General features: G+C 33.8%; 8 protein-coding genes across 9 annotated transcripts in view; 5 read left to right on the forward strand and 3 right to left on the reverse strand.

The window, feature by feature from the left end:
* Window positions 1-1,662: 1,662 nt before the first annotated feature.
* On the forward strand, window positions 1,663-6,645 carry LOC129798105 (charged multivesicular body protein 2b-B; the record flags this gene model as incomplete). The annotated part of the gene is made up of 2 exons (XM_055841081.1): window positions 1,663-2,065; window positions 6,075-6,645. Coding segments are annotated over 2 exons (615 nt in total), but the record flags the coding sequence as incomplete, so codon positions are not given.
* Window positions 6,646-11,453: 4,808 nt separating this feature from the next.
* Window positions 11,454-14,741, forward strand: LOC129799518 (uncharacterized protein K02A2.6-like). The gene is made up of 4 exons (XM_055843469.1): window positions 11,454-11,858; window positions 11,918-12,043; window positions 12,164-12,355; window positions 12,423-14,741. The coding sequence occupies exons 1-4, from the start codon at window positions 11,454-11,456 to the stop codon at window positions 14,739-14,741; spliced, it is 3,042 nt and encodes a 1,013-aa protein (XP_055699444.1).
* A 1,524-nt stretch (window positions 14,742-16,265) lies between these two features.
* LOC129798109 (guanine nucleotide exchange factor subunit Rich) lies at window positions 16,266-61,426 on the reverse strand. Its single transcript, XM_055841088.1, has 18 exons — window positions 61,112-61,426; window positions 60,943-61,050; window positions 60,536-60,869; window positions 54,846-54,979; window positions 54,663-54,754; window positions 53,810-54,590; window positions 50,261-50,744; window positions 44,197-44,288; window positions 32,611-32,815; window positions 30,145-30,254; window positions 29,891-30,022; window positions 29,703-29,798; window positions 25,662-25,805; window positions 21,680-21,794; window positions 20,990-21,608; window positions 20,052-20,630; window positions 16,870-17,044; window positions 16,266-16,800 (listed from the first exon to the last, which is right to left on the reverse strand). The coding sequence occupies exons 1-18, from the start codon at window positions 61,253-61,255 to the stop codon at window positions 16,594-16,596; spliced, it is 4,551 nt and encodes a 1,516-aa protein (XP_055697063.1). The 5' UTR covers window positions 61,256-61,426; the 3' UTR covers window positions 16,266-16,593.
* On the forward strand, window positions 42,061-44,195 carry LOC129798130 (adult-specific cuticular protein ACP-20-like). Its single transcript, XM_055841119.1, has 3 exons — window positions 42,061-42,361; window positions 42,487-42,618; window positions 43,731-44,195. Exons 1-3 carry the CDS (start codon window positions 42,347-42,349, stop codon window positions 43,977-43,979), a joined length of 396 nt encoding a protein of 131 aa, XP_055697094.1. The 5' UTR covers window positions 42,061-42,346; the 3' UTR covers window positions 43,980-44,195.
* Window positions 61,427-65,869: 4,443 nt separating the features above from the next.
* Window positions 65,870-66,908, forward strand: LOC129798125 (uncharacterized). Its single transcript, XM_055841113.1, has 2 exons — window positions 65,870-66,139; window positions 66,196-66,908. The coding sequence occupies exons 1-2, from the start codon at window positions 65,986-65,988 to the stop codon at window positions 66,804-66,806; spliced, it is 765 nt and encodes a 254-aa protein (XP_055697088.1). The 5' UTR covers window positions 65,870-65,985; the 3' UTR covers window positions 66,807-66,908.
* On the reverse strand, window positions 66,837-67,648 carry LOC129798127 (actin-related protein 2/3 complex subunit 4). The gene is made up of 2 exons (XM_055841116.1): window positions 67,501-67,648; window positions 66,837-67,443 (listed from the first exon to the last, which is right to left on the reverse strand). The coding sequence occupies exons 1-2, from the start codon at window positions 67,532-67,534 to the stop codon at window positions 66,971-66,973; spliced, it is 507 nt and encodes a 168-aa protein (XP_055697091.1). The 5' UTR covers window positions 67,535-67,648; the 3' UTR covers window positions 66,837-66,970.
* Window positions 67,649-92,864: 25,216 nt separating this feature from the next.
* Window positions 92,865-103,880, forward strand: LOC129798113 (pyrethroid hydrolase Ces2a). 2 transcript variants are annotated; one of them, XM_055841093.1, is made up of 4 exons: window positions 92,865-93,048; window positions 93,468-93,928; window positions 101,782-102,946; window positions 103,000-103,880. In XM_055841093.1, exons 2-4 carry the CDS (start codon window positions 93,484-93,486, stop codon window positions 103,553-103,555), a joined length of 2,166 nt encoding a protein of 721 aa, XP_055697068.1. In that variant the 5' UTR covers window positions 92,865-93,048; window positions 93,468-93,483; the 3' UTR covers window positions 103,556-103,880. The 2 variants fall into 2 exon arrangements, with proteins under 2 accessions (XP_055697068.1, XP_055697067.1); XM_055841092.1 differs by lacking the exon at window positions 92,865-93,048 and having other exon boundaries at window positions 93,352-93,928.
* Window positions 103,881-108,812: 4,932 nt separating this feature from the next.
* The window catches only part of LOC129798111 (uncharacterized), a 47,007-nt gene continuing 36,577 nt past the window's right edge, over window positions 108,813-119,242 (reverse strand). The window contains exons 5-7 of the mRNA XM_055841090.1: window positions 113,969-114,358; window positions 109,674-109,822; window positions 108,813-109,600 (exon numbers count right to left, since the gene is read on the reverse strand). Coding sequence (XP_055697065.1) covers window positions 109,377-109,600; window positions 109,674-109,822; window positions 113,969-114,358 — 763 coding nt within the window. The 3' untranslated portion in view covers window positions 108,813-109,376. The remainder of the gene's footprint in view (window positions 109,601-109,673; window positions 109,823-113,968; window positions 114,359-119,242) is intronic.

Below are 119,242 nucleotides of genomic sequence, written 5' to 3' on the forward strand. Positions count from 1 at the left end.
TTGCACAGTGTTATTGAAGTATTTATTTTTAATGAAATATTACTTTTTAATGGAAAAAGAAAATGGAAAAACTCGTTAATACCAATTAAAGAGAGTATCGCCATATTTTCTGCAAAATTCGAGAATAAAAGCCATTGATTGCCTCATCGCCTCATTTACCAATTAATAAACAAATAAATAAGTAACAAATAAAACGCTGAACCTGAGTATGACCTACTTCAAAGGAAACTCAACATATTGCATCTACAATTTAGTAAAAGAAATAAAAATATTTAAAGAAAAATATCGAATTTTCCCAACGTTCTAACATACATTTTGGGAATGGATTGCATTTTATTCTGTCTCAATTGCAGGTTTTAGTCAATTTTTGAGAATTGTTTATGCCTAGTGAAAGATTTAATTCATGGCCAATAAATAAATCTAATTAGATAGAATAATAAATAGCTAATATAAAATATTTTATAAAAATTGTATTTGTTAGACAATTCTTTTGGTAAGCAAATGTATTCATTCCCAAAGAAACTTCACTCTGTAATCTCTTCATCTTATAATCAAGATTATTATTATTTTATTTTTGAAAATAATAAGAGCTTCATGACTGTAATATATTGGTCATTCTTTTGATTAAAATTCATATTCAATGACTAAAATTTCTCACGCAGAAAAGTCATTAAAAAAAAATAATAATCATTGTTGAGGAAAATCATAAATTGTGCCCATTACCTTCAACAACAACAAAAAAAAGTATAAAGAAAAATAGCATAACTTTTAATAATGTCGTAAAAAAATCAAAAGAAAACCCATTTAAATGCATTTAGTGATCGGATATTCATTATTCTGAAAATAAACGATGGAATATTCAATATTTCCTAAATTTAAGATATATAAAAAGATATATATAAAATATATTTTAGAATCCATATTAAAAAGTGCATAGCAAATGATAAGGAAGCGTTAAACCTAATAAAAAAAAACAAAACCTAATCACTTATTTTTGAGGCTGAAAATTGTTGAATTTATAAATAGTTAGCAATTGTTTTTTAGTTTACAAAATATAAATTATAAAACCAGAAGGAATCAAATGTTTAGGCTTGTTTTTGGAATACATCAATTTATTGAAAATCAATTTTTAGAATCTGGATAGGACGGAAAATGAAGAAAATGCGTATTAGATATTCGATATACATCATAATTATATATACATTAAAATTAATATTGTTTTTTTTCCTCTCTTGAATGTATTTATTTAATAATAAAATGAAAAAGACATTACAAAAAAGGTTTTTTTCCTTTCGTATTTTAAAAATGACGATTAACGGATATAATTTGAACGTTTTGAATTTATCCAAATTATCCAAGCCTCTCGAAGAATGAATTTTGATATTAAAATGTTGCCAGCCTTGAATTGTTTTCACCTTCAGAAAAATAGTCTCAGCTGGCAAAGGTGGTTTGTTTACCAAGATTTTCTACAGAAATTCTTAAAAATTTTCTTAAAATTCCCATAATTTTCACAAAAACCAAAGTGCCTTTTAGCTAAACCATCATGTTGAACAGTTTATTCGGCAAAAAGCCGACTGTTAAAGGTAAGCAAAGACAATTTAAGAGAAAATTTATGAGCCTGGGCGATGACTCATGTTTTGACTCACTCTCTAAACTCTTTGAAAAATAATCACAGAGCAACAGCGGGAAAATGACAGAGCCTTGAGGAAAGCCGGAAGAGATATTGAGAGGGAAAGGAAGAAGCTGGAAATGGAAGAGAAGAAATTGGAGACGGAAATCAAGAAGAATGCTCAGGCTGGAAATAAGGAAGCCTGCACTCTCCTGGCCAAGCAATTGGTCCAACTGCGAAAGCAGAAAAATCGCACGTACGCTGCTAACAGCAAGATCACGAGTGTAGGCTTCCAGAACAAGACCATTGGGGCCAATATTGCCTTGTCCGGAGCTATGGCAACAACAGCCAAGACAATGGGAGAGATGAACAAGGTGATGCGACCGGAAAAATTAGCCGGGGATATGAGGGCTTTCCAGCAGGCTAACATGAAGATGGACATGACGGATGAAATGAGTGAGTACAATATTTTAAAAATTTTCAAATAAGGATTTTTAGCATTTTTTACAAAATACAATTTTCGAGAGAAAATGAAAAAGCAAATCGTTGCTTCGATCAACAATAATAAATTGTCGTAAATTCCTTATTATGGCATAGGGTAAGTGTGCTAAATTTCGGCCACCTTTTTTGTTCCTCGAATCTCTATGAACATTTAGATTTTACGTACTCTAGAGAGTATACAATACAAAAGAATAACAAAAAATGTAGATTCGACAAACGAGATGACGTGAAAAAGGCATTTAAAGAATTCCCGATGGGAAAAGAACTATGAGAATGAAGGTAGCCGAAATAGGGCACCAAAGCTTATGTCTATATTTTTATTCATTTTAAAATGTATTAAGAATGATTTTTAAGTAAATAAATACGGTAAACTCTTAACAAGGTTCCAAGCAACACTCTTACAAAAGAAAGAATAAAAAAAAAACAATTTGTATTTAAAATATAACATTTCAAACTTGAGACTTTGACACTTGCATGCAACTATGCCGAAATTTGGCACACTTACCCTATATCAGGAATTCTTGTAATAACATTGAAATAGACTATTTATAAAATACAGGAATTGTTGGTTTAGGTAACGAGTTAGTTACAACAATTGCTGTCCCAAACGAGGAAATTGCAAAATATATTTCAGTTGTGCAAAGTGTAACTTCAAAGCTTCATAAATTACAGTTAAAACAAATGCAAAAAATCAATATAGTAAGGTGGGGTAACTGGATCATTTTCCAAAGAGTGCTACTTAAACGCTTGTTTCTGGACTAATAAAATTATTTTTTACTTCTTCTAAATCCGTAAAATTATTCACTGTTTCATTCAGAAACATAATATAAAAAAATATCAAAAATATTAAAGAAAATTTATAAAATAATGATAATACTGAAATAAGTCAGCATGCACTAACTGGGTCGCCTTTTCGCTAATTCACTTTTAATTAAACCTTTGGATTTAAAATACTTTTTTTCACAAGGAAAAAACAATAAATGTTTTCAATCAACCTGTCATTAGCGAAAATATCACTGCTAGAAAATTTTTAGTGAAGAACCCAGCTAGCACAAGATTGAAATGAGTCGATTACACTCACTTATTTAATGGATAAAAATATTATTTTTGCTTTTTCTCAAACTTGAATAGTTATATTATGTTACTGTAGTGACTATATTACGGAAATAAAAATAAAAATATTATTTTAAGTGGATTAATCATAAACGATCCAGATAGCGAAGCGCCCGGTTTAGCACACTTGACTATATCAGGAATTCTAGTAATAACATGTAAATAGACTATTTATAAAATACAGGAATTGTTGGTTTAGGTAACGAGTTAATTACAACAATTGCTGTCCCAAAGGAGAAAATTGCAAAATATATTTCAATTGTGCAAAGTGTAACTTTAAAGCTTCATAATTACAGTTAAAACAAATGCAAAAGATCAGTATCTTATCCCCAATTCTAACTAAGCTCAATATCAAGGTAAAGAAATTCAAAAAGGATAGGGGAAGGTAGTGCTACTTTGAAAACGCTATTTTTTCGCATATTTGTAAATAAAATTGGATTTAATTGAGATACTTAATTATTTTGTCTAGGGTAAATGTCCTTCAAATTGGTAATTCAAAACCATTTCCAGACGCTTTAACTTTGACAGAAGATTCAACACATTAAGTTCATATTTTTTTCTGAAGTGCATAACATAAATTTGCTCCTTGACTCTTCTAGAATGTTACTGTTTAGTGAAAATTCTTTAGATATAATTTGAAAACATCTTAAATACAAGACAAATACGCGAGCGTAAAATTCTTCAATGGGAATCATATTAATCCAAATGGAAACAAGGGAAAGTTTCTAATTGGAGACAAACAGTGGAAGTGAAACAGCTACGAAAGGCTTCCAAAACCTTCTTAAGTTGCTCTTGAGTGTAGGATTTGTTCTTATTACTGGTCTTTTCTCCTTTCCCATCTAAAACAATAAAAAAAAATCATATTTCCGGGGTTTCCTATTGAAGCATTTGCAGACACTTCAGAAAAATCCTTTTTTTGTTCACGAAATAGTTAATTATTTCATTTGAAAACTTCACATACCGTTAACTTTAAATATTAGCACTTAATTTAACTATAATTAGCCAGAAATATGACATAAATGTTAAACGAAATGAATAAACAACAGTCACTTCATTGTGTTTTTCATTGGAAAACATGGTCGATCGATAAAAAATTCGACGGTGAAAAAGTACACTTTTAATTTTTCTGAGAAATTAACAAATTAAACTTTGTGATTATGTATGGATTTTCGCTTTATTTGGAGCAAAATTAACTGAATAATGAAACTGTGGTATAGAAAATATATAAATATAATAATTTAGTACTGTATTTATCATGAAAACAATGACGTTTCCATTTGGAGTAGCGAAAAATTTCCATTTGGAGCAGGTTTTGAATTAGCTTAATTTACCCTAAGTCAAGAAAGATGACTGGCACCGCTTACTTTGTAAATTGTACTTTCCAGTAGGGGGAAGTGGTAAAAGAGGAAAAAGAAACGCTGAATGTATTCTTCGCATAATATTGCTCAAAATAATCGAGTTTGAACTTTTCTAAGTGGGTGGCGAGAAGTGGCTACAGAACTGGCGAAAAGTGGTAAAAAGTGGCGACGAAGTGGTTATTTTTGCATTGTTAATAAAAATCAGGTTTTTAGATACTCCCGCGTTAAATTGTAGGACAATTGTTTTGACGAATCTAGAGCCAATATATCTAAGTAGCTTTGTGTCAAATTTGAGTTATCTGATAATAAGGGGTCAAAAGTTATAATACAATTAATTTCGCTTTTTCCTAAAAGTGGCGTTAAGTGGTTACTCCACCCTAAGTACTTTTTAAACATTTCCGAATATCTTTCTAAATTCATTTTGTTGTATAAAATCATTGAGGAGGCTCACGTAGTCAATTTTATCCAGGTCTTTTTTATAAGTATGGAGCAGACAAAGATGATTGAGACGATATGAGGTCATAGTCGTCCGTAGAAATGTTTCAATCGTTTTAAGTAATGAGAAACTCCTTTCAGACTCTGCTGAGGAAGAGGGAGCAACACAGAAGAGTTCTCGAACATTTTTTGAATTTCTGCACAGTATCCTGAATTCCAAAGTATTGAGCTGGGGAACAAAACATTTCACACTCAATTTGTAGTATCCTCATGCCAATGTTTCTAGCTTTTCCATGCTCTTCCATTTCGGTTTTCCATTCGCTCGGTAAGACCAAAATTAAATCTTCCAGTGTCTCCATTAATTTAAAGTCGGGCTTCGTGAATCGTTCCTAAATGTTGCTCGTTATTTTTTCTCTGGTGTCTGTGTAGTATTTTAAGCCCATATTAAATGGTGAAGTCCAACTGAAATAAAATACATTTTTAACTCTTTAAGGACAACAGGGTCAAAAATTAGAAGTCATAAAAAATTAATTTTATGACTCTTTAGGTCAAAAAAATTATGTTAAATAATTTATTGAGTTTTTGCTTATGTTTGAAACTCCTACACTGAGAAAAAAGAGGGTGCGATTAACTTTTTTTCCTCATAACTTTAACAGTTTTTAGGTGTAAAAATATATCAACATTTTTTAATGTTAATTTTACCCCTTCTTAAGTGTAAAATTAACATGAAAAAAGGTAACTTTAACCCCCAATACACCTAAAAAGGGTAATATTTACACCGATTTCGGATCAATAATGCAGGGTAAAATTAACATTTCCGGAATGTTATTTTAAATTTTTCGGATTTCTCTCAGTGTATAAGAAAATAAGAAAATTGGCAAAGAAATGATCATTCTAGTCTAGAAAGTTATGGGCATGAGTTACAGGCATAAGGACAAACAATGAATGTAAAATAGAAGGAAAAAGCCGAATTACAAAGATGGCTCACTTCCTTCTAATAATTTGAGGAATAGAAACTTCACCTTACCCGCTGAATGGAATCCTTTTCGTTTTTTCAGTCAACGACACAATGGACGATATTCTGGCTGAGTCAGGAGATGAGGAAGAATCTGATCAGATTGTCAACAAAGTTTTGGATGAGATTGGCATTGAAATGTCTGGTAAAATGGCTGAGGCTCCTTCAGCAGTCTCAGGAACAATTGGAGAATCCTCAAGGGCAACGACTGAAAAGGACATTGAAGCACAATTGGCCAAACTGCGATCATCTTAAGCGTCCGTACCAATTTGCATTCCACGCGGGCCTTCAGAAGTCCTCCGTGTAAATAATTTTTTTTTCATTGCTGTGCAAAGGATTTTATGCCTTTTGGAATCAAAGAAAAATATTCACTGTGAGTCAATTTCTTTTTTTGTATTTAGATTGGATAAAGGTAGAATTTCGTTTGAGATTTGTTATGTACATTAGACAACAAAGATTAAGGTTCTTTTTAGTCATTAAAATTTAATTATTAATTTACGAATTGTTTTTCTTCTATTTAGAAATTTTTCCTATAAATTATTCAATTACCCAAAAAAAAATGATGTACTTTGTAATTAATTTTTTAAATAATATAAGTATCTAAACTCTACAAATTCTCTGTCTTATTAACTAATTTTTTTTCTACTATTGTTATCCTACTTCTAGTCAACACTAACCAATAGATAATTGTAACAAATGTTTTTTTTTCATTTTCAACTCGTTCATCAACTTTCTGTTTTTTTTTTTCGTAAATATCTACCAGTGAAACTTGTCACTAATTTGAAGGAGAATGTCTTGAGAAATTGCTCAACTGAATCTCAACATAAATTCGGGAGAGGCAATTAACATTAAACTCAACCACATTGCAATGTTTTTTTATGGTACAACATTGGTTTGCATTCTGCTCATTTTCTTTCTCTTGCAAAAGGACGGAAACTGTTTCACTGAAAATCATTCAATAACAAAATAAACAAATATTTGCATCAAAAATCAGAATGTTTTTAGCACATTTTTTATCATAGAAAAACTTTACATAGTCTGGAGATTGGCAGATTCTAAAAGGTAAGAAAATTCTGATTTAATTCAAACGAGAAATGCCAAAATCTTGAGGAAATACCCCGCTAAAAATTTAAATCAAGGTCCATAATGGTAGCATAAAAAATCAATCTGTGACTTCAAAATCTGAACTTGAATGCGGTTCCTTTCTTAATCAAATGTTAAACAATTGAATTTAGACAATTTTCGTAACAGTATGATATTTGTTATTACGAAGATGAGAGCAAACTTTAATAAATAACTTATGTCAACGATTCAGACGATTCATATTGGAAAACAATGGCTTGAGAAAAGTCAAATCAAAAGCTGGAAGAAGATAAAAGAAAAATTACATAACTTAGAAGAATAATTTTGTGACTGAATGTCTTTAAATTCACATCAAAGAAAGATTAGAAACAAATGAAGATTTAATATTACGTTCAACGTAAAGTCAGAATAATTATTAGGTTGTTATTGCAAAATACTTTAAATAACTTAAAAAGGTTTTAAAGACTGTAATTCGCTTTATTGCAAAAAGATAGGATTTCAAAACTTAGTATGTTGCGCCCATGCATAAATTTAAGTCACGCCCCTTTCAGGAGGTAAGGACAACAAGACTCGTCACAAACTGTCAATGTAATTAAAATCAAAATATCAGGTTTCCTATACAGTAGAGTCTCGCTATAGTCCATATTTGGTTTCAAATTTGACACTTGGGTCGCACTATAGTCCATGTAATTTTTTAAAATTATCAACGACTTTCAGTATTGAAATTGCTCGACGGCTTCCACTTTCTTGCGATTGTGGTACTTGTCCTTGCTCTCTTCATTGTGGATCACAATTTCACAATTATCACAACTACTTAATAAAGTTTGCCAAAAATATTAAAATAATTATGACAACATTGCATGTCGCGTACTCTAAAACATAACCTAACTTAAAATCAGTGTTTTGAAATCAACGATCGATAAATTGTGGACTATAGAGCGATGGCTTATAGCGAGACTCTACTGTATTTCCACAGATTCTAACTAAGCCGTTTCTTGGCTTCAGCCGAGAAACGACTTAGAGGAAAGGCTCATAATTTTGTTCAGTTTCTTATTTTGGACACTTTGAGGATAACATTGGACACTAAAAATAAATTGATTAAAATTATGGATTTTTATTCCAATATTTGATGAATAATGAATTCTATCTAAATATTTGTTCTTTTTGGAAGATTTTAACACTAAATACGTTAAATTTTGAATATGATTTGAGTTAAAATTGCTTTGTTGAAAATTCAGTGTGAGCAATTGCTTACGAGAAATATGACAGAACTTTGTGTTTACTTCAATCTTATTTAGCTGTGGTGAAGTAACTAACAATTTTTCCTCGCTGCTTTTCAGTGGTATTATTAAATATTCATTGAATATTGTGTTGATTCACATTAATGGCGGATTGTACATTTGACCTGAAGTGAGATTTGCCTTGTGAATTACGTTTTTCGTGTGAAAAATGGGAAATTTTTTAAGACATTCACCAGTGAGATGATACTCCTTATTTTGGACAGGTGTTGTTCTTACGAAATTTCGTGAAGTTTTAGCTTTTGTGATGACTATGTTGGACAAATGCCTGGAGAAACAAGGGAGCATCATCTCTACGAACGAGATGTAGCGGGAAATGCCTTGAAAGGCTCCCGGAAAGGCCAGGGAATGAGCGAATCCGCGAGTACTTGGAGTACCGAAGTCAACTCACTTTAATGAATGATATGGAAAGTTTCCAGGCATCTTGGGCCTCGAGTGAGTCAGTGGATAGAGCAGTGGCTCTGTGACTGCGAGGTCGTGGGTTCGGAGCTGAGCGGCAGCAGAAAAAAGATTTCTCATGCCATATCGGCTTCGAATTCGTCCAGTGAATGAATGAATAGTAATGTCAATGGTGCATATTGGCAAAAGAGTGAACCGCCTAAAAACAATAGAGAGGCTGGTACGAAAACGAGTTTCGACATGAAAGTGGTACTTCAGTAAGTAAGTATTCGCTGTCACTGATTTTAGTAAAAAAAAAAAAGACAATAAATAGCTTGCCAAGTTTCTAAACAACCCTTCTGAAAAGAGAGTAACAAAAAAATCAATTAGTATTGAAAATATCGCACTTCAAACTTGGACCATCGATGCTTATAAGCAGACTGTCCGAAATTATGAGCTTTTACCCTACTTAGTGGTAAGCTGATGTGAATTTAATCTAATCATCGTTTTGATTATAATTACGCTAAACCCTCTCTCGGCTTACATCCTAAGTGTGTCCACAGTCCAGCACATTAAAGCCATCTATTAAAAATGCTTTGCATAAATTGATTGATTGATTGATTGATTTTCATCTCTGTTTTTTCCCCACTCCCATGCGGCTATCGCCGTCTTAGCGTCGGTTCCAACCTCCAGGATGATAACGATGGAAAATCCTTTCATTAGTTGTATGTTTAGTGACCATGCATATGATATGCACGCAGGCTACTTATGTGGGAAGATGGGTATGCTCACAGAGAGAGAGTACGAGAATCTAGCCATTGAGGCTGTTTGGCATGCCGGTTAAACTGAGTTATTTAACAATTAAAACTTAAATGGTATGGACTGGCAAAGTTCAAATCACTTGTTTTATGCACAAGAAAAATACACACACATACTACGCGTACATCGATTTCAAGAGTCCGCTGACTTCTTCAGGGCCAGCAGCACGGTGCCAAGAGCCAAGACCTTACACCCTCCATGCTCAGCACAGGAATCCTCAGAGCTAAATTGTTAATAATGAGGGGGGCCGAGAAGTTCACACTTCGCACAAATCCTGCAGATCTTGGCTTAGGCACGACACAGAGGCCATTACTTAATCCTTTATTGCCAAATTTTAGACTAAATATTCTCGAGAACCAGGGTAAGTCTATTTGGGCCATTAAGCAAGTTCTGCCAGACTAATCGCTTTTAATTTTGCAATCAGAAGTCAAAAATTTCAGCAAAATCTTATTCATTGAGAAATTACATCAGTTAAACCAGATGGATAAACCTTAAGTCTGAAACCTGTATTACCCTTAAGCGGTCTTCAGACTAGAGGCTTAGAACAGTTAACGAAAGCTTCAAAATCTTAGCAAGCAATTTGATTCCTTTTTGATAGCCTAATAGGTCATTTATCTTTAATAATCCAATTCTCAGGTAGATTTTTCCAAAAAATCGTGAGTGATAAAAAAAAATAGAGCAGTTAATCCATATGGCTAAGCCTTAGGTCTGAAGCCCGTATAAGACTATTAGAGGTTTTATAGATGGGTCTAAAGATGAACGAAATCATTTCCAATTATTGCTTGACACGAAGTTACACGCAATGGACTTTGGATTTTGATTTTTTTTCGTTGTCAGTCCAAGAGAATAATCAGCTTTCTTTTGGTGTAAAACTTGTTGAAAAATATTGAATTTTGTTTACGTAATTGCAAAAAGACGGAAAGCAGTCGAAACAGATAGCTGAAACTCATTACAAGAATCCAAATGCGAGTTACCCTGAGATCGTGAAATTGATCGGAAAGTGAGCCGTTCCACCGTCCGGATGATTACACTATGCAACAAATTGACAACTTTTTTTTGGCACACGGATCTCACTTGATACATTTGGTAGAGTCGAGTCCTCTGATGAAGAATCTGTTCTTGGTTTTTCTCTTATACGTCACAATTTTCTTTAATAAATTTATTTTTTTGTTTTTGCTGTTTTGTCTCATATTATCAATTATTCCTCCGGTTCTAGTGTACGGAACTTAATAAATGGGCATCCGTTTTCTAATGTTTGAACGAGAAATAGAATAAATTTAAACAGTGGATTAACGTTTAAGCCAAAAATTAGACCCCCGATTTCGGAGGTATAATTTTTGGCTTAAAGATGGAATAAACCTGTCCAAATCTATCGGTAAATTCTTCCCGAAAATACTGTTAAATGATACCAAATTGATATAATCTGCACTTTAGTGGATTTAATGAAAAGAAATAAGACTTTCACTCTATTTACAGCTTCTTAAAAAGCCAATTTTGTCTGAAATAAAAAGAAACATCCACCATATGCAACTTTAATGAGTCGCCACTGAAGTAGGAGTCGCGGGAGTCGCGTTTCTTTGCACCCAGAAAACATGCACATTCTTTTACATCCACAATTGTTACATTTAAACTGTAAAATTTAGAAGCTTTCATATACAACTTCACACGGTCAGACACATGTGACCAACTTCGTGTGTGTGCTTTTGTCAAGTGATTCAGAAATAATAAAGACACAAGAATTCTCTAGATATCTCTTTCAATCGGCGCCAAGGATAAGATTAAGATTTCATACATTTCACAGGTGGAATATTTAACAACTGGCGATCGAGGTGAACACAAAGAAGATGGCTACTGCTCAAGAATACAGAGGAAATCCCGTTTGCAGTGAATTTAAGAAAGACATGTCCTGGGAAATTTACAAGGAGCGCTTGGAGTTCTGGTTTGAAACTCGAGGAATCACCGATGAAGGTGAAAAGAGAGCGCATCTGTTTGCTGTTGCAGGACAGGATATTCTTGAGTTGGCTCAGGCCTTAACTGGAGGCGCTGTGAGAAGTCATTCGTACACACAAATTGTATCTAAGATTTCTACGCATATGGACGCTCAGAGAAACATGCGTAGAGAGAGATTTCACTTCTTCCAGAGGGAGCAGAGAGAAGGGGAGACCATCAAACAATTTGTTATGGCCCTCCATGTCCTTGCTCGTTATTGCAAATTTCACGACGTGGAAGATATGATTACTGATCGGATGGTTTGTGGTGTGCTAGATGTGTCTTTGAGAAAAAATTGCTTGAGCATCCGGCTTTGAAGTTCGATGAGGCAATGGAAATTGCATTGGCTTCAGAATCAGCGGATGCTGGAGCTAAGGAGATGACAAAGGCAATAGTGTCTGAAGTTCACAAGAGTTGTGTGGCAGGGGAAGCCACTGTAGACAAAGTGAGGTTATGCTTTCGCTGTGGAAACCCTCATGACCCAGAGAGGTGTTGGGCTAAGGACAGGAAATGCCATTTTTGCAAGAAAAAGGGACATATTAGATCCAAATGTGTTGCAATGAAGGAAGGAAAAAACATTCATGCTACTACTGATGCGTCAGATAGCGATGAAGAGAAGGTGAAACATCTGTCTGGAAGAGTAGGAGGCGTAAATGTTTTGGGGCAAATCTGTCCGGAAGAGTGCGTCGATGTGCAGATCAATGGTGTGACGACCGGAATGGAGGTGGATTCTGGAGCGACTGTGTCAGTGATGCCAGTACAAATTTGGAAGAAAATTGCGAATCCTGGTACGGAGTTAAAAAAAATCATCAATTCATCTCAAGACATGGCTTAGTCAGGGTGTAGTCATTCTTGGAGAGGTGAATGTGGAAGTAACTCTTGGCAAGAAAAAAGCAATTTTGCCTTTACTGATCACAGAAAAGGGTGGATCACCTCTATTGGGACGCAATTGGTTTAAACCTCTGGGAATCGAAATTCGGATAGCCGCAGTAGAAGAAGCAGTGGACTCGAAGACTATTAAAGAGGTATGTGATCGTTACAAGTGTGTTTTTGAGAATAAGTTGGGCAAGTCTGTTAGGGGAGAAGTTAAGATTGAATTAAAAGAGGACGCACAGCCACGTTTTTTCAAAAGTCGGGCTGTACCTTTTGCAATTAAAGAAGAAGTAGGTCAGGAATTGGACAGGTTGGTGGAACAGGAAATCTTGGAGCCCGTGAATTTCTCGGAGTGGGCAACACCTATTTGTATTGCTCGGAAAAAGAACGGAGAAATTCGCATTTGTGGAGATTATCGTTCAACTGTCAATGAGGCCTCCCGGACGAACGATTATCCTTTACCTACTGTCAGGGAGCTATTGGCCAATTGCAAAGGGAAGATTTTCTCAAAGTTAGATTTAACTCAGGCATACCAGCAGCTGCCCGTGAGCGAGGAAACTGCTCATCTGCTCACAATCAATACTCACCAAGGTCTATACAGAGTCAAAAGGCTTCAATTCGGAATCTCAGCAGCTCCGGGATTGTTTCAGAAATTCATGGATTCGCTACTGCAGGGAATTCCCGGTGTGCAAGTGTACTTGGATGACATTCTCATTGTGAGTGATACACCCAAGGAGCATTATGATCGTTTGGCTGAAGTTCTTGGAAGGCTGAAGGGTGCTAACCTCACTATAAAAAGGGACAAATGCGTTTTTGGGGCACCCAAGGTTCAATTTGTGGGTTTTTCCATTTCCGGGGATGGTGTACATTCCCTGGAGGATCATGTGACTGCTATTAGGAGAGCACCCACTCCAAAAAACAAAACTGAATTGCAGGCTTGGTTGAAGGACTCAACGTTGAGCAGAGTAAAAAGATGGGTACTGGATGGATTTCCTGAACATTGCTCAGATATAGAGCTGAAAACTTATTTTGACAAAAGATCTGAGATTTCAATTGAAAAGGACATTTTGCTTTGGGGAGTCCGTGTTATTATCCCTGAGAGAGCTAGAAAATCATTATTGGAGACACTTCATCAAGCCCATAATGGCATTGTGGCTATGAAGATGTCGGCGAGAGCATATTTTTGGTGGCCAAAAATGGATAAGGATATCGAGGACACAGTTAGACAGTGCGAAACATGTCAAGTTTTAAGGAATGACCCGCCAAAAGCACCACTTTGTGACAACAAGGAAAGCAAGAGACCCTGGCACAAGCTGCATGTAGATTTCGCGGGTCCGTTTATGGATAAAAATTTTCTGGTTGTAGTGGATGATATGTCGAAATGGTTGGAAGTGCGTGTGGTACGGGCACAGTCATCAGTTGAAGTGATCAAGGTTTTCCGAGATTTATTCGCAACGCATGGAATTCCTGCTGAAGTATGCAGTGACAACGGACGAGCTTTTGTGTCTGAGGAAATGAAGGAGTTTTGGTGTAGTCATGGAATTAAACATTTCACAGTAGCGCCCTACCATCCATCGTCGAATGGACTTGCAGAACGAATGGTTCAGTCAGTGAAAGACAAGTTAAAGAAATTGGATGGAGATATCGAGAGTCGAGTTCGTGAGCTTCTGATGAATCAACACACAACCCCACATGCAACGACGGGAAAAAGTCCAGCAGAACTTTTGATGGGAAGGCGTTTGAAAACATTGCTCAGCAAGGTACTTCCAGACGAATTGGAGGAGGGAAGGAAAGTAGATGGACAAGCAAGACAATTCGCTGTTGGAGATCACGTTTTTGCCAGAAATTATGGATCTGGTCCAAAATGGATTGCGGCCACCATTGTTGAAAAGACTGGACCAGTTTCATATCAAGTTCAATTGGAATCAGGAGTACTATGGCGTCGGCACATTAATCAGCTGATTTCAAGGACATTAGGTACTTCAGCGCAGCCGAATGTGATTCAAGAAAATCCACAGGAAGAAATTGTTATTCCGGTTCCATCCGAAAACTTTTCTGAGGAAGACATCGAGACAGAAAATCAAGAAATATTGATATCGGATGATACACCAGCTCCATTAACGTCAGAAAACAGTCAGATGCAGATGGATCCGGTTTCACCAAGAAGTGTCGAAAGACCTGTTCGTGAACGACGACCACCAAGTTATCTGAAGGATTATCATACTTACAAGATTGAAGGGGGAAGGGGATTTGTTACATTTAAACTGTAAGATTTAGAAGCTTTCATATACAACTTCACACGGTCAGACACATGTGACCAACTTCGTGTGTGTGCTTTTGTCAAGTGATTCAGAAATAATAAAGACACAAGAATTCTCTAGATATCTCTTTCAATCGGCGCCAAGGATAAGATTAAGATTTCATACATTTCACAGGTGGAATATTTAACAACAATATTGATTCCTATTTTATTTTAGAGAATTTTTAGCAAGTCTGGTGTTTCAAAATTGCCAAATAACGAGAAAAAGCCGTGGAATCTTGCTAAATCGAACAAAAACATTGACGAAGTGACATTTTCTGGCATGCCAGAAAAGCCAAAATATGGGGTTGCCGTATGTCAAAAACAGCTTACGCCAAAGCACTATTCCACGTTTCTGCATACGAAAAAATATTTAAACCTAGCTTAATTTTAACTCTAGATTAACGCTAATCTGAGGTTCAACTGAAGTTATTCTTCGTTTCAACATTCAGCTGTTAAGGATTTGGACTAAGGATGACAAAATCTTGAGATATTTTTGTAAAAATCCAATTAATTCCTGAGCTTAAGATAGGCATTGTTGATCAAAAAATCATGAAATTGTAATATTTTGTCCAAAATTGGTGTTGTAAAAAATGTCATTATTGACATAAATGGTTTGAGATGAGCGGGATGTTAGATTCTAAAAGCTAATAAAGTAAGCTTTCCTTCCAACAATACCACACTCATTCAATTACCTTCAACAGAAGCTGAGATATACCACCCCAAACTTTATATTTCTACATTAATTATTTTCCCATGATCTTATGATCACGATTAAAGAGTACGCCCACTTGTAAGTACTTTCTCACCCAAGACCTAATTTTTTTATCCATCATTCTATAACATTGTTGAATGCGCTGAATGCAGCGAAATTCTGTGGAAAACATTAAATTAAAATCACTGAATTTTAATAGCCTTTTATAACACGTTTTGTAGAGGCGTGAATACTTTTATAATGGGCGGAGCTTTTGAAACTCCTTCAACAGTTTATTGTTCGATTTTGAACATTTTTGGTTTCTTGAATCTCCAGAAGAAATGCGTGACCTATTTTATCATGGGCGGAGCCTGTTTAAAAAAAAATTATGCATAATAAAAGGTTTTCCCAATTCTATTTAAGGAACTTTATGACCAGCGCACAATAACTTTTGTTTGTAAACATGTTTTCAAAATTTGCCATGTGAATGAGCGAGATGACTAGATCTAGATCTCACTCACTCTCATTTAAATGTCAAAAACATGTTTACTAAACAAAAGTTATCGTGCGTTGAGCATTACTCTTAATCGTAATTACGAATTCTTTGATTAATTTCAACTGAAAATCATTTATTTTCAGTCTTTTCGAAAAACGTTTTTTCAAATCCAAAATATGCAAAATAGAATCTGTTTTGAGTCTAATTGATATGGCATTTCTCATTAAACACATTCACATTTCCTTACCTTTTTTTTGTTATTTGAGGTTTTTTTCCTTCAACTTAAATTACCTGAGAAGAGAAACTAAAAATTAACTGGGAGTTGTATTCAATTAACAAAAATATTGCTTGCACAATAAATATGAGTCATCTTACAATTTCTCTTTTACCCCGCGAGAAAAAAGGATCAGAAAATTTTTAAGATTTTCCCAATCAAATATAAACTTTTTTCGGTGTATTGCACAATTTGTTCAATTTAATCCTCCAAACGATGCAAAAGAGAAATTGTAAGCACAAAAATTGTTCAACAAAAGGGATTATTTGTGTATACTTTTTTTTTAAATTCTCTCTATCCCATAAATCTCCCTGGAACGTCCTTAAGAATTTCTGCACAGCAATTAGTTTCCTGCATATTTACATTAGGACACAACCAGTACTCTCAGGCTTTGGCAAATCGTTGAAAGATAACACAGAAGAATTGGCTGGATTGGTTTGAGTGGATTCCTCACGATCGCTACTAATTGACTCAGTCTTCGGTGCTGTGCTCCTATCCACTACACTGTTGCTCTTCACCAGCATCTGATCGAATGCCTGATGATCCACTTTAATTGACGATTGAGTCTACAGAAATTTGCAGGAAATTAGAGACTCTAAATAAAATGCTTAACCTGCTAACCTTAAACTACTCACATTCTTTGTTGCTGAGTCGACTTTATCTGAATTGGGAATTGGGGTCATTTGGTAGTTTTGTGCGGGATTGTAGGAGACAAATTGCAATGGTGGAATTGATTCCTTTTGCAGAACAAATTTGTCCAATTGATAGATTTGCGGTTGAAGTGTGATGGCAAAAGATCTATATCCCAAACTGTAAATTACAACAGTAATTGATAGAGAATTATTTAAAACGAATAATATTAACGTTATGGCATTAAAAATTTAATTAAATGTGGATAACCTAATACGACTTTAGATAAAAGGAGGGATTTTTGAAAAAAATAATATACCAGTTGTATTTCGGTCTTCACAGAAAAAATATTTTGTAAAATTGTTCGTAAATGTTTGTGAATTCCTACTGAAGACTTACGAAATGCTCGTGAATCATATAACCCACAAACAAGTTCGTAAAATTTTGTACTTTTTTCACAAACATTGTTCGTAAAATTATCATTTGATGAACATTTTTTGTACTTTTACAAACATTTGTTCGTAAATGTTCGTAAACACACAAAAACTGTTTGTAAAATTTTGTAATTTGTTCGTATTTGTTCGTAAATTTTTGTTCGTCTGGCAAAAATTTTACGAACATATTTTTTTTGTCCGGAAGATTATAATTCGGTTTAAGGAACTCAACACTATTGCTCAGAAGCCAGGAGATAGCTGAAAGCCTGGAATTCAGGACAAGAGGATGGAAAGGTAAGTGCTAGAGCTTTTCGAGAAGCAACTTAATTTTTCCATGTAAAATGTTGGCAAAAAGATGGGAATACCTTGGAGCACGGGTCATAAAATCATGAGGAGGAATAGTTTGATAACCCAAAAAGCTCACGCTGCTCCCTATTAGACTGACAAACAGCGTCAAAGAGCTAAAACAAGGTCGCGAAAACTCAAAGATCATCTCCTCAAAGGATTCCAATGCTGTGGGAAAGATATTCAATCCATCCTGCACTCCGGAAGAACAAGAAATACTGGGGAATTTTGAAGATAAATCTAAGGAAGAAAGGTCAGACAGCTGAAATCTTGCCAGATTTCAAGAGGAAGTGGAAGAAAGTCGTCCGTGAACGCGAATACGGTTTTATCTAGTCGGAAATTAAAAAGGGCAAAATCTTTTTGGGCAGTAAAAAATTCAAATTGGTCAGTAAAAAATAAAATATGGTCAGTAAAAAATTTAATATGGTCAGGAAAAAACTTTAAAAAAAATCAGTAAAAAATCAAATTTGGTCAGAAATAAATAAAATTTGGTCAGTAATAAATAAAATTTGGTCAGTATAAAATAAAAATTTAATCAGTAAAAAATCAAATTCGGTCGGAGGAAAGTCAAATTTGGTCGGTAAAAAGTCAAATTTGGTCAGTAAATTTTTTTTAAATCAGTAAAATGTGAAATTTAATCAGTGGAAAATTAAATATGATCAGTGAATAATAATTTAGTCAATAAAAAACTAAAAGGAAATCAATAAAAGTTAAAACTTTGCATATCCGGATAAAAAGTATTGCACATTTCGTATTGCGGAAATTTCGTATTTTAGTAGGGGAAAGTGACCATGCTTGATACTGCAAAATAATGTCGAAGGTTTGTGATTATTTTCTGATTAACACACAAACCGAAGCGATTCTTCCACTATGACAAAAAAATGTCTCACTTATTAGGTTCATAATCCAACCTCAAATAGTTCCTGGAAATCCTTAGATTTTCCTCAAGAAGAAAATGGAAATTCAGTGGCGATTTTTATACAAGTTGGGTCCGGGGTCTTCCTGTATAATAATAATTGATTCGACAATTTGGAGGCCCATTTTCACTGCAAAAAATTCACCGGATACAAAAAATTGCACATCAATATTTAGACGGAACTCTAATCTATCTGCTTAAATCGTTTGTACGACTGGTTATTAGTTTTAAAATCACTTTTATGTAATTTTTCTAAGCCATGTTTTCATGACATTAGGGCGCTAGCGAAAACCATTTTTTCACTTTGAGTCCATGAAAATGTCATTCTGCAACCTTAAAATTCAGGCAACAGGGTTGAAGATTATGTCAATTGTCGGTAAAATTGGCGGATTGCAATATGTGTAATTATGAAAGAATCACATCTAATGATATAGTTGCCACATTAAAATTATCATTCATGGACCCTTCTTAAAATATAGGATGGACACAAGTAGAATTTATGAATTTGTTACCACCCACAAAAACAATGTCCACCAAGTACAAATATTTTTACATAAATATTAGTACTGATGATCCCTCTATGTGCCTGATAGTAGTTTTCGTGAACAGCGACATTAATTAAGAAATACTTATAAAATATCATGTATCGAAATTACAGTTTTGGGCCTATTTTTGATTTTTGCTTCCTGAAACTAGGAAAAAAGAGCTAGGATCCTAATTTTTTTTAGGAAATGTAAGGCTTAGCACCAGCTATTGAAATATATTGCGATGAGTCATAACTATTGATTAACATAGGTAAAAAATAGTTATTATGAAGCTTGGATCGTATCAAGCATGGTCACTTTCCCCTACATTTCGTATTTTACCATTTTGTATCTCATATTTTGTCTTTCTTAAATTTTGTACAAAAATTAAACAGGTGCTACTGATATCTTCCCAAAACACAGAAAATTTCCCTTTGCCTCAACAGGCGATACAGATAAATTCCCGAAGCACAGAAAATTTGATTTTTTACTGACTGTTTTTTATATTTTACCGTTCAAATTTCATTTTTTACTGCTCAATTTTGATTTTTCACTGACCAAATTTGATTTTTTACTGACCAAATTTGGTTTTTTACCGACCAAATTTGACTTTTCTCCGACCGAATTTGATTTTCTACTGACCAAATTTTATTTTTTACTGACCAAATTTGACTTTTTACTGACCAAATTTAATTTTTTATCGATTTTTTTAAAAGTTTTTTACTGACCATATTTAATATTTTACTAACTATATTTTATCTTTAACTGACCAAATTTGATTATTTACTATTTACTGATTTTTTTAATTATTAAATATTCACAGTTTTCTGTGAATCCCGAATTTAAATGTCCTTGCTTAAGTTTCCCTTCTGAAGAGTTAGCAAAGTACCTTTATCGACAATATTATCATAAGAAAATTGGGAATACTTATTGGATGTATGCAAAAATTATAATTTTTATAAACTCACCATTCCTGGAAACTCCATCTCATGATATCCTTCAGTCCGTTGCGAAGTTGCCGGCAGAGCTGAAGGGAACCCGTACGAACTGCTGCATTTGTAATGCGACAAATAGAAGCTGCATCGAGTAGAAGGATGGAGAGGAGCAGAGAAAACTCCAGACATCCCGCTTCTGTGAATATCTGGAGCAAATATCGCATTTTCACCTCTAACTTATGAGGTACACTCTTTGCCTTTGGTTCCTCCTCAACACTCGGCAGCGTAGGACTTGCAAAGGCTTGATGTTCTATATCTGGGGTGAATGCATTGGAATTCTCATCGCCCCAGAACGACACCTGTTCCGACGTCACACTCATATTCTCCATCATTGGCACAAGTTTTGCCTCAGCCTCTGAGATGCTGGGCAATTTGGGCTTTCGCCCATCAACATTGTTATTGTTGCTGACATGAGGTTTTACCTCAGTGCTCGCTGTCGCAGTCTTCAAGAGCAACTTTGAACTGCTGTCCCGACGATGGACCTTAAGAGGTCCATCGTCAAAGGACACAGGCATTTCGAGTGATGTCTGTTGGCCAGGAAGACTTGTATACCTAAGAAACACGAGGGTAATTGTCGAGAATGAGAATGAATTGATCGTAAAAAAAGCCGAAATATATACCACACTGAGAAAAAAAGGGGGTGCGATTAACATTTTTTTCTCTTAACTTTAACACTTTTTAGGTGTAAAAATATATCAAAATTTTTTAATGTTAATTTTACACCTTTTTAAGGGTAAAATTAACATGGAATAGGGCAACTTTAACCCCTAATAAACCTAAAAAGGGTAATATTTACACCAATTTCGGATCAGTACGGCAAAGTAAAATCAACATTTCCGGAATGTTATTTTAACTTTTTCGGATTTCTCTCACAGTGCAGATACTAAACTTGTAATAGATAGTGAACTTACCCTGAATCACTAGCACCCATATTCGTTTCAATTTTAAGTGACTGAAGAGAATAACTAGGACTCTCTTGAGTCTGATTGGATCTATCGGCATTAGGATTGAGTTTTAGCTCCAAGCTCGGCTTAGGCCACTCTAAATCTTCATGCAATTGCTTAAGAGCAGCCACAAAGTCCTCAATTCTCGCTGCTCGATCCTTCTCACGCGACAACCACCCAACCAAATGGAAATCCAATGCAGCACTCATGTAACCCAATTCTTCCAATTTCCTCTCCTGCAGCAGTCTCCTGGCATGCCTCTGCAGAATCACATCGATGAAGAAGTCTTCAGCTGTGGAAGAATCCTTTTCCTTTTGCGTATGCGGCACACTCTTCTTCCTCTTTTGAACCGTCACCGAAGACGGTGGTGTCTTCTCCTTTGTACTATTTGGCGATGTATTCAAACTCGGCTCTCCTGGCTGCTGTTTGGGATTCATTGTGGTGGAAAAACTTCGACCACGTGCCATTGAGCCCATTATGAGACTAAGATCTTCAGCATTTGGACTAACTGGGGTTGTTGGTGAGCTTAAACCAAGTTTTTGGCCCATCACAAAAGAAGTTCGAGGAGATTCCACATCATTGGGATCTATTGACAATTTATCAATAAATCATTTAAACAGAAAATTCACTCGTGATTCAAATACAAAGGAAATTTACCAATAGCTCTTAGAAAACGCACAAGATCTCGAGCCAACTCCCACTTGCTCTGCTCCAGTGCCGTGTCTAACAGCAAAGTTGCATATTGCCGACTAATTGACGAAGGTTCCAAATTCTGCAACACACAAAATCCAATATTTGGAAATAGGAGTATTACAGCGAAAGCTTTGCAAAATCTTCAAATTATCATTTAAAAAAATAATTGGGAGAGAATGTTCCATTAAGAAATTGTAATCTCTTATTAACATATATAGTGAGTGGAAGCGTATTTATAAAAGTACTGCAATAATTGGTAAATTTTGTTTATCTCAATGCTGAAGATTTTTCATTCAATTGATACAAATTCTAAAAGCTGCTATATCCGCGTAACATTGCAAATACAACGAGGTTCTATTCTAAACTGTAAAATTTAAATTCAATAAGGATTTTACTTTGAAACAGTGCAGTTTCGTTGTTATATGAAGTATCCTGACAGGCCAATTATGGCTTGCCTTTTCTATTGGTCTTTGGCCTGATACAAAGATTCTTTAACCTTAATTTTTCCGATTATTGTTCTCTATTAAAAAGATAGGATATATCCGATATATCGCTTTCTATTGATCAGTGTTCTGTCGGTGAATGTTTATCTCGACTGAAGCATAGTATTAAGACGAAAGCTATCTACCACTTGTCGCAGATACCCCTTATTAAATTCAATTAAGATAGCAGCATGAAGTGAGTGGTGGGTAGATCCAATCTGCCTAGATTTTTATATACAAAATATGTCAAAAATTGAATAGAACAAAAATTGAACTGCTTCGAGAGAAAGATCTTGTGCTATATTTATGGACCAGTGCAAGAACGCCAAGGAAAATGGAAAATCAGCCATAATCATGAGATGTATGATTTAGTTGTAAAAACTATAATTAAGAAATTGCAACCCGATGACAAATATTTTCTTATGAAGAGAGAAATTGGGTTTATTTTTCTAAGTTTTTAATATGAACAGCTTGAAAGTGATAAACCATATTTAATTAACATATTCGAAAAGCAAATTTGGAAATAATTTGACAAGTACAGGTATGTCTTGGAAACTTTCTAAACTAAGTTTTGTAATGGAAAAACAATGAATGAATACAAATTTCTTAGTATCTAATTATCCTAAACCATTTCAAGATCATTCCGTTATCCATCTTCAAGAAATTAATTTCACTAGCAACTGATAAATAACGTCACATTGTTTATCCGTCTGTCCGTCTAAGACGTCTAACGGCGTAATCACACTTGCACATAAAAATTTTAATGTGATTCACATTAATTGTAGCTTGTGAGCGTCCAAATATGTTATTTGTGACTTTGAGTCACTTAATATTTTCGGTTTTTCTATTTATTGATAAAGAAGTGGACTTGGCCAGCAAAAATAAGTTTAAATTTACCTGAAGCATAAATATTTTTCACATTAAAAAATTAAAGAGAAAAGTGTGATAACACAGTAAGAGTGGCAAATTTTGGCAAAGTAGATGAGAGACGAAAGTAGAAAAACTAGAAAAACAACTTAAACTGAACCACTGAAGAAGACCCATACCAAGGACCGAAAGCCTTAGTACTAAGTCGAAGTCTTCTGATTTGAGAAGATTATTTATTATTTATTACTCCCTCTGTCCCGCAATAAGTCGTACGTTTGCTAGTACATTTTACATGAAAGAATATACGACTTATTTCGGGACAGAGTGAGTATTCTTTATTAATCACAAACAAATAGGGTTCGCCTCTCTTACAAAATGTTTGGAGAGGAGAAGAAAATTGTGAAAAAAAATATTAACAGAATTTTAAAAACAGGAGTAAATATAATAAAAGAAATGTCTAGTTAAGCTGAGACTGGAAGTATGCCGCTATTTCGTCAATAGATAGTCTGGCACTTGGAGGAACTGAATTAAACATTACTACCCCCTTGATAAAGAGCGTATGAGAAAGCTGATTCGAGTTATTTCTAGGAACCAAGAGTCCCCGGATTCTGGCAGAGGCTCCAGAAACCAGGAGTGAAGCTAAGTACTGCGGCCTCCAGAAATAATCAAGCGAAAAAGAAATGATACCGCTCTCAAACAATGAAGTGATGGGAAATCACAACCCACGAAAACGTTACGACGTTCGGAGATGTGATCACGGGGACCAAGACCACAAACATACCTGACACAACCGTAGAAAGTCACAGATAGCCTTCGTAACGTTTTACTCGATGGTGAAATCGAATTTTCTGGTGACTACCGCAGCTATGGATACCAGTCAAAGAAAGCCGAAATCCCAAAGCCAAAATCCCAAATTGGTAATGGCATAGGTAGGGGAAATTACTCTCCCTTCGAACATTCATGCCTTCGAATAATGTGAATTTTCTTTTATTTTTCCTAAGACATTTAGAGTAAGTGTTCCAAATTTCGGCATAGTTGCATGCAAGCATCAAAGTCTCAAGTTTGATATGTAATATTTTAAATACAAATTGACTTTTTTAATACTTTCTTCTGAAAGAGTGTTGTTTGGAACCTTGTAAAGAGTTTATCGTCTTTATTTATTCTAAAATCATTCTTAATACATTTTAAAATGAATAAAAATGTAGACATAGCTTTGGTACCCTATTTCGGCCACCTTCATTCTCATAGTTCCTTGCCCTTCGGGAATTCTTCCAATATCCTTTTCACGTCATCTCGTTTGTCGTAGCTACATTTTTTGTTATTCTTTTGCATTGTATAATCTCTAGAGTACGTAAAATCTAAAAGTTCATGGAAATTCGAGGAACAAAAAAGATGGACGACATTGCAAGCTGGCCGGAATTTGGCACACTTACCCTAATAATTATTATTGATAATATGTGACAATCATGTGGAAATCTCTTTGGAAACGTAACAGAAATTCACATTATTCAAAGGCATGAACGTTCGCTTGCTGGAGGCGAAGGGATTTTTTTGTATTTTGGGAAACTATTCCACATATTGTCCTCTTTATCCTCTGTATAATTTTGGCCCTTTTAGGATGATTTTGTTCATTCGGGATTTTGGCTTTTGGAATTTCGATTTTTTTTTTGGGAATTCTGATGTTCGGGATTTTGGAAACCTCCGGAGCCGGTGGGTGGACTTTTCAGAATGATCTTTCTTTTATTTTCTTTACCTCCAGTAAAGTATCTATAACTAATTTATGTTTTTGTAATAGTACTCTTTTTAAGTGTACGCAAGTTTGATATTAGAATAAAAAACCGAACAGCGAGAGATATCATCAGTATCCGGTGTTTGACAACCCTCTTTCCAACTTAATTTAATTTTTCTTCTGTCAAAAATGAATATAATTTTGTCAAAAGGTTTCTGCTTTTGAAAATATCATAATAACTTAAATTATATCAAATTAAAACTTTATCATAAATTTTATCATAAGCTGTTCCAGAATTATCACATTTCTCTTTGTTGTTAACAAAGCTAATTGAAAAGCATCTAAAAGTGTCTCAGATTGCTAACCTTGCTAACAATCTTATTTGAACAGACACTTGTGTAATATAACAGAAAACACAAAAAAACAGAGAATTGTTTTTTGAATAAAATTGGTGAAAATTTGCGAAAGTAACTGCTTTTACACACGCGATTTATGCAATTTACGAAAACCTCTTAATTTGTATTACAATTTCAAATTGAAATTTCGTCAAAATCCACAATAAAAATTACATAAAACAATCTTCACTTTTTCCTAATATAGTTATGATTTTTGAAGGTCATTTTATGTTCAAAATATGGACCTTTACACATTTTCACCCAGCAATTTGAAGATCATTAAATTTACCTCACCTGTTTATTGCGAATAGAAAAAGAGTACATTGAAATCAATGGACAAGTAGGTAAACACTCACTTCGTGTATATAATTGTAAATTAAATTAAACCACCATGAAAAAGGTTATACTCCAAATCTCAGTCATGTGGAATTAAAGAGAGCAAATTTTTTTTTGGGGGGCTTAAAGGGACTTACCTGAAGAATTATTAAGTAACTGGCTGCTGTTTCGAGTTGCTTTGACGCCAAGCATTGCTGAAAGAGATCTTTTGGCTTCCCGGCTGTCGCAAAAAGATAGGGCCAGAGCGCAATTTCCGTTTTACGAGCACATTGAACCACCGTCTAACGAGAAAATGACATCCATTAAAAGACACTATTTATCCGTCTTTTGTAATATACTTGGGCTTAATAGCAAGAAGAAAAATATCTATTCTCAGTCTTGTGGGTGATTTCATAAATCGTGTGAAAATAATAAAATTTTGATCGTTTTTTTTCTATATAGTATAAATAAATCAAGAGCATTACGAAGGTCTTCCAATTTTCCTAAATTATATTAGCATGAAATTGTATTATTATGCATTCTTTTATTATTACTCAATAAAATATTTATGAATGAGTCTATTGATTTTAAATTCACAAGAGCATTAAATTGACCCAAAATGGTCCTTCAGTGTGTTTTTCTTCTCTTGTGCGCATTGCCATGAAAAGCAGCAGAAAGCAAGAGTATCGAAAGGAAAAGTAATCATGTTTTACATTGAGTTTGATATATAAAGTAACAAAAGGGGAACATATCTTAGTAGTTATATAAAAATACAAACGGAAAAGAAATATAATGAATATTCTATGAATAATAGTTTAAATAATTTCCGAGAACCGCGAAAAACTGGAAATACTGCGAGCCTTTAAAAAAGAGGCAAATAAGGGCAAGGCTTTTAGGCTTTGGACACAGTCTAGCTTCGAACATTTCCTATTTTTTCCATATTCATCTAATGCATCTAGAGGGGAATTCTGTAATGTTCTGGAAACACCATATGACAAATTGGGTTTGAATCTCAGGATAGCTTTTTCGAAAATGCGATTCTGTAACTGTGACATTGCCATTTCAGCTCACGTGGCATTATCAGAAGTCAGATATTTGAGATTTCTGGCAATTTAAATGACAATGAATATTGTTAAACAAATCAGCCAAGACAGACTGTATTTGCGTAATATCACTAAGTAAAGGCATTTCATTAAAAAAAACAATGAGTTGCATTTTCGAACTCATATGATATGACAAAAAAAGCTCCATTGGCATTGTCAGGTTTCGAACTCACGCGTGACAATGTCGCGAAAATTACAGAATGCCCCTACTGGAAATACCATATGACAAATTGGGTTTGAATCTCAGGAGAGCTTTTTCGAAAATGCGATTCTGTAGCCGTGATATTGCCATTTCAGCTCACGTGACATTATCAGAAGTTACACATTTGAGATTTCTGGCAATTAAAATGATAATGAATTTTGTTAAACAAATCACCAAATACGTACTGTATTTTCATAAAATCATCAAGTAAAGGGATTTCACTAAAAAATCAATGAATTGCATTTACGAACTCATATGATATGACAAAAAAAGCTCGATTGGAATTGCCCGGTTTCGAACTCACGCATGACAATGCCACAAAAATACAGATTTCCCCTTCTGACTTATTTTTTCAAGAAATGTGTGACTTAAAACTAGCTATTAACACATATTTCCATGCACAGAAAGGAATATTTCGCAAAATTGTTCGGAAATGTTTGTGAATTCCTACTGGGGACTTACGAAATGTTGATAAATCGTATAACTCACTAAAAAGTTCGTAAAAGTTTGTAATTTGTCACAAACATTCTAATAAACATTATAATTTGTCAGAAACATTGAATTCCTATAGGGACTTACGAAATTCTCGTAAATTTCATAATCTACTAAAAAGTTCGTGAAAGTTCGTTATTTTTCACAAACATTGTTTTTAAAATGATCACTTGACGAGCATTTTTTGTTCCTTTATAAACGTTTGTATAGTTCGTAAACAGACAAAAAAGTTCGTAAAATTTTGTCATCAGTTCGTAAAACTTTGTCAAATAAACAGAACTGTACATACAAATATTGGTAAAAGAACAAAAAAATGCTCGTCAAGTGATCAAGTTAAGAACAATGTTTGTGAAAAATAACGAAGTTTTACGAACTTTTTAGTGGGTTATTAAATTTACGAGAATTACGTAAGTCACGTAAGTAGGAATTCACAAACATTTACGAACTATTTTACAAAATTTCTTTTCTGTGTAGATAGTTCACACTTCTACAATTGTACAATGAAAGGAATTTGGAGGAAATGTGAAGTGTTCCAAGCCAAACTGTGTACGAAGCCTGAAATCATTCCCCTATATTAAATATTTAAAATATTTAACATTTCCTTATGATTCTTTATTAAATTGAAATAAATATTTTCCAATCAAAAAATACACTAAAAACAAAATCTTGCATTGATTTTTATTAGATTACGGAGCAGTGTCTTAAATCCGCAGACTCATTAGCTCACGCTACTTCATTTAGAGTAACTTCTTGAATATTCTCTCCTAGAAATTAGGCCACGCCCAGTTAGGTTTTTAAATGATTACCATTGAAATGTTTATATCTGTGGCAAAAAAATCACTTTGCGTAGCACTTACAATTTAACGAAAGAATAATAAAAATTTAAATTTTCTGTATGAACAACCTACGGAAGTGAACATGATTTTAAGGGGAGTGGCATTGTGATATTTCCTTAAGCTCTTCCGATAAGTTTCTTCCCAATCACAATATTACAGAAAAATGTAGAAATTAAATATTACTTCGTTTTAATTTTTAGGCCTTGTGGTGCGAAAGATAATGCTAATTTTTGATAAGTTAGACTATTTGGCTCCTCCCACAAACAAATAAATGAAAGTCACTGTTCCTTAGGGTGCTATCACACTAGGATTTTCACAATTTAATTTTAAATTCAATTGAGCTAATTGAGCGTTGTAAGATTTCTAGAATTTGCTTGAAAATTTTCATAGCCAGGACACATTTTGCAAGAAATTTGCTCAATTTTAAATAGTACCGCGAGATTTTTGATTGTGAATGACTCCGGAAAATGTGTGATAGTACTTAAAATGACTTATAAAGTCACTTATCTGTTATGCAAAAGAATCCCCAAAGCCAGAAGGAAGGGTTATAGCTAAGGGGGCTCATGAAGAGACTCTCATACAGTCTTGTTAAAAATCTGTATGAAATCATCCCAATTGCGATTTCTTGACACAACAATTTCCTTTGAATTGCTTTGGAAAGGAACTCAGCAAAGCACTCCCGATACTGAAGCTTCACTCGCGCACAAGTTTTTCACTAATCACTGTACTTTTTTTATTTTTTTTGTCCACAAATAATAATTAATTACGACTGAATAAACTTAAAAGAACAATTTGGTTCAAAAGCCTACATGTTTTACTGTAATAAAATTGAAATTAATGAGCAATTTTAACACTTTAATTTGCTGTATTTAAATTTAATTGAGCAACCACATTTATGCTATTTTAGCATGCTTAAACATGCTTTGGTGGGCCAAGTATTAGTTTATATCAATAAATAAGCGAAAATCTATTTTTAATGCAAAATAACGCATAGGAACAATTCATCGGAAAATTAAATTGAATTTCTAAATTGGAAAAATCCTAGTGTGATAGCATTATTAGGGTACCATACGTATTAAAAGGTTAATTTCCAATAATTATATATTATGAAGGGGGCGTGATTAAATTAAAATTTTAGACGGTGTTTACTTAATTCTTTTAATTTTTAAAGACTCTTTGGTCACCGATAACCTACTGGTTCTCAAAAGGCCAAAAGGTTAATGCTTTGTTCTAGATAAATATGTAAAGAAAAATGCCTAAAAGTAAAAGTTCAGATGCCAAAATATTTACAATAATCTACGACTCTTCGAAAAATACTTAAAATAATTTATAAACTATGTAAAATGAATCAACGACATTTGAAAAATATAATTTAAGATATTTGCTATGAGCAAAATCGGAAAATTGAAAGTATTTCAAAAAGTATCTCAAGTAATTGAACATGAAAAATAAGCCTTCTAAAATCAATTAAAGCTATTAAAATTGAAGACAAAAAACTATCAATTTGACATTAGATATTTTTCCCTTGAACCGAGATAATTAAATAAAATTGTAGATAAACATTACCTGCAAGTAGACGGGAAATTCTTGTATAAATTCCAATACACTCGGCAATAGGGCATCGGGAATCGGTTCTTTGCTTGTGGCCTCCTCCTCGAGAACCTACAATTTGCATGATAAATGCACTCAAAGCTCACGCTTCTAAAATACTTCAATTTTCCATCTATTTGCACAATAGATAATCATCAACTTACTTCGTGCAAGAGTAGTTCCAGAGAATGCGGAAAATATGGCAAATTTGTACAACTCCGGGCAATCTCCCAGGCATTGTACCCGAGATTGCGTCGAATCAATTGTCGAAGAATCTGATGTAAATACACTTGACTCTAAAAAAAAAATAAATAAATAAATAAGCCAAAGCATAGATGAATTTGTTATGGTATTGAAAACTTTTCTCATGGGATTAATTTTCAATTAGATGCTAATAAAAAAAGAGTCTGTGTCTTACCGTTCTTTCTAGTACACAAAATGGAAGAGAAAAGTGAAGACTAGAGTCGCTTGTATAGAGAACCGTATCATTTTCAACCCCAAGAATTATTGCATCTTCAAAGAGGATCACTAAAGAAAAATACAAACGGATTATTATTAATGATTTTTCTTGCGGGCTATTATCCACCATTGAAAACACTTTTCTTTTCAATTTAGTTTTTTTTTAAGTAAAATTTCGCAAAATGTCATGCAAGAGGGGTATTTAATAGTCATATAGGTCACAGACAATGTTCAAATCGGCATTATTAATTGGAGTTGCTAAATATAAAATGCAAATGATCAATATAATTCTAATAAATTATTGAAAATGAATAGTGTTCAATTTTGCAAGGAAAATTGCACTTTTTGCTCGAGGCTTGTACACATTATTAGAAATTTTCGAAATTTTCATCAAAACTTAGACATTTGGAAACATTTTGATAGAATTTACATAAAATAATGTAGGGTAAGTGTGCCAAATTTCGGCATAGTTTCATGTAAGCGCCGAAGTCCTAAGTTTGAAATGCAATATTTTTAATTCATATTGATATTTTTTGTTACTTCCTTTTCGGGAGGGTTGTGTGGAACCTTGAAGACTAGTTTATTATCTTTGTTTTTTTTAAATCATTTCCTAAAATATTGAAAAATTAATGATAATATGGACATTGCTTTGTGTAGTATTCCGGACACTTTGAGTGTAATACCGGCCACCTTGTTTGTGAACACCCTTTGTGAAGCAATGGATAGAAAATTTCAAAAGGTCATACGAAACGAGTTTAATATTTAGTTAATTACGTTTATATGACCCACAAGCCGTGAGATCTTCCGTTTAATTTGTCCTGAAGACCTGAAGGGTAGAATCTCAAATTTACGCTCAGATTCCCGTAGCAATTTGCCCTTCCTGAACTCTTCCAAGGCCTTTTCAACATCATCATTTTCATAGAAGTGATGGTTTTTTTCTCTGGACATTGTAGAAACTCAGAAATTGAAGAAAAAAAAGTACATAAAACGAATAATAAATTTAGGAAAGAAAAGATGTTGCCGGAATAGGCAACACTACCTCACTGGAGAGACGCTCACAAATTTTATCCGAAGTTTAAAGATTGATTCACTATTAACATAAACAGAAACAATTTTTAAAGAAAACTAATGAATTTTCATGAAAAACACCGAAGGAAAACCATCTGCACTTCACCACAAATCACAAGACTGCTAGAAACACAATCGATCTGTCACATTTTTTGTAAGACTCTTTCCACACTGAGTTTTTACAACGCAATTTAAATTCAAATTATACCTGAAATTTAACGGTCTTTGTGTTAATACATCCTAAAATGAATAAATATTTAAAAGAAAAATGAATTCATTGACTATTCGAAGATTACATACATAATTTTAATTAATTTATTTGCCTGGACGAAATTACACTCAAAGTGTCCGAAATTAGAAGCTGGCCGAAATTTGGCACACTTCCCCTAACTGCTCAAAAATTAACAGAAATATTTCTAATCAGAAACTGGTTGACACTCTAATAAAATCTTATCAAAAAGTCTATAAAATAAAATATTAGTACCAATTGCTCTACTTCCTTGATTAGAATAGTGAAAATCTTCATTAATCTCTCATGTTGTAAAATTTACCAATTAATCAAAATTCCACCGATTTGTGGATTTAATTTGTTTTGTAGAAAATATTTTATAAATATTATATATAAAATATTTTATATAAAATAAAATAAAAAGTTAAAATGGGATCTTTCATTGGGCCCATTCGATTTTTCTTACTCAACAAAATGATTTTTTTAAATAACAATGTGGGTAAGTGTACCAAATTTCGGCCAGCTTGGAGTTCCGGCCACATTTTTTGTTCCTAAAATTTCCATGATTTTTTTTGTTTTTGCATTTTCTAGAGATTATACAATGCAAAAAAAATAACAAAAAATATCGTTTCGACGAGCAAGATGATCTGAAAAAAGCATTGGAAGAACTCCGGAAGGGCAAGGAACTATGAGAATGAAAGTGGCCGGAATAGGCCACCAATGCTATATCTATATTTTTTATTAATTTTAAAATGTATTTAGAATGATTTTAGAGAAAATAAAGACCTTAAACTGTGTACAATTTTCCAAGTAACACTCCTTATAAAAAAGTTACAAAAAAAATTCAATTTGTATTAAAAATATTACATTTTAAACTTGAGACTTTGGCGTTTGCATGCAAGTATGCCGAAATTCGAAATTCGAAATTATAGGAAACACTTTTATTTCTTTAATCTTTCTATGTTACTCATTTTTTCTCTTATTTTCTTTAAATAATCTTTCATATCAAAAAGGAAATTTGTAAAATTGTCAATGGTGGAATAGACGACTAGTCCCATTGGTAGCAAAAAGCATGCAAAATTGAACTTTCGCTTATAATGTAAACAATGTGAACTAAAGCATATTTACCTAATGGATAAACACGAAGCGTGAAAGATAGCATAATCCTCCTGGACATAAAAGTATGTCTGTGACTGCGATGCCCAGAATCACCAGGAAGCCAGACTCGCATTCCGTGTCCACCGCAAAAGAGCCAAAGTGATTCCTTTATGTGTGTCTTGTGGGAATCCGATAGCCAGATACACTCAACACATGATGCCAGACATGTTGATGTCTGCCAAGCATAAAAACAATAAAGAGGCAGGGTGTGAGAAAAGAATAAAAGGAAAATTCAATTAACCACAAAAGAGCACATGATACAATATTATATTAATTGTAGCATGAATTACCAACAATTATAACATTTATTAAATAACATTGCATATAGACACAAAAATCTATACACAAGGGATAGCCCTCCCCCTCCCATAATGTAATGCTCTCAATTAACATTCCACAGCGAAAGTGTTGCTATATTGGGGTCTATCTCTTAATACCTACAACATAATGCAATTTGGTCAGCAGTACCACAAAGTGATCATAAACCTCCAAACACAATAACTAACAATATCTTGCACCTCCACTTATCCGGAATTATGCAATTCCCGCACCAATATGTTTCAGAGTTTACCATTTCATGTGGAGTTTGACTTAAGAAGAAAGGTTCCGTTGGAGGCCATAAAATCAGGCATTTGGCGTCTCGGCCAGGAGGAATTTCATAATTTCAAATTACATATTCCCTCCAATTCTCTTCTCCTTCAAGACTTTACCCATTTTGCTCGGGCTTTATCTTTATGTATCATTATCTCACTTTGTGTGTACAGCATATTTTTTTTCTATACTCCATGGCCCCCTCCCTCCCTCCTTCCTTCCCTGAGCCACTATAGGTGAACCACATAAAATTGTAATCCAATAAAGTGTTACACGTTCATACCGCCTAAATGAATGACTGTCCAGATTCTTAGGAGTCTGTAAATCCCAATAAACATTCCATATATAGGGTAATAAGTCTACACAACCATTTTTTTTCTTAATTTTCTTCAATATAGTTTCGCTTTTTATTCTCACTCTCTTTCCCAACTCCCCCTTTCAGACTCATTAAAATTGACTGACTTTCTCAAATAGAATTGGTCTCTCTATTCAATGAAATACTTTTAATCCTATATATAAATGTATATCTGCATTCCAACAAAGAATGATTAATCTCTTCATTTGCCACAGAATATTGGTTACCCTCCTCTAAAGAAAATTACTGCTGCATCATGATTTGATTCACTTTTTAGTGCAATATGCATAACACTATTTCATGTGAAATTGCAATTGTGCCCCACATTAATAATATATCGACAAATTGCCAATTTGTCGATCAACTATCCGATAAAATGTTTGCTATCCGTCCGTAGAATGCAAAATATGGTTCACTGGAGTTTTATCATTATTATGTCTGTCTGTATATTATGGTAATAATTTCAAATACGTTCAGATTTACTAAAGCTATTTTTAACTTATTCATAAACATTTCTATTTCAACAATTCTTTTCAACATACAAAAATACCATAGTTTAAAATAGTTTTAGATATTTGCAGGAAGTTCAAGAAATTATAAGAAAAATTGATGTAGGGTAAAATGGTACAAGTTGAACAGTGGTATAAGTTGGACAATGGTACAATTTGGACAGGGTTTTTTGTCTTGATAAATTTAGTATTCATTTTTATTTGTATATTTTTAATGCTTTAGTTTTATAATTTGGTTTCTTGTGTTAAAAACAAATTTTGTACTGTATTTATCAAGAAAAAGCCATGTCCAACTTGTACCGGCGAATTGTCCAACTTCTAACACTAATTCCAAATTATATCACTTTACCCTACTTTGAATTTATTTAATGGACCTTTAAAATTAATTAAAATGTTCCAGGTCTAAGTCGTTTCAGTTTGGTGACACATTTTTCCGCTACGAAATAATAAACTGATCTTTTAATTATTCTACTCCATTTTAATACACACAGAAAAATGGAAAATTCTTAAACAGAAACACCAAGGAATTTAATTTCAAATCCCATCCAATGAAATCCAATGCTCTAATTCTAAATCCTTGATCATTTAGTTTTAGTTGCAATTTGCAAATCTGTAGACATTTTTCATCTTCCAGCTAATGCTGAACTTAAGTTCCCGATCTCTTAACTTGAAAGAGCTAGGGATTCTAGCCCATTTCTTTCGTTCAGAGCTTCTAAACTTAAACGCCTCGGGGATTCACGTCCGATTTAAGTTCCCAGGATCTTATATATTCTTAAATTTAGAGTCAAAATTTTTCTGTGTGTATAAATATAAAAAAAACTTATTAAAGAGCATTGCTAAAAAAAGGATATATCTTTAAGAAAAAGGTGCTGACATTGGAGGATGTCAAGAAATGCAGCTCAAGACATTCTGCAGTTCAGCCAGTTTTTAAAATAATTAGAATTAAGGTTTGTTGGGTAGACAATGAAACGGTGTTCAGACTAGAGGCTTAGCCCAGTTCCTGAAGGTCTCAGATTCTTAAATAGCAACCAATTTTATTACTTTACCAGAATCAAATAAATTGTCCTCAACAAACTAATCCTGAGTCAAATGTTTCCAAAAAAATTATATTGAAAAGAAATTATCGCATGTCCCATATGGCTAAAGCGGTCTTCAGACTAAAGGTTTAGCTCAGCTTCCGAAGGTCTCAGAATCCTAAATGGAAACCAATTTTATTGCTTTTTCAGAATCTAATAGGCAACTCGTTCTTAATAATCCAATCCTAAGTCACATTTCCAAAATATCTTGACTGACAAGGAATTATAACAGTTAAGCCTTAGGGCCTTGACAGACTTAAGGATTAGCCGAGAAATGGCTTAGCGTAATTATATTCGAAATAATGTTTCAAATCACATTTCTATGATTTTCCACTAAGCCGTCTATCGGCTGGGGGTGTGAAGGACGTTATGTCTGAAGTCCGTATAAGCTTTAAACCTTAGACAGACTTATGGTTTAAACTGAAATGGTTAGTGGGAAAGTGATGAGAATGTAGGGAAAGGTAGGGCTATATTGAAGCCAGGGCTACATAGAAAACGCTATTTTTCGCATATTTCTAAAGGAAGCTGGTCTTAATCAGAATTTAATTTAGATCTATATTTATTTTGTTTATCTAAATTACATTACATTAAAGCTCAGCTTTCTTTATGTGAAAAAAAATACCATTTTAAATGTAGTCCTAGCTTCAATGTAACTCCACCTTTCCCACTCCTAGTCTAATCATTATTTTAATTATAATTACGCTAAAACCGTTTTTTATCCAGCACATTAAGCGTTCTTCAGACTAGAGGTTCATCCCTGTTCCCGAATGTTTCAAAATTCTAAATAACAATCAGTTTTATTGGTTTTCTAGGTAATAATAGACCATTTTCCCCTAATCATCATATGCAATCATATAAAAAAAAATACCAAGAACCTTGACTATTAAGGAATTACTGAAGTTAAGTCATATGGCTAAGCCTTAGGTCTGAAGCTCGTATTAGGTCTGAAGCCCGTCTAAGGGGCTCAAATAGTGCCTAGATGTCTGCAGTCCAGATCGAACCATATTCTCTATACAATTTTTTATCTTTCTAAATAAGGGAAATTATGTAGAATTTGAGATATTTTTTAGTTAAGAAAAACTTTCACTTTTTTATTTAAAAAATAAAAGAATTGAGTAACGGTTGATATATAAAAATAGTACGAGACAAAAAACAACACAAGAAACATACCAGAAAATTTTTAGAAAGAATCAAAACTGAGCTAAATGGAATAAATTAAATTTTCATAGGAATTCAAATAAATTTTGATAGTTTAATAATATTCTAATTGATAGTAGAAAAAACTTAATTTTATTTATGTTTTTAAATTTAGCTAAATTTTATTGCTTATTTAGTTTTATTTTATTTCGATTTTGGTTATTTAAAGTGGTTCGGCAATTAATTAAACTTCTTCTTTAGCTTTTCAAAGTGTGAACATTAGTTTTTTCCAGTTAGAAAATTTCCTTCCAAAAGCAAATTACAACATTTCGGTTTAATTAAGTGTCGTGGTAACTATAAACAAATTTCCAACCTTGAAATACGTGTTTTTATTTCCTTTCTGGGGTATTTTTTAAGAGAAATTTTTTTTCAGAATAAGTTTTGCTTTTCGAAAGTGTTAAATCGCTCATACTGGTTAAATAAAATAAAGAATCTCAGCCAACATATCCCTATCTTTGTAGCTCCTATCATTTGTATAAAATTCGAAGGTAAAATCAGGATGTGCAATTGACAGTTTCATTCCACCGCCATAGACGTACGTGGAAAGATTTAGTCCTTAATTTGTGCCTACCACTCGGATCTTGCTGATGAGGGCTAAAATAGTGCCTAAAGTCAAGTGTTAATTAATGGCTCAAGGCTGGATCCCCCTTACCCTGTGTCAGACGGGACTTTAAAAATTTAATTTTAATGATCATCTAATTTTCTTAGTACTTAGCATATATCGCAAATTATAATTTTTGATGAGTAACTATTACTAGGCCATTAACATTTTAATGAAATTCACACTCATTTGTCATCTATGAGCATTCAAATATGTTATTAGTGACTGTGAATCACTTAATATTTAAAATATGATCTATATATTGGCACAAATGTGTAATTGACCAAGAAACATTGGTTTCATCTTTTTAATAATAAATATTTAATAATTATAATAGACTTTGTGAAAAAGTCTACCTTTTTTCAATAAATAAAAAAAATCTAAATAAAAAGTGTTTCAAAAATATAAATCACACATTTAAACTATAATTAGGGACAATTAATATTAACAGCATTTAAATTTTAATGAGCAAGTGTGAGAGTAATATTTATTACAAAATGAAATATTACAACATGATTCAATTCCTTTATTCATCTACTTAATAATAATAAACTCTTACAGTAAACATTCATTAAAGCAGCTCATAGATATTCCAAGAATGTTTCAATCAACCTTAAAAAACATTATATTTGCATCAAATTATATCATAATGCCTCTTAAAATATGCTTCTTCTAGAAAATGGATCATAAATTTCCATTTCTATATGCACTCTTTTTATGACATAATTTGAAAGAAAGGTTAATTACAATGTTATATTTTCACTCTCAACATTATCCAACCTATCATAATGCCTATAATAGAGGACAGTATGAAAAGTGTGTTAAACTTTTATTCCCAAATTTGTGTGCATTTGTAACTGAAAAAATGGTCAAAAAAATTCGCATGTAAATAAACTTCAGTATTTGAATGACTTCCCTTCTAAAAAAAAAGACACAAAACGAGTGCAAAGACAATGTTTGGTATTTTTACCATTTATCCACTCATAAGATATTATTAAGAAATCAAGGAAAAATAACAAATTCGACACAGAATAATAAAAAAATTAATTAGGTGACCACACACTGAGCATAATTAAGGTACCTCTAAAAATACACCCAAAAGAATTATGCAAGTTCCAACTTCGTGCAATGCCCAGAAAAAGGGAGACAGTGCCATGGCAAGAAGAAAAAAAAAACAATCAAATGTAACAAATGTAACATTTTTGTAATATGTGTGTCTCTCTTATGGTTACATGTTTTTGACGAAGGAGGAAGACAATTAATTACATATCGGGAGTTTGATGTATGAGGTGGAGATGGAAATTTTTGCCCAATAGATCACTGCACTCTTTACGCCTCACTTGCAAACCTTTTTAATCTGATCATATTCCATGGGTGTCATGTGAGAGGACTTTCTTTGATGGAAATGTGATAATATTTGTTCAATTGCATGTTATACTACTGTTTCAACCCATGTTATTACGTGAGCATTGTGCTTAATCAATTCAAGAATTGTCCACTTGGTATACTTTTCTTACACTAGCACACACATTTTTGGCGCTAAAATAAATAGTCGTGATTATGAAGGAAAAAAAATTTAAAGGAGAATGGTCAAAACTATGTGGGCGCTGGTCCCGGAATCGCCACAAACGAGAGTAGGCGCATTTTGTAGGTACTGATATAAGAATAAAAAATTGCCGGAACCCAGGACGATAAACGCTGGGAGTCCTTGTAAAAAAGCGTTTATCCTTCCGAAATATCGCTGTTTTGACAACGAATAACTCAAGAACGACTAAAGCGATCTTGATGAAATTCGGTATAGGATCAGTGTATTACTTAAACTTTTTATTCATGCATTCCACGTCCTCCCCCGACCCTCCATTCTTGTAGCCCTCATACAAAACTAGGCCATTTTACCTTACGACTTCTTTCTGAGAAGAGGTAGAATGCTGAAATACGGCATACGAATAAGGTTTAAAGGAAACTTTTTAACCGTACATACCGAACCCTTCTTCCATCATCCTTTATGGTAGCCCCCATACAAAATGAGAGCATTTTACCTTATAATTCCTTTCTGAGAGGAGGTAAAAAGTTGAAATTCGACATGGGAACAAAGCTTAGGGAAGACTCTTTAACTAGCATACCACCCCAACATCCACCTGTGTGATAGTCCGAATATAGAAAGAATTTCTTCGCACAAATTGTTATTAATCCACTGAATTGCATATTAATACAACTTCAGTAGACAATAAATCGAGAAGCAACTCCAAAACCTGGATTACAATATCAAAAAAATCACCACTAATGCCAATTAGATTATATGAGGATATGTTTTTATCTTTCACGTACCAACAGATCTTAATGAGGCGAAAAATGAAATATGGAAAATCTGAAAAATGATTGTTAACGTTATTACATATTCTTTTTTTTTCATTCAATCAAGCTCGATCAAAAAGTTCTTCGTGAAGATTGTTGAAAATACCTCTTCTCAGAAAGGAGTTATAAAGTAAAATGCTCTCATTTTGTATGGGGGCTATAAAAATGGAGGGTCGGGGGAGGGCGCGGTACGCATGGATAAAAAGTTTATGTAATACACTGATCCTATATACCGAATTTCATCAAGATCGCTTTAGTCATTCTTGAGTATTTCGTTGTCAAAACAGCGATATTTCGGAAGGATAAACGCTTTTTTACAAGGACTCCCAGCGTTTATCGTCCTAGGTCCCGAGAATTTTTTTAATCTTATACCAGTATCTGCAAAATGCGCCTACTCTCAACTCTGGATAAAGATGAATCGGTGCCCATATATCGTCAGTTAAATCAGCATTTGTCGTAACTTCCTTTTGACAACTTTTCAGGAGACGAAATTATTTTCAGTTCAATATTATTTTTTCTTAAAAATGAGTCCCGAATGCGATACTTTTGAGTCAAAATAATAAAAGTGGCACTAATAAACTGTAAGTTAACTCGAGAAAATCTTTATAAAATGATTTAAAAGCTGAGATATTGAGATATATGTTCGATGAAACACAATAAGATTTTATCGTAACTTCCATCGTTTATAAAGCCGTAACTTCCAATGTATGGAGATCTTGGAAGTTACGACAATTTTCAAAAACACATTATATCAATTTTAATAACTCTAGTGACAATGAGTGCCTTTATTTCACTAAATTAGTCAATTAAACTCTTATCCCTGTCCCTAAAAGGTTTTATTTCATAAGTTTTATTGAATAAATTTTGTGCGCCACGTCGTTTGTTTTGTTTTTAATTAATGACAGATGGGTAGGGATTTTTTCTCACGTTTTTCTCGCAAATAATTGAATTAAAATGATTTCATGTTACACTATTCGCACTGTCTTTCGATATTTGGAAGAGTTTGTAAACGTTTTATTGAGAAATATTGCAATTTTGCTACAAATTATAAGCCACGCGAAAAAGCAAAAGAAGTTACGGCAAATGCTGATAACTTCCCCAAAAATGGAAGTTACGACAAATTCTGATAAATTTTTCTTAATTAAGGGCACTTACGATAATTTTTGTTTAAAATAATTTTTATTGGGCTTTTTAAAGTTTTTTTTTCACAAGTGCGTTTAATAAACAAAATTACGCTGATTTCAAATATGTATATATCTCAAAATCGCAAAAATGAAGTTACGAAAAATGCTGATTTAACTGACGATATACTTTTGACCATTTCTCCTTCTAAGAAATAGTTTTTATACTCTAGAATTTTTCCTCCATAGTTTAAAACATTGGTCCCGGAACAAAATTTGTTACTTATACCAATGTCTATCCATTGACATAGGCCCCGGTCGCGGCGATTTCGGGACCGGATTTGACCATTCTCCTTTGTCATATGACATTGTCACATACTGTTACAGAATCTGATCCTTTTGACTTGGAACACCAATATAGGGTACTTAGTCAGGAGACTAAAAATTAGTAAAGACACTATGCAAATAATTTTGTAGGACACAGTTCATTCTATATTTCGAAAAAATAGTGAACTCAAGTATCTGACCCACTTTTTTATTTATTGTTAAAAACATTTTACGCGTCCTAATTGGAAGACTTTCAGGCTTCGCACACTTAACTAACTTCGAACGCCTTTATTCCCCATATTAATTTAATGAATCCGATCTTTCTATGACCAACATATTTTAATAATAGCTAGTGTTAAGTCACATTTCATGAAAAATTTAGGTCAGAATTCATTAAAGAAATATGCGAAAATTGTCAACTGTTCGAAGCCAGAGTGTATGCGGAACCTAAAAACCTTCCCCTAAATTATTTCTCAGAACACGAATATTTTGAATAAAAATTGTGTTTCAACACTTTTCGTGAAAATTTGGATAAATAATTAGATTATATGATCAGAAAACGGTCCGGTTACGTATTGTATGATCCTGTCATTCCTCATTTTCAGTGGCCTTAAAGAAATTTAATCTTTCAAGAGGAGCTTTAGGACATTGACAGACCTGAGGATTAACCGAGAGACGACTTAGCGTAATTATATTAGAAATAATGGTTAAACTCATTTCCATCATTTTCCACTAAGTCGTCTTTCGGCTTAAGTCATAAGTGTGTTTAGGACATTAGAATGACCCTTTTAAACACTTAAAACTTTAATATTTTACTTAAAAGGTCCATTACATATTGAAACTTGCATAGTTCCATTTCTGCTCTTTCAGCTTCGTTAAATTTTGCTTACTAGTGTTTATAAACATTGTTTGTATAAGAAGCAAGAGGAGTAAATCTGGATGAATTGAAAGAGGGCAAAAAAAGACGAGTACTCTAGAGACACATTTTCTCCGGTAAAATCGACTTGGTTTATATTTATCGGATGCTTCAGAGAATCTTATCGATTGGAGGCGGCAAAAAAGGCAAACAAACAGAAAAGACACAAGAAGTCCATGAAGCCCGCTGGAGAAGTATTATGCAACGTTTTTGGAACTCAATTAAAATCATTTAATAAGAAAGAGATCAAGTGTATGTATAAGATAGTGTACCTGAGGAGAGTGCCTGGGTAAGAAAATTTTCTGTCTATGTGTTTTGTTACCCTACACTACTTCCGATAAGTCCATGGACTATTGTCTTGAGAGTGCGCGCGCTCGCAATATATTATTTTATTGCCAAGTGTATTTCAAAACTTTCTATGCTGCTGCACAACGGACATAATCTATGTGGTGGATATATGTTAAAATTTTTCGTACTACTCTCTGGGAACAGTGAAAAACACCACTAACAGGTATAAAAGCACTTGTACGTGTTTCCATCAAAACAGTCAAGTGTCCGCATCGGAATAGTTCACACTATAATCATACAACAGAGTTTCAACTTTGTGTTTTATATATATTAATATTTTTTTATAAACTCCTTTGTAATCACTGCCAAAATGAGTACCTATCAGGTGAAGATTGAGTGGATTATTTTTGTTATTTTTTTTTTTTCACTGGACATTGCACGCATCAGTTCGATTTTGAGAATGGATTAAATTGGATTGAATTAAATTTGTTCTATCTACAACCATTGTAGGTTATTTGCTGCTTAGTCCTTCTGGCTGTTGCCGCTAGTGCCTTCCCAGGACATGCTGAGAGTTATGCACACTTCAACCAGCATGTGGACCATCATCATGGTGGATACGATCATCACTACGAAGACCATCACGTAAGTATCCCTTTATCAAAATTTGAATTTTTGGTACTTTTGAATTGTTCAAAAGTCCCTAAATTTTTTTATTGTCCCCAAAATTCACTTGAAATTTAATTTTTAATTGTATTTTTCTTAATTTTCTTTTATTATTCTCAATTTGTCTTCAATTTTCTTCAATTTGAATCTTTGCAAAATATTCTTGAATTCTTTTCAAATCCATCCTGATTTTTCTAAATTACTTTTGGGTGTTTTATCAAAGTTGTTTTTAATGTTTTCGCATTTTTATTCGTTATTCTAAAATTTTCTAAAGTGCTTTTAAATACCTTCCTAAAACTTCAAAAAGAATTAGCTTAGTTCTTGCAAAGTTCTTATAAATTGCTCAAAGATCTTCAAGTTTTATTTCAATTTTCTAAAATTGTTTTTTTTATCCCTTGCAAAAAGTATTTTCTTTATTTCAAAATTTGTTTAAAACTTTCTACAATATTTTACGATGCTCTTCAGTGCTCGAAACTTTCTGATATTGAGATAAATTTTATTATTTATTTTTTAAATTCTTTCGGATTGTTATAAATATAAATCTATCACGTAAAATTTTGATTTGTGTTTTGTCTTATTTTTTTAATTTCTCCCTATTCCTTTTTAATTTTTCATAATGTTCACAGAATTGTAAAACTCCCCTAAATTTCTCTGAAATACTTTTGAATTATTTAAAAAATATCCTGATTTTTTTTCGAAAAGAATCGCTCTGAAATCCAAAGTTATGCTAAATTTTTCTTGATTTCTTCCACGGAATTTTCAGTCAATTTTTCAAAAATTGTTTTAAAGCATTTTTTATCATGAAAGTCTATCGAATTCTTCTGAAACGTTCCAGATTTCTGAGTTCTAGTCTTGGGCAATTCTAAATACAAAAAAGAACATTCCATAACTTTCCGTCCGCAGCTAAAAAAAAGCGACTCCAGCGCCACTAGCGGTCAATATATGAATTTCGCATGTTTTAAAAAGTTGTTTGTATTGCTCAAAAACGTTCAAAACAAAAAAAAATCCCCACAGAACATTAAATATTTGAACAATTAAAACCAAAGGCCCATAAAGGCAGTTTCGGAATAATGTTCCCTTTCTCCCAATAGGCTCCCTCCCCCTACAAATTCGGGTATGCCGTGAAGGATCCCCACACCGGTGACCACAAGGAAGCCTGGGAGCATAGCGACGGACACCACGTCACTGGATCCTACTCTCTGTACGAGCCTGATGGTACCAAGCGTGTGGTTGAGTACACAGCTGATCCTCACAGTGGATTCCACGCTGTTGTCAAGAAGGTCGGACACGCCGTCCACCACTACGTTCCCCACCACCACGAATACCACGGACACTATTGAATTTGAGCAGTGTAATCACTAGCTTGTGTTCTACTTGTGATATATCACTTCATTTACTTTTCTCGCTGTAAAGTTTTTGGCCTCTCGACAAAATATTCTTACATTCTACCTTTCATTCTTTTCTCCTATACCCATAAAATACTCTCTTTTTTTATACTTGATAAAAAATGCGTATGATGAAAAAAGCAAAATAAAAAAAATGAAATATCAAACTTACCAGGTGTTCACATGAATTTCCATTATTCTCCTTCTGCACCATCCACAGGCGTCCGGACACATTCAAGATCAAGGTCTCTGATTGTTGACTCGCTGAACATTCACAAGAAGTAAAAAAAAAGAAAAAAAAGGTACTGGGTTATTGATCAATCGCAATTGCTCGAATTTTAAAAGTGAAATTGAAATTTGGACACGGTAATAAAGATTAAAGTTGATGTTAACATCTTTTTTGAAGCATTCTTTCTCTAATTGAATACAAAGTTACGAAAATCAAGTGGAATTTATGATTTGGAAAAGTTATTCCAAAAAAAAAATCGACGAAAAAAAAGTTATGCAATTTTTGTCAGTATACTCCAAAAAAATTTAATTGAATGTTTTATTAACAATTACAAAACCATTATAAAAACAACTAGATAGTAATTAATCAAAAATGGCATTGTAAATGTCCGATAAATTAGTTCACATAAAAAAAATCCAAGATAGAGATAAGTTAAGGAATATTGATGTATAATGCATAAGATCAACTGAAGGAGGCTTGACCGAAATTGGGTGATGCATTTCTCTTAATGTTACACTTAAATCGATTTTGTAATAGACCTTACACTTCTCCCAACCCTTCTACTTATGCAATTCCAATACAAATCTGAAGTTCTTATCTCACTTCTTTTAAAACTGTTTTTCAGTTTTTCCAATCCTTCTTTTATCTTATTTTGTTGTTTTTTTGGTAGAAGAAAAAATCTGTTCATTTTTGCAAACTATTGAGTTTTTATTGTTCTAAAAAAATACCACAGGTAGGAGAGAATGGGGCATTACTTCCAAAACTAACATTTTTTGGATACTAAATGATCATCTATAGGAATTGTACTATAACTTTTTAGATAGCCAATACCTAAGATAAGCAAACGGGATATAATTTATTTGAATATGGCTCATACACTGAAAGCCCAAGAAGCAAAATAACTGCCTTATAGAACCGAGTATTAGACAAGTCTTTTAGTGCACTTTTAAAATACTTAAAGTGAAAATTTTCTGTGGATATTCCTATAGCAGCTCTTAAGAACATCAAGAGTGCGCCACTTGACTTATAGTAATCCAATGATGGAAGCAAGAGCGTTATAAGTAAATTAATAGATTTTTGGTTCTATAGTGCTTTACTTAGGGAATTCTACAAGACTATTTTAAGAAAAAAATTGCTGCTTGGGAGAAATCCGAAAAAGTTAAAATAACATTCCGGAAATGTTAATTTTACCCTGCATTATTGATCCGAAATCGATGTAAATATTACCCTTTTCAGGTGTATTGGGGGTTAAAGTTACCCTTTCTCGTGTTAATTTTACCCTTAAAAAGGTGTAAAATTAACATTAAAAAATGTTGATATATTTTTACATCTAAAAAGTGTTAAAGTTATGAAGAAAAAAAGTCAATCGCACCCTCTTTTTTTCTCAGTGTGCTCAATTAGCAAATCAGTCATGAAGAAAAGTTGCCTCATCCTTCCCTATTTGAATTTAAATAGTGTTGTACCTAATTCACTAAGGATTAAAAAAAGACTCTTGCATTAATATAAGATTTATCTAATCCAGAAATACGTTTGCTATTGCGAATTTCTTAACAATGGAGTTTCCAATGATTTACGATTTAAAATTGTATTGAAATTGAACACATTTGGTTTGGGGAAAAGTTAAAGAGCTTTTCAATATTACCAAATTTATAAAGATTTATGCATATAGTATAATATTAACCCACCAGAGCATAGTGTACTAGAAATACTGGAGATAAAATAGCTGAATGTTGTGAAAAGAAAAATCTATGAAGAGGATGAGTTTCCGTATTTGGACAGACAGACATAAGATTTTCGATGCGCATATCAACAATTAATCTTGCAAATTTCCATTAAAGTAAAAAACAATCTGTAACATATTATAAAGCTACAAAACGGATTTTTGTTTAAGAGCTCCCAGAAGATTAAAAAATTTGCAGCATTAGTAACAACAAAACACAGAAAAAAATATTTTGTAAAATCGTACGTAAATCGTCGGTTGCCTCAGCAACTGTGCTAACTGCATCTGCTTTGTGTTTGCATTTATTGCAAACGCCGCGCAGCGAAGCGTTGCTTACTACGAATGCTGACACAAATCAAATGCAGTTAGCACAGTTGCTGAGGCAACCGACAAAATGTTTGTGAATTTATACTAGGGACTTACGAAATTCTCGTAAAACGTATAACTCACTAAAAAGTACATAAAAGGTTTGTACTTTTTCACAAACAATATTCGTAACATGATCACTTGACTAACATTTTTTTACAAACATTTATTCGTAAATGTCTTCAAAAACCCGTTCGTAAATTTTTTCCAGACAAACAAAAATTTACGAACAAATGTTTGTAAAAAGAAACAAACAAAACTCGTCAAATGATTATGTTACGAACAATATTTTGTGAAGACTATAAACTTTTACGAACTTTTTTGTAGGTTATACGATTTACGAAGATTTCATAAGTCCCTGAAAACTAAAAGAAATTTACAAATATTTACGGGAAATTTTACAAACTATTTTTTTGTGTAGGACGATTTATGGTAATAAAAAAAAATATTCAATTGACACGTTTTAATAGGAAATTTAACCCATTCGTTACCATAGTATTACGCATCATACGCAAATTGAGTGATTTTAGATGATTTATTCCTGGGCAATTGATATGTGAATTGCTGTCGAGAATGGATTTTTAGTAACTTTAGTCCTGCAATTACTTGGGAAAAATAGTCCGACAAAAATAAAAATACATTTTCTTATTGTTTTCTTGCTTCGCGGACAGTCATGCAACATTTTTGTTCAAAATGGCGGACGGACAATTTGATATCACGTCGAATTTGTTAAAATTGGCCTTCATCCTCTTTTCTGATTTGAATTCTGATTGCTAATCTGTTCTTGGATAGTTACTCTATCTAAATCAGTAAAGTTTGTAATAACCCAGCGAGCACCAAATGCTAACCGAATGCAATTCAGCTGAAAACATATGTATTTTCAGCTGAATTCTGCTAACCTTGAAACAAAATTGGCGATTCAGTGCCATTTCCATATATTTGGTTAGCACTTTTTGTTCGACAACTGCTGATCAGTCAGCAAATTTTTGCTAGTCGATTCAGCAAAAATATGCTGAAAACGCTACTTTTTTCAGCTAAGTGTGCTCGCTGGGAAATTAATGTAAAGAATTCAAATTGAGTGACCGTTAAGACGTGTGTTTGACAGCGACTCCCCGTACCCCCATAATAGATTTTTTTTTCAAAAAAATCATCTATTAATCGCAAAGAAACTAATTCCTAAATATGAACATTTTATCTCAAGTATTTCTAGTACATTGACTGAATGGGTTAATATCCTACAATTTTGATTTGAGAAGTTACTATCCTTACAAAAAATGTGTTTTCTAGTTCTCAAAAATTGTTTTTTGGGAAAAAAAAGTATACTTGCGCTGCTTTATAAAAAGACATAAAAGGCGAACTGGAGTGAAGTACACCGAGTAATATTACTTATTTTCCCAAGTCATGTCGTTTATTAAAAAAAAATTCTGAAGGAAAAAATCGTAAGATCCTAAAAGCGGATAAATGATTTGGGTTCAGATGATCCAATATATTCCATAAACACCAATAAATATCTCCTGTAGGAAGATAGTTTAAAAAGAATTCATTTTAAGAATTCTTCTTAAGGCTCAAAATTCCAATTTTTCTTTATTTTTAATTTTATTTTTTTTTGAATTCCTCAAAACTCTGAAAATTCTGGAAGTCCAGGAAGAATATCGATGGTAACAATTTGAAGCATCAGTCTCTTTTTTTTGAACGATTATAATTTTTTTTAACAATCATATTTTGCCCCATGTACCCCTGCACCAAATGACTTTACTTTTCACATGAAAATACTTTTACAGTAATTTCAAAAACTCTAACAATTCTAAAATTTGAGGATCTGTAATCTGAAACAATTCCTTCTTTAAAGTGATTTTTCCATGAAATTTTCTTCAGAAAAATAACCCAAAATTTTGATCTCTATTTTTGAATCAAAACCTCTCAGTCAATGTTACATCAATATTTTATATTTAAACTACAGTGGGACCTCGATAGAGTCAACCCCCGATAGAGTCATTCTCCAATAGAGTCAACAGCTATTTTGTTACTCTACGGACTCCGATAGTGTCAACTTGCACCCAAATTGACTCCGATAGTCAACTTTTCTTGTATTATTGAACTAATAATATTATATAATTTTATTATGATCTTTTCTAAATAAAAACCAGTCTTATTGTGTATCAACGTAACACTTTGAACACAAGAAACAATATTTATTGTAAGAACATGGTAATTTCGTGATAACATTCGTAGGTATATTAACCGTGTAATCATTTTCCAGCAAAATAGTTTTCTTTACGTGATTTTAATCTTTTTGACTGATTACAAGTTTGCTTGTCTTTTCTCTCTTGTCTTAAAATTTTTTGATTAGGTCTGTGATCACAATGTAAGAAATTTTGAGGCATCATTAATTTGTAAGTGAATACTATTATGGCAAAAACAAAAAAATATGAACTCAAATTACAAAAAAAAAATGTACAGGATGCTAATTTTTTTAGTGTAGTGAAGAAACTTTTCTAAATTTATTCGAACATTTTAAAGACCTTACTTTTTTTTTAAAAAAATGTACATGATAAACGATAAAAAAAATTACGCTTTTACAGAAAACGTGTAAATTTATTTTAACTTACATTTTTAATTTTAAATATCAGTATCTCAAAAGAAAATTTGGATCAAAAACAAAAATAAGCAATAGAAAATTAAAATTTATAAGCAAAAAAAATTTAAGCAAATTCTTTAAAAAGAAATCGCCTGCGGGTATGCAAATATTCTTGATGCATAATGCCATTTCGCGCGTTTTTTTCGGTTCCGAAAATGTGCATAATCCCGGGACTGAGTGTATTTACTAATAATAAAAATACTCTTAAGAATCATTGCTTAATCTCCAAGTTTTTCCTAAACACACGACTTTTTTGGGCCAGAGGATATAGCATTTATGGATTAATTTAATAAAATATTCTACTATCGTCTTGAATTTATCAATGATCTAGTACAAACATTAAATAATACCCCTTTATATCAAAATCGCACCTTTTAATTGATTTTTTCGGACTCCGATAGAGTGAACAAATCCAATAGTCAACAGACCTGGAAATAATTAGTTGACTCTATCGAGGTCCCACTGTACTTCTAATTTAAATGGAAAATAATATAAAACAAAGCCCTCATTTTTTGGTTCCTAAAGGCCTTTGCACATTGGAAGCGATTTTTGTCAAAAAATTTCCATTTTGAAGAAAATCGTCAAAATTCTGTCAAGAATGCAATTTTTGAAAAAAATGCTTTAAATATGTAGAGGCTTTAAATTAAGAAATGTTTCAGAAAACAGTTTAGAAGAATTATGTAGGTAGACATTATTCTATTGAAAGGAAAATTCGAAATGATACATCCATATTTTTTCTCTCTTAATTGTAATTGATCTTGAAGAGACGTGACCTATTTTTGTGTAGCATATTTAATACAAAACATGAGATTTATGAAATAGTAATCCGTAGTTATTCCATAAAAGCACTAAAGAGAAAGTCGTAAAGACTTTACCGCCGCTTTTTACCAATTTTCCTCTTTTGTTTGATGTAATTCTGAGATAATTACTTTAATTTTGGTCTGTCTAAAATGTGTAACCTTGTATTTACTATCAAGAGTGTAAGTTTTGAAGTAACTTTCAAAAAGGTAAAAACATTTCAACTCTGCAATAAATAGGCCAAAAGCTCCAATAGGAATTAACTCAATTTCAAAGTCATTTAATCCAAAAATAATTTTATCTTGATTGAATTATGAAGTTTAGATTAGTTGCTAAGACAATGTTACTCGGTGCTTTAATTTCAAATTGCATTTCTAATAAAATGTCTAAAAGTATTGGGACATATTGCTCTTCAAATTGAAGAAAAGAAGTAAATTAGTTTTTAGCAATCCTGTAAAAAAAAAATCTCTGTAAAATTGCCTCACCTTGATTAGCCCGTGGAATGCTCTCATTTTTGAGATTGGTCATCGTAACGGAAACAATGCACGCTGGATGGACACACAGTTCTCTAATATCATACAGACGGAATGTCATTAAATCGACAGTTTGTGAGTCATGTCGTGTTATTGCAAAACTCGTCACAAAGCCATCATTGGTGAAGACAATCAGTTGATCCTTGTAGAGATTAATCAGTACAACTGGTGCACTGGACGGAATTATTTTGGCAAAGCGATTGTCCAACTTAGCATCCTTCGGATACAGCCGAATCTCATCACTATGCCCTACCATGCTGTAACAGCCCATGATGATGAATTCATTCCACCACAACAGTCCACCTGTCACCACAAAATCCTTCTCCTGCGTCTCATTGCCAAATAACTTCCATTTGCGTGTGGTTAGTGAATATAGGGCAAAGCCCAGACGGCCAGCAACGGCCAAATTGACTCCACTTTTGTCTATTGCACTATACTGTGGGTTTTTAGAAGAAAGAGAATTAAATCGTCAAATTAGATGTTGCAGTCTGCAATATTGTAATATAGGGGAGAGACGGGCTATTCAGCATACCTTTCACAAATTTTATTTACTGCAACATTCTGATCGGTATTTTAAATAAATTTAGTAGGTTAATTTTTAGCAGGTAATTAAAAAGGAAATCGGATAATTGAGAACTGGCTAAAATAATTTTTAATCAATTTTGTACATTTTATTGGATAAAATGAAATATTTTACTGACGAAAAGTTTACTGAAAAAAAATCGTTTTGTTCGTTTTACCCGTTTAGGACAAGGGGGTCATCCATCAGTCAGAAAATTATTTTTTGTTCATTTCTGATATATGCAAAAAAAAAACAAATGAGCAGTAATGGCTTCGGCACACCTTTTAGGTCTGTCAAATTTTATGAAATCAAAATTCGCACCCCTGTCATTCTCAGAAGATTTGCATAAGTCTGCGTCACTTTTTCGAACTCAAAATTGAATTGATATAGCTTTAATCTGGTGTAATTTTCAAAAGAAGACGAGTGCAAAAGAACAGGTTTTCAAAGCTTTTAAGAAAAAAAGGGATGTGAATTTTGATTTTATGAAATTTATGAAGATCAGGAAAATTACATAAAGTCGAAATTCAAATCCCTTTCTTTCTCACATGTTTTGCATATGATTGTATCATTCTTTCGCATACCAAATTTGAATTTAAAGTGATATTGAAAAGAAGAAGAGTGCGAGAGAATGAGATAGACATATGGAAAATGTGTAAGGGTTCCGAAATTTGATTTCATGAAATTTTACCGAATTAAAAGGTGTGCCGGAGCCATAAAAAATTAAATTTAGTCAGCAAAACCAAATTCAATCAGTAAAATCAAATTTGAATTTTTACTGCTCATTTGGTTTAAGCTATAAGAAGTATGAATAATAGATTATTTTCTTAATGATGGGTAATGCATTTGCCCTAAAAGGTTAATTCGACAAAAAAAACAAATAAGCAAAAAAATTAATTTAATCAGCAAAACCAAATTCAATCAGTAAAACTAAATTTATACTACTACTTTTTATACTACTCATTTTAGTCTTGCCATCTGAAGTATGATTAAAACATTATTTTCTAAATTATGGGCAACCCATTTGTCATTAAAAGATTAATTCGACAAAAAAAATGAGCAGTAAAAAATTTAATTTGATCAGTAAAGACTCAGGAACACCTTTTATATCAAAAAAAATTTCATGTAGACAAAATTTCCGTCTTTTTCTTTCGCTCAATCGAATTTGGAGTGCTAATGAATAAGATAGCGTAATAATAATAGCATAATAAGATAGAATAAAATTGTCAAGACGTTTATGAAAGAAAAGGATGTGAAATTCAACTTCATGAAATTTTCTTGATCTTAAAAGGTATGCCGGAAACATAAAAATTAAAATTGACCAGTGTTAAATTAAATTTAGTCTGGAAAACATAAAATTTTGAACAGTAAAAAAAAATAACATTTGTTTGTCAAAAAAAAATTCAAAGATAAGAAATAGTAATAATAGTAATGGTAGGACAATATTCCATGAAGGAACTAGGCCTTCCCACAAGGGGCTTTCTAGACACGCATTATTATTTTTTCTTATACAGAATGAGATTGTCAGTTCCATGTCCGTGGAATCAAGTGCAGTGAAGCTCACTGGATGCAATCCGAACACCTTTAACACAAGAAAAATTCCTTCCTGGTGACCTAAAGGAGATTTAAGCCCGGGACACTTTCATCATAAAGCGAACTTGACCCAGTGAGTATCCCGTAATAAATAAACCATTTTAAATTAAAGGTATTAATAATTGTGACATTTTTATGGATTTAATTATTACATTTACTGATCAACTTGGAATTTTCACTGGTCATTTTGGATTATTTATTATTATACTCATTTTATTATCCAGACGATAAATACCGTCGTCATCGAGGCACATATAACTACTGAGGCAGGCTCATATGACGCAGTTTGAAAAGGCATCTTGCGCGTGTGCATCGGAAAGGGAGAGATCAAGGTACAGGACTCGCAATCGAATACTAAGCAAATTAATTTTTACTGACCAAAAATATTTATCTCCTTTCAAATTTGTAGTTAAATTTCGTCTAACCTTAAAAAAATGTATTTCGAGAACTCTGACACTGAGAGAAATCCGAAAAAGTTAAAATAACATTCCGGAAATGTTAATTTTACCCTGCAGTATTGATCCGAAATCGGTGTAAATAATACCCTTTTTAGGTGTATTAGGGGTTAAAGTTATCTTTTTTTCATGTTAATTTTACCCATTTTACCCTTAAAAAGGTGTAAAATTAACATTAAAAAATGTTGATATATTTTTACACCTAAAAAGTGTTAAAGTTATGAGGAAAAAATGTTAATCGCACCCTCTTTTTTTTCTCAGTGTGAAGCTTATGAAAAATTGGTATCAGAAAGCTTTTCAATTACAGCTTTTCTTTTAGAGTAAATATTTGACAAAAGTTTTGACAAAAGAACATTCTAAAACAAAATCAAAGATTTTTTAGGTTATATTTTTACGTACTCGAACTTTCTAATTAAATTTTGACTCAACAACAAAAAATTAAGAAACATGGTGCATTTTTGGACATATTTTAAAAGAGTAGAAAACTTCCATGCGTGTGTAATTTTTAATTGAACTAAATCCTAACTTTAAAAAAGGAAATAATTTTGGCCCTTTGTTCACGTTTAAGTAAATAAAAACATTACAGTTTGAAAAAAGCAAACAAAAAACACTAAAACCTGAAAAACAAAACTTGTGCATTATTTGCTAAATCAGTATTTGTTATTCAAAATGTAATTTGAGGTTAGGCTCAACATAACCTCAAATTCGTAAGCAATCTTCCGGTTGAAGAAAATATCGAGTTTAATCAGAAAATAAAATTCGTAAACTGTAAATTTTTAAATAATTAATAATTTGTTTCACAAATTTTTCAAAAAGCATATAAGAAAAATCATGTGTTCGAAATAGCCCAACTCTCCCCTATTTTATTATTATTTTAATCATGTTGAAACTTACTCGAATTGGCCAATTGCTGGCCATATAAGCTGTGGGAAGTTGCACAACAATCCAGTGTTTGCTCTCCGACAGAATATTAGTGACTTGCAGTGATTTTCCCAGCTCATAGTCATCTGAATGATACATGGCATCATCATTGGCCACACGCTTAATCTCTCCATCATTGATGTAACTTGTCGTGCAGATACTATAGGATGTGGCAAAGAAGTTGGTCTGTTTGCAGCCCGTGTAGAAGGGCGAATCAAATGTCCGGAGATCTGTGCCGAAGCTGCGTGAATTGTAGTGAATATTCCGGAGACTCTCACCCTGATTCATATACAATTTATCATCGCCCTGCAGCAGAAGATGCGAATGGAAGCTCATGCACGGGTTCACGGACATTGAGCTTTTAACAAAATCCAAAACTAGAAGAGATCTCGATGATTCTACTGAGGTACTTTCACCCTCAACTTCAGCTGCATTTGTCTGACGCACCATAAACAATTGATACCCTTCCGTGGACCAATCCATTGATAAAATATCCAACGGATTGTGCCTGGCTAGATCCACATTGAGCCCATAATCCCACCCCAGAGAACACATCAGTGTTGACCCAAAGGTGCTCCAAAGCGAAATCCCACCCTTACACCATGAAAGCACCACTGCACAACCATCTGGAGTCCATTTCATCTCCCTAACAGCTCCCGGAGACCCGGGAAAATCTTTGGCACTGAGTATCAATGCATGAGACATCTCTAGACCTCCAGTCAAATCGTCTATTGTATAAACTACAGCTTGAGAACTGAAAAGCAACAAATCAATTCCACAAATTTAACTAAAAGTTGATGGATTAATCGCGACATGGACAAATTACTTTTTGCGTCCAAATGCAATGAGACGGTATTTATGATTTATCGTGGCACAACTAGCATCATCAATATTTTGAGCCCATATTCCTTGAACTTGCTGCAAGAGAAACACCATACAACCACAATTACGTTGGGAAAAAGAAGAAATAAATAATAATAAAAAAAACGAACAATGTGTTTTTACGTACATTTGGATCAAACTTGAGGTTGTTTGCCGTGAGAAAGGCGGCTCGTCCGTCGTTAAGCGTTATTGCAAAACCACCCACAAGTGGAGAGTAATCCATTGAAGTTATATGAACCTTATCTTCTAAAATTGGCACAGCTGCAAATAAAAATCAGGAGACACATTCCTTTGAGCCTTCCAGAACTGACTCAATATTTCTTGAATTCTTAAAAAATCATTACAAATTTCCTAAACTTTAATTCTAAATTTTTGTAGTAAAATTTCAAAAGAATTCTCTTTAACCCATTCCTTACCATGGTATTATACATCATACGCAAATTGAGTGATTTTTGATGATTTATTTCTGAGCAATTTTTATCTGAATTGCTGTCGGGAATGGATTTTTACTAACTTCAGTTCTTCAATTACTTGGGAAAAATAGTCCGACAGAGATGAAAATACATTTTGTTATTGTTTTCTTGCTTCGCGGAAGGTCATGCAAAATTTTTGCTCAAAATTGCGGACGGAAAATGCTACGTCCCGTCGAATTTGTTAAAATTGGCCTCTTTCCTCTTTCCTGATTTGAATTCTAATTGACAATTTGTGTTCTTGGATAGTTACTCTATCTAAAGCAATAGAGTTTGTAATGAATTAATGCACAGAATTTAAATCCAGTGACCGTTAAGACGTGTGTTTGAGGGCGAATCCCCGCGCCCCCATAATAGATTTTTTTTTTTTTTCAAAAAATTCATCTATTAGTCTGTAGGAAACTAATCCCAAAATATGAACATTCTATCTCAAATATTTCTGGTGCATTGACTGAATGGGTTAATATATTTTAAAATTAATAAAAATATACACATAGCATTGGTGGCTTATTTCGGCCACCTTCATTCTCATAGTTCCTTGCCCTTCCAGAATTCTTCCAATGTCTTTCTCAGATCATCTTGTTCGTTGAAGAGACATTTTTTTATTATTTTTTGCATTGTATAATCTCTTCTAGATTATCCAAAAATTACCAATTCATGGAAATTTGAGTAACAAAAAATGTGGCCGAAATTGCAAGCTGGCCGGAATTTGGTACACTTACCCTATCAAGGTTTGTCCGAATTTTGAAATTTAATAAACTTTCCCCATAAATATACAGATTTTATACATCTCATAAATTTAATTTAAAAGTAATTTCAAAGTAAAATTAACATTAATATGAGAAAAAAAATGAATTTAAATTGCCCGAGCACAAAAAGGAGTCGCAAAGCGTCCCGAGGTTTGCTAAATGCTCGAACCGCTCGAACTCACGAAATAGAGCACTCTAGCTAGGAAATCTTCCCGCATTATTTTTGTGTGTATATCGGTTCTAAAATTCAAAATGACAAATTTTTCGGTCAACGAAATGTTCACCTGTGCTACCTTAAAAATATATCCGAAATTGAATAAAATCATTGGAGCAATTTTCGAGAAAACCTAAACTAACGAGGACAAATTTCTCTAAACAATATAGACTTATGAGAAGGGGGTCCCCGAAGACCAATAGTTGATATCTCTGACCGTTTAGCTTCCACATCGAAAAAAATATATACACTGAGAGAAATCCGAAAAAGTCAAAATAACATTTCGGAAATGTATATTTTACCCTGCAGTATTGATCCGAAAACGGTGTTAATATTACCCTTTTGAGGTATATTATGGGTTAAAGTTACCCTTATTTCATGTTAATTTTACCCTTAAAAGGTGTAAAATTAACATTAAAAAATGTTGATATATTTTTACACACAAAAAGTGTTAAAGTTATGACGAAAAAATAAGTTAATCGCAGCCTCTTTTTTTCAGTGTACGATAAATCGTCAGTTAAATCAGCATTTGTCATAACTTCATTTTTGCGATTTTGAGATAAATACATGTTTAGAATCAGCGTAATTTTGTTTATTAAACGCACTTCAGAAAAAGAAACTTTAATAAGCCCAATAAAAATTATTTTAAATAAAAATTATCGTAAGTGCCTGTAATTAATTAAAAATTTATCAGAATTTGTCGTAACTTCCATTTTTGGCAGGTTACGACAAATTTTCATACAAAATTTTCTCTAATCAGCATTTGCCGTAACTTCTTTTGCTCGTTTGTGTCGCTTGTAATTTGCAGCACAATTGTAATATTTCTCAATATAACGTTCACATAGAGGAAGTGTGCCAAATTTCGGCCAGCTTCTGATTTCGCCCACTTTGAGTGTAATTTCGGCCATGGAAATAAATTAATTAAAATTATGTACACAGTAAAAAAATGACGTGTAATTTCCAAATTACCACTAAAAAAATTGTAAATTTTAATTTTTACCACTATTAAAATGGTAAATTTTGTGTAAAAAATTATATGTGTAAAAATTTTCAGCGTTTAATTTAAAAATGTAATTTTACCATTATTTAAGTGGAACTGTGTCACTAAAAAAGTGGCAAAAATTCCACTGCGTGTAAAATTTGGTGCGTGTAATCGAAAACGTGTAAATTCACCATTACAGTTTGACAGCTGCAGGAAGCATCCACTTTGGTGAGTATTTTCCTTTGTTTTCCGAGTTTTACGCCCTAATTTTGTTTAAAAACGACCAAATCCGTTAAGTAAAAAGTAAAATGCATCTCCTCAGTGCGGGTTTTCAAGTGTTATTGCGAAAAATAGTGGAAAAAATCCAGTGTGAAATGTCTGGTTGCGGGGCGTCATTTTACTCACAAATTTTCTGTCTAAAAGGGCAGTTTCTGGCCACTGATGGCCCCCAAAGTAGCTCCCAGAGTGATTATCAACCCTACAGAGAAATCCTTTAAAAAACCGGTGCAAAAATCTGCAATTTTTTGAACAGGTTTTGAAGTTTAAAACTTGTTTAAATTCCACGTATTATTCCCGGAAAAGACGATTTCTCTCAGTATCAGTAAGTGCTCTGTAGTGCGCTCCTGTGATCTTAAGTGAGTTCAAAATCATCCCTCAGTGCACAATTGATTTATCTTAAGCTCATTTGTCCAGTATGGAATTTCTCCAGTCGCACTTCTGCCATTCCGGGAACAATTTCCCTACAGACAATCTGTGATTATCACGGGTTCACATCATTCCCATTTTCATACAATTTGGTTTATTTTCTATTCACAGAGGAAAAGTTTACGCGGATGGACAACAAGACGGGATAAAAGTCAAGGAGCTGACGGAATGACAGGAAGACCGAATTCAGCATTTTGTAAGGACATGAAGAAGGAATAGCTGGTGAAGCAATGAAGGAAGATAGCAGAAAGCTTAAAGTTTCAGCTTTTTTTCTTATTTTCTTCTAAGTCTGTTCATGATCGTGTTCCCGGAACAGCAAATTTTCTATTTCAATCTCTCATAAAAATTGTCTCCTTTTACAGATTCGCTCATCATCATCAACATCATCAACAAAATAAAATCATCCCTAGTACTCGGCTTGAGACATCATCTGATGAAAATGGAAAAAAAATGAAGGAGCGAGAAAAAATTTCTATTTTGTGAAAATATTTGAAATAAAATTACACGTTGGAAATTACAAGTTTTTGTATTTTACACGCACCACTTTACACAGAATTCTATAGATTACACGCGGGAAATTACACGTTTCAAAAATTAGACGTTTGTCGAAATTACTAATTAATTAATTTTCCTTCGGTGTTTTTCATGAAAATTGATTAGTTTTCATTAAAGATTGTTTCTGTTTATGTTAATAGTGAATCAATCTTTAAATTTCGGGTGAAATTTCCTATCTGGATCCTGTATTACGCGTAAAAAAGTATATACTTTGTAAGCGTCTCTCCGGTGAGGTAGTGTTGCTTATTCCGGCAACATCTTTTGCTTTCCTAAATTTCTTATTCATTTTGTGTTTTTTTTTTCAATTTCTGAGTTCTACAATGTCCAGAGAAAAAACCATCGCTTCTATGAAAAATATGATGTGAAAAAGTAATTGGAAGAGTTCAGGAAGTGCAAATTGCTACGGGAATCTGCGCGTAAATTTGAAATGCTACTCTTCAGGTCTTCAGGACAAATTACACGGAAGATCTCAGGGCTTATGGGTCATATAAACGTATTAAACTAAATCTTAATTTCGTTCCGTTTGACGTTTTAAAATTTTCTATCCTATCTATTTAAAAGGTGGCCGGTATTTCACTCAAAGTGGCCGGAATACTACCCAATGTCCATATTTTTATTAATTTTTCAATATTTTAGTAAGTGATTTAAAGAAAACAAAGATGATAAATTAGTTTTCAAGGTTCCATACAACCCTCCCGAGAAGGAAGTAACAAAAAATATCAATATTAATTAAAAATATTGCATTTCAAACTTAGGACTTCGGTGATTATATGCAACTACAGTAGACTCTCGCAAATTCGGCTCTTTTAGGATCGGGCTACTTTTTAATTCGGGCAGCGGTTACATTTGAAAAAAGTTTGTTGTCATTTTTCAAGTTTGATTATGATTATCAAATGAATCAAATATGCTAAAATTTGGCATGGTTTGTCTTAGTTTTGATGTGATTTTGCATTATTAAGGGATTTTCATGCAATTTACGATATATCAGTGTGTAAACTCAATATCTATATGCAGATGAATAAAAAATCGTTGCATTTCAAAAAGTTTGTCGCCCGAATTTCTCTCTAATTCGGCTGACATTTCGATCCCATATGCCCGAATTTGAGAGAGTCTACTGTATGCCGAAATTTGGCTCACTTACCCTAACATTCAAGCGTATTTAAAAAAGGAATTGATAAATAAACTCCGAAAAGTAGACAAACTTGCTTAATTGTATGTTCACAATCTCGTCAGATGCATAATCCCAAAGTGCATTAATGCCGGGACTGAATGCTATAGAGTAAGTGTGCCAAATTTCGGCATAGTTGCATGCAAGCGTCAAAGTATCAAGTTTGAAATGTAATATTTTAAATACAAATTGATTTTTTTTAATTCTTTCTTCTGAAAGAGTGTTGCTTGGAACCTTGTAAAGAGTTTACCGTCTTTATTTACTCTAAAATCATTCTTAATACATTTTAAAATGAATAAAAATATAGACATAGCTTTGGTGCCCTATTTCGGCCACCTTCATTCTCATATTTCCTGCCCTTCGGGAATTCTTCCAATATCTTTTTCACATTATCTTGTTCGTCGAAGCGACATTTTTTGTTAGTTTTTGCATTGTATAATCTTTGGAGTATGTAAAACAAAAAATTCATGGAAATTCGAGGAACAGAAAAGGTGGCCGAAATTGCAAGCTGGCCGGAATTTGGCACACTTACCCTAAATGCCCAAAAATCGTTAAATATTCTGGGCAGGGGAATCAATAAATCAGTCAGTCATCATCTTGACATTTCCCGTTTTTAAAAAAAAAAAAAATGTGATTTTTTTTTAGTTTTTTACTAATCACAATAAAAAAATTCTCAATATAAAAATAAGGTAATATGAAAGAAGGGAAAGTGTCTCGGATGAAGGGGAAATGGTGTGTTGTACGAAATATATTGGTTTTTGTATTGGGTAAATTTCTTATTTCAGACAATTCCCGAATTAAATGGACAGTAATTCCTCTGTATTGTCTTTGTATGCAAATAATATGGCTTCAATGAACTATAAACTATTTTTATAAAATTCCATTCTGAGAATTCCCGTTGTTTAGTGTCTCGCGGGAATTTGAGGCAAAATAGAATTAAGAATTGACCTAAAACGTAAAAGATATTCACTCACCATAGCTAACTTGTTGATTCACACTAAAGGGAATGCGTTTGAGATCCAGTGAGAAATCGCGCTCCTCCACTCCATCCCAGCGTATCCGTAGCACCTTTCCTGCCTTCGTGGCCACCATCATCTGCGAGATGCTGACGCAGGAGATGCAGGTGACAGGCACAAAGAGTGGTACCTCGTGAGACAGTGCCAGCATGAGACAAGGAATGGTCTCCTTGACAAACAGCTCAGCACTGTCTCGACGGAGGTTCTGAAATGGGGAATCAATCTGATTGTAGATTCCTTTGGGTGTGTCAACCACTCCCAAGGAATATAGCAACAGGGTTCCCTCTTCCGTCTGCAAGAGACACCAAGAGAGAAATTCGGTCAGGTGCTAGTGGATGTGTAAGACAAAGCACTTCCGGACTCACCACAACCACAAGCATGCTGGAATCTGGCTTCCACTCCACCAACATGTTCCGCCCATGTTTTTCTATCGATTTTGCACTCCGTCGATGGCAGACAATTGGCACACATGGCTGAAAAAGGGGGCCAAGGGGTTACCCATGGGAGATATTTGGTGTATGGACAACAACAGACCTTTGTGTACCAGATTCTCAGGCTGTCTTCCGTGAGAATGGCAAAGAGAATCTTAACTCGGTCACAACAAATCTTCAGCAATTGACAACTATCTCCCGTTTCCGCGATATCGAGTATTTTAGGCCAGCCAACCGGAAAATACATTGTCGCGATTGTTCACAAACACTTTTCACTGATATTTATTGCAGGGACATCACATCTTTTTCATTCCAAACTGCATGAAAAAACGCACGGAAAAATTATTTTTATTGACGACTTGATTTCTCCAACATGTCACATACACAAAAAACAATACTGAAGTTTGCACAACGGCTTACTGTTTTTAAAAAATGGCAGTTATTTAATTGAAGGTTGGCTGCAAACCCTAGAGGCAGATTTTTATCCATACATATTTCTTGATGTTAAGCTAAAGGATTCGTAGAAAATTCATATAAGATTGAATTTGTAGCTTATTTAGAATAGTCTTCAGCTATTTAAATAGTAACTTTTGTGATAAAAATCAAAAAAATGAACAAAAACAAAAAACAAAATAGCAAGGCTACCAATATTCAAATATCAAAACGTGCACCCATTTAAATTTTAAGAGGGAAATTCCCCCTCTTAAATTAAGAGAACGCAAAACCACCCGGCTCCAACAGCCAAAAGTAACAAAATGTTAACGCGTTAACTCTTTCGCGCCACACTTTTATTCAGCAGATGAATTCATGTAAAATTGAGTTTTTCCTAATGCTTTATGATTAAATATTATAGTTCAGAGAAGAAAGAAATTTTCCATTGCGTGTAAACTCGGAAAAACCCTGGGTCATATAAGACCCTATTGTCCTCAAGGGAAGTGTACATACCATTTTCAAAATCTATATCACGGGCTTTTTAAGAGTTTTTTTTGCTTGAAGTTATTAACTTGGCCAAAACCATGGCAAACTGGATTATTTTGATGAACACTGTACTTCTGGTGTTCAAGGAATCTTCCTGGTAATCCCTTAAACAGTCTCTGTCACAATATTTTGAGTGGTATTTGGCAAAAATAAACTTATCCACATATTTATTCACACACAATACAATTGCACAATATGAGACGCTTGCAAAATACTCTAAAATATTGCAAAATATGTTATACAATAGAGTCTCGCTATAGTCCATATTTGGTTTCAAATTTGACACTTGGGTCGCACTATAGTCCATGTAATATTTTAAAATTATCAACGATTTTTAGTATTGAAATTGCTCGACGGCTTCCACTTTCTTTGCGATTGTGGTACTTGTCCTCGCTCTCTTCATTATGGATTACAATTATCACAACTACTCAATAATATTTGCCAAAAGTATTAAAATAATTATGCATGTCGCATACTAAAAAACATAACCTAACTTAAAATCAGTGTTTTGAAATCAACGGTCGATAAATTGTGGACTATAGAGCGATGGCCTATAGCGAGACTCTACTGTAATTCATCAGATATAAGATGAAATGTCCAGGAGCAAGATGTCCCGCGTGCATTTCACAAAGAAAAACAATGTCCCAACTACATTTCGCTATAGGTTTGGGACGAAAACACGGCTTCCCTTGGGGACAATAGGGTCATATATGACCCGGAAAATTCTACACGCTTTTCTGGAAAATTGAGAGTATTATATATAATTCTTTATTAGCGTCCATTATGGATCTTTTAGAAAATACATTAGTTCTTACACTGATAACATCGGTATTTTTGTTTGACTCCAAACTTCACAAATATTCTTAGTTTCTTCTATACTACTCTTTTATTTCTTTTACAAAATCCTTGTATTATGTTCTAATCGCTATAACTTTAAAATTTTCATCGGTCGAACCTCCGTACTTTTCTGTTTGCTCCACATCGGTATAGCCTGTCTTTATTTTTCTTTCCCAATATTCTCTGTGAGTAGTTTATTATATCAAAATATGCAATATACAATCTTTGGATATTCTATTTTGTGTTTCTAAAGAACTTTTTGCTGAAAAAAATAAATGAATATAAAAAAATTTGAAAAGGAAAAGTCATTTCACAAAGTTCTAAATTCGTGACTTTTGATCTCAAATTTTTTTTTTTCTTGAATATCTGGAGTCTTGAGAAAATTAGCCAAGAATCTTACATCCTTCTATTATGATGTCGTGCACAAACTGATAGATTTCAATTAATGTAAATACCCAGCGAGCACAGTTAGCAGAATAAAACAGGATTTTCAGCATTTTTTTGCTGAATCGGTGTGCTGGCTAATCAGCAGCTCTCGAACAAAAAGTGCTAAGCAAATACATGAAAATGGCACTGTTTAGCGCTCGCAGCGGATGATGGCAGAACTAAACACTGCCGGTATATGGCGCCGGGAAGCACTTAGCAGAAAATTTTCTCTTTCATTTTTTTTCTTTTTCTCTCAAAATGTCAAAATAGACTTGGAAATGTCTCTGAAATTATTTATCAACTGGGGGATATTATAATCACGATTTTTATTACTTATATTATTATAGGAATTATGCTGCGGTATGCTGTCTATAGAGAATGGTCAAATAGGAGTATTAAACATACTCCCGACCAAAAATGTTGCATTTTTTAGTGAATTGCGTCATTATTTTCCCGAGAAAAAAAATTATTTTTTTCTGAGGAAATATTCAGTCGGGGGTTATAAAATTATTCATTATTTATGAAAAATATGTTATTTCTTTTGCAAAAAGCATATTTTCCTCAATTTTCGCAATTAAATATTGGCATCTTTCCTGGAACAGCCATTGATGTATTATGCTCACAGTCGGTCACAACTATTGTAATTGATCTTGAAACAGGATTTTTCTACTTTTTTAACTTTTTATGGTAAATAAAGTTGCAGATGCATTTAAAAAAATCCATTTAAAAGTTGTGACTCCCCCACTTAACTCTTTCGCCTCTTTTCGGAATCTGATTACTCAAAGCAGCATATGAATACTCTGTGGAAAACAATGTTTTTTTTTAATTATTCAGAACTGATAAAAATCCGATTCTTGTGAATGATTACAAACTATAAGGATGTCTATATGTAAAATACTTTTTGTAGGACCTCAATTAATTTCTGAGCTAAGATATTTTTGATTTAAAAAAAAAAGTGAAATTGGCTTGCAGCATTATGCTGCGGTCCGGAAAGAGTTAATGAGTTCAATGATGTCTTTAAAAATACTACAAAAAATTTTCTATGCATACTACAAAACAAAATATAATTGTTTTATCACAATTTAAGTTGAAAAATTTACATAAAAACGTTTTTGTTTGCTGCGGCGAATGCGGAAAATATATATTTTTTATGTTATAAAATGTTTTATATTTTACAAGTGAAGTAAATGTATGATCCGTGCACGATGCATATGCATAATGTATATGCTGCATTTTTCTATTTATAAATTTTCGATTGTAAATTTTCTAAAGCGCATTTTTGCGCAAAAAACTACTCTTATTATCGTGGTAAAATAACAAACCAATAATTATCGTTTTTTAATACTGTACGTATTTTTTTTTAAATGAAAAATTTGTTTAGTTCGATTATTCAATTTTTAAATTAAAATGATATGCATTTATATTTTTTAGAAGAGAGTTTTTAAATACCTTTGAAGTCAGGAAAATATGCTAATTTGTTGGAAATCATTACAAATAATTTTGAATAGACTGTGTATACCCTTAAATAAAAATGATAGAGGCTCTAAATTCTATATGTTCTTGATCTTCTTAGTATTTCCATGAGGTTCCGAAGTTTTTTCAATATTTCTCGAATTTAGATTCATTAAATAAAAAAATATCTTGAGAATTCCCAAGAATTTCTTGGGTTATTAATTTTCTAAAATCACAGCGGACAAGAATTCTTAGCAATGCAATTTTAATTTAGGTGTAGTATATTTTTTTATAAATGAATTCACAATATTTTTTGATAAAATTAGACAAAAAAATTAAATTTATTGGTCGGAAAAGGTTTAAGAATACATATTATTCAAAATATATTATAAATATAATTTTTTAAAATTTGTGTGAATTTTAAATTTTTTGCTTTATTTTTTAATGTCAAATGTGATTATTGTAAGAATCATAAAATTGTAATAATGGAAAGGGCTAACCTTAGCTTCTACTCAAACTCACCAAAGACAAAAACCAAGTGCATTAAAGTCTTTCACTCGATTGGGGAAAAAGAATAACTTTGACTACAGTAGAGTCTCCTAAATTCGAACGCTCGGGGGGTATTTTTGACATTTCTCTCCTCTCAAATTCGAACGATTTTTTCAAAACTAACGAAATTTGTGTGAGATTAAATTGTACTTTGAATCAAATTTTCGTACTTTCTCGCAAGTTTTAGTGGTAACATACTTCCTTTTCATTTTATACGACAATAATGTATGTAAATATTCAGGAAGAAGCACATAAATATGATTTTCATTCATCCAGAATACGAACTTTCTAACATAACCTCACAATTGACATTTTGAATCCAAACGGCGTTCGAATTTGAGAGATTTAGATTTGAGAGACTCTACTGTAATTGCCACTGCGATCGCTAGTGTAACTTCGAGGTCAGCAGAGCTCAGCTGAAAAAATATATGTTTTCAGCTGATTTGAAAAAGCTTAGCATTTGGTGCTCGCTGGGTAGTCAAAAAAAAATTGTTTTTTCCCCGGGTCATATATGACCCTAATGACGCGAAAGAGTTAACAACTAGCAGCTAGTTGTTAACACTATGTTGGCCGGGTAGTTTTGTTAACACTGTGTTGGCCGGGAACCCGCTCAAATATTAAGAGGGAAATCCCCCCTCTTAAGTTAAGAGAAAGCAAAACCAATTGCATTCTGACGTGAAGGAAAATAATAATAACAAAATTTTTGCTGTTTATCCGTTTGTGGCGCATCTCAAAATGGTTCGGCACAGGGAACACCAGGAGAATGTGCGCCTAGTGAGATTGGTGAAGGCAAATCCCTGCCTATATGACTTTGGGATGTCAGAATACTCAGACCGAGAGCATATTGAGAAGGTCTGGAAGAAAATTGCTGAAGAAATGGGCGACAATCGTAAGGAATTGGGGGTTTTCTGTCCATCCGGAGGGAGTTAAATGTTTGTTTTTCAGCTCAAAATATTCGGGACAAGTGGCGGAATCTGCGGACAGTATTCCTGCGAAAGCTGAAAGCAGAACAGAATGGGCAGAAGCTGAAATGCAGATACTATCTCATGGATGAGATGAAGTTCATCATGCCGTTCGTCAAGATGACAGTCCCGTACCAGCTTACGGCGAAAAATGCCCTGGAGGAGGAGGAGAACACATCGACGAAGAATACAGATGAAGATGAGGATTCACCTGGTGGTGGCGGGAAGCGTAGGATTCTGCGTGGGAGGCGCGTGAAGCCAGATCCGGTGGAAGAACAGCGAGATTGTGAGGAGTATGAAGTTGTGCTGGATGATTCCTTCACCCAGGCCACTTCAGCGGGAGACACGGAGAAGAAACGCCTGATCCGGAGTCTCATTCAGGAGATAGATACAGACAATGAGACCTATTCCATCAACTACGGCGAAGTGAAGACCCAAAAGAGGAAATACTCAGCATCTGAGACGGACAATCCCCGGAAGATGTTTCTCCTGAGCCTTCTGCCCGAGATGGAACAGATGACGGACAAACAAATGAGTGGATTCAGACGCAAAGTTCTCGCCCTCCTAGATGACATTCTCTACGGAGATGAGTAGCTCATGGCAGGTAAAAAAAAAATTCCTGGATTTAATTTCTAAGTTTTAAATCTCGATTTAATTTAATGTAGAATCAAAAAAAAATACCAATACAAAAGAAAAGTTTTTTTGTGGAATACAAGGAAATGCTGTCAAGGAGACACTTTCAGGAGTCTGTCCAAGTTTTAAAATCGCTTTAGGAACTCCTCAGAGCAGATCCTAGCCCTAGCATTAACGGCCAGCTTCATTTCGCTGATTTCCTTGTCGATTTCCTCCATGAAGTGAATGACAAAGTCTACGAGTTTGTGCTTATACATTTGCTCAGTGTGGAAATTTGTTATCAGAAAGCTGATATCGTAGCCATCGATGGGTTTCCGGCGGAGTATGATAAAATTCTCCGCTCGCATCATCATGAAACGCGTGAATTTGTGGCAGAGAATCTTCTCAATTTCATCTGCCTGCTTCACGGCAATGCTAATCCGAACGGAATTGACACTGGTCTCAATCAGAACACGTTCCTTCTCATTCCGGGAGATGACAACGGGTGTCAGGAGCAGTTCTTTGCTGCTCTTCACCTCGACTTCGGGTTTATTGTGCCTCTCCACGACTTGCGAGGAGAAATTGGACAGGCACATAGCCGCAGTTAAAGTGTGACGAACTGCACATTAAAAGGGTATTAGCTTGATTCCCATCCAAAGAAGGAAACTAGACTCACCGGCAGTCAAATAGGGCTTCAGTGTGGCAGCCATTGGGGTGTCTTTGGGGCCTTTTCACGCACTTTTCCTACACCACACCTAGAAATACGCGATTAATCTTCGTAGGAGGTTGTCAAATATCCCATGAATGAATAACGATTAGGGTTTGCTCACATTGAAAATTTCATACATTTCACCCGGCTTTCTTCTTATAATTTTTTAACTAGAAATTATTCTGATAAATCATTTTCTCTATGACAGCAAATTTACAAAAAGGAAAAAGAAAACCTAATGCATAAAACTAAATAGATGAAACAAATTTAATAGAAAAGTTAACATAAAATTGAAATTTTCATGAAATTTATACTAATTGAAAGCATAATTTTACTTTCCACTCTTCCAACATAGATGGCACTATTCAATAACAGATAAAAGATGGCACTGCCTGGACTTTATTTGAGGAGTTGCCGCCAAAATAAGATCACCGAACCGTTGCAATTTTGATAGCCACAATTATTTAAAACAAAGGTGCCCAAGAAAAAAGCCGAAGTAAATTTAGGGTTGCCTTTGGAAAAAAAATTAAAAAACTCACCAAAGTAACGAAAAATGAAGTTAATAAAATACTTGATATTTTATTTAAAACGGAGAATTCTGGTTTGAAATAGTATTATATTAAGGAGAAATGGACTAAGGAATCGAATTTTATCGGATATGTTGCTGGAAACTTGTTAATTTTCATTTTAGCGAGTGTGCTTTTTATGGAGTACAAACTTGATCGGACTTCAGAAACAAATTGCTTTTTGATAATAACTCTTATATCAGAAAATTATTTATTTTTTTACGGTTGCGAATTGCTACCTCTGATGTGCTGTCCGGTCCGAATTAAATAGTTTTTAATAAATTTACATTTGCAAATTTTGCGGTGGTGAATTTACAGTGGTGAAATTTTTCAAAATTTAACCCGGCGGGACTACACTTTGACAGGCATTTTGAATCGCTGATTTGTACCACTAACTCGTAGGCAAATTATATAACATGATGCTTTTACTATTAAAATTCATAAATTTATTCAATTTTTAAAAGTTTTAATAATAGCATTGTCTATTTTCAACTGACATTACATGGTTGAGAAAGAAATTTCAAATTTGATATTTTTAGACTAAATTCAGAGTATAAATACCATATTTTTGATCTATTGGTCATCACGAATAAGCGTAATATAGCAATTTAATCTAAAAGGAAATGTTATAAACAATAGAATTCATAGAATCGATAGAAAAATCATTAGCTTTGTGTCCCTAATAACAATAAGTAAATGAACTTATACTATCCAAAGAATTAAATTAAATAATATCCGTTTTGGCCAGCGCATAATAATTTTTGTTTATAAACATGTTTTCAAAATTTACCATGAGAATGAGCGAGATGACTAGACCTAAATATCACTCACTTTCATTGAAATGTCGAAAATATGTTTTCTAAACAAAGGTTGTTGTGCGTTGGGCACTTACTTTCGAGGTTCAGAAAATAATTTACACTTATAAATTGGTTTAATGAAAATAAACTGTTCCTATATAACAGAGGTGTGCAAGAAACGTTTGAAACCGAAAAAATGCCACATGAAACTTGTACGTTAATGATCAAAACGCTACCTGAACAAAACTTATTTTGACGTTTATTCGGTTTCAAACGATTTTTGCACACCCCTGCTATATGATATTTTGTTTAATCATTATCAGTTTTGTATATTAAAAATAAACATTTTTCTAAGGTATAATCAGGGTCTAAATAAAATCTCACTGTTATATTGAATCTCTATTAAAAGTAGTTTATTTGTAATACGGTGGTACAATTTTATGTTTTTATTTTTATATTTTCAATTTATATTTAACTTGTTCCTTTAAATTAAAACACATTTTGATCCATCGATCCATCCATTGAGATTCAAAGTTTTTTACCTTCTTTGCAAAACTTTGTTTTTCTTCTGCTGAAGTACTTGCAGTCAGTGTAGAAGGCGTTCAGTATGAGGTTTCGATATTATAATCTTTCAAATGACTTTTTTTTAGATGTTTAGAGCAGAAGTGCCATCCAAATTCATGCCCAAAATATTTTTTAGTCCAGTTGCAACCGTTATGTCTCTTCTAAATTCGTCTCCAAATCGAGTTTCTCTTCCAAATTTGAAAAGAGACAAAAGTTTCTTGTCAAAATTAGTAGAAAAGTTGATTTTTTATCAAAATTTGTTTTCTCCTCACTTTTCGGGTATTCCTTGACACTCTCCAACTTCCTATAAATATTATACAGGTAAGTTAATTATTCTCAAAATTATAGGGGTTTCAAATCTTAAATTTAAATTTTCCAATGGTACTCAATAAGTGGAGTAAGCAAAAGGATACACTAGATTTGCATCTAAAAATATCCAACACAAACTTTTTGAAACCTATATTCATATTTTGGACTTAACTCAATTCAATTCAATTCACTTATGAAAAATAGTTTTAAAATGTCATTTGAGAGTAATTACATAAAATTCACATAAACAGTCGATACAACTTTTTGTAAACCAATTACTAGCTATAAACCATTCTCGGTAAAACGTAAGAAAGCATATCATGTCCAATTTTCGATTTATCTCTGACTAACAAGGGATGTTCTCGGACTCATTATCGAGTTCATTGATGAAACTTTGCATATTACCTAATTTGGGCATGCCAAATTCAATGGTGATAGTAAAAAACTTCGATAGGCATCGATACCCCCGCTACAGGGGGTGGGGTTGGGGTTCAAAATTCACATTTTTGGCTCTAGCAGCCAGAGGGTTGGAAATAGCGACTTGGGGTCTTCGGGTGACCCCCCCATAACTTGACCTTGGGAATCTAAATATGACCTTCATTTTCCACCCACCCCTCCCCTTCTCTTAAAAAACGTGTTTTTTGGGATATTTCGAAAACTACTCATCCGATAGTTTTCATTGTCGGATATGTTTTAGATGTCGTCCAGATGGATATTTCGTCCATACATACCAATGACCTTGAAATATTCCTTCATGTCATTTTTCAAGGTCAAATGTATTACGCTTAAAATATTCATTTTTTTCAATCAATTTTATCAAAGTATGATTTCTTAATAACACTAATTTATTGAATAATGAATATAAACCTCTTTAAGCCACTTTAATGCCATTGACACGTTTTTGACATTTATGTATACTTCAATTTTTAAAATATCATTTTAAAAATACTTTATGTCAACCAAATTCTAATATTGGGCATTGACTGTTTTCCTGAAGTAAGACATTAAGGTAATGAAATTTTCATGAAATTTGTGAAATTTATGAAATTTTATGAAAGTTATGAAAATTTACTGGATTATGTTTTAACGATTGTTGATCAATAATTTTAATTTTATAACAAGGATTATAATATGTAAATGAAATGAAATCTCACATATTAGAAGAAAAACAACATCTATAACGACAATTATGTATTGAATTTCAAGTATATAAAGACCTACATGCAATAATGAACAAAAAATGTTATTTTATGGCAGGCTTCACTTACAAAAAAAATATTTTAAAGTCACACAAGACATCTTTAGAAAAACTACGCAGATCAATCATAAAACGGTAAAAAGTATATTTAGAACATGTACAGTTCAAGTATAAAACGATAAACCCTGTGCTACAAATAGCTGAAGTATAAACTGGTTAAAGAAAATGCTAAAAATACGCACAGTTCAATCATAAAACGGTAACTGTGCTTAAAATCACGCACATCAAAATCATAAAACGGTAAATGTGCTTAAAATCATGCACATCTCAATCATAAAACGGTAAATGCTCTTAAAATCACGCACAGATCAATCATAAAACGGCCAAGATTGCGCTTAAAATCACGCACAGTTCAATCATAAAACGGTAAATGAGCATAAGATCACGCACATTTTGATTATAAAACGGTAAATGTGCTTAAAATCACGCGCAGTTCTATCATTAAACGCTAAATGAGCTTAAAATCACGCACAGCTGAATCATAAAACGGCTAAGATTGCGCTCAATATCACGCACAGATCAATCATAAAACGGTTAAGATTGCGCTTAAAATCACGCACAGATCAATCATAAAACGATTAAGATTGCGTTTAAAATCACGCACAGCTTAATCATAAAACGATAAATGCGCTCAAAATCACGCACAGCTGAATCATAAAACGGATAAGATTGCGCTTAAAATCACGCACAGCTCAATCATAAAACGGTATATGCGCTTAAAATCACGCACAGCTCAATCATAAAACGGTAAATGAGCATAAGATCACGCACATCTTGATTATAAAACGGTAAATGCGCTTAAAATCACGCACAGTTCAATCATAAAACGGTCAACATTGCGCTTAAAATCACGCACAGTTCAATCATTAAACTGTAAATGAGCATAAAATCACGCACAGCTGAATCATAAAACGGCTAAGATTGCGCTCAATATCACGCACAGATCAATCATAAAACGGTTAAGATTGCGCTTAAAATCACGCACAGATCAATCATAAAACGGTATATGCGCTTAAAATCACGCAAAGTTCAATCATAAAACCGTAAATGAGCATAAGATCACGCACATCTTGATTATAAAACGGTAAATGTGCTTAAAATAACGCACATTTCTATCATAAAACGGTAAATGCACTTAAAATCACGCACAGTTCAATCATAAAACGCTAAATGAGCATAAGATCACGCACATCTTGATTATAAAACAGTAAATTCGCTTAAAATCACTTGCAGTTCTATCATTAAACGGTAAATGAGCTTAAAATTACGCACAGCTGAATCATGAAACAGCTAAGATTGCGCTGAATATCACGCACAGAACAATCATAAAACGGTTAAGATTGCGCTCAAAATCACGCACAGCTGAATCATAAAACGGATAAGATTGCGCTTAAAATCACGCACAGCTCGATCATAAAACGGTATATGCGCTTAAAATCACGCACAGTTCAATCATAAAACGGTAAATGAGCATAAGATCACGCACATCTTGATTACAAAACGGTAAATGCGCGTAAAATAACGCACAGCTGAATCATAAAACGGTTACGATTGCGCTTAAAATCACGCACAGCTGAATCATAAAACAGTAAATGAGCATAAGATCACGCACATCTTGATCATGAAACGGTAAATGTGCTTAAAATAACGCACAGTTCTATCATAAAACGGTAAATGCGCTTAAAATCACGCACAGTTCTATCATAAAACGGTAAATGAGCATAAGATCACTCACATCTTGATTACAAAACGGTAAATGCGCTTAAAGTCACGCACAGCTCGATCACAAAACGGTAAATGCGCTTAAAATCACGCAAAGCTGAATCATAAAACGACAAATGCGCTCAAAATCACGCACAGTTCTATCATAAAACGGTAAATGAGCATAAGATCACTCACATCTTGATTACAAAACGGTAAATGCGCTTAAAATCACGCACAGCTAGATCACAAAACGGTAAATGCGCTTAAAATCACGCACAGCTGAATCATAAAACGACAAATGCGCTCAAAATCACGCACAGCTAGATCACAAAACCGTAAATGCGCTTAAAATTACGCACAGCTGGATCATAAAATGGTTAAGATTGCGCTTAAAATCACGCACAGCTAGATCACAAAACGGTAAATGCGCTTAAAATCACGCACAGCTGAACCATAAAACGGTTAACATTGCGCTTAAACTCACGCACAGTTCGATCATAAAACCGTAAATGTGCATGAAATCACGCACAGGTTGGACATAATACGGCAAATGCGCTTAAAATCATGTACAGGTCGATCATAAAACGATAAATGCGCTTTAAATCACGCACAGCTAAATCATGAAACGGTTAAGATTGCGTTTGAAATCACGCACAGTTCAATCATAAAACGGTTGAGATTGCGCTTAAAATCACGCACAGATAAATCATAAAACGGTAAATGCACTTAAAATCACGCACAGTTCTATTATAAAACGGTAAATGCGCTTAAAGTCACGCACAGTTCAATCATAAAACGGTGAATGCGCTTGAAATTACGCACAGTTCGATAATAAAACGGTGAATGCGCTTAAAATTATGGCATTTTTTATGCGAAATCCTAAGCGTTTTATGATTAAACTGTGCGTGATTTTAAGCGAACTTGATCTTTTATGATCGACTTGTGTTTGTTTTTGAGCGTATTTACCGTTTTGATATTGATCTGTGCGTGATTTTAAGCGTACTCTTGACCGTTTTGTGATCTGTGCGTGACTTTGACCGTATTTACCGTTTTATGATTGAACTGTGCGTGATTTTAAGCGCATTTACCGTTTTGTGATCGAGCTGTGCGTGATTTTAAGCGCAATCTTAGCCGTTTTATGATTCAGCTGTGCGTGATTTTACGCGCATTTACCGTTTTGTAATCAAGATGTGCGTGATCTTATGCTCATTTACCGTTTTATGATTGAACTGTGCGTGATTTTAAGCGCAATCTTGGCCGTTTTATGATTGATCTGTGCGTGATTTTAAGAGCATTTACCGTTTTATGATTGATCTGTGCGTGATTTTAAGCGCATTTACCGTTTTATGATAGAACTGTGCGTTATTTTAAGCACATTCACCGTTTTATGATCAAGATGTGCGTGATCTTATGCTCATTTAGCGTTTTATGATTGAACTGTGCGTGATTTTAAGCACATTTACCTTTTTATGATTCAGCTGTGCGTGATTTTAAGCGAATTTACTGTTTTATAATCAAGATGTGCGTGATCTTATGCTCATTTAGCGTTTTATGATTGAACTGTGCGTGATTTTAAGTGCATTTACCGTTTTATGATAGAACTGTGCGTTATTTTAAGCGCATATACCGTTTTATGATCGAACTGTGCGTGATTTTAAGCGCAATCTTATACGTTTTATGATTCAGCTGTGCGTGATTTTAAGCGCAATCTTAACCGTTTTATGATCCAGCTGTGCGTAATTTTAAGCGCATTTACGGTTTTATGATCTAGCTGTGCGTGATTTTAAGCGCAATCTTAACCGTTTTATGATTCAGCTGTGCGTGATTTTAAGCGTATTTACCGTTTTGTGATCGAGCTGTGCGTGATTTTAAGCGATATAGTCAAAGGCGGGATTTCGGTCTAATTTATGCTCTTCCATTTTACTTTATTGTTGCCGACGTTTCGATCCTGGATGGGATCTTCTTCAGGGCATCAAAGTATCAAGGAGAACAATTGTCAATTTCACATGAAACACTACTTCCTGATCTTGTACCTTTGAAGCTCTCTCACCCATCACCAGTTGAAGACCAGTTGAAGAACCAGCCTTTAACTGGTGATGATGGGTGAGAGAGCTTCAAAGGTACAAGATCAAGAAGTAGTGTTTCACGTGAACTTGCCAATTGTTCTCCTTGATACTTTGATGCCCTGAAGAAGATCCCATCCAGGATCGAAACTTCGGAAACAATAAAGTAAAATTGCAAAGCATAAATTAGACCGAAATCCCGCCGTTGACTAGATTGATACAATAAACGGTCGAAATCCATTAGAGTGATTTTAAGCGCAATCTCAACCGTTTTATGATTCAGCTGTGCGTGATTTTAAGCGCATTTACCGTTTTGTGATCGAGCTGTGCGTGATTTTAAGCGCAATCTTAACCGTTTTATGATTCAGCTGTGCGTGATTTAAAGCGCAATCTTAACCGTTTTATGATCTAGCTGTGCGTAATTTTAAGCGCATTTATCGTTTTATGATTAAGCTCTGCGTGATTTTAAACGCAATCTTAACCGTTTTATGATTCAACTGTGCGTGATTTTGAGCGCATTTATCGTTTTATGATTAGGCTGTGCGTGATTTTAAGCGCAATCTAAACCGTTTTATGATTCAGCTGTGCGTGATTTTAAGCGCAATCTTAACCGTTTTATGATCCAGCTGTGCGTAATTTTAAGCGCATTTACGGTTTTATGATCGAGCTGTGCGTGATTTTAACCCTCTAACGGGTAAGACCGCCTCCATGCGGTCTTCACAAAAATCACATTTACAGCGACAATAAAGGTTTTATTTATTTAAAAGTGCTATAGTGTCCTCGGTAATAGTCTTATAAACATCTTTTGAAAGTTTGAACTCATTTTGATTCTTCGTTTTGTTGCTATTCCCAGTTTTGTGTGACAGGTCAGAGAAAAAGCAAAAAAAAATATTAGTGCAAAAAAACTCATTTCCAATTTCCATAAAAATACCGATTTAAAGTTATCTGACTAAAATAAATTTATTTTTTACTGAAATATATGTCATTCTACTTTGTATATTTTATTTCAAAAAATTGAAAAAACTAAAAATGTGAATTTTAGAAGCAAAAAGAGTTTCAAATTTTTTTTATATTTTTTCACCTAGAGCCTATACTAAAAGAGACAATGAAGAATGGATGGTTTTTTCGACTTTATTGGATCATAATTATCCTAGAAAACATTGTTTTAGAACTTTTTTCGGCATATTAAAGAAAACACCGTTAGAGGGTTAAGCGCATTGTTAACCGTTTTACGATTCAGCTGTGCGTGATTTTAAGCGCATTTACGGTTTTGTGATCGAGCTGTGCGTGATTTTAAGCGCAATCTTAACTGTTTTATGATTCAGCTGTGCGCAATTTTAAGCGCATTTACGGTTTTATGATCTAGCTGTGCGTGATTTTGAGCACATTTGTCGTTTTATGATTCAGCTTTGCGTGATTTTAAGCGCATTTACCGTTTTGTGATCGAGCTGTGCGTGATTTTAAGCGCAATCTTAGCCGTTTTATGATTCAGCTGTGCGTGATTTTACGCGCATTTACCGTTTTGTAATCAAGATGTGCGTGATCTTATGCTCATTTACCGTTTTATGATAGAACTGTGCGTTATTTTAAGCACATTCACCGTTTTATGATCAAGATGTGCGTGATCTTATGCTCATTTAGCGTTTTATGATTGAACTGTGCGTGATTTTAAGCGCATTTACCTTTTTATGATTCAGCTGTGCGTGATTTTAAGCGCATTTACCGTTTTATAATCAAGATGTGCGTGATTTTAAGTGCATTTACCGTTTTATGATTGAACTGTGCGTGATTTTAAGCGCATATACCGTTTTATGATCGAACTGTGCGTGATTTTAAGCGCAATCTTATACGTTTTATGATTCAGCTGTGCGTGATTTTGAGCGCATTTATCGTTTTATGATTAAGCTGTGCGTGATTTTAAACGCAATTTTAATCGTTTTATGATTGATCTGTGCGTGATTTTAAGCGCAATCTTAACCGTTTTATGATTGATCTGTACGTGATATTGAGCGCAATCTTAGCTGTTTTATGATTCAGCTGTGCGTGATTTTAAGCGCAATCTTGACCGTTTTATGATTGATCTGTGCGTGATTTTAAGAGCATTTACCGTTTTATGATTGAGATGTGCGTGATTTTAAGCACATTTACCGTTTTATGATTTTGATGTGCGTGATTTTAAGCACAGTTACCGTTTTATGATTGAACTGTGCGTATTTTTGGCATTTTCTTTAACCAGTGTATACTTCAGCTATTTGTAGCACAGGGTTAATCGTTTTATACTTGAACTGTACATGTTCTAAATATACTTTTTACCGTTTTATGATTGATCTGCGTAGTTTTTCTAAAGATGTCTTGTGTGACTTTAAAATATTTTTTTTTTGTAAGTGAAGCCTGCCATAAAATAACATTTTTTGTTCATTATTGCATGTAGGTCTTTATATACTTGAAATTCAAATTGGTATGTATGGACGAAATATCCATCTGGACGACATCTAAAACATATCCGACAATGAAAACTATCGGATGAGTAGTTTTCGATCCGTGATCATTACCATTGAATTTGGCATGCCCAAATTAGGTAATATGCAAAGTTTCATCAATGAACTCGATAATGAGTCCGAGAACCTCCCTTGTGAGAGAAAAAATCCTATTTTATTAGGGAAATTCAGCTATAATAAACTCTTTCTGCTTTCAGATATTTAGATAAGGTATTTAGCTTAAATTCATAATTCAGCAAATAAAAATATTCTGAAATTGTATAACAAAATCTTGCAATTTCAGTATTATAATAAATTACTAAGAAAATCTCAAAAAAGAAAAATCTTAAGCTTAAAAACTTTCACCTTTTTCCATATTTCTGCTTTTTTGCTTTTTATCAAGATATAATTTGTTTGATAATAATTGAAATTAAACTATATAAATCAAAAACACTATTATGGTATTTTGAAATACAGTCATGAAAATTTCGAAGGCATTTTTCTCACAACAAAATAAACAGACACCGGCTAGCATATCTTGGCCAATTAAGATAAAGCTATATGTCCAAAATTTGCAAAATTTGAACTCTTCGGAGCCTTCGGAGGGTTGAAAATAAAGAGATCTGTATCGAAAATTTTATAGAAATCAAAAAATTTAGCGAAAAAATAGTAAGAAGTCCAAAACTTGTAGAAGTATGGAGAGAAAAGGGAGAATTACTTATATTCCTTAAAATAAATAACCAATTACTCACCTGTGGAAGCTTTGCGAGGATCCACTGCACCCTTTTACTATACAGCGCATACTTGATTCACTATTGCAAATAATTGCCAGACAATTGCCGCGAATTTTTGTTGAAAATATTATTGTTCAGTAATTTTAAAATTTGAACTGCCATGCTGTCACTGCATACTATGCATCCTTCTCTCTTGAAGTCTAATAATCTCAGTGAAATACACGTTTCTTCTCATTGTGTTAATTAAAGTGTTTTTACTGGATCGATCCGCACTCCACTCGATTAAATCAAATCTCAATAGGTTATGGGCCCAGTAGAGGCTGCAGTGTAGCGATTGATTCATTAAAAACCTTTGAATTATTGTGAAAATCGGACATTGAATAGTGTGGTTGCACACATAACCTCAAAGTTGTGGGGTCAAGTGGTTTTAGTGATTCTTGGGACTTTTCTGTGAAAAAGAACTCAGTATGGAGTTGGTGAAGAACATTAAACCATTGTCCGGTGAGGCAGAGTGGCCTATTTGGAGAAGAAAAATGTGTGATGTTCTTGATTACCATGCTGGAGCATTGGATGCCATTGAGGGGAAGCTGGAGTCTCCGGAAGCGCCTGGGGAAAAGGCTACAGAGGCAGAAATCAAGAAATATGAGGAGAAGCTTAGCTTCAATCGGAAGGCAAATAGTTTTGCCAAGTCAGTGATCACAAGTGCTTTGACTGATGATGTTTATCAGAAAGTGATGGAAAATAACACTGCGTGTGACATTTGGGCTGCATTGAGGAATCTGTTTGAGCCAAAATCCAAGGACCAACTCTTCAAAATCTGCAAAGATTTCTTTGCTTTCACTTGGCAATCAGGGAAAGATGTTTCCTCAAATGTTGCAAAGCTCAAAACTCTGTTTAATGAGCTGAATAATGGGCTTGAGTTGAGGAAAGAGCACAGATTGCCAGATTTGATGCTTGTGTGTAAAGTTTTAAATATTCTGCCGAATTCCTTCGATTCTTTTCAATCAAGTTGGCTGATGTTGACGAAAAATGAAGAGAAAACCATCGATGAGTTCACAACTCAATTGCTGATGTTTGAGAGAAGCTCACGGAGGGATGAGGGTCATGAGAAACTGGAAAATGACGCCTTAGCGGTAGACAAGCAGTCGAAAAAGGACGTGAAAGCAAAAGGCCCCAGGAAAAATGACGTTTGCAATTACTGCAAGAAGAAGGGGCATTGGGCTCGGGATTGCAAGAAGAAAATTGCCAAGGATTCTCAATCAAGATCAGGTGAGAGTGAATCTCTGATGATAATCAGCAATGAAATCAACGTTGCAGAGATGAATCCTGTTGATTGGTATATCGACAATGGGGCAACGACACATGTCACAAATACGGCGCAGTTTTTCACTGATTTCAAAACGTTTGATGACGATCGCTCGATCAGAGCAGCAGGGAAAGAGAGTCTCAAAGCTGTTGGTGAAGGGACAATACAAATCGAGTCAAATCAGAGGGTTTATCGATTGGAAAAAGTGTGGTATGTCCCTGACATCTCTCGAAATCTCTTTTCTGTTTTGGCAGCTCAAGACAGAAATAGGGAAAGCAAGTTTGAGTCTACAGGAACCAAATGTTGGTTGAAAATCCAGAATTCCGTGGCTGTTCGAGGATTCCGGGAGCACGGGGGATCTCTCTACAAGGCAGATTTCCAGCCGTTGATTCCGAAGAAGGAAGCAGAGGTCAATGTGGCTCTAGATGGTGAGTCGACATTGCAGCTTTATCATGAGAGATTCGGTCATCAAGACAAAAATCAGGTGAGAGATGTTTTGAATTCTTATGGTATTAAGATCAATTCAAATCAAGAGATGGGCTTGTGTGAGCCATGTGTGTACGGAAAAGCACACAGATTGCCCTTTGGTACCCGAAAGAAAGCCACAAGGCCTGGCCAGCTGATTTCAGCTGATGTGTGTGGACCTTTTGAAGAGTCTTTTTCTAAGAAGCGGTATTTGGTTGTGTTCAGAGATTGCTATACCAAATACAGATTTGCCTTTGTTGTTGCACGAAAATCCGAGGTGAAAGATGTCTTGGAAATCGTTATTGCTCAAGCAAAGCAACAAAATCACACGATTCAGGAATTCTTGAGCGATAATGGAGGGGAATTTGATAATTCTGAAGTTCGTGCTGTCCTCAACAAGAATGGTATTGTGCAAAGATTGACTGCTCCATACACTCCTGAGCAAAATGGCGGAAGTGAGAGGGAGAATAGGACAATTGTGGAGATGGCGAGAACCTTCAAATATTCGAGTGAGATTGAGTTTCCGGCGGCAATTTGGGCAGAATTAGTGACGACAGCGGTCTATATTCTGAACAGGACAGGCAAGTCCTCTGTGAAAGGTGTAAGTCCACATGAACTTTGGTGGAATGAGAAGCCCCGGATAAAACATTTGAAGATCATTGGCTCCACATGTTATGCACACATACCCATTCAGAAAAGGAAGAAAATGGACAAAAAGGCAAAGAAGGGGTATCTGATTGGGTACAATCATGATGAGAGGTACAGAGTGTACATCCCAGAAGATCGGACAGTCTATTTGTCTCGAGATGTCATCTTTGATGAAAAAGTGCGAGGGTGTGAGAATGAGAAAGTGCAAGTTCCTTTCTTTGATGATTCTCCTGACGTGAACGATGACGACGATGAAGATTGTGTTTCAAATGAGAGCAGTGACGATGACGATTCAGAGGATACGGTAGTTCCTGAGTCTGATGATGATTACAAAACAGGACTGGACTCAAGTTCAGAGGAAATTGCAGGAAATCATTCATCACGAGTGCTGCGTGATCGTTCGTCTTTGAAACCACCACGTCATCTCGAGGACTATGTCATGGCTCTGGACAATTTCATTAGTCCACAGGAAGTTCCAGAAACTTATCAAGAAGCAGTTCGTTGTGATGATCACCGTAACTGGGAAACAGCCATGAAGAGTGAGTTGCAGTCACTGAAGGAGAATGGGACTTGGGAATTGACCTCGCTACCCAAAGGAAAGAAGCCGCTACCTTGCAAGTGGGTGTTCAAGATTAAGAGAAATCCTGATGGAACGGTTGAACGTTACAAAGCTCGCCTGGTAGTAAAGGGATTCAACCAAAAGCAAGGGGTGGACTACAATGAGACATTTAGTCCAGTGGCAAAGTTGAGTACTATTCGTGCTCTGATTAGCATCGCAGCAAAGGAGAATCTCCATCTAGAACAGTTTGACGTATCCACCGCATTCCTCTATGGTGAACTAAAAGAGGACATTTTCATGCACCAGCCTGATGGCTATAGTGATGGGTCGGATAAGGTGTGCAAACTGAAGAAGAGCTTGTATGGCCTGAAACAAGCTCCACGATGCTGGAACGAGAAATTTGGAAAATTTCTCAGAGGCAAGGGTTTCCAAGTCAGTAAAGCAGATCCGTGTATGTTTATTCGCCAAAATCGAGGTAAGAAATTAATTCTTATTCTATATGTTGATGACGGGTTGGTGGCCGCATCTGATAAAGGCGATCTTGAGTGTTTTCTGAATGAGTTGAAAGCCCAGTTTAAAGTAAAATCAAAAGCAGCTGATTTTTTCTTGGGTCTTGAGATTAAAGAGGATAAGAGCGAAATTAAAATCCTACAATCTGGTCATGCAAGGAAGATCCTTGAGAGATTTAATTTTTCTGATTGCAAGTCCGTTGCAACACCGATGACAAAAGCCTCAGAATCTCATTCAGATAAGGATCAAAGCTATCCTTATAGACAGGCCGTGGGAGCTTTGATGTATTTAATGTTGGGAACACGACCGGATCTGGCTTTTTCTGTTGGAGTTCTTTCAAGAAAGTTAGAAAATCCAACGCACAGCGACATTGTGCAGTTGAAGAGAGTGTTTCGCTACATTGCGGGAACAAAGGATTTGGGCATCAGTTACCAAAGAAATTCAGGATCTTTGGAGTGCTATACTGATGCTGATTATGCTGGCTGTGAGAAAACGGGCAGATCCACCAGTGGAGTTGTTGTCAAGAACAGTGGGGGAGCAATTTCTTGGTGCAGCCAAAGACAGTCTACAGTAGCGACATCAACCGCAGAGGCCGAGCTTATTGCAGCAAGTGAAGGCGCTAAGGAGCTCGTTTGGCTGAACAAGTTGTTTGGTGAAATTGCGCCTACCAACGAGATTCCTGTAATCTACGTGGACAACACTGCAGCTGTGAGAATTTCACAGAACCCGGAGTTCCACAAGCGAACAAAACACATTGCTGTTAGGCACTTTTTTGTTCGAGAAAAAGTCACTCAAGGAGAGTTGATTGTGGAACAGATTTCTTCAGAGGATCAGGTGGCTGATCTCTTGACGAAGCCAGTGGACAGGACCCGACTACAATACCTGTGCAACAAGATGAATTTGAACTGATTAGCTTGTATTGTATCGAGTCTGTCAGGAAACTTTCCCATTTTTGATACTTGTTGGAATTATGTTTTAAAATTAGGAACAAGGGAAAGTGTTGAAAATATTATTGTTCAGTAATTTTAAAATTTGAACTGCCATGCTGTCACTGCATACTATGCATCCTTCTCTCTTGAAGTCTAATAATCTCAGTGAAATACACGTTTCTTCTCATTGTGTTAATTAAAGTGTTTTTACTGGATCGATCCGCACTCCACTCGATTAAATCAAATCTCAATAATTTTGCCAGAAACAAAAGAAGACTGATGCAAAAACTAGAGTAGCAAAATTAAAGTGACATATTTGACAGACACTACATTGGTTCAACCGGGTAGTGGTGAAAATTTTGAATTGGGGTTACCAGGAATACTTCACCCCACTTTTAGCGAAGAGGAGCGATTTCTTTACGAATGAGCTCTGACGAAGTCTGATTTAAAACAATGATTTATTATTGTACATAATTGCAAATGATATTTCATAGCATTTGCAACATAAAACCCTAGAGTTTTCACGTTACAGTCCAATGGTTACAATTTGCAATGGACATTACGTGAACGACAAAATGTAAAATTAAACTCCTTTGTTTGTCGTTTATCAAAATGGAATTTATAGAATTGAGACAGTCATGATTAAAGGATTAGTGGTTAGTCAAGCCGATTGGATTGTCCAAGAACACATATTTAGTTTCACAGCTAGCTCCAGTATATACAGATTTTTTTCTATAGATAGGGTAAGTGTACCAAATTTCGGCCAGCTTGCAATTTCGGCCACTCTTCTTGTTTCTCAAATTTCCATGGATTTTTAATTTTTGCATACTCTAGAGAAGAGGTGTGCAAGAAACCGTTGAAACCGAATTAACGTCAAATGAAACATGTATGTCAATGGTCAAAACGCTACTATAACAAACTTATTTTGACGTTAATTCGATTTCAACGGTTTCTTGCACACCTCTGCTCTAGAGATTATATAATGCAAAAACAAAAAAAAAATGTTGTTTGACGAACGAGATGCTGTGAAAAAGGCACTTTTTGCGATTTTAAGATTCTTATGCACTTAGAAAGAGAATTTAATAAATTTTCAGATGATTATAAGTAATTAAATTTCATTATTAGAAAAGTTTTTCAAACTTTTAATCTTTTTGATTACTTGCATAATTTTGTTTGAAGTAAAGGGGCACAAAATATATTCATCGTTCAAATTTTTGTGAAACAGGGGACTTACTCAAGCAAGTTGATCCCTTGTTATACTAATTTCAGCAAAATTTGCACATCATTTAGAACGACAAGGAGCTAACTCATTAAAAAACATATTTTGAAATGTAAAAATATAAAAGTTTCAATGTTTATATTAGTGATCACACAAATAGAAAAGAAATAAATTGTTTTTGTTCAGTCATTAAATTAAGATACTTATTTACACAAAGTTGAATCTTTCATGCTGTCTCCTGAAAAATGGCCGAAAATTAGTTGGCCCCTTTTAATTTCCAAGAAGCGATGGCTGAAACTGGACCAAAGCTCTGTCTACATTTTTATTCATTTTAAAATGTATATTAAGAATGATTGTAGAAAAAATAAAGACGATAAACTGTCTACAAGATTCCAAACAACACTCCTTGAAAAGAAGTAACAAAAAATTCTATTTGTATTAAAAAATATTGCATTTCAAGCTTGAGACTTTGGCGCTGCATGCAACTATGCCGAAATTTAGCACACTTACCCTATTCCTACTCTTCTATCAAACTAAAATAAATTCACAGAGAAAATTTTTCAAGTATCCAGATTCAATACCCATGGTATTGATTTTAATCCCACCATTTCAATACCAAAATTATCCCAAATTTTCTTGAAAATAGGTGCATATTGGGATTGATTTTAGTTTCTGGAACAAAGTTAAGAAATATTGGGATTACTTTTAGGATATATTGGTATTAAATTTATGAAATTAATTTTTTGAGGAGGAAATGGTATTGTTTCTATCTCAATTTGAGATTGAATTTTAGAAATCGTGGGATTAATTTAATCCCATTGCAGCATTGATTTTTGAAAGTCATTATTTATTAGGAAACAGTATAAATTCTATCCCATTCTGGTATTGATTCTATCCCACTCTGGGATTGATTCTATCCCATTTTGGGATTGATTCTATCCCACTCTGGGATTGATTATATCCCATTTTGGGATTGATTCTATCCCACTCTGGGATTGATTCTATCCCATTTTGGGATTGATTCTATCCTACTCTGGGATTGATTCTATCCCACTCTGGGATAGATTCTATCCCATTTTGGGATTGATTCTATTCCACTCTGGGATTGATTCTATCCCATTTTGGGATTGATTCTATCCCACTTTGGGATTGATTCTATCCCACTCTGGGATTGATTCTATCCCATTTTGGGATTAATTCTATCCCAGTCTGGGATTGATTCTATCCCACTCTGGGATTGATTCTATCCCATTCTGGGATTGATTCTATCCCACTCTGGGATTGATTCTATCCCATTTTGGGATTGATTCTATCCCACTCTGGGATTGATTCTATCCCACTCTGGGATTGATTCTATCCCACACTGGGATTGATTCTATCCCACTCTGGGATTGATTCTATCCCATTTTGGGATTGATTCTATCCCACTCTGGGATTGATTCTATCCCATTCCCACACTGGGATTGATTCTATCCCATTCTGGGATTGATTCTATCCCACACTGGGATTGATTCTATCCCATTTTGGGACTGATTCTTCAGAGCCCAGTGCTCGGCTTTCGACATGGGTCTTTGTTGTGTTATACAAGAAATACCGAGCTCAGAGGAAGAAAAAGAATGTCTTCCACTAATCCCCAAATAGCCAAGAATTAGGCAATCTAGTCACTTGCAGTGTCTTATTGTGAAAAGTCTCACAGATACTGGTACAGTCGAGTTCATCAAATTTGAACTACACAAATTTGAACGACGGTTGAGTTCAAACTGTAAAATTTGAGGTTATGTGAAGAAAGGTTTTTCACAATAAATTAAATTGATATATTCTCTAAAGTTTTTTATCTTAATTTAAGAAAAGTAAATTTCACATGAATTCCGTTATGTTTTTGGAAATATTGTTGAAATTTGAGGAGTGAGAAATGTCATCTTTACTCTCCAAATGTTAAAATTTTAGGAACTTTTTTATCACATTAATTGCCTTGACGGATTCGTAGAGATGCAGTGGACAAAATCCACTTTTATGCTAAAAATTAGCATCCTCTTTGAGGTTACACAACACGTGTGTGTACACTGTATCCACTGCAGCCCTTTTGCACTAATAACCAGGCACAAGACAGCACACCTTCATATTTCGCTTTAAATACACAACACTCGTACAAGACATGTCATTACCATCCTTCTACCCAAACCGATTCCAAAATGACAATAGGTTATTGATTTTATCCCACTGAGGTATAGATTCTACGATTATGGTATCAGTTTTATATTATTAAGACATTCTTATTCCCGATGGGATAGAATCAATCCCAGTGTGGGATAGAATCAATCCCAGTGTGGAATAGAATCAATCTCAGAGTGGGATAGAATCAATCCCAGAGTGGGATAGAATCAATCCCAGAGTAGGATAGAATCAATCCCAGTGTGGGATAGAATCAATCCCAAAATGGGATAGAATCAATCCCAGTGTGGAATAGAATCAATCTCAGAGTGGGATAGAATCAATCCCAGTGTGGAATAGAATCAATCTCAGAGTGGGATAGAATCAATCCCAGAGTGGGATAGAATCAATCCCAGAGGGATAGAATCAATCCCAGTGTGGATAGAATCAATCCCAAAATGGGATAAAATCAATCCCAAAATGGGATAGAATCAATCCCAGTGTGGGATAGAATCAATCCAGAATGGGATAGAATCAATCCCAGAGTGGAATAGAATCAATCCCAAAATGGGATAGAATCAATCCCATAATGGGATAGAATCAATCCCAAAATGGGATAGAATCAATCCCAGAGTGGGATAGAATCAATCCCAGTGTGGGATAGAATCGATCCCAGAATGGGATAGAATCAATCCCAAAATGGGATAGAATCAATCCCAGAGTGGGATAGAATCAATCCCAGAGTGGGATAGAATCAATCCCAAAATGGGATAGAATCAATCCAAAATGGGATAGAATCAATCCCAGAGTGGGATAGAATCAATCCCAAAATGGGATAGAATCAATCCCAAAATGGGATAGAATCAATCCCAGAGTGGGATAGAATCAATCCCAGTGTGGGATAGAATCAATCCCAAAATGGGATAGAATCAATCCCAAAATGGGATAGAATCAATCCCAGAGTGGGATAGAATCAATCCCAAAATGGGATAGAATCAATCCCAAAATGGGATAGAATCATTCCCAGAGTGGGATAGAATCAATCCCAGAGTGGGATAGAATCAATCCCAAAATGGGATAGAATCAATCCCAAAATGGGATAGAATCAATCCCAGAGTGGGATAGAATCAATCCCAGTGTGGGATAGAATCAATCCCAAAATGGGATAGAATCAATCCCAAAATGGAATAGAATCAATCCCAGAGTGGGATAGAATCAATCCCAGTGTGGGATAGAATCAATCCCAAAATGGGATAGAATCAATCCCAAAATGGGATAGAATCATTCCCAGAGTGGGATAGAATCAATCCCAAAATGGGATAGAATCAATCCCAGAATGGGATAGAATCAATCCCAAAATGGGATGGAATCAATCCCAGAGTGGGATAGAATCAATCCCAGAATGGGATAGAATCAATCCCAGAGTGGGATAGAATCAATACTGGAGTACCCTAAAGTCAATACTGAAATTGTATGAAATTAATCCCACAATGGGATGAAATTAGTAACTCATTGTGCTGTAATAAAGGAAATTCAAGGAGCCCCGTGGCGCAACTGGCTAAGGCGTCGACTCTCAAGTGAAGATTTGCTGCAAAGTTGTGAGATCGAATCTCGGCCGATGCAAAAAAATATGGATTCTTCAATGGACTTTGCGAAAATCAATACTACACTGGAATGGAATTAATACCAAAATGGGATAAAAAAATCAATACTGGAGTACTCTAAAATCAATACCAAAGGGGATGAAAATCAATACGAAAAATAGGATGAAAATACCCTAAAATCAATACGAAAACTGGAATAAAAATATCCTGAAATCAATACGGAAATGAGATAAAGACACCCTAAAATCAATACCAAGATGGGATAAAATTAATACCACAATACCCTAAAATCAATACTAACGAGGTATTGATTCCAAGGAATATTTTTTTAATCAATACGTGAATGGGATAAAATCAATACCTAAATACCCTAAAATCAATCCCAGAGTGAAATAGAATCAATCCCAAAATGGGATAGAATCAATCCCAGAGTGGGATAGAATCAACCCAAAATGGGATAGAATCAATCCCAGAATGGGATAGAATCAATCCCAGAGTGGGATAGAATCAATCCAAAATGGGATAGAATCAATCCCAGAGTGGGATAGAATCAATCCCAGAGTGGGATAGAATCAATCCCAGAGTGGGATAGAATCAATACCAAAATGGGATAGAATCAATACCAGAATGGGATATAATCAATCCCAGAGTGGGATAAAATCAATACTCATTGCGATTGAAAATTAATGAATTTATGGTATTAAATCAATGACAGAGATTTTCTTGAATTTAATCCCAAAATACCCTAGAATTTAATACCACGAGGTATTGGAGCCCTTTTAATACCAAAAGTATCCCAAAAAAGTATTGATTCTAGGGTATTTTTTTTCTCTGTGTTGTTAATAAAAATCAAAATTAGCCAAATTAGCACTCATAAAAAAAATTGTAAATATATTAGAGTAGAATGAGTAGAATAGTCTAAACCTGAAACCTTGTGCAAATGGGAAATATCGGAAATATGCACAGAAAGCATAATAAACACAGTGCTAAATGTTATAGTCTCCATAGTCATGACAAGCGCACAATAACTTTTGCTTGTAAACATGTTTTCAAAATTTCCTATAAGAATGAGCGAAATGACTAGATCTAGATCTCACTCACTCTCATTGAAATATCAAAAACAAGTTTACTGAACAAAAGTTATTATGCGTTGGACTTGGACATTATTATCTGATTCTTTTTGAACTCCAAATAATCGAAAAACATCCATATTGATAAGTTTTATAAAAAAAATAGAAAGCAATTTGGAGTAGGTTCCGAATTAGGATGATTACAAGGAATTCCCCTAATTACAAGGTCAAAAGAAGTCTTTATTTTTTTTCGCCTAAAAACTGTCTAAGAATATAATATAAAAAAATCAGAAGCCAATTTGAAGTATTTCCGAAGGTACATACAGTAGACTCTCGCTCAATCGGTTCTTTTTCAATCGGGCGAAAATTTTGTTGACAATTTTCACGTTTAATTATGAAGCTAATTTGTTCAAATTCTCTGTTGTTCTTCCTATTTTATCGTGATTCTTTATAAATGTGCGCTTTTTGTCGCCCAAATCTATCGATAAACCGGGTGTCATTTTGCCCCAAATGCCCAATTGAGAGAGAGTCTACTGTATGTAGATAAAAGTCATAAAAGGAAAGGAGCGCCATACAGAATCCGAGGTTTTGAAGCGTTCTTTTTTAACTTTCTCATTTTACTGCTCAAAACTCAAAGATAGAGCAGTTATATAATCGACTTTTTTTCAACTTGTCACTGTCCTGGAACTTAAATGGTAATAAATATCAACTTTCGGTCTTCGGTGACCCCCAATAAAAAGAAACAATATCCTTAAACCTTTTTTCCACCACCCCCTCCAACCCCTCCAAAACCAAGTTTTTTTGGTTTTTCTAGAAAACGGTTTCTACGGTTTCTTTTTTGGATATGTTTTAGAGGTGGTGCAGGCGAACATTTCTTCCAAACATACCAGTCACCTAAGAAAAATCGCCATCTTGAATTTTTGAAGGAAAAAGTTTAACTGGTCTTGCTGGTAACTCATGCCAGAACATTCTAATGCTTTTGTGATTTAACATTGAAATGCTTTTGTGATTTATGAATCAATTTGATCTCTAGTAGACCAGTAAACACCAAACGATCATGCGAAAAAATAATTCACGTAGAGCTCTATCTCGTAAGTTTGAGCAACCCGCAAAGCTGGGACCTGGGACGGTTTGCCATCTCTTTTTTCTCATTTCAGGGCAGAATCACATTGACAATAAAATGTTCGCCGTAGCCTCACCGTATTTCGTTAATTTACGAATTTTTATTGCAATCCTTACTCAAATTCTCAATTACCGTATTACCTTATCTCATACTCGGTCGCACTGGGTGAAAATAATAAAGAAAATTAATAAAAATTCGATAAACGGTGAATAAAAAGATCGTAAGAGAAATTAATCGTACAGTTTTTTCTTGCTCACAATTTATCGCATTTTCATTTTATTTCTTCAATTTTATTTATTATTTTCACCTAGTGCCACCGAGTGTGAAATAAGGTAATACGGTAATTGAGACTTTGCGTAAGTATTGTATTGAAAATGCGTAAATTTTCGAAATACGGTGAGCTTTTTACTGTCAATGTGATTCTGCCCATAGGCTTATTAATTCGCTGTTTATTTTGATTTTTTTTCGCTCATGTAAACTCGGTTAATTTATTTCGATGATGCCAATTATAAGGTCATTTATTTTTTGCAACAATTTTCGCTAATTTAATTATCGCCTTTCCGCTTGCTTAGTTTTGAGTAAATTGTTGAATAATTATATGAGATTTTTAACAATCTTAGCTTCTGTGGTGTAAAGTGATATCCGACCTCGTCAGTCAGATCGGGCCTAAACTTTGTATGTCTGTCCAATACACAGTTTGTATTCTAATAAAAATTCTAGACGCGAGTGTCTTTGCACTCCTGCTCTTCGCAAGCCTATCTTTAATTCTCGAACTTAAGAATGGTTGTCATCGATACGATATATTATTTTTTATCATAAAAACCATCTTAAGTGTGAGTATTAAAGAAAAGCTTACGAAAAACAAGAGTGTAAAGTCACTTACATCTGCGGTATATTAACTTTGTATTTATTATTACTTTGTTCTAGTATACCTAAGACCTTTCGATAAAAAAATTGTTCCTCTCTAATTTTTCTAAACCGAGCTAGAAGATATCAAAGAATGTATTTTAAAATGACCAATAGTATACCATTTTTTTTAGTGTCAGAATTGATTCCTGATGGTGATTTGAAAAGGTCTCAATATGAGCCATTTCCACTTTTCCAAATTTATTTATTTTGACCATAGCACGTCGCATAGAGATCAGTCCAGAAAATTCAGAAGAGAAATTGCACACTTTCCGAGATTTCGTGCAAAGAATCTCATACCCTATAGACACACTTACGACTTAAGCCGAATGATAATGATAATAATTAGACTAAATTACCAACAGTTACCCACTAACTGAGCCTTTTCTCAGCTTAAACCGAGAGACGGTTTAGTCAAAAACTAATTAAATTATGTAATCTGATCATTATTTTGATTATAATTACGTTAAGCCGTCTCTCGGCTTAAGTCGTAAGTGTGTCAGGGGTCAGGGCATTAGCTATTTTTAGCTCATTTGGACTTATCACTGGTTTTTGGTTTCGTAATATTATAGTTTTTTATTTTTTATCTTTTGATTTTCCTTTATTTTGTTTCATTTAAATCCAAAGGAAAATTAGTTATTAGCAACACCGAGAAAAATTTGGATGGTATTTTCTACAAATCGTGTCTTTAAATTCTACTGCCTCAAAAGATAGTAGAAAATACCATCCTCCATAGATACTTTCCTTTAGAATCTACCATCTTGACATTTTAAAATTTACTATCCTATGGATAGTAAATTCTAACAGCCGGATGGTAAAATCTACTATCCTCCTTTAGATTTTACATTGACCTCTCTTAGATTCTAATATCCGGGAAGTAAATTTTATTGGCCGCATATTTGATGTTAAAATTTAACTGGAAGACAGTAAATTTTAACGGAGGATAGTAATTTGGATTGAAATTACTATCCAAGCCAGTAAAATTTGCCGTCCTACTGTTAGAATGTCATTTTGGAATATCTTGGGTGCCGATGCAACGGTTCCCGATATGCTTTGAATACATTATAGCAATTCGTGGCGCAGCTGGAAGATGCTGGACTGTCATCACAAAGGTACAAAGGTCGCGTGTTCAAATCTCGGCTGAGTCGTCAATGTTGGAAAAAGATTTTCACGCATCAAAATGGCTTGAAATACAGAGAATGTCATCCAGGAAGGGCCCCAAGCCCTCAAATAATGGCCAAAAATCAATGAAAATAAGGAAAAATAAATTTTTCCGACATTTTTCATTCTAATATCCGGCTAGTAAAATTTACTATCCTGCTAGTAAAATTTACCATCCGGATAGTAAAATCTAATATCCGGGGATATTAGAATTTACCATCCAGCTATTAGAATTTACTATCCATGCAATAGATTCTACAATTTTTGACAGTCCAATTTAATATCGCGTTTGCTGGGTGACTTTTTTACTATCCGGCCATTAGAATTTTGTATGGAGGATGGTAAATTTTACCATCCACATTTTTCTCGGTGAATGTTATGCATGAAAGCTGCAGTCAAGTTGTAAATGATCGAGACTTATCATTTTGGGAAGTATGCACTGTGATGATTTCTTTTTATAAAGGATATGCTGTTCTTCTCTCTATTTAATTTTCAATAAAAGTATAGAAAGCATAAAAAGCCAATTTCCTATTCTGTTTTACTATTTTAAAAACATTAAAACGATTAAAATAGTATTAGTGTTAGAACTAGAACTCCACAGAGAAAATAGCATATAATACTCCCTCGTTTTTTAAGTCGTATTACGCTTACATTTATTTAAATATGTTTTATGGTATAGTTTCCAAACATAACAAAAAATTGTCTAGATATTTTCTGTATTAATTGTTAATTTCTTCAGTAGGTAAACAATCAACACGATCATGGATGAGGATGACCCAACTAAATATTAAAGAAAAAAATATTTTCATTTCACTCTCATATATTTTAATCCTCCATAATCTCACTAATCTTTTGCTATTCCTTTCAATTATGCTCCTTTTTTTGGATCTGTCTCTCAACTTTGCTGATTTTAGTCGCTCATTCAAATGGTGGTCATCTCTTTGGCACTTTGCTGCACAATATGCAGCTGTTGCTGATCTGTATGGAAATGAGCCAAATGTGACACTGAAATCGCTCTGGTGTTCCTCCACATAAAGCCGTGAACCATGAAAAGTGATGCTTCAGAATGGAAATTGGTATACTTCCGTTTCGACTCAACATACGATTCTCAAAACTTTATCGTGCACCGGAAGTGCTCCACAACAGTGACGTCATCAACACGATCAGAATACTCCACAAACTATCCCATCCAACCATCGTAGAGCTTCAGTGTTTGAGTCACAGTGATGCTGTTCAGATCGATTACCGTCGCGATCCTCAGACCTTTTTTCCTTTGAACGCAATTTTCCGTTGTTTGTTGGTGTTTGGTTAAATTGAAAGAATCTTACCATTTCCCTGATCTAATGAATAATTTTCTCGAGAGTTCAGAGAATCCTATCAACACAGAATTGGGTGAGTCTTTTTTGTCTGGATGTCTGAATTCTAATCAAATTTTTTTCGGACAATTTTGTGGGAAAAAAATCATTCAGAAGTGGGTCAATGCCGTTTACGGAAATGGCAATATAGAATCAATTCACGGAAATCCATCCCATTGATTTGTTCCCAATTGAAATCTTAAACATTGCAATGGAATTATGCCTGGATATTTAAATTCATGCTGGGCTGTTTCTTTTTTTTTGTGAACGGAAAAAAATATTAAATATTATCACAGATCGTTGCTCTTCAATTGCAAAATATGTTGACAATAATTTAGTGCTTTTTTACACTCACAGTGACAATTTTTCATGCTCCATGGATTCCCAATGGAAATACCTTTTTTTTTGCTCCCATTGAAATTCATGACATTTTTTTCCTCCAACATCCATACACAGCACACTTCTCTCGAGGATGATGGATATTTCTTGCGTACTCGTGCTACTGACTATCATCCCATGGACATCGGCACAGTACACAAATGTTGTCCTCAGTCAGGGAACACTTGTGGGACTCAAGGTATTCCCGGAGTCTTCACGTGTGCCCGTTTATGCTTTTCTGGGGATACCCTATGCAAAACCACCAATTGACGAGCTGAGATTTGCTCCTCCGGTGCCCCATCCGGGCTGGAATGGGACACTTATTGCGCGGGATTTTCAGCCAATCTGCCCACAACCGGACGTGAGTCCGTTGGAGGAATCTAGTGATTACAATCCCCTGGCATCTCCCACAAGTGAAAACTGTTTGTTTTTGAACGTTTGGACACCGGAAACAGGCTTTCGCTATGGCAATATTCCCGTGGTGCTGATCATCACTGGAGAAGATCATGCTTTTGATTACCTCAGGCATCGTCCAACAGGTAAATTTACTTCTTATCTTCTAATATTTAAGAAGATGAGGGAAGTGAGGAGGCTATTTTAGTAATTTGACTTTAAACAGTTTTTTGACAAGGTACTTTAAAAAAAATTGTTGGTCAAGACGGTCAAGACTGAAAAAAAGAATTGATTGTTTTTCTGATTTGAAACCAAAACGGGAGGTGTTGTAAGTTTTTTACAGCAATATTTCCGGGAACTTCGTTTGAAAAGAATTAAACGACTAGGATATCGTCGGGACAATCATTAAGTTTTGGGTGGCACTTCTCTGCTTCTGATATAAACTTAGGTCATTAGCTTTCAAAATATTTCTCATTTGTCCTATTAAGATCAAATAATGGGCATCCTGGGCTATTTATGTCGAGCATTTTGATTTATCGTTACACTAGTGCCCTTATATGCAAAGATTTTAAATATCACGTGTCTGTCTTTTTAATCGAGCTACTTCTTCTCCAGAAACAACTCTTTTTTTTTTGGGACATTTCAAGGGTTCGCGGAAACCTCGTATTTTACATTTCGTATTTTACATCTTCGTATTGCACATTTCGTATTGCGGAAACTTCGTATTTCAGCACATTTCGTATTTTACCATTTCGTATTTCACATTTCGTCTTTCATACATTTTGTACAAAAATTGAACATTTCGTCTGCCATACATTTCATACAAGCATATCAACCAATAAAATAATAGAATTGTAGTTTTATAAGGTCAAGGGCGCTATGCGCCTCGGGTCTAAGTTTGAAGTCGAACATCATGCTTTTTAATTATTCATTTATTTAAAATTTTTATGTAAATTTCCAACTGCTTCAGCAAATATTTCAAATTTTACCACCAAGTCTGAGAAATATTGGTAAATGTTTACAATATGCTCTTAAAACCCATTTGAGCCTTTTATTCATAACTTTATCAAGACATTAGATGGAGATTTTATAAAAGGGAAACGTGACCATTAAAATGGATTTTATAATAATTCCTTAAGTTTTTTTTGTAGATATATCTTGTGTAGCCGCGCTTTTGCCCTGAAAGATTCTTTATGGAGACCAAAGCTTTTCGCGGCCAATTGCCCAGCACCGCCCAGGCTCTGTGCCTCCATCCGATCTCTTCCAGGCCATGTTACCGACTGACTGACAGTTATCTCTTGTCTTATCTCCTGTTATCCTGTTAACCAAGGCCAAGCTCACAGACGATGAGCAACCGAACCAGTAAAAGGCCTTGCTTGGAGCGGGAGGCGGGAAATATGAAGTTGCTGCGAACAGGGAAGGGATAGCCGAGCCATTGCCCTTAATTCGGGCCTACCCCCAGCAACGAAAGTTCCCTGTTTGAACACCATTCAGCAAACGCGTTCGGAACAGGGTTCGCTTCAATGTAAATCCTTACGGTGTGGGAAAAAACGAACGCGGTTGAAGCAATAGTTCTCCTTGGTGGCCACCACTTTCTGAACATTTGGCAGGCCGTGACCGTCGGGAAATGTCGAACAGGGAACTCTTTCGTTGCTGGGCCGCTCAGACCTTGCCGATTAAGGCTAAAATAGTTCCTAAACCAGGGCGTTAATTAATGGCTCAATGCTGGGTCCCCTTACTCTGTGTCAGACGTGTCGTTTTTATTTATTTTTTTTATTTTATATTCTTTTTATTTCTTTCGTTTTGTTTTTCTATATTTTTGTTTCCGTGCCTTTGTTTTTTTTTCATATCTGAATGTGGAATACGACGAAGTTGAAAGAAAATAAAATTCGTAAATTTTACTTTATATAGAAAAATTTTATTGCTAAGATAGTGAAAACTGAAAATTTTGAGAAATTCCGCGCAAAAATTTAATTATAGATCGGTTCGAATAGTCGTTTACGACTACTTTAATGCAATTTTCGACAGCCGCATACTTTTTCTTGTACGGATTTCATTAAAAAAAATGTTTGGCAAAAAAAACGTAATATATAAATAGGCTGCAGTTTTATGTGATAAAAAATAGACATTTTTAAGTGTTAGAGAAACTTTCCTCCTGGTAGCGAAATTGAGCTCGGCCATTGCCGCTCTGTATAAGGATAGGGAAGTGAGCGTGTATGACAGCCTGCTGATGATAGCTGCGTTAGTATGCGACTTTGAGAATGCTCAGCTGTTTGCATGCGAAATGTTCCCACATTTTCTTAGTTTTTCGATAATTTCTTAAGTTTTGGTGAAAAAATAACATTCAAATGTGGAGGTAAAATCCACTTTTGCCCGCCGTGTAGGCAGAACTGGGGCTTGCTCTCACTTGCTCGCAACCCCTCTTCGCTTGTTCCCGAAACTAATCTGACTGAATGGGCAGTAAGATAACTCCTTTCTCGAACTTTTGGAGAGAATGTCTTCTTCTCTCGCTGTCTAGTGATCGACTAACCAACGACTCCTCGGAGTCGTTGGACTAACACTGAGGGTGAGCGAGGATCGAACCGAGCAAGCGGCGCTAGCCGGCGATGATAACATTACGAAACGGAAGAATGCCACAAGCGGGAGATTTGAAGCTTTAGGTGTCGGGGGGGGGGGACTACCACATAAATTCCTTAAAACAAGTAATTTTTTAACATATAGTGATGAAAAACTAGTGAAAACAGTCCAAGAAATGATTAAAATCGCTAAAAGAACGAAACATAACCTAAATTTTGAAATGTCAAATGGACTCCGATATTTTGCTTCGAAAATGGGGCCTAAGTTATTAAATGGGGCTTCGAAATTGGTAAAACTTGGTTCTGTGATTCATGTCCAATTAGTCTTCAGTGATTTTTGCTCGAAATCTAGTCAATTTTTAATAGTTTTAACGAAATCAAAATACACGGTGTCAAAGGACGAAATGTTCACTTGGACTACCTCTATCTCATATCCAATAATAATAATACAGAGCGGCAATGGCTCGGCTATCCCTTCCCTGTTCGCAGCAACTTCATATTTCCCGCCTCCCGCTCCAAGCAAGGCCTTTTACTGGTTCGGTTGCTCGTCGTCTGTGAGCTTGGCCTTGGTTAACAGGATAACAGGAGATAAGACAAGAGATAACTGTCAGTCAGTCGGTAACATGGCCTGGAAGAGATCGGATGGAGGCACAGAGCCTGGGCGGTGCTGGGCAATTGGCCGCGAAAAGCTTTGGTCTCCATAAAGAATCTTTCAGGGCAAAAGCCCGGCTACACAAGATATATCTACAAAAAAAACTTAAGGAATTATTATAAAATCCATTTTAATGGTCACGTTTCCCTTTTATAAAATCTCCATCTAATGTCTTGATAAAGTTATGAATAAAAGGCTCAAATGGGTTTTAAGAGCATATTGTAAACATTTACCAATATTTCTCAGACTTGGTGGTAAAATTTGAAATATTTGCTGAAGCAGTTGGAAATTTACATAAAAATTTTAAATAAATGAATAATTAAAAAGCATGATGATCGACTTCAAACTTAGACCCGAGGCGCATAGCGCCCTTGACCTTATAAAACTACAATTCTATTATTTTATTGGTTGATATGCTTGTATGAAATGTATGGCAGACGAAATGTTCAATTTTTGTACAAAATGTATGAAAGACGAAATGTGAAATACGAAATGGTAAAATACGAAATGTGCTGAAATACGAAGTTTCCGCAATACGAAATGTGCAATACGAAGATGTAAAATACGAAATGTAAAATACGAGGTTTCCCAATCCCCATTTCAAGAACTAAACCAACTAAAACTAAAGCCTAATTCCTTTCTTTAGAGGTTTTATAGGTGACTAAAGGCCCAAATAGACTCAGGCTGATCCTCGAGAATATTTAGAGTATAAAATTTGGTAGTAAAGGATTGGGTAAAGGAAATCTATGCAAAGGATCTCTAATCCATAATTCTAAGCCTTCAGTGTATGACAGTTTAGGATAAATCTTTACTACAAAATTTTACAAGCTAAATATTCTGGAGGATCAGCCTGAGTCTATTTGGGCCCTAAGCAAGGGTAAGAAGAAAGTACACTATATCAAATGAATTTTAAAAAAAGATAAAACTAAAAATTATGCAAGAACACTAAAATTTAGCTCACCTAAAGCACATTTTCACCTTTCATCTTAAAGTATCGCCTTAATTGGATTGAAAGGTCTTTTAATAAATCTTATGAGCTTTCCAAAAAAACCTAAAATCATTCAATTTTATTCATTCAAAATCATTCACACGGATTAATGGTGATTTTTTAAGAAACTTTGCACAAAATAACGGAAGAGCACAACGGATCGGAATGTTAAGAGACATGCTCCATATTTAGTTAAAAATATAAGGCCCAAAACACTTTTTGGTATTTTTGATTTTGCTAATTAGTCTATTAATTATCCATTTAACTATATCTGAGCATTTCATTTTTAAATATTTACAATAAAGTAATAAAAAATAGATGTAATTACAAACTTGCACTCTGTACGTACCTCGGATCGTCACGAATTTAATCAGGTGTCTCACTGAAAATTAGTTTTGTAAATTAAATCTGAGTTAATACAGTGTATTTCTATGAGAGTTAAATGGTAAAAAAATAGTTAATAATTTTTAGATATTCATTTTATTTGGAGCAACGATTCTGTATTAACCTGGAGATCCGAGGAACACTGCCGATCGCTGGTGCTCTTCCCTTATAATATTAAAAATTACAAATAATTTTTGGAAGGACTTTGGGGAAGTTTATTGATCAACATTATAAAAACAAAAACATCATTTTAGAAGTTCACTTCTTTAAGGGAATCTTTCAAGCTTTCTGATAGCTTTTAAAAAGAAGATTTTTCGAAAATCTTATAGATTTCAGAGCATTATCCATTAAATTTTTTTTTATAAATTTCCCCCCGTAATTTTCGGGGAAATCCGCTAGATTCAAAAAGGTTGAGCTGAACCACTTAAAATCATCAAAATCTGATTAAAATAGGTTTTATGCCGAATGGGATTTAGTATTACTTGAATTTCTAGTAAGGTCTTAAGCCTTTTTGATTTAAAATCACGTCCTTTGAGATATTATACCCCAGCTTAAATGTTATTTCCTCCAAGAAAAGTTACTAAAGCAATCAAAATATTTGGATATAGGAAACACGGATTTTGACCTGAACTTATCCTCCTTTATTACTCTACCTACAACGACGTTTCGGAGCTTTATGGCTCCTTCCTAAGATACACAGTAAAAAATGTGTAAAATTTTACTACTATAATAGTGCGAAATCGACCATTTTAGTTGTTTAATTTAAAAATGTTTAAAAAATGCACAACATTTTGGTAATTTATTGTCACGTGATTTAAAATTACCACTATTATAGTTGAAAAATATTCAATAATGTTGTTTAATTTGAAAATTGTAAAATTTTAACACTATAATAGTGTGAAATCAGATAAATTAATTATTTAATTGCAATCTGTGTAAAATTTCTCACTGTTATAATCATAAAAATTTTTCAACAATGTTTCGTGATTTAACCCTCTAACGGTGTTTTCTTTAATATGCGAAAAAAAGTTCTAGAACAATGTTTTCTAGGATAATTATGATCCAATAAAGTCGAAAAAACCATCCATTCTTCATTATCTCTTTTGGTTTAGGCGCTAGGTGAGAAGATATAAATTTTTTTTGAAACTCTTTTTGCTTCTAAAATTCACATTTTTAGTTTTTTCAATTTTTTTAAATAAAATATACGAAGTAGAATGACATATCTTTCAGTAAAAAATAAATTTATTTTAGTCAGATAACTTTAAATCGGCATTTTTATGGAAATTGGAAATGAGTTTTTTTGCACAAATATTTTTTGTTGCTATTTCTCTGACCTGTCACACAAAACTGGGAATAGCAACAAAACGAAGAGTCAAAATTAGTTCGAACTTTCAAGAGATGTTTATAAGACTATTACCGAGGACACTATAGCACTTTTAAATAATTAAAACCTTTATTGTCGCTGTAAATGTGATTTTTGTGAAGACCGCCTGGAGGCGGTCTTACCTGTTAGAGGGTTAAAACTATTTGACAAATTCTAAAAATTACCACTATTATAGTATGATTACAGTTTTTCACATTATTATAGTGTGCAAAAATACACAACTTTATGGTATTTTTTGTCACATGATCAAAAATTAACACTATTATAGTTTGATCATAGCTTTTAACACTATTATAGTGTGAAGCCTTGTGTATTTCAACCAAATTTGTTGAATTTTTAAACAAAAGTTATTGAATTTTGAGACAAAAGTTGTTGAATTTTTAAACAAAAGCTGTGTAAAAATTGTTGAATTTCCAATTAAGACTTATACTTCAGTCGAGATGCTTTTCATTGGGAAAAAGTTATGTAGAACATCAAATATTTATATGCATAATAAGTATATCGTGAAGATCCGAGCATCAGATGTAATCATTTCGCATTAGGGGAGATCCCGAGTACAGGAAAAACCAAAAAAATGTTTAAATATTCAAAAAAATCAAAATCTTCGAAATGAAAAGAAAATTCAACAATAAACAGAATTCAACAATTTTTGAATTTACACATAAAAATTCAACAATTTTTAAATTCAACAATTCCAAATTCAACAACTTTAATTCTGTTTGATTAATCTGTGTACAGATTTTAATTCTGTTTTACGCCAAGAAAGATTTTTATTTAAATTTTACTTTAGAAGGTATAATATAATTATTAAAATTATTTGTTTAGATTTAGAATATTGGGAGGAATGTTTGTACGTGGTACGTGGTAAGCATAAAAGTCTGACAAAACCTGAAAAAATAAAAAGTTTATATACACGCTGAATGTTTAACCTAAGCCTTTTTATCGTGCTAAACGTAAGACAATTTTCAACTATTATTTAAATAAAATTTGAAAGATTAAGGATTACTTTCTGGGCTTTTAATAAAGTATGTTATTTTTTTTAACAAACGTTAATTCTTTTTACATTATCTTATAGGGGCTTACGATTTAAGTATACTCTAGTGTACCGATAGGCAATATATTTGGGAAAATTTTTACTTAGGATGATATATGCATAAGAAACTTAATATAATCGACTTGGCAGAATACAAGTCGAAGAAGTCGATTTTTTGCAAAAATTCGTTTTTTTCGTTTTCCGGGTACCCCTTGACGCCCCATACTTTTCCTGTGAATATTAGATCGGAAAGTTAATTATTCCCAAAGCCATAGGAGAGCTTTGAAATCTTAAAAATTCTATACTCAACATGGAAAATCTCAGCTTGAAATCGCTCTCCTATAAAGCTAGTTAGCCATTCGCGACTTATTCGTTTTATATTCTGAGCCGTCGATATGTATTTTGAAAAATCATTGCAATTGCTTGTTAGTTTAGAAAATCTAGACCTTCGTAACAAACGTAAATTTTTAGTCTGAACATCTCAAGACTATTTTATGTAGAATTTCCTAATGGTTTACCTTATTATTATATTAATAGTCGATAACTAATGAAAAATCATTGAATATCATTTTCCCTAACCCTTTGCGGACCATAACACATCCAGAGTCCAGAGAGCCAATTTAACGATATTTTTATTCAAAAATATCTTAGCTCAGGAATTAATGGAGCTCCTGCAAATAATATCTTCGATTTGGTGGATATATTATACTATTACTCTTCAATAATCCACAAAAATCGGATTTTTATCGATTTTGAATAGTCAAAAAATCGTTTATCCCAGATTTATATTTTCTTTCGAGTACCTAGAGTCCAAAAGGATGCGAAGGAGTTAAATATAGATTATTTAATACATGTCGTAGCATGGATTAGCAATTGTCGTAACTTACTCGTTACCTAAATTAGAAATTCTTGTATAGTTTTTGTACAACAATTGCTGATCTAATTGATGCCAGAAACAAATTCCTTTACTTCTAATCTACAGGATTGGATCTCGCTTCTGAGGGGATTGTAGTGGTCACTGTTCAGTATCGCACAAATATTTTCGGTTGGTTGAGCCTTCAGCATGAATTTGCGCCTGGGAACTTGGGTCTTCTGGACCAGAATCTAGCACTTTTGTGGATACAGAGGAATATTCATCAATTTGGAGGTGATCCCAAGAGAGTCACCCTCCTCGGGCATGGCACAACAGGAGCAGCAAATGCAATGATTCACCTAACAAGTGGGAAATCCAATGACCTATTTTCCCGGCTAATTGTCATGTCTGGGACTGTCTTTTCGTCCTATTCTTACCAAAATCCAGATCCTGAACATTTGGACTTAACAGCATCTGAGCAAATTATTCAGATCTTGGCATGCGATTCCCCGGAAATACGCTACGTTCTCACGTGCCTGAGACGAAAGAGCGTTGGGGATCTCCTGCGAGCTTTTGAGATAATCTATCAAATGGGGAACTATACTAAACTCCTGGGACCAGTGCTGGACAGAAGATTCCTCCTGGATGATCCGAGAAAATTAATAGCGTCTGGAAATTTTCTAATGGACATTCCTATTCTCATGGGGATTTGTAACAATGAAGGTGCATTCCTGAGAGATTCATGGATTGAATTTGGGAAGCAGGGACCAAAGCAATTGAAGAAATTCATTGATACTGTAATTGTTTCAAATATATTGGAGCATTATGCATTCAATAGTCCTGGACAAGGACAGATCCGTGAGACAATTGACTGGAGATTCTTTGATCAGATTCCCCAAGTCTCGACAGTTCCCTATCTTGTTGATGCTCTGCAGAAATTAGTGTCTGAAACCAAGTTCGAAATACCATTTTTTGAGACAATTGAGCTTCTGTCCGGAGGCTTAGTGGTAAGAAATGGCAGTCAAGGGGCTCTGAGGCAGGTTTATGGAAGAAATTTGGACGGGAAGATTCTGAGGAGGAAGAGCAATCTCTATGTCTACTCCTTCCAACAGCCATATTCTATTGACATGAGGGGACGGGTTAATTACTTCGGAGGAGCATCACATACGTCGGATTTGCCCGTTCTCATGGGCCCGAGTCTCCTGCAACAAATTGGACGACGACGCTTATCGCAATCTGAGGATAAATTGTGCAAGAAGTTGAGGCAGTACTTTGGGGATTTCATCAAATCAGGGTATGTCAAGGTATTAATTTAAAGATTTCTCTATTTTAACAGCCCTGTTTTAGGAACCCTACTCCCGGAAGGCTCTTCGATGCTTGGAAGCCCTACACGAGAGATACCAAATACATTAAGGTCTTATCCTCGAAAATGGAAGCTGTAGCCCTGCAGGATGACCTTGCCCAGTCCGGGGTCGAAAAGAATATCGTAATGATAGAGCACATCTTTTCAAACAACCAACACACAATTGGTAGCAATATTCCCCAGAATCCCTATCAACTGAGCACCAATCTTCCCAGCGGACGAGCTCTAACGCCCCGTGGTCAGAATGACGAATACGTGAATGATATTGTCAATATGCAATACTTCAGTGAACTGAGCAAGGTTTACTCCTTCTGGAACAAACTCCTCCCACGAATCTACCAAAATGCCCATCTGAACGACCAATTACTGAGTGGCCGTCAGGACATTCAAGGCATTCAGTTCTTCGAGAGCACCAACAGCAGCAAGTACAAACATGCATTCTTTTCCATGCTAACACTCGTCTGTCTCCTGTTAACTGTCCTTTGCGTCTGTGTCTACATCCTCAAGCGAAATACAAGGAATTTTGGGAGTGTTTTATGACAAAAATTCAAGAGCCTACGGGATTGGATTATCCGTTGTTCGAGTCGTTGCTTCAAGAAATCCACTCAGAGTGTCCCGGAAAAAGCCGAGGATATCTCTCTACCACCCGTGGGCAGTCATTCCCATGATCCCAATTCTCCTCAAATCCTCGATTCTGAATCCTACAGACTCGAGGAAAGCCTTGAGGTGCGCAATTGGCGATATCACCTCACAAACAATCGCTTCTAGAGGAACAAACTATCTTTTGATATTCATCCGTGCCGTCCTTTGAAATGTACTTAATGACCCTCAATTGCTAAGAAACTGGACTTTCTAAAAAGTGAAACGCATTTACCAATTAATTTTGCACAATTCGACTAAAGAAAATGAAATTTCCGCACTTGCAGCTTTTCAGGACATGTGAAGTTCATACAGAAACCACTAGCGGCGCTTCTGTCGCGATTTATAAAAACAGAAATGCGGATTGTATTTTTTATTTAAAAAATTACTGTATCTCAATTCGGCAGCTCGGGCAGCTCCATTAAAAATATTTAAAAAAAAAATACACGGACGGAATAGGAATTTACCAACATCAAGTCAAATGATAGAGCCATATGCTTACGAATTCAAGAATTCTGAAAATCTTATTGATTTCACCAATTATTTTTCTTCAAACGGATCTAGGCAAATTAATTGGAAAGTGAGGTAGTCTCACGCGTACATTTATTTGAAAAATATGTATTTTTAGAATAATAAATTAGGGTAAAGTGATACAAGTTGGACATATAGTGTTACAAGTTGGACAATTCGCCGGTACAAGTTGGACATGGCTTTTTTCTTGATAAATACAGTACAAAATTTGTTTTTAAGCACAAGGAACCAAATTATAAAACTAAAGCATTAAAAATATACAAATAAAAATGAAGTACTAAATTTATCAAGACAAAAAGCCCTGTCCAAATTGTACCATTATTGTCCAAATTGTACCACTGTCCAACTTGTATCACTTTACCCTATTAATATAGGAATTTGTGTTGAATAATAAACAGCCAGTAACTAAGAAAAACTAACTTATCGGCCTTGGTTTAAATACGGTTCATATTCATTTTTAACAAATGAGTCTGCAATAAAATATATGCTACGTGAAACTGTGTCCTAAGCTTCCCTAAATATCAAAATAATGAATAATCGTATCGAGATTTATCTACTACAAGGTAATCATTTAACAATGTCATTTGTCCTTTTTGGAAGAATCTGCTAAGTCCATTGTAGACCGCCCAGGGACATCTTTCCATAGCTTATATACTTCTTCCGTGCTCTCGAAGTTGTTAGGCATAGGCGGTGCACTATATTATATTACATTTTTACAAAGACAGAGAAATATATAAAATTTGTATTTTTTCGAATTTGTTACCGCTCTAGAGCTTACACGTTCTGAGATCTCAACTTCCGATCTTTCGAAAACGGCTCCTACGATTTCTTTTGTTGTTGGATATATGCCCTATGACCGAAAAATATATAGACATCTACTTTTCGAAAGTAAAAGTTTAATCACTACGGGGACCCATTTAACAAACGATTTGCTTGAATTCGGATTTTTTGGAAAGGTCTTGAACTTTTCAACCCAGTTTGCTGCATCCGGTTTGAATCGGTAGTCAATCGATAAAATATTCGTAATTGATTTATCTTTATTTGATTTATTTTACTTGATTTATTTATCATTCAAATACTTTTATAACCTTAAAAAAATCGCCATCTTGAATTTTTGAAGGGTCAAAGTTAAAACGATTTGCTTAATTTCTGATTTTGAAATTTCGATAAAGTACTCGTAATTGATTTATTTTTCGTTGATAAGTTTATTTTTATTTGACTGAAAGTTTATTACCGGACTAGAGATCGAACGGTAAGTGATATCGTCTTCTGGTCTTCAGTGACCCCCCCCCCCTATAAATCAATATTATCTTGAAATGTTTTTGCGCTAACTAGCCCCCTTCTTCTTTTACAAAATCATGTTTTTTTAGTTTATTTCGGAAAAAATTCCTTCGATTTCTTTTACTTTTGGATATGTTTTGGAAGTAGGTAAACATTTCGTTCAAACACTTTTATAACGTTAAAAAATAATGTGAATTTAAAATAATGTATCATGCCTTCAAATAATGTGAATTTCTTTTGTTTTTTGTAAAGATATTTACACTAAATTATTACGGAATTATCAATAATTGATGATAAGCCAACAAATGTTTAATAGAAATGTGTAAATATCTTAGGAAAACTAAAAGAAAATTCACATTACTCGAAGGATTCGAAGGCATAAACGTTGGGCACTCAATGGGTCAAGTGGTAGAGCATTCGCACTATGATGCAAGTGTCCCGAGTTCGAATCCCCTTTAGGTCACCAGGATTTTTTCTGGCGTTAAAGCTGATCGAATTTCGAAATGCATCCAGTGAGCTTCATTGCACTTGATTCCACGTGGCATGGGACTGACAACCTCATCCCGTACAAGAAAAAACAATAATGCATGTCTAGAAATCTTTTTAGACATTTGTAATGTTTTTTCATGTATTCGGGATCCTCCCAAATACGAGATAATTACATCTGATGCTCGGATCTGTACGATATACTTATATAAATATTTGATGTTCTATATGACTTTTGCCCAATGAAAAGCATCTCGACTGAAGTATATGTCTTAAATGGAAATTCAACAATTTTTACACAACTTTTGTTTAAAAATTCAACAACTTTGGTTGAAATACGCAAGACTTCGCACTATAATAGTGTTAAAAATTATGATCAAACTATAAGTGTTAATTTTTGATCATGTGACAAAAAATACCATAAAGTTGTGAATTTTTTTCACACTATAATAATGTGAAAAACTGCAATCATACTATAATAGTGGTAATTTTTAGAATTTTTCAACAGTTTTAAATTACAAAACATTTTTGAAAATTTTTTCTGACTAATAGTGAGAAATTGTACACAGATCGCAATTAAATAATTAATTTATCCGATTTCACACTATTATAGTGTTAAAATGTTACACATTTTCAAATTAAATAACGTTGTTGAAAATTTTTCATAGTAATTTTCAATCACGTGACAATAAATTACCAAATGATTGTGCATTAAACATTTTTAAATTAAACAACTAAAATGGTCGATTTTGCACTATTATATTAGTAAAATTTTACACATTTTTTTACTGTGTATGACCGAAAAAAATTTCGATAACAAATTTCCATAGATTAAATGTTTAAATATTCCAAAATTATTTTAAAATTTAGTATGAATTAAAAATCTTCATATTAAAAATTGTCAATTTTGAATTGATTGGTAATTTACGAACCAGTTTAGATCCTGTCAACCGCTATGGACACAGAAATTATGTGAAAGCATAATTCATTAAGAAATCTATCTCGTGAGTTCGAGCATTTCAAAAAGCCGGGACGTTTTGCCATTTCTGTTTATTGTATGTAAAAATTGTCTAAATCAGAAATTCAGATTCTTGCACCGGTAGAGACTCAAACACACAACTGTGAATGAAAGCCAGGGATCTATCCGCCAAGCTATCCGATTGTCTTAGGCGAATAGATACGCCACAAATCTCCACAAATCCACAATCTGAGATCCACAAATATTAAAAGAAACAAATGATACAGATTTATTGCCGATAATCAATCGGGCGTAAAAAAATCGGAAGAGTAAAAGTTTCAGAACTCGTTTGGAATTGACGTAACCTTAAATTCAAGTTCGTTGCATTAATTAATTCTTCAACACTAAACCTACCGACCGTTTTTGGTCGTTTTTCGGTCAAATGACAAATCGCGATAGGGTAGGATACTCAACAAATTTGTCTTGGAAAAGAGCAAAAATAAATAAATTTAAACTTTGAAAAATATATTACATGCGTATTTTAAGAAATTCATAGTTTATTAGTGACATTGTACCGTTCAAATATGTGTTAATTTTAAACCGGTCAATTTGATCGGGTCTTGGTAGGTTTAGTGTTAATAAAGATGTTGAATAGTTAAAACATCTCGAAGAATATTGATAATATCTATTGTTCTTTTTTTATTTGAAATTTCATCTCGACTGAAGTATACGCTTAATTTTTTTTCTATTTAAGAATATACTTCAGTCGAGATGATTCTCGTTTGGAAAAATTAATATGAAACATCAACTAGAAATGTAGGGTGGAGTAACCACTTATCGCCACTTTTAGGAAAAACTGAAATTAATTTAATTATAATTTTTAAACCCTTATTATAAAGTAACTCAAATTTGACACAAAGTTTCTTAGATATGTTGTCTATAGATATATCAGACTAATAGTCCTTCAATTTAACGGTGGATCACCTAAAATATATTTTTTTATTAAAAATTCAAAAATAACCACTTCTCGCCACCTACTTGAAAAGGCCCAAACTCAATTATTTTGGACAATATTATTAAAAAGTATATTCAGCGTTGCTTTTTCTTCCTGATATCCTGTTTATTACTCGTATTATATGATTTTTCTTCGATTTAACTATAGGTGGCGAAAAGTGGGTCACTGGCGAGAAGTGGTGACACCACCTACTTAAGAGTGTTTCATGAAGATACGTGCATAATATGCGATTATCTTCGCAATATGGAGTTAAGGAAAAAAAAATATATTTAAAAAAGCTGCTCATCGATCTGCATATTTCTTTTCTTAAGAAATAAAACTCATTATTTCCGAAATATCTAAAAAAGAAGACTTATGTAAGAGAAAAAAAGGCAATAGAGTAAATTTCATAACGTATTTTAGACATTTTCTATTATAGCTTTTTGTCAAAGTCAAATGTTAAAAATGCTCTACAGCGTGTACTTATCAACGGATTTTGACAAATTTGGCATCACTGGAAAGGTCTTGTCTTGGACTCCCTGTCAAGCTTGAACTAATTGTGAACCGGTATTAAACTGTTTAAAAACCAATAATAAATTTTTATTTGAAATTCAATAATATCACTTCTAAGCTATTTTTTATGTTCTATGAATCGCTTGTAAACTGGTAAAAATGCAATCTGCAAGACTGTAATTTTTTGCCACCTCTTTTACTATTTAAATTTGGTAATTTAGTTTTATACAGTAAAAGATTGACCATAAATTTTCTGCAAAAATTTGCGAAGAAATGAATAAAATACACAAAAAAACATTTGACAAAAATAATTACAAATTGAATTAAATTCTGAAGCAATTGAGGGTTAAAAATGTTATTCTTTTGCTCCGCGAAGCATAAATAAAAGTCTTTGGTTTTGTATATAAAGTTACATATATGTATTTCACTTCATGTATTTTTTTATATATATTATATTAACGACAAAATAAATTTACTATATTTTTTTCGTATAAAATTTTTAAAAATGTCCTATAACAATATTTATATTCTGAGTTACATTGTTAAACATTTATTAAATTCATTTCTTTTTGAATATTTTTCTCAAAAATATCTCGTATGAATGTTTTATTTTATATTAAATAAATTATTCGAACGGATTTGTGTTAGAAAGTATTTATATTTTTTATCTCACACCTCTTCTCTCTATCTTTTGGTAATTGTTCTTCTAAATAGAATTTTTTTCGCGTTTTTATATTGATAATAATACTTTCTTTTAGTTTTAATCTCTCATGATATAATGAATGAAAATAATAGCAATTTGACTTCGAAAATTGGAATGGATTTAAATATCCTTTCATGAGTAGCATGAGTTGTTTTCTTTTCGAGAATTATGGTAACAATATGATAGTAGAAATTAAAGATCTACCGCAAAAAAGCAATATATAGAGGATATAACGTGAATCAACAAAAAAAAACAATTAAATATGAAGAGCTCGATGCTCTTTAATGAAAAGATCATTGAAAATTGCGTCTTTCTCCGAAGACGTATCGAGCAAAGTCAGTTCAACAATCTTACCACCATCATCTGGACTCTCACCTACGTTCTTAATGATGCTGTAGAATTTCTTCTCAGGATCTGAGGCCAATCCTCGGAAACGCAGAATATCGTCATTCGTCCAGTCACCATGAGTCGGCTTGATGCCTTGGGGAAAAAAAATTACAAAAAAAAGTTGATAAAGAAATTGTGAGAGGAATAATCTCTCAAAATTATTTACCGTAGAGGCAACATCTTATGGCTTGCTTTGGCAACTTCCGGAAATTATTTGGAAGCACTCGAATATTGTCGCTGCTGACCAGCAATTTTTCTCCATAATCACACAGAGTGACTTGAATTTGCTGATGGATCACCAAGTCAACAATGCCCCTAAGAATATTCCAAGAACAAAAAAAAAACAAAACTGAGAATATTTTTCTAACACAGAACGACAATTAGCTGTGATTCTTTGATAGTTTAAAGTTATTGCCACCCTCATGACAAATCAACTTTTTTTTATATAGAGCTATTTGATGCCCATTCATAAATTGATCTCGGACTCAGCCCACAGTGCTCAGAGGGAAAATGTATTTAAACAGAAATGTAATGTAAGAATCTCTCCACACTGTCCCAATCTTATAATAAGAGTAAAGGTCTCACTTTTAAGATATTTTATGTAACGGTCGTGAGGATAAAAAAATCCTATACGAATTTAGGTGGAAATATGAGAAAGTGGGGAAAGTGGCACCAAGAAAATATAGGCTTGGTTATTGGAAAGCTGCGATTCAGTCGATTTTTTCGATCAAACTCACATTCACAAAGTAAATCCTTCGCATATCCATGATTCAAACAATAACCAACTGCTGTAGAAGTAGAATTCCAATAAGTTTTTTTCACAACTAGGGTAAATTAGGGTAAATTAAGTTAATTCAAAACCTGTTGCAAATGGAAACTTTTCGCTCCTCCAAATGGAAACATAATTTTTTCCTTTTTTCCATGATAAATACAGTATTCAATTTTTATTTATATATTTTCTATACCTTAGTTTCATTAGATAATTTTGCTCCAAATAAAGTGAAAATCCATTCATATTCACAAATACAGTGGGACCTCGATAGAGTCAACTAATTATTTCCAGGCCTGTTGACTGTATTGGAGTCCGAAAAAAATCAATTAAAATGTGAAATTTTGATAGAAAGGGGTATTATTTTATGTTTGTACTAAATCACTAATAAATTCAAAACAATAGTCGAATATTATTTAATTAAACCATAAATTCTACACCCTCTGGCCCAAAAAAGTCAATTTCAATTTAATTTTCAATTGAATTGAAATTGAAAGTCGTATGTTTGGACAAAAGTTGGAGATTAAGAAACGGTTTTACAGAATGTTTTTATTATTAATAAATATCTTGAGTATCATTTACTCTCCATGTGGTAATATTGAGGTCCACCGATGATGTTAAAATAAGGAAATGGTGTCTTAAAGATTTCTTTTTTTCACATTTTTTTTCAGAAAAACTCCGGTAGATATTTAATTATTGAAAATTCTGATGGAATTAACGTTACTAACTACAATTTCTTTTAAACTTTTAGTGTATAAAAGAAGAGATTGATAGTTGTTCTCTTCGTTATGACATAACTATGGCTCTAAGCTTCACAAAAAGACCAATAAAATCAATTTTTCTCATTTTTTTCATGTTCTGTAATATAGGCGCTAAATGATTAGAGATATCGGCTTGGAGTCTTCAAGATGACCCCGAACGTCAACCTGAGGATTATTAATATGACCCACATTTCCTCCTCACCCCTCCGCTTCACCACCAAAAACGTATTTTTTCTGATTTACAAGAAAACACGTAGTACGGTTTTTTTTCGGGAGATGAAAAGGAGAGGTAGGGTGGAAATGAAGGTGGTGTTAATAACACTATGCAACAAATTGACAACTTTTTTTTGGCACACGGATCTCACATGGTACGTTTGGTAGAGTCGAGTCCCCTGTTCAAGAATCTGTTCTTGGTTTTTCTCCTATACGTCACAATTTTCTTTAATTATTTTTTTTTGTTTTTGCTGTTTTGTCTCATATTATCAATTATTCCTCCGGTTCTAGTGTACAGAACTTAATAAATGGGCATCAGTTGGAAAGGTAAGTAGTTGTGCTTCAACATGAAAATTATGTGATATTTTTTCAAAAAATCCTTGGGGGCGAAAAAACAAAATCAAACTAAAATTTCTGAAAAATGACCTAAGAAAGCAACTTTTAAAAAATCATATAAACTAAACTAAACTAAATATCAATGTACTTTCTTCAGCACACAATAGACTCCACTTAGGACTACATTTTTGCCATAGAAGACATCCTGCTCCGATACCTCTAAATGCCTTATTTTTTGATTTCAATCTCTCAAAACGCTTAAAATGACGAAAAGAAAATAATTTTGTTGGAATATGATTACACGGTAAATATACGAATTTTATCATAATATTACCATGTACTTACATAAATGTTTTTTTTTGTGTTAAAAATATTACATTGATACACCAAAACAATGATTTTAATTTCGAAAAAATTATAATAAAATCATATAATATTTTTAGTTCAATAATAAAGGAAAAGTTGACCCTATCGGAGTCAATTTGGGTCTAAGTTGACTCTATCGGAGTCCGTAGATTAAAAAAATAGCTGTTGACTCTATTGGGGGTTGACTCTATCGAGGTCCCACTGTATTAATTTATAAATTTCTCAGAAAAATTAAAAGTGTACGTTTTCACCATCGAATTTTTCATCAATCAACCATGTTTTTTAATGAAAAACACATTGGGGTGATGGCTTTTTAATTACCTTTTTTTTACATACAATATGTAATATTTCTGGAAGAATTATGTGAAATTAAGTGCTAATCTTTATTGTTAACGGTACGTGAAGTTTTCAAATGAAATAATTACCTATTTCGTGAACAAAAATGGTTTTTCTGAAGTGTCTGCAAATGCTTCGATAGGAAACCCCGGAAATATAATTTTTTTTGGAGAGATTTTCTTATCTTTTTAGATGAGAAAGGAAGAAATGACCAGGAATAAGAACAAATCCTGCACCCAGGAGCAACTCAACAAGGTTTTGGAGGCCTTTCGTCGCTGTTTCACTTAAACTGTTTGTCTCCAATTAGAAACTTTTCCTTGTCTCCATTTGGATTAATATGTTTCCAATAGAAGCATTTTATGCGCGTATTTTTCTTGTATTAAAGAAGTTTTTAAATTATCTATAAAAGAATTTTCACTAAACAGTAACATTCTAGAAGAGTTAAGGAGCAAATTTATGTAATTTTCTTCAGAAAAATATTAATGTTATTAATCTTCTGTCAAAGTTAAAGCGTCAAACTCTTCAACAAAGACTTCAAAAATCGTCGTTTGAATTTCCGAAGGTCAAAATTTAGCCACATTGTGAAGGGATTACTTCTTAACCGAATTGTTCAAATTTGTATTTTTGAACGGTTTTTAAATTACCAACCCACCTAAATCGGTTTTAATCGGTAATGAATCGGTAAGTATCCGTAAGCTTGTTATTGAACAACCTGAACTGAACAGCTTGTTACTGTTAGTCAAACAGTAAGAAATATCGACTTCCAGTTTTTAGTGACCCTCTCATAAGAAAATATTATTAACAGGCATTTTTTTTACACCGCAGTCCCTCCTTCCTTTCCAACGGTGAGTAAAAAAACCCTTGGTCAATAAAGTAGGGACGACATGATAACTTATTTTCGATACTATCGACTGTCGATTCTGAAAACTTTAAACGATAGCTGCACTTCCTCTATCCAATATAGATGTTTATCAACAGCCTCATTCTTTTAAGAATGTTGCAATGAATGACCCAACTAACTATCCGTAAAAAGTCGATATTCACTTAATCTAACAGATATAGATTTATCGATAGTATCGATTCGATAGTGTCGAAAAGTTATCATTCCACCCCAGATTTATAGACAAAAAATCATGCTTGATCAGAAAAAAAGATTCATTTCGAAGTATTCTCGTATTGAAAGAATCAGCGCTACCCATTAAAGGCTCAAAATCAGAAGAACAAAATAGTAACAAAATAGCAGATAAAATAACTGAATCTTTCAAGGATCATTTCTACACTGATGAGAGAAATCCGAAAAAGTTAAAATAACATTCCGGAAATGTTAATTTTACCGTGCAGTATTGATTCGAAAACGGTGTAAATATTACCCTTTTTAGGTGTATTATGGGTTAAAGTTACCCTTTTTCATGTTGATTTTACTCTCAAAATGTGTAAAATTAACATTAAAAATGTTGATATATTTTTACACCCAAAAAGTGTTAAAGTTATGACGAAAAAAGTTAATCGCAGCCTCTTTTTTTCTCAGTGTAGGACCAAACAATAAGTTTAATCTAGAATAACCCTAAAGATTTAAACCTCCTGAAAATGCACAAATTGACAAAAGATCGGATAATCAAATTTCCAATAAAAGAATCACAGCTTCCATAAGCTAAAATAATATTATTTTTGCTCTCTTACCTGCACCAGAGGGAATTCTTTGGCACATAAATGGCATATGCCTGTCCAATTTCTGGATTTTTCACAACAACAGAATTATTGTCCTGGCTCCCGGGACCATAATAGGACTGCATATTGCTCATGAGTTGCTTGAAGCTCACGTTGATCTTGTCGTCGCACGGTTGACTGATGAAATTGGATGGGTTGGAGATATGTACTACACACAGTGTAAAAGTCGTTCCAGCGGCTGGAATCTCGTATTCCTCAATTTTCTGCATATTGCTCAATGTGCGTGCGATTTTTGGCAGCGATTTGTGTGTAACAGTCAGTCTTGAAATGTTTTCAGAGTCCGGAGAATTGGATGAGCTCCTCGATGAATTGCGTGTCGACGAGAGCTGCCTGTCAATTTGACTGTGAAGCAGAAACCCCGAAATCACCGTAATTTAGCAATCATATTTTTTTTTCAGGGAAAAGGAATTTTACAAAGAAAAATTCATAAATAAAATGAAAATTTGTCAATCTAGCTCAAGAATCTTCTTCGCATCAATTTACTACGTAAATTCCAATTAAAATAAAGAAACTTCTTCATATAGAATGTATTATGACTTTCTTAATTATGTTACAAATCGCACATTTACAATAGAAAGGGCAAATTAGATTTTTGCAATTTTCTGATATTTCTAGATTTTAATTTAAAAAAAATCATTGATGAGTCCGTAAAACGGCTTAGTAAAGTTCTCTAATTATTGCAGTTAGGATACAATGGGGTAATTTTGAACAATCTAAATTTGAGTAAGATTTCTTTACAAAGCTTATATATTTTCGCTGTTTTCTTTTTCCCTTTGCTCCTCTGAAACATTGAAGAAATTTTAAAGTTCAAATTTAGATTCTGTTCAAAAATACCCTATTGTGTGCCTTTGCCTCACTAGTTTAATCACTTGGATTCTACAATGCAATTTTACACAGTAGCTTTAGAATTTTTTCAGAATTTTTTACTCTTTACTGCTTACTTAAACAATTATTTTGAGATAAAGGAGCACAAAAATGATTACTTTTGCAGTTTTTGTAATGAAATCTCGACAGAAAAAAAACAGGAATTAATATTTAAAATTGCTCCAAATATTAACCCTGGTACTCTTACGCCACAGAAAGATGTGATTTGAAAACTAGCAAGTTTTTCTCAGAAAATAAAATATTTTAAAAAGTAATTATTTTAAAATAAAAAAAATATTTTAAAAAGTTAAAGAATCTATGTTTATAGAGTTTAATTCTTTCACGTCATTAGGGTCATATATGACCCGGGGAAAATTTTTTTTTGACTATTTACGTTAATCGAAATCTATCTGTTTGTGCATGACATCATAATAAAAGGATGTAAGATTCTTGGCTAATTTTCTCTAGACTCCAGATATTAAGGAAAAGAAAATATTTGAGATCAAAAATCACGAATTTCGAACTTTGTGAAATGACTTTTCTTTTTCAAAATTTTTTATATTCATTTATTTTTTTCAACAAAAAGTTCTTTAGAAACACAAAATAGAATATCCAAAGATTGTATATTGCATATTTTGATATAATAAACTACTCTCAATTTTCCAGAAAAGCGCGTAGAATTTTCCGGGTCATATATGACCCTATTGTCGGCAAGGGAAAAGTTTATGATAATGTAGTTGGGACATTATTTTTCTTTGTGAAATCCAGGAGGAAAGTATCTTGCTCCTGGACATTTCATCTTATATCTGATGAATTATAACATATTTTGCAATATTTTAGACTAGGGGAGAATGGGGCAAAAAGTCACAAATCAAAAAAATCAAAATTCAATATCTTCCAAGATAAATAATATAGCGGCTCAAATTTTTTTCTATAGATAGCCTCCATAGACCTTCTTCAATGTCGTAAGTTTCTTAGAATTCGAACAAGGAATTTAGAAAATAAAAAATTTCGAAATTTTTAGTCCGATTTTTGAAATATTTTCCTTGCAGAAGATAACAATTATTACATACTTATTTTCCAAAATTGATGCACTGGTGAATATTTTCTAAATTATTTGGATTTTTTGAATACGAATCCACTATCTATTTTAGAATTTCACAAAAGTTCTTTTCTCCAGAAATCTTTTTATTAAAAATGGCCACTTGGGGTAAAAAGTAACAAAAGCTATGGAGCAAAAAGTAACAAAAACTGAAACAATTTCTGATGTTCCACGGTGAAAAGAAACGTCAATGCTATGTTTCGCCGCTTGTTGTTTGCATTGGTCAAACGATTTGCAGTCTTTTGTGTGTTTTTTTCTAAAATAGCTTGAAAAGCGCTTTTCTTGTTTTCTCACTTTTTTCGCAGAGAAAACGCTGTTTTACAAAGGTGTAGATGAATAAATTTTCTATGGAAATATGTCCTCTAGGTATTTTTTTTCAAATTTACGGAAGCTTGTAATGAAGCGAATCAAAATATGATAATACCCCATGTCCGTTACTATTTGCCCCAACATTTTTGAGAATAGTCACAAAATTACCTTTTAGAAATTGGCTCGATAAACGTATTTCCTTACAAAATAGAGGAAAATTACTTTCACAGAGTTGTAGAGCGGTAAATTTCCTATAAAACTGCGCTAATTAGAAATTTTTGAAGCGCTCGAGTAGGTTGTAAAAAAATAAAATATCCGTTTTGTGACTTTTTGCCACAGTCTCCCCTATTAATACCACTCAAAATTTTGTGACAGAGACTGTTCAAGGGATTACCAGTAAGATTCCTTGAACATCAGGAGTACAGTGTTTATCAAAACAATCCAGTGTGTCATGGTTTTGGCCAAATTAATAAATTCAAGCAAAAAAAACTCTTAGAAAGCCCGAGATATAGATTTTGAAAATGGTATGTATACTTCCCTTGCCTTGATTGATTTCACCAATTATTTTGGTTCAAACGGATTTAGGCAAATTAATTGGAAAGTGAAGTAGAGTCACGTGTAGGGTAAATTAAGTTAATTCAAAACCTGCGCCAAATGGAAATTTTTCACTACTCCAAATGGAAACGTCATTGTTTTCATGATAAATACAGTACTAAATTATTATATTTATATATTTTCTATACCACAGTTTCATTATTTAGTTAATTTTGCTCCAAATAAAGCAAAAATCCATCCATATTCACAAATTTTAATTTGTTAATTTATCAGAAAAATTAAAAGTGTACCTTTTCACCATCGAATTTTTTATCGATCGACCATGTTTTCCAATGAAAAACACAATGAGATGACTGTTGTTTATTCGTTTTGTTTAACATTTTTATGTCATATTTCTGGCTAATTTTAGTTAAATTAAGTGCTAATCTTTATTGTTAACAGTACGTGAAGTTTTCAAATGAAATAATTACCTATTTCGTGAACAAAAAGTGTTTTTTTCTCTGAAGTGTCTGCAAATGCTTCAATAGGAAACCCCGGAAATATGACTTTTTTGGACAGATTTTCTTATTGTTTTAAATGGGAAAGGAGAAAAGACCAGGAATAAGAACAAATCCTGCACTCAAGAGCAACACAACAAGGTTTTGGAAGCCTTTCTCCAAATAGAAATCAGTTTGTCTCCAATTAGAAACTTTCCCTTGTCTCCATTTGGATTAATTTGTTTAATTTGTTTGTATATCTAAAAAATTTTCACTAAACTGTAACATTCTAGAAGAGACAAATAGAAAATTTATGTAATTCTCTTCAGAAAAAATATGAACTTAATGTGTTGAATCTTCTGTCAAAGTTAAAGCGTCTGGAAATGGTTTGAATTAGGACATTTACTCTAAAATGTGAATAAATTAATTTAAGAAGTAATTATACATTAATTTACTAAAATTTTGATTGCTTTGTTCTGAAAATTTTCCGTTTTATTTCACTTTGCAACCCAGTTCCCGAGCTATTTAATTTTTAATTTAGGAATTTTTAAAGACCCTGAAAACTTAAAGAATCCAGAAAAACGAGAATTTGGTAATTTAGAAGAGAAGAAAAAAACGGGATTGGGAAACCTCGTATTTTACATCTTCGTATTGCACATTTCGTATTGCGGAAACTTCGTATTTCAGCACATTTCGTATTTTACCATTTCGTATTTCACATTTCGTCTTTCATACATTTTGTACAAAAATTGAACATTTCGTCTGCCATACATTTCATACAAGCATATCAACCAATAAAATAATAGAATTGTAGTTTTATAAGGTCAAGGGCGCTATGCGCCTCGGGTCTAAGTTTGAAGTCGAACATCATGCTTTTTAATTATTCATTTATTTAAAATTTTTATGTAAATTTCCAACTGCTTCAGCAAATATTTCAAATTTTACCACCAAGTCTGAGAAATATTAGTAAATGTTTACAATATGATCTTAAAACCCATTTGAGCCTTTTATTCATAACTTTATCAAGACATTAGATGGAGATTTTATAAAAGGGAAACGTGACCATTAAAATGGATTTTATAATAATTCCTTAAGTTTTTTTTGTAGATATATCTTGTGTAGCCGGGCTTTTGCCCTGAAAGATTCTTTATGGAGACCAAAGCTTTTCGCGGCCAATTGCCCAGCACCGCCCAGGCTCTGTGCCTCCATCCGATCTCTTCCAGGCCATGTTACCGACTGACTGACAGTTATCTCTTGTCTTATCTCCTGTTATCCTGTTAACCAAGGCCAAGCTCACAGACGACGAGCAACCGAACCAGTAAAAGGCCTTGCTTGGAGCGGGAGACGGGAAATATGAAGTTGCTGCGAACAGGGAAGGAATAGCCGAGCCATTGCAGCTCTGTATTATTATTATTGGATATGAGATGGAGGTAGTCCAAGTGAATATTTCGTCCTTTGACACCGTGTATTTTGATTTCGTTAAAACTATTAAAAATTGACTAGATTTCGAGCAAAAATCACTGAAGACTAATTGGACATGAATCACAGAACCAAGTTTTACCAATTTCGAAGCCCCATTTAATAACTTAGGCCCCATTTTCGAAGCAAAATATCGGAGTCCATTTGACATTTCAAAATTTAGGTTATGTTTCGTTCTTTTAGCGATTTTAATCATTTCTTGGACTGTTTTCACTAGTTTTTCATCACTATATGTTAAAAAATTACTTGTTTTAAGGAATTTGTGTGGTAGTTCCCCCGACACCTAAAGCTTAAAATCTCCCGCTTGTGGCATTCTTCCGTTTCGTGATGTTATCATCGCCGGCTAGCGCCATTTGCTCGGTTCAATCCTCGCTCACCCTCAGTGTTAGTCGATCACTAGACAGCGAGAGAAGAAGACATTCTCTCCAAAAGTTCGAGAAA

Source organism: Phlebotomus papatasi, chromosome 1 (assembly GCF_024763615.1).
Source record: "Phlebotomus papatasi isolate M1 chromosome 1, Ppap_2.1, whole genome shotgun sequence".
Taxonomy (NCBI): Eukaryota; Metazoa; Arthropoda; class Insecta; order Diptera; family Psychodidae; genus Phlebotomus; species Phlebotomus papatasi.

Bases quoted from the DNA above. Each gene is read 5' to 3' on its own strand.
- LOC129798127 (XM_055841116.1), bottom strand. From the start codon at position 67,534: ATGGCTGCCACACTGAAGCCCTATTTGACTGCCG. The intron at 67,444-67,500 runs GTGAGTCTAGTT...TTTAATGTGCAG, and splicing joins GAAGCCCTATTTGACTGCCG to TTCGTCACACTTTAACTGCG.
- LOC129798109 (XM_055841088.1), bottom strand. From the start codon at position 61,255: ATGTATTTTCCGGTTGGCTGGCCTAAAATACTCGATATCGCGGAAACG. The intron at 60,870-60,942 runs GTGAGTCCGGAA...TGTCTCTTGCAG, and splicing joins CCAGCATGCTTGTGGTTGTG to ACGGAAGAGGGAACCCTGTT. The intron at 21,795-25,661 runs GTAAGTCCCTTT...TGTGTGTTGCAG, and splicing joins GTTACTTAATAATTCTTCAG to AATTTGGAACCTTCGTCAAT.
- LOC129798125 (XM_055841113.1), top strand. From the start codon at position 65,986: ATGGTTCGGCACAGGGAACACCAGGAGAATGTGCGCCTAGTGAGATTG. The intron at 66,140-66,195 runs GTAAGGAATTGG...TTTGTTTTTCAG, and splicing joins TGAAGAAATGGGCGACAATC to CTCAAAATATTCGGGACAAG.
- LOC129799518 (XM_055843469.1), top strand. From the start codon at position 11,454: ATGGCTACTGCTCAAGAATACAGAGGAAATCCCGTTTGCAGTGAATTT. The intron at 11,859-11,917 runs GTTTGTGGTGTG...CCGGCTTTGAAG, and splicing joins ATATGATTACTGATCGGATG to TTCGATGAGGCAATGGAAAT. The intron at 12,044-12,163 runs GTGAGGTTATGC...GTTGCAATGAAG, and splicing joins GGGAAGCCACTGTAGACAAA to GAAGGAAAAAACATTCATGC.
- LOC129798130 (XM_055841119.1), top strand. The intron at 42,619-43,730 runs GTAAGTATCCCT...TTCTCCCAATAG, and splicing joins ATCACTACGAAGACCATCAC to GCTCCCTCCCCCTACAAATT.
- LOC129798113 (XM_055841093.1), top strand. From the start codon at position 93,484: ATGATGGATATTTCTTGCGTACTCGTGCTACTGACTATCATCCCATGG. The intron at 93,929-101,781 runs GTAAATTTACTT...TCTAATCTACAG, and splicing joins CCTCAGGCATCGTCCAACAG to GATTGGATCTCGCTTCTGAG. The intron at 102,947-102,999 runs GTATGTCAAGGT...GCCCTGTTTTAG, and splicing joins GGGGATTTCATCAAATCAGG to GAACCCTACTCCCGGAAGGC.